The sequence below is a fragment of the Esox lucius genome, chromosome 21 (assembly GCF_011004845.1).
Source record: "Esox lucius isolate fEsoLuc1 chromosome 21, fEsoLuc1.pri, whole genome shotgun sequence".
Lineage (NCBI taxonomy): Eukaryota > Metazoa > Chordata > Actinopteri > Esociformes > Esocidae > Esox > Esox lucius.
This window is the reverse complement of record NC_047589.1, coordinates 9006799-9130868: the sequence shown is the minus strand read 5'-3', so window position 1 is coordinate 9130868 and position 124070 is coordinate 9006799. Positions and strand designations below refer to the sequence as shown.

Here is a 124070-nt window from a genome sequence, read left to right as displayed (position 1 = left end):
TTTTAGTATGGAACATAAAAAAGAAAGAGTATGAAAATGTATATGCTTTACTTCTAGTCGCTGTGGATAAGAGCGTCTGCTTAATCACTAACATGTTAATGCAATGATAACGCAACAAATAAAAAAAATATCTATGCTGAGAGATTTTAGTAGCACAACTGGGAAATACAACCAAAAGCAATTTATGCAATCCATTCACATGGTGATCATGCACCTACTTTCAAGTGGAAACATAAATTCATTCATTATGCTGTAGCAGTATACTACACTAACCCGAGCGTTATAGTATACCATTGATGGAATAGAATGACATGCCTACAACATTTACTGATAGACTCTGAGCAATTTCTTTCCCCACAGCAGAAATAATCTTCGGCATAATAAAACAACTGGAGGATTTTGTTTGGATTAAAATGATTTAGGCCTACAACTACAATGGAAATGGGAACATGTAACAAAATTACAAATGTATTATACAACATTTTACGAATTGTTTGACTCTGAAAGTGTATTAAACTGCAACTAAATCTTATTGGGCTGATTTAGCCGACACAGATAAGGCCTGGTGCGGGACTAATAGACTAGGCTTAACGTGTCCACGAAACCGGCATTTTAGGTTAACATTGTATCATTATTTCATCTTCGACAAAAAACCCTGCAATTGAACTTATTATCATGAGACGAATGTGTGAAAAATAAAAAAGTTAATTGGTCATATGACCAACACTGAGAGCGCAATTATGAAGCATTGCTATTATTATTAGAGCTAGGCTCATGTAGGCCTAAAGATACTGTGTCTGTAGCCTAGCTCTGCAGTGGTTGTCTTTTGGTCTAATAAGCCACTTAAAGTTAATGGAGGAAGAGGTCAAAATGAGAATTATTGACACCCTGTTGCCCTTAACCTGTCTCCCAATAAAGCTGATTAGTTTTTGTAAATTCATCAGCTAACCACTCTCTCGGGACCGGGGCAGACGTTTATTTGCTCTGGGGAAATCAACAAGTCACGGGGTAGTTCCAAGTAAAGGATCACCGTTTAATAGGAAACCTTGATGATATCATGACCGATTACGGAATAATAGCTGAGTCTGAGAATGATGTGTGGCATCATGTAATGGGAGTCCACGTGCACTACAAAATTAGAAGGCCTAAACTTAAAAGCTAATCAAATAATGGCATCGGGGTAATCTTGATATGGCTTTTCTCGCTTAGGCCTCAGATAATTTTCGCCTTTTGACATTTAGAACATTAATTAATTTGCCTTTTTTTTTACAAAAAGCTTCGAGATACCTTAAGAAAACGTTTCGGGAGTCACATTTCGTCATTTTATAAAATGTATTAACAACATCTGTGCATTCTGAATCACAATAACACCTAGCTTTTATTCTTTTTTTTAATATCTTAACAGCTCCACACCGTTTGATATGGGGTTTGTCCCCTCCGCCGTTTTAATTTCATTAAGGGACCATATGAATATTTCTATTAAAGTCCCAATGAAATATGAAGCCATTTAGTATTGGCCTGCACCAATCACGGAGATTTATTGCCCCTTTTCATCACATCAACAGGAGGGAAAATTTATATGGCTCCCTGAGATGGAAGCGGACCCTAAAACCCCAGTCTTTCCTGAAAGCTGTTAATTTGCGCCCTAATTACTTTAACAATTAACTAAAATACAAATCAAAATGACAAATCGAGTTTATATATTAATTATCCTCGGTAAATGTGTTCATTATGAAAAGGCAATTTAAGAGGACCTGTACTGTCTCTTTTATTGCAATAAAAACATTCAATAAAATTGCCACAAATGACCACGGGCTTGAAATGTATTAGACTGCTTTTAAACACATTTGTGGCTCATAATCATTTTGGCAATTTAATTTGTTAAGGAAGCCATCCTTGTAGAATATTTCTCTCGGAAAAGACCTTGGATTATAGACTCCATTATTAGATATCATTAGTTGTGATATCACATTCCTTCAAGACGTAATTGCATATGATTTTTAGACTGCTGAGTAGAGAACTCATTCCCCTGCAACGCGGGCAGTATGTCTAAATGTCCTTCATGAAATTGAATATTGCTGGCTAATTTGCTGAGGACGTGCTATCAATTTTGTTTGGCTGCAGAGCACAGCCTATTGGTAACTTTTCCCAATGTCCTTCAGCTTAGTAACATTAACCACTCAACACCGTAACTACGTTTAACGCAGGATAATTTCCCTTTGGAGTAAAATACCTCTGGTTTTAAAGGTTCTCATAAAAAAGAAACAGACTGCATTGATGGACTAATCATTTCTCATTTAATTATTGCTAATTATTCCAAATGTGAAAATAATTTGTATTTAAAATGCAGGCTATGTTATGGATTTTAAGAATGTATTGTTAAAATGCATTCTTATTACTACTATTATTGTAATTAGTGCTGTTATCCTTATTGTTGTTATTGATCTAATCGTCATTTCGTTTTAGGCACTGCTGAAATAGGTTACTTCTTTAAAAATGGAAAAGTTTGATTTTCCATTAACATTTTATGCATTAATTTAATTAACCCAACAAAAATGGATGAAATTCTGTTTTCCTTTTTGTTTTTACAACTTCATGTATATTAGATGACATGACCATTCCCCATGACACAAGACAGTGATTGACGACCTGTTGTCGAGGTAATAATCTCAGTCTGTTTTTCCAATTAATATCTTACAATTGATTAATTGTGCTCTTGTCAAAGTGTTATGCAACCTGTTAATTATTTAATACAATTGGGTTACTTGACAAAATGTGATGGAATCTGTCTGTTAGGCCTCCACTGTAAAATAAAAACACTCAAAACATCATGGTTGTGTAATGATACCAAGACCAAGACAAGTTATACACTCCACCCAACCTGAAATATTGGTGTTTGGAGGATGGTAGAAGTGAATGTGTTTGAAACCACCCAACTAGTTCTTAAATCTGAATATGTGTGTTATTAAGAGTGTGGTGAAAACATTGTTGGGGTTTCAGTGCAAATGGTTCAGCCTAATTATTAATAGATGATAAGTCCTTATGTTTATATTTTTAGTGAAATTACACCTTTTGAATGGAAATATTAGAAAGAGAAGGAATCAAAGTGGGGCTGCTGCAAAAATATATTCTAAAAACATATAACTTATGAAAATGTTTAATTTAGTCAACGTCTTTTTTAAATAACCAAATTGTATATTATGCTCAAAATGTGTTTGTTTTATGAGAATAACCCAAAATATAGCGATAATTGAGAGCTTGACCTATTTGGAAGTTTGGTTTTAATATCCTTGCATTTTCAATCATGTCACATTGCTCTATTTTAGACTGTCTGTAAAATGTCTAGTTACAGCTGATTCAGCATATTGAGCACTGTTTTCAACCATGCCTGCCAAAAGGGATAATGCTGCCAAATGGTTAGGAGCAAGAATCCATGTTAATTATGAAAATATTCAGAGAGAATAGAACTCCTTCTGCAGTGGACAGAGATTGAAACACAATAACAGTGTTTAAAAGCATTAGTGATGGCAAACAACCACAAAAGATTAAGCATACATTAAGTGTTGTTTTCAACATTTTCATAAATAGCTTAGGGAAACCTCCAGCAGAGCACAGAGTTCAATAATGTGTATAGTGTTCTGACATGTTGATATTAATGTTTTGATTAGAAGGGGAAAGTCTCTGAATAAAATAATATTAATAATTTAGCAGAACTTCATTCATACCTTGGTTTTTGAGTTAAATGTGAGCCAGGAAACTTTTTCTTTGGACAACAGTCCATTATATGGAGTGGCCTCAGGGATATTTATTGAAGAGAGTAAAATATGTCTGCTGTGAGTTTTGTGGTTTAAAATCCATGAATTATGATATATTTTTGTAACAAAAGGCTTAAAACTAATACTGGTACATATCTCTGTGGCCTACTCTCAGCAGGCTATCCCTTTAGACACCAAGGGGAACAGTTTAGCCGTATGTCCCCAATGCAGCAATAGCATCCCATTTATCTTTAATTCTGTTGATTGGTATCCATTAAATGGGTTTTGAATTCATTTGAAAGATGGGAAATATTGTGAAACAACACAGTTATTTCCATAATATACAAAAAGATAGATGATATCATCATCAATCAATATAAATATATACCAAACAATGATAAAACACCTTAAACCCAGATATTATTCACTTTTGTCATATTTAATCTCAAACATAAACTGTTCATTTGGACTATTTGATTGCTGCAAGTACGTGCATAATATAAGTAGGATCGTACTATAGATGAACCCCAACTCCTATGGGAATTCTTGGAACAATTTCTTTGGGGGAATATGTTAAGGTTGTTCTAGGAACCTTGGGGATTTTAGAATCATCACCTCTTTGAAATTCGTATGCTAGATTGTGTTTATTCAGTGGGCGCTGTAAATAAGAAATGTTGCAGACACATTAAAAAGATTTCCATAAAAGAACGCAGAGAAGTACAAAAAATGGATGTGACAGCACAGAGTTCAATTACGGTTGAACAAACATTAGAGGATATAGGACCACAAAGTCACACTGGACTGCTCCTGACTATAAAAATATAATTTCAGTAAGCTTGATCAAATTTGCATACACTCAATATTTCTCAGCTAGCATTACTTTCTCCTCCCTTTTGTATTTTTGCTGCTAAACACACAACAGAATCAAAATGGAATGCTATTGTTTGGGGGTTCAAGAGGTCAGTAATGGTGGCGGTCAAAGTTGAAAATATTTTAACTATGAGTGAGGAGGAGAAGAGCTCCCTGAGCATTGCGCACAGGGTTCACAAAATGTTCCAGAATTATTTGAATGGAATATAGAAATCCAAAGACCTCCTATTATTGATACACAATTAGATACATAGGGAATATGTTTCATAGGTCAATAGCACACAAACATTATGTATGTATTGAAACAGAACTTAGGCATGCGTATACACTAACCAAGCCATGTCACATTGAATAACAACTTTATTTATGTTGTATAATTGTGTAGTTACATTGTGCCCAGTGTTCAATTTTGTCCTGGTCACCCCTAAAGTTTGTTTAGATGCCAGCAAGATGTTATTTATGTGTGTTCAGAGAAATGTACGTGTCATGCTTTCAGCTCAAAAGCAAAATATACAAGAATTATTATGTACTAATTAAATTGAATCTCTTTAATTCAAGCATGAGTAATACTATCATTGTAGATATCACGTTAAGTGTCTTTAAGAAAAGAAATGTGTAATGCTTCCACTTACAGATCTACACCTTGTTTTATACATTAACAAACTGCAATGGCTTTCCATGAGGAACATCCATCACCCAAAAAAGTCCTCCTTATTTTCTGTCAAAAGCTCTCTATTTTGTGTTCAGTGGTAATGTTGTGACTTGGCATTCCTGATAGACAGTACATTATGCTGATTTATTTTTTTAAATGACCCTTTTGGTCAAGTGGGCTTAAATAGATTAGATTAGATGTAGTTGCTACAACTTGCCATGTAGTCCTTCAATTTTTCAATGTTGAATGTATCTTTGACATTTATTATTTATTATGTTATGAAATGTGTATAGTCCCCATCCAGTGAATGTCTTGACTTGGTGCTAAGAAAAAGCAAGGAAATATTTACATCTTATTTATTTACTCCTTCACTTTCTCCACATTTTTTTGTGTATAGACTTTATTTAAAATAGTTTAAATACATTTTTGACAAAATGTATACTAATAATGACATTTTATATAATGTTAAATAATGAAAAACGTAAACATCTCATTTACATGTATTCAGATCCTTTATTCATTACTATGTAGAAGTGCCTATGGCAGTGATCACAACTTTGAGTTTTTTGGTGTATGCCTGCTTTGCACACTTGGATTTATTAAGCAGTTTCTCCCATTTCCTCTTGTAAATCTATGAACTGATGTCTTCAGGTCTCACCACAGATGTTCAATCGGGTTCGAGTTTTGGTTTAGGTTGGGCCACTCAAGGGCTTTCACAGACTTGTCTTAAAGCCACTCCAGTGTTTTTTGGCTGTGTGCTTTGGGTCATTGTTGTGCTGAAAGATACATTTTTGCTCCAGGCTGAGGTTTGGTGTGCTCTGGATCAGGTTTTCTTCAAAGACTTGCCTGCATGTTGTTCCATTCATCCTTCCCTCAAACCTGACCAGTCTCCCAGTCCTTCCACCATGCTTCACCAGTATTAGCCAACTGATGAGCTGTACCTTGTTTTCCACAAATTTAGCGCTTAGTATTCAGGCCTTAAAGTTAGATTTTGGTCTCATCAAACCAGATTATATTTTTTGTCATACTTTCCAGGTGGAATGTCACATGCCTTTAACTGGGGAGTGTCATATGGCTATCATACAGGCCTAATTGAATGCATGCCACAGAGATGGTTCTCCCAACTCTACAGATAACCTCTGAAGCTCTGTTAGAGTGGCCATTGGGTTCTTGGTCACTTTCCTTAGTTTGGCTAGACAGCTAGCTTTAGGAACTTCTTCCATTTCACAATGATGGAGCCCACCTTGCTCCTGGGAACTTTCAGTGCTTTAGCAATATATTTTTCTAACCTTCCCCCAGATCAATGCCTCAACACAATTCTGTCAGAGGTCTAAGGAAAGTTCCTTGGACTTCATGGCTTGGTCACTCAGTTGAGTTTGACATGGATGGACTCCAATGATGTTATAGAGAAATCTCAAGGTGAATCAAAGGACACAGGTTGCACCCAAGTTTAATTTGAAGTGTTGTTGCAAAAGGTCTAAATACTTATGTACATTAAATAAATCTTTTTATTTTTTTAATTGGCACACATTTCTAAAAATATGTTTTTGCTTTGTCATGATTGTGTGTAGATTGATGGTGGGAAATGCAATTTATTATTATGTCTATAAGACAAAGAATTGAAGGGGTCTGAATACTTTCCGGAGGCACTATATTGTCTCTCTTTTCTTCAAGTTGAAGTTTAACTACCGGTAGGTCTGTGTCCTATTGTATACTAAAAGGTCCATGCACTATAAACCATTTTCATCATAATGTTCCAATTAGTAATATCTGTTTCCTGTTGCACCCCTACCAAGCTAGAAGAGGATGTCAGTCGGAGTTTCGCTGACATTGAATTCAGCGAATAGAATTTGACTATTGAAACGATTGCCCAATCCGATTTCAGAATTCTAAAGAGGCGGATGTAGCCAACAGTTTATGTTGTATTTCTGGAAAGAAGGGGAGAAGGACCAAACCAGACACTTTGTTAAATGTAATATCGCACAAACGTCGTATGTACTATTTCATTTCTGTTAGTCATATCATTCATCATAGGTGATTAACATACAATGAAATGATTTTAGTCCAAACTATTTATAGTGTTAGAACAAAGATGCCATGATTAGCTAGCTACGTTTTAACTAGTTAACGTTAGCTGAAACAAGGCGACCTGCCCCCCGTGTAGCCATCTAGTTGACATTTGCTAACTGGGTTGGTTGCTATTAGGTAGCTATATTGGCAACAGATTAATGTAAGTGTACCAAATAATAAAGTAACTGGAATTTACTGTATATCTGATGCGATTTTAATTCTGAAGTAGTAGCAGACAGACCACTAAGATTGAGCGATTCAGATTTATAGCAAGCTGCTGAGTCATTAGCTAGCTTACGCGTACCTAGCATGCTACATATCGTTATCTAGTTATGTTGCTAACCTGCAGTAGCAAGTCAGTTAGCCTGGCAAGCGTTCAGTGCTGTGCAGTGAAAACCAAAACAGTGACGTTTACTAGCTAACTTGGAAACAAATAAACTCGGTGAATGGTTGACAATGTAAATGCCTTGGTTATGCACTTAAGGCGCATCTGCAAGACTGCAGCAGGAGTAATTTCCCCAAAAGCTACAGAGTTTTGCTAGTGGTGTAGCTAACTAAAGAGGCTCTGTTGCTGTCGGCTATATACCAGCACTGCATTGGATTTGTATCATTGTGTAGCTTCTAAGCTACTGCCTGTTAGTTAGACAGATGTTTTCCAGTTTCTCTTTAAGAACCGTTCTCTGTATGGAAGGTGTCGCTAACTCTTTGATGTGTCTAGTTGCACGTTAATCTAACGTTATTTGGTTAGCTATCTCACCTCGAGTTGTCAGAAACAGATCGCTAGCCAGCAATTGAAATGTTTTTGTTTTACTTTCTTTTTCAGATTTCTATAGCATCCACTTTGTAAAGACCTGAATTGAACCAAGCCAAGGATCCTTCATCGATGGTTAGAAAATTCTAAACATGAGCTTCAGCTTTGAGGGAGATTTCAAAACAAGACCCAAGGTGTCTCTTGGGGGAGCGAGCAAAAAGGTATAAGCATTAACATAACATTATACTGCCTACCGTGTAGAGGGCTACTGTGCTCTTTTTATAGCTAGCTAGCTAGCTGGCTGCTTAAACTAGGCCATTTCAAGACAATTTAATATACTTTGTCTTTCAGGAGGAAAAAGCATCTCTCCTACACCGAACACAAGAGGAAAGGAGAAAAAGAGAGGTAATACTTTTTGTGAAATACACTCAAGATCTAAAATCATACAGCATTGTATGTAAACCTTACAAAGCTGGATTGTAAATCAATTATTATTTGTGTGTTTATTAACTGTTTTTTTACTTCAATAAGGATGAAAGACGAAGATTGAAGAATGCAATCATCATTCAGTCCTATATACGAGGATACCATGACCGAAAACAGCAAGTATGTCTACTAACATGTTACAGACATTAGACATCACCTATCCTACAACTAATTCAATGGCATTCTGTTCCTCTTCTATATATATATAAGCAATCACTCTTCCAAATCCTTTTATTGCTGCTTGCAATGTGTTAGATACATAAAGTGAAACTGTCATAATTTTAACTACTTACAAAAAGATTATATATTTTTAAAACAACTATTCTAATTCTATTCTACAAAACCAGCTTCGTAAGAGCTTTAAAAATATATATATAGGTATATATATTTTACACCAGTTTTTTTGGCGTAGAGCCGGTCCATTCAACTCCGGGCCAAAGCGCTTCAGATTTTTGTTTTAGCTGGTTGTTGTAGTGCCTTATCAGAGAGTATGAAAACCTGAAGTGTTTGAGCCCTCCAGGACCGGAGAGCCTTGATGTTGAATAAGGCTTTGTTGGCAGGTTGATTGTTGGCAGGTTGATGCTGTTCAGTACATGATTAAAGTAAAGCACCAATATATTGCTGGGGAGTCTAATAAATTAGGTTGTAAATCAAAGACTGGTGCATCATTTGCTGTCTCTTGACATTCGGGATTATGCAGGAGACACTTTCAATGACTGAACATTTTGAATGAAGCTTAGTCTGGGAATGTCACCACAGTATGTGCAATGACTCCAAGTCAGTCATAACTGACCCGTAGACTAGGTTATCTAGCTAGCCAAAAACACAGCGAATAGCTAGCTGGAGGAAGAAGGTCATCTCATTGGATGTGGGTGGATTACCTTTTTCCCCATATATTTGTTTGATAGAACTGGTACTATCCCAAGTGTGAGACTAAGAGGAGTTGCAGTAAAAATTGTGAATTTGATGTCTATAGTTAAGGCTTTCTTTTTCAATGATCAAAAAGTCCCACTTGTTGGAATTTGCTATAACATATTTTAAGGAGATGGGATTTGCTAAAACATTTTTCAAATGCACACACATATACTGTAATGAAATTGTTGTAATAATAATAGGATTGTTCATATGGCAATGACCTCTGTCCTGGTTTTGTTTTTCCCAGTATGCCATACAGAGGGGCAACTTTGACCACTGCGTCTGTCAGGCACAGTCGGGAGGTGGGCCGCCAATTTCCGACGCTGCCAGCCTCAGTCTCTTAACTAGGCAGCTCCTTTTTTTTTACAGACAGAGTGAGGATTCACAGAGATTGGTGAGCACAAGTGTTGGGCAAACGTGTTGTTTGAACCATTGAAAACCGTGTCAAAATCCCAATTGCGGGCGGAGATTTGTCATAAAATCTGTTTGTTTCGGCAGATCTGGATTTGTCAGAACCTGGTGAAACACAATGGGCAGTTTGTGAAGCTGCTGGCTGGGCCGGAGAGACAGACCTGTGTCTTTCAGATTAAGAGGGTTCTAGGCTTCTGCTGCAGGTAATGGGTCAACATCTATTCTTCAAGAATTTGGGATTATGTTTCATCATTGGGATTAAGTTTTACTCTGCGGTTTTCCAAGATCGGTAACTATTAGTTGGAACATTTCTAAGCTGACTCAACAACAAGCTCCACAGGCAACTGAGTTATGCACAAATCAGAGGTTACTAATCCGCTATTACACATGATCTCCATCTTTCCTTTAGGCTTCTGCAAGCCTGCAAGGATGACAGTTTAAATGTTGCCGTTCCAATGAGGATGCTGGAGATATTTTCTTCAGAGAGAACCTATTCTCCTGTCCTTCAAGATGTTCATCTTGTTGCATCGTTAATCGAGCAGATTTTGCACTATATGGTCCAGAAAGGTAGGTATTGAGATTTTGTCACTGCTGTGCATTCTACCATTATGGTCAGCTATTCAAACCCAGATTCCAATTGACTCATTAATACCCTCCCCACCTTAATTCCTCCGGTGCTGTGAAGGTCTGTTGGACTCAGGGTTTTTTGTTTATCTGTACTTTTTGTCCAAAATGTTGCTGTCTTTTCTCTTGATTCAAAACCCAAAACGTTGTCTTTCTACTCCGCTGTTAGGTGCTAGGAACGTTTAACTGAACCTGCTTTCCCGTCTGCTTGACTGTGTATGCAAAAATGTATAAGATTTCCGTTTCTTTGTCTTTGCCAGGATACTATCGGTCGCTGTATATTCTGGTGAATCACAAGCTACCGTCCAGTTTGGAGTACAGTAACGCCCCGTCTGGATCCCACGCCATCCCTTTGGCGAGCACATTGCTGGAGCACACGCTGAAGCCCCTGCACTTTACCTACTCCTCCTGCACAACAGGCGCAAGGTATAACACGCCGCAGGTTTCCCGAAATCTAGGACCTGCTTTTAACAGTCAATCCTACCTTCAACCCTCCAGATGACGGCAATGATATTATACTGGCCTAAAATTAGTGTCTGAGGGCACTGTTTACAAAAGCTGACCAGATTCACCAGGGCAGTGAAATGCACCCACACACAGAAGACCAGACACACACACAAGACCACACACACGTACACAAAAAAACACACGCAATCAATGCACAGACACACGCAGACCCAAACTGGTTTTACTGTCAAAGCGAGGACCGGCAATTTAGTACCTTTTAAAAAAAGAAATCCCTAATGTTAATCTATCCCGAATTCTGAGTTTAATTGTAATCCTAATTCAAACCCAATTCCAAGTCAGATAAAGCTTCTTGTCAAAGTGAGGACCACCCAAATGTCCTCACTTCATGTTAAGTAACCTTCAGTCTTCAAAAAGATAGTAAAACAGCAACACAGAGACAGAGAGAGAGAGAGAGAGAGCCCTTTGTTTGTGCTGATGTCAGACCGCGTCAAAGTAAGAAAGCTCACGAGCGGAATGCCTTTGTCTGTTGCATACACTGTTAAAATTGTCCAGTAAACTGGTAATGTAAACTTTGGCCAGTTGTTTGTCCTTGGAGTTGGTGGGGACAGCATAATTGCTTTACCAACTTGTTTACAACAAGCCATAAAGCCGACCTGGACTCTGGAGTACAGAATATCAACTATTTGCTTTCAATCTGAGACATTCTTAATGACAAACGAGGGGGGCATTCTTTTCTTTTTGAAGAAAAGCAAGGAGTGGCTGTGAGAAACTTATGTACACAGTCGCTCCAACAGCTAATCATCTGGTCGGGCCACCAGATGTGTGACTGACTCTGTCAAAACAGCTCTGTTTGGCAAGACAATATTGGGCCCAATAATAGAGCTGAAAGGTGGAAAGACATACTCTCTCAATCACCCCATTGTTGCTGTTTGGATAATGAGTTTGAAGGATCACTTTACTCTGGAACTGACTTTTGACCCAACTTAAAGGACTATATTTTCAAAACCTGAACACTGCCATTTTTTAGGATTGTATTTAGTGTGTTAATTGATTAAAACTGGAAACATTTATACTGAACATTATCACTTTAAAGGGAAATTTCACTGCTGGTCTATTTACCTATATAGGTCAATTAACATGTAGTAGGTGCCATTAAAATTATGAATTTCCTTACACGAGGCAAACACGAGTTTTGGAATTTGCATTTCCTGGAATTTTCCATCTGCATTTCCAGCAAACAACAATTTCCTAGCGTCTTTCAAAAAATCAGAAACAAACATTGTTTTGCAATCTTAAAAATACTTGCTTGCATTAAATATATATAATATAAAAACTGACCCAATTTCAAATTTCAAAAAACTATTATCGGCTTCACTATATAAGGAATTTGCACAGCTCCACTCAAGCCATTTTTCTTTGTGATCCCGCAGGCAGTTTGTGTTTGCGGCCTTCACTGAGGAGTTCATCTCGGCGCCGTTCACAGAGCAGATCTTTCATTTCTTTATTCCGGCGCTGGCCGACCCTTGTCTCCACTTCCCCTTTGAGGCCTTCCTGGGCTCCCTGCAGGCCACCGTAGTTTCCTCAGCGGCGGCGCAGAAGCAGGCGCCGTGGCTCTTCTACTTTGTCCTCTCAGCCGGGGAGACCTGTCTGGGTAAGAGCTGTCCTGGAAACACCTTTTCTGTGCCCAAGATGTCGCCCTATTCCAATAGGGCTCTGGTGACACCGTGTCCATGCAGCTCATAGAATGCCTTTTGGGACATAAACTGCGTGTTGAGTGTGTGGTAAACTGTCCTGTACAGCTGCAGACAGATGTCAGGAGTTGGTAGAAATCACCAGAAATAATCTATGTGAATAGAGTATGTGTATGACATAATGGTCTGCGTGTGTGTGTTTAGGATCACTATCAGAGGCGGGCCTCCATCTTTACCTGCGAGCTCTGCAGACCCTGCTACCTCTCCTACCTGTGTCAGAGAGCACCAGCAGGCCAGAGGTCCTCAGCGACTCTGAGGATGAGGAGGACAACAACATTCAGGCTCCAGCCACACAGGTAGCTAACACAAGACACCTTGTTAGTTTACCTTACTGTTATTAACTGTCATTTCTGTTTCAGTACTTCACTATTATAATCACTACTACTTTAGGTTATCTCACTATTATAAAAACCTGCTTTTCAGGTTACCTTACTGTTACAAACAGGCTGATATGTCAGTTTATCTTACTGTGATAAACAGGCTTATATGTCAGTTTATCTCACTGTCATCAACAGAATGCTATGTCAGTTTATCTTACTGTTATAAACTGGCTGCTATGTCAGTTTATCACACTGTTATCAACATGCTGCCCCGTATTCACAACACATTGCAGTGGTATTGGGATCTGGTCTGCCCTCAGCCATGTAACCTTTTCATAATCAAATGGCAAACGGATCCTGAGTCCCACTGACACTTCATGAATAGGGGAACCTGTGTCCTTCAAGAAAAAACTCCCTCAGAGCTATTGCGTGTAAACCCAATGGTTGCAGGACGACAGTTACCGGATATCAGTGCAACTGATCACGGAGGAGTGTGTCCACAAACTGGACACCAAGCAGCAAACCAATGCCCTGCTCAACCTGGTGTGGAGGGACTCGGCCAGCGAAGAGGTCTTCACCATGATGGCCTCCATCTGCCACACTCTTATGGTGCAACACCGCATGATGGTTCCAAAAGTCAGGTTAGTGGACTGCTCTGGATCCACTTACGTTGTGTGAATCCCAAATGGCACCCTATTCCCTAAATAGGGCTGTAGTTCTGAGCGGATTCCTACAAGTTCTGGTTTAAAGTAGTGCACTTTGAAAATAATAGGTTGCCATTTGGGACACATTTCTAGTTATGTGAAATATTAAGTACATTCACTGGAAAGTTGCATTTTTTTCCATATGCTTGGACATATGGATATTTAGACTTCAGCCCTAACAACATATAAAGCCTAACCGAATTGAACAAACAACGCTGAAGTATTAGCATTTTCAATCCTTTATTTATCTTTATTTATTTTAATTTCATAATGCAGAATATGTCAGTACACCCTAAGTTACAGGAGCTGGTGATGCCCTCTTAGGTTGAAGTAACTTCATTTAGCCATTTCTTGTGACTGTCAATCAGTTTCTTTGAGTTGGTAATTCCATAACCCCCACATTTATTATTTTTGAGCCATTTTGTTGTAGCTTTGCTTGTGTGTTTTGGGTCACTGTCCTGTTACAAGATTCATGTGTGGTTAAGCTTCAGCTTTTGACAGATGGCCTTACATTGTCTTCAAGAACTCTGGTATAATATGGAATTCATGGTTGACTATGATGGCAAGTTGGCCAGACCCTGAGGCAGCAAAGCAGCCCCAAACCATAATGCCACCTCTTCCATGTTTTCTCCATGTTCTTCTGTTCAAAGGAATTATTTAGTTTTTGCCAAACATGGCATCTGGCATTGATGACAAACAACTCCACCTTTGAATCATCTGACGAGAGCACATTGTTTCAGTAGTTTTGATATTCTGTTTTGAGAGCAGTGGCTTCTTCGTTCCTGACCTCCCATGTTGGCAGGGTTTGTGTAGTCTCTGACAGTTGACTCATGCACTGACAATGTCTTGCTGTTACCATGGGGTTCTTAGAGACTTCTGTGAGTATCTTTAGGTCAGCTCTTGTTCTCAATTTGGTTGATTGCCAGTGGTCTAGACTTTAATCCATTTGTAGATGATTTGTCAGACAGTAAAATTATGTCCTTCAAATTGCTTGAAAATGGCTCTTAAACCCTCCCTGACACATTGGCATGAATAATCTGTGTTCTGGGCCTCAGATAGGTCTTTTATCTTGGCATGATATGTTACTGCACACCAAACCAGACCAGGTTTCTAATCTTTATGGATGGCTGTTTACTTTTTCTGTGTTAGGAAATTGCATTTCTGTCCTTTTGTGATTCATTGAATTGGTTTACTTCTATCAATGAATTTAAGATTTTAGTGTGTTCAAATATGTATATATATATAAAAAAAGAATAAATAAAAGGTTCTATGTCCACAGGGTTTCCTTTTTCACATGACTTATTTTATGTGCCAGAATAACTGACTTTAAGGAAACACATTTGAATATTTTTTTCAAATGCATCCCTGATTTGCATATAGGACAGCGTAAGTATAGGTCCTTGAGCCCTTACCCATATGAACAGTCATTGGTCTATTACAATCAGATCAACTTTGTGGCATCAGCTAATAGGTCAGAAATTCCATCCCATCTAAACAGACTTACATTCCAGGATTTGTTTTAAACAGCTATTAGGCGTTTAGGCATTCTCATCTTTGTCGTAGTTTCAGAGTATTATTTTGATTTCCATAATATGGAAACCTAAAGAAAATATGAATTACTTTTTAAAAAATACTGGCCATTTTGACAACCTGTCTTGCTGCAATTTTTGTCTTATGTTTCAAGTATTTTGTTTTGTTAGTCATTTTACGGGCACTTGATTTGGAGTCTTCCCCCACCCCCCCCACCCCCTTTTATTTCTGTGTCATCATGACCCTGGGAGTTCACCGTCAGCATTTAGGTGCTGTAACATCTAATGTGAATAACGACAAGGAAACGCAGCCATTATCTGTCCTCTTCGCCCGACTGATGTTTACAACCGGCGGAGGAAGTACTGGGGATATCAGGGAAGCTCTGAAGCTGTCAATCCTCGATTTGGGTAGTCAGCTCTGAGCTAGCTGATTGGGTTGATTGTATTAAGGCAGGATGTGGATGTGAGAGGGGGTATTTGCTAGTGTGGCTGAAAGGGAAGGCCCTTCCTGGGCTTTAAACCACAACCTGAGGGTCAATCAATCCTGCTGGTTAATGGTTGGTGGATGCCAATGAAAGGACCTTACTTGTCCGTGTTATGAGAATGTATGAGAGAGTAAGGGTTATCAACAGTGAAGCGTTGCTGTCTCATTTATTGTAGTGGGTGGGCAACTATAAATGTGGCATTTCACTTGGGGCAAGAGGGTGTTACCCGAGGGTGTTCTTTTGGGGCAAGTGGGTGTTACCGGAGGGTGTTCTTTTGGGGCAAGTGGGTGTTACCGGAGGGTGTTCTTTTGGGGCAAATGGGTGTTACCTGAGGGTGTTCTTTTGGGGCAACTGGGTGTTACATGAGGGTGTTCTTTTGGGGCAACTGGGTGTTACCGGAGTGTGTTCTTTTGGGGCAACTGGGTGTTACCTGAGGGTGTTCTTTTGGGGCAACTGGGTGTTACATGAGGATGTTCTTTTGGGGCATCTGGGTGTTACCTGAGGGTGTTCTTTTGGGGCAACTGGGTGTTACCTGGGTTGTATTACCGTCAAACAAACAAACATGCTGGTACATGGAGGGACCCACCTCAATATGTATTCCTTAGAGCAACAATTTGCGCTAAGGAATACGATCCAATCTCAAGCCAGGCTTGATTTGGACAACTTTCAAGCCAACCTTCACTTTTTTTTTGCTTACCAAATAATTTGCTGGAATAAGCCTGGAATCCTCCTCTCTAAGTATTTTTTCTTTTTACAGCTTTGTTTCATCCAAACGCTTTTACCATAAATCCTGTCTCTCATCCTCCATCATTATTGGATATCTGTACAAAATAATTAGCTCACAGAGGAAGATTAATTAGTGGCGAAGTGGACGGGATAGCTTTACAAGAGGCTAAGGGGAGCAAATTGCATCCCGTGCCTGATTTACTGCAGTAAAAAAAAAGAGCCTGTCTGCCCTTACGCCTCCCACGCGCAGCCAGCCCGGCGCATTGCCGCCAATAAATATGTATATCGTGAAAATGCTCCCTAACGCCTTGTTACCTCCCTCTTGGATTTCAGGCCCTGTATATTCTGAAGGATTGTAGATTTAAAGTACAATCTTTAACCTCTACTAAAACGAGTTTAGATTTATTTCAGATTAGTGGTTAATGGTTGCTATGGTCGTTGTGGTTGGTAGGGTAAATGCGTCTCATTCCACTTTAATTGTTGAGTGTTTGGTATTCGGTTTAATTTCCCTTTGCTTGTTGTTTAGCCTAGGCCTGAGGTGGCACGTGTAGCTAACTGATATATTAAGTGCTAGCAAGCCCCTGTCTTTCATTTGTTTTGCAGTGCTTGCTGTGATTGTGGAGTTTACGTGAGACAATGACACCCTGGCCACGAGGACACCGCCTCTTTCGGCCACTGCCACTGACTTGCAGGCCCTTTATGGATTAGGCAGCTTTTATAGAAATTAACCAGAATTTCGAATGCAAATTAGTCTTTTTCACAGTTTTCCTCTTTTTCTGCAGACATAAGTTATATCTTACATGATGTTAAAATACAAATAACCACTGTTTTCTCCATCAAGGTCATTTTTATGGACCCAGACCCACGTGACCCCTTTTGGAGCCCATGGCGGTGTTTATTAGTGCCTTTCCGTGATTGAAGTGGAGCTTTGGTTTCTAGCAGGCCGTTTATCAGTCTGTCAGTCAGCATTTTAGTGCTTTGTTTCCCTTTTCAATCAAACACTCAGCCGCACACTGTTAAGGCCCAGAGCACTATGCTGTACCCTGGCTTGTGCCGGCAGATGGGGGCGGGGGGGTGCTTGGCAGGGTGCTTGGCAGAAACGATTTCTCAGAGATATAAAGAGGTGTCACTCGACCCAGAAGGCTCATTTTCATTTTCCACCTTTTCATCTCATGCTCAGCGGTGACCGAGGATACGTCCCAAACCATTTGCTAATGCTCTGTTTAGGGCACATCTTTCGGCCAAGGAAAAGGGTTTGCCGTTTGGGACGCACTGTTTGAGATTGTAGTCCGTCACCAACATTAGGGCGTATCTCTTTGATTCCATCCACTTCCTGTTCGCTTCGTGTTCTGTCGACCTTTCACCTGTCCTTTCAGTGGTAGATGTCCTGCTGAGAGCAGTCATCCTTATAGGTGTCAGTACTGTATCCCTTTACACAGAGGCCCATTATATGCGCTGGGCTATCATCTAGATTTTTTACCTTAATTACCGAATTACTGTTAACTGGCATTTATCCTCGTGTGAAAGAAACACACTCTATAAACCAGGTGCGATTTAAAGGAGCACAAACACACACGCTTGAACAAAGAGTGGCTTCACACCCAGGTGCTGGAGGCTGATAGGGAGTCCGGCATGGGTGTCGGGGATAAGGGTTCGGGAAGTGCCTCCCAAACGCTCACTATTCAGTCAGTAGGGCACTTCTTTTGGCCAGGGCCTAAAGGGAATGTAGGGTTTGCCCCCCCCCCCCTCCCCGTGTTATCATGTAATTTGGGGAGAGTGTGGAAGCATGCTTGCACGGTGGGGTCATTGTAAGGGTCATTACCTCCCCCTCATTCTGCTCCATTGTCTTCCCCCGTGGCCATTAAGTGAAATGGAGCTCCCTCAGGAAGCCAGAGGGTCTGTTTATGACCCGTTGCCCATCGCCGCCTCTCCACCAACTAGTTTACTAATGGAAGGTGGCTCGCCTAAATAAACCTTAATGGGACGTTTCATCTTTTTTCTTTTTGTGGGAAAATGGACAGACAAAAGGGGTCAAGAAAGACGGTTCCTGGGAGATACACTATGCTGCCGGTCAACAGCTTATATGTAGATTTTATGTCTGTCTTTTGGTCCTTTAAGGCTGTTAATGTTCTTGAGCATAGAGGGAGACACCGATGTACAGTGCTTTCCGTAATTATTGGCACCCCAGGTAAATATGAACAAAATCCTGTAAAAAATTTCATTTGTTGTTTATCACCTTGATGTTATACTCAACAAATCATATGAAATCTAACCTTTGAGTGAAAACTGTCCAAATATTATTATCCCCCCCCCCTCCTCCCAAAAAAAAAACATGCTGACTACAATTATTGACACCTCTACATTTAGGACCTTGTTTACCCTCCCTTTGCCAAGATAATAGGTCTCCTATAATGTTTGATGTGGGAGAACACACATGAAGGGATTTGTGTGTGATCATTCTTCCACACACAAACTCTCCAGGTCCTTCAGAGTTCTTTGTTGTTGTTTGTGGACTCTCCTCATCAGCTCATCCTACCAATTTTCAATGGGATTTAGGTCAGGGGACTAAAGATTAGGCCATTACTTGGTCCTATTGTCAATGAATAGTTTTTGTTTGGATTTTGAGGTATTTTTTGGATCGGTGTCCTGTTGGAAGATCCAGCGATGACACAGTTTTAGCCTCCTGGCAGGGGCCGAGAGGTTTTGGCTTAGTCTCTTGCTACTTGGAGTCCCTGTTGACATATACCCTAACAAGGTTTCCAGGGCCTTTGTGAGTAAAACAACCCCACAACATCTCAGGTCCCCCACCGTAGGTCACAGTTTGGTGGCAGCAGAGACCTTTTCTGGCAACCCTTCAAAATAAGTTGTTTGCATGGAGGTGGTGTCTTATCATAGTTTTGGAGACATGGTGACACCAAGATGTAACCAACTTCGGCAATTATCCGACTGTGATCCTTGGTAACGTTTTGCCACTTGAACCATTCTTCTCTCTGTGCATGGGGGCGAAATACACATTTTCTTGCGGGCAGGTTCATCAAAGCTCCAGTTGTTTTACATGTCTTAATTATTTCCCAAAAAATTTAGTTAAGTATTTTCAGGTGTGTAACTGTCTTTTTCCATAGCCATTCGTATCAGTTCATTTGTGTGTTCTCCACCTTCTCCATGTTGAATAATTGATTTTAGCTAGTGTGTCACCTCATTTTTATACCCCTGTGGAACAGGATGACCACTATAGACTTCCCAAAGACTCCCAAATGAAATCTAAAAATCTTTATCAGATTATGCATTAGTTAGATTTTGTTCATAAGATTACCTAGGGGTTCCAAGGATTCTGACACCTGTTTTTGAAGATAATTATTTCCTCTGAATTAAAGATTGGGTTCATATAATTTTTTTGAGTATAAGATCAAGCTCATTAAACAATAATGAAATTTTCTCCAGGCTTTGTTATACATATTTACATAAGGAGCTAATCATTGTAGAGGGCACTATCATTTCCACACAGGTGTATACATTTTTGTTAAAAAAAAAACGTTCTAATCACACAATCATCCATCTGAGAATGTCCCTCCTTGCAAACCAGTTGTCGGTTTAGAAGACAAAATGAGTGACAACCGATCCTATCCTATTAAAACAGAGAGATTTGAGGAGTGACCGGCTCTATTCCCCGCCCTCATCTTGTTTGTGATTGGTGGTGATATGCCTTAGACAGGGTAAGATCACTTGGTCTAATCGCCATGCTTTTTGTCCAGTAGCTTAGACATTTTAATGGGGTTTTCATGTGGCCTGAGTGCACCTCATTTGCAACTAAATGTTTGCCTTATTTTTTTCCTGTGTTTTAAAAAACAAAACAATTGTCTCCTCCAGGCTTCTGTACAGTTTGGCATTTAATGCGCGTTTCCTGCGCCACCTCTGGCACCTGATACAGTCCATGACCACCAAGATGATTACTGGGTGAGTGGATTGAATGTTGCTCATATGGATCAAGAGTCTCAGTAATAGGAGCACTGATCCGTTATCTGCTCTCCTTGCTCCATTTCCACGTTTTCACATTCCCATGTAAAAATGGAAACAGGTCCCGAATCAGAGCTCCTACACTGACAACACTCCTTAGAAGCGACAGGCTCCCTCAATGGACTCTTAACCCTACGGAACTCTGTTCAATTTGCTTTGTTGTCTGAAATCCGTCTGTCCCTTCTCCATCCAGGTCGATGGTTCCTCTGCTCCAGGTCATCTCCCGGGGTTCGCCCATGTCTCTGGAGGACTCTAACCGGATCATTCCCCTCTTCTACCTGTTCAGCTCCCTCTTCAGTCACTCACTCATCTCTGTGCACGACAGCGAGTTCTTTGGCTACCCTATGGAAGGCCACGGTAGGCCTCTACTCTCTCTAGTCTAGTGTTCCGTTTTGACTTTTTGGGGGGGGGGATTTACCACTACCTGGGTTAATATACAGGCTTCCATAAAAATTTTCCCCTGCTCCATATTCAAAATTAAGTTAGCATTCAAGTATTGAGTGTTCATTTTGAAAAGAAATACAACATTGAAATAAATAGATTTGGTGACTAACAGTCTAGAATTAATCCAGATATTTGACAAACTAAGATAGTATTCCAAATTATTACTGCATAACATCATGCCTTGTGTACTGTGGACCAGAAACAGTGAGCAGCCTTTCATTCTACCTGTCCATCCCCTTCTCAGGCCACAGCAATGCCTCCATGATGCCGTTCACCTTGGCCGAGCTGGTGACCTTGTCCCGGTTACTTCGGGATGCTTGTCTGGGCATCATTAAGCTTGCCTACCCTGAGACCAAGACAGAGCACCGCGAGGAGTACATGGCCGCCTTCCGCAGTGTCGGGGTCAAGACCAACTCCGAGGTGCAGCAGCGCATTCAGGCTGAGCAGAAGCGCTGGGTCCAGCTTTTCAAGGTGAATGTCTGCCTGTCTCCCCAGCATGGTCAGAGACACGTTCATCACTGCAAATGTTTTGCTAATGAAACAATGGCTTTCTTTTTTTGAACTATTACTTGTCGCTCTCGCGGGCCCTCTGTCGCTCTCGCGGGCTCTATTTCTGTCTCCTCTACATTCGTTTATCCTACTCCTCACCTCTCCTGCTGGAGTAAGGCAGTGACTTTGTTTTAGTCTGCCAGTTGTTGGGAAAGGCACTTGGAAAGTGAGCAGCGGTTCCTTTCAGCAGAGGTGGTGCGCATGTAGAAATGCGGCAGGAGATTCGTAGCGAATCAAGCCACGCAAACACCTCCCCGTCAGCTAAAACGACCCATTAAAGGAGTAGAAGAGCAGGGGACATGCATTTTCTAAATTGAACGGGTCTGGATTTACAGTTGCTTTAACGCCGCTGACCCCATAACACGCTAATGTTTGGTTGGAGTCATCAGCCGTCTCTCTGCCATCTTTCATCACCCCCATTGTCCAGCTATCTATTTAATTGAAGGAAGTTAATTGAATGAAAATGATCAACTAAGCTTGTATTAATATTGCTAATGGAACTTCTCTTCTTGGCCATGTTTGGAGAGGGATGTCACCGCAGAGTTTGGGAGAGGCCCATTAAGGCGTGCACTTAACCCGATGGGCTAATTAAGGAATGCTTATTCATTCTTCTAAGTCGGGGCTAAGTCTCTATCCGAACCCATCGTCCGCGTGGCGAACAGCGTTTTGCACTCCCCATTATTACCCAGGACGCCGACTCGAGCCGTCGCGGACGACGGCCCGAGATTGACCGCGCCCTGTAGGAAAACGACGTGCGTTTAAAATGAACATTTCCATTCAAACAATGTTACCCGGTTATCGTATTGATAATTGTTTCACTGTAATTATGTCCGAATACTACTCTCTGCTTGTGGTGTTAATGAGGTCCGGGCGACATCATGGAAACGGTCAATATAGATGTGACGTGTTCAACCTCTCCACTTGGGTCAGTCAGCTGAAGTTTTGAGACGTCTACTCCACACATGGACATAACCGCTGCACCAGATACTGCTGAGTTAACCATAGAAGAGGAAGGGAAGAGAATCTTTAGCCGGATACAACCCTTGTTTTGTTTCCGACAGGACAGGGTTGAACGTAACCACATTAAGACACTTGGCTTATGACAAGTTTCGCCCTGTCAAACTCACAGAACAGTCGTGAATTACGCTGGTAATATCCACAGAGAGTTTATTTTTAGTTTTCAAGCCCCGTGGCTGATGTCAGCAGGCTGGTCCATAATAAACCCTGGTGCTGGACACGAAGACACTGCAGCCATTTCTCTTTTTATACTGCCGTTAAATGGCCTGCTAATGGCTCCACTCGCAAATTGCTTTTTTAAGGGGGAGACTCTTATTGTCCAGCCTCCACATAAATAGGAATGTTTGTTTACTAATTATATATATATATTTTTTGTGTAGTTTAATTGCCGTGTATTTTGCAGGTCATCACTAACTTGGTAAAGATGGTGAAGGCTCGAGACATCAGACGGCCCTTCTGTCCGACAGGTCATTGGCTCTCTGAAGAGGTCAACATCCGAGCAGATAAGGTAACCATTGGTATCTGTGCTTTCTGCTGTTAGATCAGACTCTTTATCCTTAATGGGTTTATCGCTAATCAGTCTGATTGCCTATTTATCACTGTTTACAGTGGTAATAAAAATGACTTTGATAGTTTGCAACTACTTTGTGACATCTCTAGTGGCCAGTGCATTCAATATGTCTGTCCACATTGTGTTAAAATGCATATGATGTGATTGATGTGGGAATTACTTTTTTATGATGTCAGTACCGTATAACGTGCAGTAAATTTACGTTCACTATGGATTTACATTTAGTGGATTTACTTCTTTAGACAATAACATTTGAGCGTTCATCTTTAGATAGCGAGGTGAGACCTCTCAATAATACCACCACAAAAATGAATCCTACCACCACAAAAATGAATCCTACCACCACAAAAATGAATCCTACCACCACAAAAATGAATCCTACCACCACCGGAACGTGTCACAGTCATCTAGTCTCTTTGGAAAAGCTTCAGATCACGTCTTGGAGCTATGTTACGTCCTACTGTATGTTAGACCTAAGGTGTTCGTGTAACCATGATGACTGGAAAACCGCTCCTTCCTTTCCAGGTGACCCAGCTGTACGTCCCCTCGGCCAGGCACGTATGGAGAACACGAAGGATGGGTCGCATCGGTCCTCTGCAGTCCACATTAGATGGTAGGATTAAGCAGTGAGAGCAAAATCACCAATATATCACTGCTAAGTACTATTCTTATGCACGACACAACATGGGAGTACATACAGTCTTTAGCCATGGTTTGGGAGTGCATACAGTCTTTAGCCATGGTTTGGGAGTGCATACAGTCTTTAGCCATGGTTTGGGAGTACATACAGTCTTTAGCCATGGTTTGGGAGTACATACAGTCTTTAGCCATGGTTTGGGAGTACATACAGTCTTTAGCCATGGTTTGGGAGTACATACAGTCTTTAGCCATGGTTTGGGAGTACATACAGTCTTTAGCCATGGTTTGGGAGTACATACAGTCTTTAGCCATGGTTTGGGAGTACATACAGTCTTTAGCCATGGTTTGGGAGTACATACAGTCTTTAGCCATGGTTTGGGAGTACATACAGTCTTTAGCCATGGTTTGGGAGTACATACAGTCTTTAGCCATGGTTTGGGAGTACATACAGTCTTTAGCCATGGTTTGGGAGTACATACAGTCTTTAGCCATGGTTTGGGAGTACATACAGTCTTTAGCCATGGTTTGGGAGTACATACAGTCTTTAGCCATGGTTTGGGAGTACATACAGTCTTTAGCCATGGTTTGGGAGTACATACAGTCTTTAGCCATGGTTTGGGAGTACATACAGTCTTTAGCCATGGTTTGGGAGTACATACAGTCTTTAGCCATGGTTTGGGAGTACATACAGTCTTTAGCCATGGTTTGGGAGTACATACAGTCTGGGCTTTGCCACGGCCACTCAAGGACATTCAGACTTGTCCTGAAGCCAATCCCGCGGTGTCTTGGCTCTGTGCTTCGGGTTGTTGTCGTGCTTAAAGAAGATTTCTTAGTCAGAGGTCCTGTGTGCTCTGGATCAGGTTTTCTTAAAGGACCTTTCTGTATTTTGTTCTGTTCATCTTTTCCTCAATCCTGACCAGTCTCCCTGTCCCTGCCAGGGTCTAGAGGAATAATTTTTGTCCTTTATCAACTAGTTTTATAACCTTCCCCAAATCAATGTTTTGACACAACTGTCTTGGAAGTTTTCTTGGACTTCATGGCTTGATTTTTGCTCTGACATCTACTGTGAAATGTGGGAACTTAAATAGACAGGTATGGGTCTTTATAAATCATGTCCAATCAGTTAAATTTGCCACAGGTGGACTGCATGTTTAATTTTAGCACACATTCCTAATAATGCATTCCTCTTTCTGTGTAAACTGATACCAACAATGTACATTAAATTGATTATAATTATATCACACAAAAAGTTGTGGAGGAAGTGAGAGTCTGAATACTTTCTGAAGCCTCTGTATGTGCCATAGAAATATTTTATTGTGGCATTGTCACAATACCAATGTCACACACGGTAGGAAAAAGAAACTTAAAGTGCAGTGAAACACCCAAATCACCACAGCATCGTTGTCCTACCGGGACTAATGTGTGATCTCTGCTATTTTAAAATCTCAAGTCGGCTCCGCGTTAATTACCTGTTTGATTAGCTCTGTCCGAGTGACTCCACAACACTCTTGTGAAGAGCCAGAGACGGCAGCAGGCCGAGAGGGAGAGGCGATCATGCTTTTCTGCCGTTTAATTTAGCGCTCGGGCCGCCAGCAGCAGGTCAGCAAGCCGGGTGGTGTGAAAACAAGCGGATAACAATGTGTGTATGATCTGCTTAATGCTACTCTAACCAGCCCGGGGACAGGAGGAATTAAATTAGCCTGAGAGTCCCAATGAGCTCACATCTGGCCGCATGTTTGTCCTCCCTGTTTTCATTTCCTGAAATGGACAGGCCATGGGCTGATGAATGGCCCATGTATTGACCACTCCGCTGCCGTCTGTCTCCTCAAAGATGGAAACCTGATGGGCCAGATGCAGATAGGATTGACTAACTGAGCGGAATAATTGAGCTGTAAGGGGTGGGATGCCGGCCGGCTCTGCTGCGGCGGCGTTCTGGGCTTCTAAACGGTTCCCAACGCAGAGTTTAATACAAAACAAACTGCTTAATGGAAACGGCCGGACAGGTGGACGGGCAGGTCACCGCGGAGTTCACCGTGCTGGTGAAAGGGGCGGGCAGGATTGAGCACTCTTTAATGGGCTGCCTGTAAATAGTCTTCCTGGTGGGGAGACGGGCCCCGCAGGCTCTGTGGGTGGGGTGGGGGGGTGTTGCGGACTGGCTGGTGGGGGGCTAACTGTGGAGAAATAGAGTAACATCCGGGGGTGCTGGGTGTTAGATGGGGCCTGGGTTTCCTGTTCAGGGTTTGTCATTGCGGGGACTGGACTGCAGGTCTGGGTTGTGGAGGTTTGGGTTCTGGTAGCGGTGAAGGGGGAACGTTCAGCCTGGTTGTACGTTCACCAAAGTGCCGTCTCAGTATAACCGTGATGAGAGAGATCTTGCATTGGGCCGTATGAGGGACAGACTGAAGGATTGGACGGATGCGTGCTGTGATTGGGTGGTTTGGGTGGATGTTGAGATTCCTCACAGTGGGAAAACATTTGTCTGAGCTGTTCTTTCCCGTTCCAGTGGGGATGGAACCTCCTCAGCTGTCCGTTTCTGAGGAGAGACACCTGGCCATCCTGACCGAGCTGCCCTTTGTCGTGCCCTTCGAGGAGCGGGTCAAGGTATTCCACAGCCGTCACTTCAATTATTAAATCCATTTTATTTAGTGTCACAGCCTTCCTCCGTATAGCTTGTCTCAACGCCAAAGCCTTGGCAATAATCTGGGTGGGACTGTAGTTTCACCTCCATCATCAATGTCACTATAGTAGCCCTTGTAAAAGTCACAGACGACACTTATCAGAAACCACATTAAAAAAAAATCACTGTTAAGATTCAGCCAATACAGTGTCAAAGAATGCATAGCGTTGGTTGGGATGGGTTTATTTTCTTGTTTACTGCTTCGGTTCAAAGTAGGCCGTGTAGTCAGTATAGATGTCCTGTAAAACGGGGCCAGGCTGTTGGTAGTTTGTCCTTCAAAGGGGTTGCTGTAATAGCTCTGTCGCTGCCGTGAAGATCTTTCAGAGGCTGATCTACGCGGACAAACGGGACGTCCAAGGCGACGGGCCGTTCCTGGACGGGATCAACGTCACCATCCGACGGAACTACATCTACGAAGACGCCTACGACAAGCTCTCACCGGAAAACGGTACGCGCTTTAGGCTGTGGAGGGATACGTCTCCGCCCGGGTCCCAGTGAACTCTCCTCAATCCCAAAGTGTGCACTAACGTGACTGGTCTAATCAGCAGGGTGGAGTGTCCCACCAGCCCATCGCTCCACCTGTCCAAGGATTGTAGCTTTGGGTGAAGCATGGACCGTGAGGCTATTTCAAGCGAAAGGGGATATTGTGACGCAGCCTCAGACAGTATCTGTCTTCTATTGGCGGTCCATAAAATCCAGATATTGTAGCCGAGGTTACCGATCTCATTAGAAATGAAGGTTAGCTTTCCCATCGCTCTCTGAACTATTGGATTTCACTAAAGCATAATTGTGATCGTGATTATTCTAATGGATAGCATAAAAGCTGGAAATCAATTATTTTAAGTCACCTCTTTTTGTGTTTGAATTTAAAAGAGCACTTTTGTTGGGCCTTATGATTAAAAAGAGTAGTGCGAGGACCTGCTTTTGAGGGGCTGAAGACGTGAGCTATATCATTTATGTGTCTTGATAAGTTATAGCTGCCCTGATTTACTGCCTTGCATTAATTATGCTGAAACGTGACCTCTTTTATACACTTTGATTTTAATACTCCTTAGGTCAGAGCAATCCTGCTACGAGATGTGGAAATGGGGAGAAATAATAATGCTAAAATTTACATTTTACTCTCTGTCCTTCTACATACTGTATATTTTTTGATTAGAAGTTAGATTTTAATCATAACATTCTTTAATGCTTAACATAGGATAGATGCTTAATTTACTGTATTTTTATAAGTACTCTGGTAAAAAGGGGTGTCCTAATAAGGGAACTAAAGTACTGGCGTGTCAGATTTCCCATGTATTTTCCACATTTGTAGTCAGTTTTATTTATATATATTTTATATCTACACAATGTATTTCCACATATTATATTAACGTGATTTCCTTTTCTGTTCCCCGCATCCAGAGCCGGACCTGAAGAAGCGTATTCGTGTGCACCTGCTCAACGCGCATGGCCTGGACGAGGCAGGCATCGACGGCGGGGGCATTTTTCGCGAGTTTCTCAACGAGCTGCTCAAATCAGGCTTCAACCCAAACCAGGGCTTTTTCAAGACCACCAATGAGGGCCTGCTCTACCCCAGCCCCACTGCCCAGATGCTGGTTGGCGACTCTTTTGCCAGACACTACTACTTCCTGGGACGGATACTTGGGAAGGTAATGTTAAAAATGTGAAAATACTGGTGTGGCAGTGGAATGTTTCAAAGAAGGTAGCAGGCCGGAGTTCGAAGCCAACGCTGGGACGGAGCAAAACGTTGCTCTAGGCGGCGGCATTCACCACTCTCTCTGTTTGTTACCACACCACTTATTGTGTCAGTCTTTCATAGTTTTATTTTGTTGTAAACGTAGGCCATCATCTATTCACGTAGGCCAGTTAAAGCAACACCTGAAACGGCAAGCAACTTTGTTGATATTAGAGGTTATCCTACGCAATGTGAGATGAATGACTAATCAGGTAATGAGTTGAAAAGTCTGGCACCTTTGGGAGAGAGTTGTGCCCTGCTCCCTTGTGATCCCTGGAAGGGTCATACTGTACCCCCAGACTCCATCGAGTCATCATAGCAGGTTGTCATGGCAAGCCAGTTTAACATTCGCATCCTGGAACTTGCTGCCTTGATCTAAAAGCAGCCTAGTACGTATTCATTAATTACTAGGAACTATTTAAGTTTTGTGTGTAGAAGTTGGTTAAGAGCTAGTACTTATTGAGTAGATACTAGTACATTTTGTTTTCAATAGTCCTGTGTTAATTAATTGATTTTTATTTTTTATTGAACCTATTTTTCGGTGTCAGTTGACAAGATGACTTACCAGATAAATGTTTGGCATTAGGTGAATGAATACAGACACTGTTTTGAATTATGTTCTGCTGTTTGTCCTTTGTAGCAATTAGATGCTGCACAACAGCAATGCCTATCCCGTATATTTTAACAATAGATAATTATATATAAAGAAAGGGGTCCCCAACAGGTTGGTATTGAACTCCTGGAAGCATGCAGCCCATGAACAAACAGCTTGCAAAACAGTTCTAAAATCCCATTAGTAGCAGGCTCCAAGCTGCTTGAAAATACTCCAGTTTAGTCAGTTCTTGCTGAAAATGCAAAATACAAAAACATTACATTTTCAGCATGTTGCCCTTGTATTTGCGGTGCATATGTTTGCTCATCAGCTGATGTGGTTTGCAAACAGAGTGCGCTTTGAGCCATACTACTCTTGTAAGCTAGCCAATCTAGGGATCTATTAACTCAGGTGGCAATATTGGTGAGTGGATGGACTTAACGTGGGATGCTATATGTGCTTTGAATGCTAAACATGACTTCAGTATGACTTTTTCATGAGGTGTATGCTAATGTAAATACCTGGTGCTTCTACGAAGGCTACTGTTACAGCATCTCCTGCTTGTACTATTTTTGGTTGCTAGTTTGAAGCTGAGGGAACGTTTTAAATGTCTAAAAAGCATATAAAATCTGTTGTTTACCCACATGGATCTGAGAATATGGACCTTATAATTTTCCCCATAATGTTAATTCAACAGACTTAGGGGAAGAAATGTTAAAACATTTATAAGCTCTCCCTTTAGAGTCGTTTATTAGCCCTTATTTGACCAGGTATATTGACAGAAAATGTAGTGCAGTACTTTCTCTTGTTGACTAGGGACTCAGGGCAAATATACTAAGGCAAGAAGATAAATGTGTCCAATTAAAAGCCGAAAAAAAAGAATAGCCTTTCTTTTAAAAGTAGCTGTCGTGCCTGGAAATGTTGGAGACCCATGTGAGGGAGTCTTGCATGTTGTTGACTAAAATGGCTCACTGTTTTTGATGTTGTGACTGGCTAGACGAAATCACTATTCAAATTACAGAAATGTGTCTAGAGCTTCAGGTATAAACTTTTTTGTCAAAATGGATAAGGCTAGACTAGTTGAGAAAAGGTTGCCAGAATGAATAATGCACCAGTCACTATTCCATTGTCACTGTAAACAAACGTAACTTCAGCAGCTGCAGCAGATGATAATCATTTGCTGTTAAAGTCTGTCAATGTTGTTATTGAGCAAATTAATTGACCAGCATGTTGAGGTGCACTAAGTACTGTGGCTAACACAGTAACCATGATGCAGAGCTTTTGGATAGATTTATTCTCCATTTCAGAGACCCTTATCTTCCAAGTTAAGGAATAGGCCAAACGTTACACCTTCCTGAATAAATATACATAAATGGAGAGCGATGAGGGCAGTCATTGATGATGAGAAGCATATTACAGGTACAAAGCTGATTCATTCAAATCAGATGATTCATATCAAACAAAGGTGTTTGTCGTCCTTGATAAAACTAATCAATGTGACGTCCAACAAAGTGACCTGTTACAATAACAAATCTCAAACCCAATTCTGGCATAGCCTGGTTCATTGGCCCTCCATATAATCTGATGAGGGCAATATTTTCCCTGCCCCCCCCAACACAATATTTATTACAGCGTAATCTTTAATGTACGTGCCAGTCGATTGTTTATCAAGATGCTGGGTGTGGCGTGTGTGTATGTGTCAGGGAGGGTTCATCCCTTTCTCAACGAGAGAAAAATTACCTCATGACAACTGGCTGCCTCTCAATTAGGCCTTCCATTAGCCGATGATTCCTGCCTCCTTGTTTGTGTAGCAATTGCATTCGGCCGGGTGCTAAATCAGTGCTAGCCTCCGCCGACAGGGACATAAATAAGCGGTCAAAGCATGTGGTAATAGCATTTTGATCTGTTTTACAGTCCAGCACATCTAAAAGTCTCTCTCTCTCTGATATGGCCCAGTCCTATCATCAGAGTGCCATAACTCCTCCTGGCTCGCGTCCCAAGCACAGCCTTATTTCCTGTATAGTGCACTATTTGTGACCAGGGCTAGTCAAAAATGGCGCACTACATAGGTATTAGGGCGGCGAACCAGGTCTCTCTCCGTGTTCATCCCACTGTGAGGAATGGCTAGTCAGCGACTAGCAGGGCGCCCCCCCCACCCCTTTTCACCACAGCTAATGGTTCAGGCAATTAAGGCCGGGGAAATTAATTTGAATTTGACTTTCAATTAACCCTACCTTAAGTCCCCTTCGCCCCTCCATAAATATGGGCGTGTGAGTGCTCGTTTGACTGGGGGTATTGATATTTGTTTAGTGCCGTTACTACCTGCGACCCGGGTGGAGGGAGGGAACTGTTATAGATTGCATCACTGCCTGCGCGGAGATGCACAGCACATCAGCGAAGGCCTGCGGGACACAGGAGATTAATATAGTTAATGAATGGCCCCTATTGTTGTTAAGGTAATGCATTATGGTCGGGAGTGGGCCTGTCTGAGGTACTCACCCAAATGGGATTGGACGTCACAATACGGCCTGACGGGTCATTCCTCTTTTCCGACTTGTCCTCCCAACTGTCACTTGTGAGGATTGACTCCACAAACCAAGAACACACAACGCGTGTATGTGTTTTTGTGTGTGTCCTCATGAGTATATAATTTCCTACTGAGCATAAGCGTATTGAATTCTAAGTCGGTGTTCTTCTGTGCTCTCTGGCATCTGGACTCCAAGGCAACATTGCTGTTCTCCAAACGTTCTTTCCGGGCTTTTAAAGCCATTGAAAGGGATGGGAGCCACTGCGCAATTCCTTCCCGCAAAAAAGGCCACTTCAGCTTAAAGAAACGCTCCTGAATTTTTGGCCACTGGTTGTGAAAGTCAAAGTCAAAACAGATCCTGAGAATGTTTGTTCTGTGTCCCGTATATATGCCCCCTTACATCCAAATCACCTTCAGACTTGGAACGGTATTGCTGAGTGAGGTATCCCCATAGTAGTTTCACCTGTAGATTATACACACAAACAACATATAACACATCCATCGAAAAAGGGAGGTTTTAAAATAATTGGTAGTTTTTTGATAAAGCCTAGATTGCATCTTTTAGTTACCTCATTGATCTCCTTCATTTTCTTTTTTTACCGCTTGGGGAAAAACTTGGAGTTAACCAACCAAATGTTTGACCGTACACTTCAAGGGTGAGAAACCACCAATTTCTTGGTAGCTACTTGTACCTCCCTTCTAAGGGCTGGGTGCTCTTCTCCCAGACTGACGAGGTCTCGCTGTCCCGTGCAGCCAGGCTTTCGGTAACCTCCAGGAGTATGCGTGGCGCTTAACCGTCCCTCGACCATTTTTCACTGCACCACTTCTTCTGGAACCACTTCGTTTGGCCCCTATATGACGGAACAAGCCCAAGCCCTGTATTGTAATTCCTGACCTGCCCTCCGTGCTCTTATGGCTACACAAGTTTTCCATGTTAATTGTACCTACCTCCTGCTGTTTTCCCCAAAGCCATTCCTCACAGATCTCCGCTGTCGGGACCAAAACGGTCCCCTTCAAAGTTGCGCTCGGTCGCATCCCTGATTGATGGTGATGCGTTTGAAAGGCATTATATTTTTATTGATTCTTAATGTTGTAAATTAAGCCATTTATTTGGCAGCTAACAGAAGGCAGCCTGCAGTGTTGTTGGGCGTTTTATTCTCCCTGATGGCGCCGCGATCTGCTTTAATTACGTTTCCACTGCACTCACTTATATTAAAAGTGGCCAGTCCATAATTAATCTGTTTTTCTCAAGTCATTTTGGCACAATTTCTGGCAATAAACACTAATAAATAAAGCCACTAATGGGATTAGGGGGGAAAAAATTAGCCACCGTTTCCTTTTTTTTCCCTCCATATACTTACTGCCACCTCTTCCCGGCAATGTTATTGATAGGTTTCAAGGGGGCACATGGCGCATCTGGTCGGGTAATTCAGAGCCGCCCTGAGAAATGCTAAGTGGATTATTTTGCATAGAAAATAGACAGTGTTTGAAGTCGCACAATTAACCTGTGTTTAGAAAATACCCTGTGATTTACGGCCCGCCTGTGTGTTTAAGATGCATGCATTATGGAAATGGCCTAGATTTATAATCCATTTAGCTGATGTGGTCAGGGTTTTTAGTGCTATCATTTATAAGGACCTGTATATTTTAAATGCCTGGAACGGTCTCTTTTTAGGACTGTTTCAGTACATTAGCTCCCGGTTTTATGACTCACCTGTTTGGTTCTTAACGACAGCCCAGGTCAAGGTGAGAATTGACATTTATAAAGTTTGAGGCGGGTGAATTTGAAGGCTCGTGTGTTTTTAGATGGATTGTGTTCTTGTGTTCTGCTCTTGCTTTGATGTGAACTGCAACGGTCATTAATATGGGTGACCGTTGCAGAACCCTTGCGTAAGGCTTCTTACCATTCAGCAGCAATTAAGATAGCAAATAAGCAGTCTTATCGATATCCATTGTTGTTTTTGAATGATTCATCTATTAATTGTACTCTTTTGCTGGTTATGTTAGTCTAACGTCTATGACTTTGCCATTACCTTATTTGTTTGATAGTGTGTCATATATCCCATTTGACTGCAATCTCTTATCTAGCAATCATGCACACATTCTACATATGGGTGGCCCAACAGGCATTAAACCCTTGTGCCACGCTCTCTTTAAACGAGACACGCTCCATTGTGATAATGTGACCTGAGTTGGCCCTTTGCTCCCCGTCACCCCGTAGGCCTTGTACGAGAACATGCTGGTGGAGCTGCCGTTCGCCAGCTTCTTCCTGTCCAAGTTGCTGGGCACCAGCGCCGATGTGGACATCCACCACCTGGCATCACTGGACCCTGAGATGTACCGCAACCTGCTCTTCCTCAAGAGCTACGAGGATGACGTGGAGGACCTGGGACTCAACTTCACCATTGTCAATAATGATCTAGGAGAGGCACAGGTGTGTACGTGTGTGTGTGTACGTGTGTGTGTGTGTGTGTGTGTGTTGGCGGCGGGGTTGTTTGGGATTAGTGGGGGATGTCAGGGTGTTTTCTATGGTGTTGGTGAGGGGTTGTAGAGATTGCCACCTCTATGTGCAAACAACCAGTGTTTATCGGCATTATTCTATCACTTCTTTCTTTGATTGCCTCCAGCTTCCGTCCTCGTTTTGCACCTGTCTCAAAGGCCTTGTCATTCTCTCCCACTGTTTTTCTCTCCTTCTGTTCCTATCTTCCCCGCCAATTCCTCCCCACTCTCTCACTCCCTCTGTACTCTTGCTCTCTTTGAGCTGTTTAATTATTAATCTCCTTCAGTTTGTCTGTATTCGTCACTGAAAGAGATAAAGCACGGTGCCCGCTCTTGTCCGGAGTGCTGCCGCTCCGAAGGGAATAGAAGGCTCTCTGTTGACCATTCCACGAAACCGACCTACAGGCAATCATCTCAGAACACGCCTGAGAGACGCGACTTTCGCCTCTTTAGCACGTCCTTCATGTCCCGAGCCTGGCTGTTTAGACAGCGAAGGTGTTCTATCTGCTGCCCTGTGGTCCTTCTCACTGCACACCCCAGGCTGGGCTAAGCACTCTACCCTCGCCCTCTGTTTGCTCAGCGCCTTAGCTTCTCCTATTAACTCCTCTTTAAACTGGTTTGAACAGTGGCGCTATGATGTAGCCAGTGGTGGCAAATAAGGCTTCGCAAATATGACATGGAAAACAATTTGCGGGAGATTAGGCACATACTCAGTGGCATACTGGCCTGTATGTGTCCTCGGGAGATAGCTAAAGCAAGCAAGATAAAGACAATCATTCTCAGACATTAGCACATAATCAAAAACACAACATGACAGTCAGATATTGTGCCTACTCTATGCAATAAGGTGTAGCGTCAATATTACCTGGAATCACAGGCCGCCATGGACTCAGAATGACCTGTTTGTTCAAAGCATAGCCCATTCAAAAGTGTTCTGTGGAACCCTTTGACTGAAATGGTGTTGGTTAAAGGGCAAATTCGGAGTTGCTATATACATTTCTTGACCTATGAATGAATGCTACCCAATGATTCTTGAAAAATATTACTTAATATAACAAATGCCTCATGAGCTTACAGTCGCCAGTTTGTTAAGTAAATCACCTTTGCAAAAATGGAACACTCCTAAAGATAATAAGTCACTTGACTTGCCAATTCAGTGTTAGGATTAGCAAAACAGTGGGGTTGGACCTGAATATTCGGATATTTGTTTGTTGGGTAGGTATTCGGTTTTCATTTTCAAACAAAATGTAGGGTACCATTAAAGGCAAACTGCCAAATATATTTAGTGAGCATGCATGACATCCCTCTCACTCACAGCAGTAAACGTCATGCTTCAGTTCACATTGGCTGTCTATTATTGGCATGTAAGCAGTTGTTGCCACGCATACATGGCTTTGTTCATTGTACCCAAGAATCAGACACACAAAGGCAGTTTGTCACATATGTGATTTGAACCTGGCCTACCACAGTGGGAAAACATGTTGAAGGAGACTTTAAAATATTAGTAAACAAGAAAAGGAACCAGACAAGCTTAGAAGAGATGAATGTTGATGCCCTCGCCGGATTTGGACCGGGGTCTCCTATGTGACAGGAAGTGTCTTTAACTACAATGCCAGTAAGCTATTCGTGTGCCAAGTGTCGGCATCTCAACAGTAGATCATTTTGTCACACATTAACATCACGCCAAGTTTTAATATTTCTCTAGACACAACTAACCATTGTTAAACTGACCAATGTTTCTTATTAAGTTTACTTCCACCACAAATAGCATTTATGAAATGTATGGTTTTTGCCACTGGCCATTTTAACGGCTTATTAGCCAATAATAGGCTTACTAGTAACTTACTACTTGGAATAGTCATAAGAATTGAGCAATTGCTAGCTAGACAGAAGATGAAATTTACACTGCCCAAGCCGTTTCATTTCATGGCACAACAACGTTCGTTTTTCTTTCATTTGTGAATGACATTGATACAGTAACTACAAATATAGGTGACAATAATTGACTTTTTCATCAGTTGAAACGAGAGAATCGTGGAAACTCCTCCTCTTTTACTGGGCAAGGGATTGTGATTTATATTACTCCAGAAAGCTTGCACGGATGCGTACTTTAGGGTTACTATAACATAGCTACTGAAGGTTGTAGCCCTTAAGTTTTTGTCTATCCTGAACAAATCCTAATGCATCATTTGTTTTGACTGTGGCGAGGCTTGAACACCGGTCCCCTGCATGGCAGTCCGCGTCTCTAACCACTACACTATTTAAGAGGTAGTCACTCACTCACTAATTTGCTTGTGAAAATTCTAAGCAGGGGGTCTTAGATAATGTCATGTTGAATGTACTGGTGTGATTTGAGATTAATATCGGAAAATTTGAATAAGCTATTTTAAAGGGAAACTTGAAAATATTAGCTAAAAATCAATGCTTGATATTTTGTGAAGAATCTAAGTTGAGGCTCTTAGATAATGTCATGCAGAAAACACTGATGCGATTTGTAATGAATATCTAAAAATGTGAAAAAGCTATTGGAAAAGGAATCTTTGAATTATTGTTAAAAAATATATGGTTGATAATTTGTGATAAATCAACTTTGAGGCTCCATTCATGTAGAATATCCTGATGCGATTTGGGATGAATATTTTGAAACATCTATTTCAAGTGAAAAGCTATTTGTATCATAAAAAGCAAATTTTTTGAGGACTGCACTTTTACCCCGGTCCTTAAGTGGTCCTTTCTCCCACATGTTGATATATCCTTGTCCGGCACTCAGACTCTGAGGTCGGATAGTTTTATCCGTACTTGGGAGTAGTTGAATGTGTGAATATGAAATCTTTACCGCAGTGGATGGGTATTGGTTTAAATGCTGAGAACAAATTTCATTTCAATGTATGCCATACTGACAATTTGCACAGCATTATAAATCTTAGAAATACATTTTACATTTGTTGGGGTTAATTGGACTGCCGTAATTCCCAGTTTATAACCCACACATTTAATTTTAGAGCTTTGTGTGTATACAAACCCAAGTATTAACCGCACCCAAATATAAACCTCATTTGCCCAGAGAATTGACCTTTTGCAGAACACACTCCCCAAACGGTCCATGTTCAATCCTACCTTAGAAACGTATCTTACTACTTGAAGAAGGTCCGTCAAGCTTTTGTCATTAAGGCTCAAAATGGTGAAACGGTGTACCTTCGGGACGGCACCTGCTGCGAATGTGACAGCAGGTAACCAAAAAGTTTTAGAGGGGTACCTACCCTTCGGTTGTGAAATGCTTTAGTCAGCATTTACGCAATTATTAATTAATGTAACCTAAAACTGACGTTCTAGTTATTTGTGCTAAGGTGACAATTAATACAACAAACCTGCTACTACTACGTTTGCTAGATAGCTAGCTACCTCTAATATTAGCTTATGTCGGGGCACTCGTGGGCTTAACTTTAACATGTGACTTTCTGCTGATGTTGATTGGATGGTGTTGACTGATAAGAGTTCAATAATAGCTATGTAAACAGAACTTACCCGGCAGTGCAAGAGCATGACTGGTCCACAAGGCTGTGCTGGTTGCATTTGAGTTCATATGGTTTCTCATTCTTTGATTGAGTTCTGTATGCTTGTTTAAGTGATTGTGTCCCCTTCCCTGTTTATCTGAATATTGTGAACATATCCTTCCACTGCATATTGCACTCCCTCGATTGCATATTGCAAAGCTTCGATCTGGCGTATATTGCGGAAGTATTACTCCAAAAAGAATCACACTGACCGGTAATATACTACTTTTCTCCTCCGGGCTCGGCTGTTTACAGTAGTTGCCGCCTACAAAGAAGCGCAGCTTGACGGGCGTAGCAACAGTAACTAAGATAAGCGGGGCTTTTGCGAAATACATAAATTGTACATTAATATTAAACATATGTCATAGGGCACTACCAAAATTAATTTTTTTGAAGAATAAAACATGTTTTTAAAAAACCCTTTAACGCCCTTTAATGCCAAAAAGTTTGCCTGTGGAAACGGTTTTAAAAATGTAAACTCATATATTTGCTGCACCCATATATTAACCGATGTGGTTGAAAATGTTTTCAAAATCCGTGTATAAGCCATGGTTTATAAATTGGAAATTATGATATGGTGTTTGAGCTTCTGTTTCACAGTGCTTTGTTAGGCGTTGTCTCGGAATCACAGGCTGTCATTATGAGCTTTTCTGTCAGTCTATATTCATCCATGATATGTAAAAGTGTAAAACAAAATGCTTTTAAAAATCCTTTAATACTTAAATTAAACTAATAGACAATTGTTGCAGTGCTATGCCATCCTTTTCAGCCGACACCAGAGGAATGTTGCAGCCTAACATCCCCTACCACACCCCAACCGAAGCTCTGAATATTGGCTGTTGATCACTTACGAAGCTTTGGAGCCCAAAAAATGGGATTTGGGACAGCCCTACAAAACAGGCAAATGGCTATTGCACCAGACAGCTACACTTAGGAATCGAAAACATTGCCTTGACAAACAAATCACTATTCCTGTTGTCATGCTGATGGCAGAGTCAGGATTTGGTGTAGGCAGAATTAGTCATTGGACCCCTGCCTTGTCAATGGTATAGCCTGGTGGCATGGGGTTATGGTGTGCAGAATTGATTCCTGGCACACAATAGGACCCCATACACCAATTGAGCGAGTTTAAACATCACAGCTTGTATGAATATTGTTGCTAAACAGGTGCATCTCCTCATGGCTACAGTTTACCCTCAGAGCCTGAAATGTCTAATTGTTTAGTCAGCATTTCTTCCAGATAAGTTTGTTTCTTTTTTGTTTTTCACAAGGATTGCCTTGTTTTTGGTGTCTTAAGAACTCACATAATTATTTGAATGGCGTCCACCTGTGTAGAGTCAAAGGGTTTCACATGATTTCATGTTAAATACAAATGTCTCTGGGAGGTCCTACAGTTCGTTAGTACAGTTCTTAAAAAAACTGCATAATGAAAATTAAGGATAATTCAAAGAAAATCCAGAATAAGTTTCCTCAAAAGCACCAATCAGTGGTAGGATATGAGAACAATTCCAGAGAATAGAATATCACTGGAGCACAGTAAAGTCCATTATTAAGAAATGGAGAGAATAGGGCACAACTTTGAATCTGGCTAGAACTGTCCATCCTCAAAAACTCAGTATCCAGGCAAGAAGGCCACTTGTCAGGGAGGCCACCAAGAGCACTATTACTCTAAAGCAGTTAGTCTTCCACAGCTTACTTCAACAATAGCTCAGGTGCCTCACAAATGTGGCCTTTATGGGAGAGTGGCAAAAAGAAAGCCTTGCAAATCTTGTCTGGAGATTGCCAGAAGGCATGTGAGACCAAGGGGAAGAAGATTCCATGGACTAGCTTTTTGGCCTCAACACTTAACGCAATGTTTGGTGAAAGCCTGACAATGCACAGCCTGACAACACGATCCCCACTGTGAAGCATAGTGGTGGAAGCATCATGCTATGGGGATGCTTCTGTGTGTCAGGGTCTGGAAAGCTTGTGAAAATAGAGGCCAAAATGGATGAATCCTGGAAGCAAACCTACTGAAGTCTACAAGGGACCTTGTCTATGACCTCAGTCATAGACAAAGCTCTACTGGAGTGGCTTAAAAATAAAAAGGTCAACAATGTGGAGAGACCAAGTCAAATCCCACTCCTGAATCCAATGTATGCAGAAAGTGTTGAAAACTGCTGTTGACATAAGGTCTTCATCCAACTTGACGTAGCTTGAGCAATTTTAAAAAGAATAGTCAAACATTGCTGTGTCCAGCTGTGCAAAGTGAATAGAGACTTATCCAAAGACTTCTTCCAGGTCTGCCACACAAAATAGATGGCTGCCCAACCAAACCCACAAATTAAACTTTGCAGTGTTAGTTTGCACAATAGAATAAAAAAAAGTATTGATCAAATCAGCGTAGTATCAGAAACCTTCATTGCCACAAACCATAATAACAAACCATATTTGCAAGATAGGTTTGGGATTTTGGCCACAGAAAGACCACATCAGTATGAATGTGTCTTAAATCCTACGAAGACCTATGCACCTTAGCCAGTCAGAGCTAGAGTGGGTCTATATGAAAATGTGTCATTTGCCACAGACTATATCGGCCACTGAACTGCAGATAATTAGCTAAAAAGCATTTGTTATAGCCCCAAATACCCCCTGAATGTTTGGCACACATTTCATTTTCAGAATGTCTGCTGATTCCCAGAGAAATGTGGACTCTAACTCTAAATGTAAGGATTGTGGTGAATACTTTTTTTTTGAGTGAAATAAACCCTTCTTTAGAACATATCTTACATAGTACTCAAGCACCAGCTGCCAGCCATATAGCTGACTACTAACGAATGGTTGCCGCACACCCCTCTGACTGACTACTTCAGAATTTCAGGAAACCAAATGGTGTTAGAGTTTCATAAAAGCTCCTAAGTGATCTGGACTATTTCATTGTGATTATTTGGTATGGTTCAAACTCCTTAGAGACTATTCAATCAACATCCGAACCACTCCAGGAAAGAGATTGATCTGGTTTTGTGACCCAAAGCTCAACACTATAGCTGATGACCAACAGGCTGCCGCAATGATCTTGTGCCAGACTTTAATGGACCAGCAGCTGTTCATGGACTATACCAAAAGCCAGGGACACAGAATGGGTCCTCATCCGCACTTTTGCATCTTAGGCCTGCCAAATCCAAATGTGGGTCCCTCTGACTGATAAAAGACTTCCCTTTGCTCCACGCCTGATGCTCTCTGAAAATGCTATCTTAGTCTAACAGAGAGTTTACAGCTGGGACACTTTTCTGGTGCACACCCTTCTTGATCCTATGGTCTCAATATGGAGAGAGTAATGCTCAATGCAGTGTGACATATGGTGGCTCTCGTCTGGATGAACATTGTGTGAGTGGGTGTGTGTATGCACACAATTCAAATGGCTACATTTTAGACGTAAGAAAGTTGTAACGGAGTCCCTTAAGTATGGCTGACCTCCATGAGGATCGGAGGTAAATGTCTGACGAGGCCCTGAGGTGAATGTCTGATATGCCTTTCTTCCAGGTGGTTGAGCTGAAGCCGGGAGGGAAAGACATCCCTGTGTCCACGGCCAACAGGATAGCGTACATCCATTTAGTAGCCGATTACCGTCTCAACAAACAGATCAGGCCCCACTGCCTGGCCTTCAGACAGGGCCTGGCCAATGTAGTGAATCTGGAGTGGCTGCGCATGTTCGATCAGCAGGAGATCCAGGTATGTCGCGGATAGTTGCTAGGTTTATAAGATTCTAGAAACGTAAAAGACGTTATCAGAATGTTGCACCTCAACTAACATTACATAAACATGCACTTACAAAGAGAGATTTGAAATTCTTCACTGATCCTTGTTTTCTTACTACAGGTGTTGATATCTGGAGCGCATGTGCCCATTTGCCTTGATGACCTGAAGATGTTTACGAACTACTCAGGTATGATCATATAAGAGATGGTTTGGTTCTGTTTTAAGGCATGAAACGGTTTTGTCTTTCATAACTGCCAAAATAATTTTGGAATATTCAAATTTTGAACATTAACAAGGCTATACTCCACATTATCTCTCTTCCCATCAAGACCAGTATGTGGGAAATGCCGTTCAGGTGTTATTTAACCCTTGCTGTTCGAATCTTACTGGGAGTGCTTATTGTTGATAATAGGGATGCATTGATATATCAGCCAGCCATCGGTATTGGCTGATTATAAGGGGGGAAATTCTAATCATATCGGCCAGTTGCTTAAAATCTTCCCCAATATTTCAGATCCATGGGGCTTTCGGGCGTTTCCGCCTGGTTCATTTTACTTTGGTGCTTGCAAAACTATATTTACCACATCAACAATAAATAGAAATTCCTGACATTAACCTTTTGTTAGACATATGAATTTCCTTTTCTTGGTATGTTGAAAAACTGTTGAGTCACAGCACTGTTCTAAGGTTATTAAGCTCCTGGTGCAATTATTATTGCTATGTATGTGCAACTGGAGAAACACAGTACCCTGTCCTCGTAGTGTAACTCAGCAACTCAACGCAGGCCAGCCGCACGAGCAGCTTCAGTGTGTTCATTGTCTTCAGTTAGGGAGAGTGCGAAAGTGCGCGCCGCAGCAACATGTGGAATACCGTAGTGGACCGTTATAAGATTCGTTTCCAGCACAAGATACTTTTCACACAAAGGATTTCTGAAACCAGCATTTCTGTTTTTTATTTTGTTCACACACGTGGTGGTTTCGGTGATCGTTTGAACTCCGGCTGCTAGCAACAATGTCACATTTCTACAGGACAGTCAGATTTTAGTCAGCTGGCGAGTGGTGGCAGACATACGGACACAAGTGCTGTCAACTCCGTTACCGTGGTAACCTCCTTTGAGGCGTAACATTTCCATTCAGAGGTTTTTGGGCTTAGAGTAGACTTGATATACAATGTTTCTTGTCACTAGATATATTTGTATTCTTTTTTGAATAATTTCTCAGCGTACTTGTTTGTTTTGTGTTTTATGGTGTAATTTGATGGGGTTGGCTTCCAAAATGAGTGGCTTGTTGATTTTGAATCTATCTGGCTTATTTTCTTCTGAACCTAAAAATTCACTTGAAGCCCTGCCTAGAAGAATTAACTGCTTTTAAAGCTGCAAACTATGTCAGAGCACAGTTGTCTGCGGTTCACAGGTGTTGTCTTGAGTATTTAAAAACCCTGGTGTTTCTTTTGTTCTCTCGCATGTCCTCCTCTCTTCCTATCCCACTCTCTCCTTCCCTCTGTCTGCCTCTCTTCTCTCGCTCCCCCGTGACTCTCCTTCCCTCTTTTTTCTCTCTCTGCCTCCTTCCCGGCCACTCTCTCCTCTCTCCAGGTGGATACACTGCCACCCACCCAGTGATCACCATATTCTGGGAGGTAGTGGAGAGCTTCACAGATGAAGAGAAACGCAAGCTGCTCAAGTTTGTCACCAGTTGCTCGCGGCCTCCCCTCCTGGGATTCAAGGTGAGGGTTCACCAGAAATTCCAGTTATGATGTTAACCATGGTATGGAAACATTTTCACCAGGGAGCCCTTTTTTTTTTTCACAGTTATTTGTGAACCTGTCCCACAAACTAACAGCATAACAATAAAGGTGCTTTTGATTTTGACCACAACCAATAAACTTAAATTCTTTAATACATGCATTTAAAATTATTTTACTTCCTCAAAAACATTTGTGTAATGTTTCATACAAAAACATACTCTGAATGTCCTCATCCAACAATGTGTATTATATAAATATTATATTTATAACAGCTTGCTACCTCAACTTTAAATACAACTGGACACTGTTGTAGACTGTTGATTGTACACCGCTCTATCAGGGATTTAACCAAATAGGGACCATCCCAAATGGCACCCTGTTGTCTATATAGTGCACTCGATTTGGCCCAAAGCGCTGCACGGCATAGGGAAATGGATGCTATTAAGAACGCAACCTGACACAAAGGTGAGTAATAGGGAGTGTTTGCCGTTCTGTTAGGCATGTAATGAAAATACGTGTTTACCCGTCCATGATCTTTTTCAAATTAGGCTTGGAGATTAGAGTTCTAAAGCTGCCTGGCTCACGCTTATCTCCTCCTTTTCACAACCTTCCTTGGAATTATTAGCCAGTTTAAAGCCCTTTGCCCGACCGATTGTTTGTGGGCTCGCTTGGCAGGCATCACACCGGACAAATATTGTTATTGGTTTCGGAACTTAATCGGCAGCACCATGAACTTTTGCACTTCTGGCTCCTGTTTGACCTTGTGAGTAGCAAAATACTGCTTAACAGAATTACTTCAGCCAAGAGCTGAAACTTTTGGTGGAATTGTGCATACCGTACATACCGTGCATACCGTTGTCATCTCATCAGCTGACCATTCCACCAATCCAGAACCGTTTCACTTCCCTAATGACTCGATTTAGAGGGATACTAAAAACCGTTGGTTTTAGTGGATTAAGCGCTGCAGAAATCCATTAAGAGTTTTTATATGCCTTTTTATAAGTCTCACTTAGGATACCCAGAAGCTGTAATTGTCATATGATTGGTTTTACTACTGTTTATTGCCATCATTAGTTAGGAATACATAAGTGCTCCCTCAGCGCGGAGAGGGATGAGGGTAAGTATGGGAACACTCTTAAAAATGTCCCTCGTGGCTCAGACAGGAGGGCTGCAACTCCCCCCTCCCTCAGTTTAATGAATTTGACTTTGGGGAGTGTGTGGGTGTGGCGTTCCTGCTCCTCCAAGTCTCCTCCCTCTGTCTCCTCCTCCCCGTGGCGGCAGGGGGATGGGGGGCTCTGATGGTGATTGCTGGGGCGGGGATCGGCCCGCTGACCCTAACCCCGAGCCTGTGCCAGCCCAGCCTTAATTAGGTGCCGTTAACTTCCAAGGATTCATTTGTGGAGAAATGGCTCTGTCAGGAGAAGCCCTTTAAAAAAGATGATAAAGAGCCGTTTTCCCCCCAGAATGATCACTCCTGTAATGGCACTTCCTCAATAAGCAACGATAGTTTAATACGGTAATTGTCGGGAAAATTTGATCGTTACTGCCGAGCCCCCAAGAACCATTTAACCACGCTGAACGTGGAATCCAGCGCAACGCTCCTAATCTTTAAACGGCAAGATGAATTAATCGCCATAGAGCAACTGGACGTTAGAAACAAAGATGATTCCTTTGAATTCTGACAGGAGCCATCAGCGCACATGCTCCAAATGGCACCCTATTCCCCTCTATAGTGCACTACTTTTAGCCACGGAGCATAGGTGATATGGTGGAAAGTGGTGCACTATAAAGTGGACAGTGTGCCATTTGAGCCGCAGCCAAGTGCCCTGGCCTCATCACTGGATTACGTCCATTGCAAAGTGCCAGATGGACAACATGAAATGACCATTCATTGCTCCTCCTCAGCGGCCAATCCCAAAGGTCGCCTGGTCCCAAACGGGCCTCCTTCAAAGTCGCAGCCTATTTCCAGTTTCTATCTACGGAGTATTAGCCAAACCCTTAATGTCACAGCGTATCACCATTCATATCCTGGTGACGCTCGATATTTATGGCTTAATTAGAATTGCCCAGGATAGGATGATTATCGGTGACATCAGATGATCCATGCCTTTCGTTCTCTCGGTCTTCAGTTATCCTCATGTGACTATGTATTTCACTCTCTGCGTGTCCAAATGTGTCTGTTGCCGTCCCCTGTTCACTGACGGGCTGCACATTTGACCCAGTGTTTATAACACATCGAATTACCGAAAGCAGGTCTGTCTCCCAAAGCTTTTGGAATTCTTTACAGAAAAACAACTCTAATCACAAAGGTTGTGGGAAATGTTTTACATTGACTGTAGCACTTTAATGTAAGGGGTATCTGTGCCCCCAACTAAGTATCTTGTTTGACACGGTTCTCCCTTCCATTTCCACCGCCCCCCCCTTCTTTCCAGGAGCTGTACCCAGCCTTCTGCATCCACAACGGGGGGAGCGACCTGGAGCGCCTGCCCACTGCTTCCACATGTATGAACCTACTTAAGTTGCCCGAGTTCTGCGACCAGCACCTGATGAGGAACAAGCTGCTGTACGCCATCGAGTCCTCCGCAGGCTTCGAGCTCAGCTGAGGCGGAACGTCTGCCTGGGACCCCCCTGATCCGCTGGACTCAATGGACAAAGACGGAGATGAGAGAGAAAGGGGGGGTGAAGGAGACAAGGTGCACTGCTATCTCTGACTGGGCGTGGAACAGAAACGGAGATGAAGGGGTTGTCATCCGAGGCCGAGAAGGATGAGTCGGACGAGTGGAGGACGGTGAGGGGGAAGGAAAGCGCTGACTTTTAGAATTTATTTGTCCTTATTTTAAAATAAGTGTTCAGAATTCACAAAATGCAAAACAAGCCGCAACAGTAGAATCTCAATTATTATTATGGGGGGGAAAAGTAAGACTTTGTCCAAACGAGAAGACTGCGTTTCAACAGTAGACCATTCAGCAGAATGTAACGAACCAAGACGAATAACAAACAAGTGTTCACCAAAGATTGAGCAGTGCTGCACTGCTTGAGGATTGGAGCAGGCAATACGAGGACAGAGGCCCAGAGGCCCAGACGGGACAACACACAAGACTGCAGCCTTCCTAACCCCTCCGTGTCTGTAGGGCTTTGACAGGACCGGCTTGTTCCAAATGGCCCACCCTATACACTAGTTACTTTCAAATTAGTGCACTTGAATGAGAATAAGGTGGCAAATGTTTTCAACTAGAGCTCGTCAAAACTCTGTTTTACATTATTATGAATAATAATTGTCTCATTTTCATACCATAAAAATGCTTTGGGTAGGCTACAGTGTTGGGTTTTCGTGGCAAAGAGACAGGTTTTGTGGATAAGAGATTGGACTATACTATTGATTATGAATATTTGTGAATATGTATATGTTTACACCTTACTACTTGTACGATTCATTTATTTAGTATTTGTACAGTTTGCTTTCGTTTTCTTCCTGTGTTTTGGGATGAAGTCCTTGTGTTCTCACACACATTAAAGTGAACAATCTATTCCAGTTTGTGCCCTGGCTGCAGTGAGTACCCACCCTAAGGAGTCTGTGTGTCCCTACTCGTGCCCTATTCCCTACGTAGTGCACTATTGAGCATAACCCAGTAGTCCCTGATCAAGGATTATGCACTACATAGGGAATCCAGTGTAATTTGGGACTGAAATTTGTCAATTTTATTAGCTTATTGAAACCTGACTATCCATGTATCAATAGAGTGGGGAAAAGAATTGTCTGGATATAATTAAATACTCTTTTTTTTTTTTTGCATTGAAGTGTTATTTTTTTGCCCGGTAATTTACAGTAAAGGACCTGAACATAAAACAAGGTGCTTTGTGGGAAATCTGTGGAGTTTTATTGCCCTCTGACATATAATGAAAGAAACATCCAGTTAAGAAACACGGAGCAGAAACTATTCTGGCCTTCAGATGCATTATGGGCATGGCTACAAATTAAGATTGTGAGCCTTTGTCATAAATCTGCCTGAGCCCTGATGCAGTTGGGCTGAGGTAACCCCCCCCCCCCCCCCGCCCCTGTCTTTTGGACCATTTCCATCCATCTCTCATTTCTGGCAGTGTCCCAAATGGCACCCTATTCTCTAAATAGTTCTTTTGTTTTGACCCATAGTGTTCTGGTAGTTGTGCCATTAAAGACGCAGTCCTGGGGTAGCCAAGCATTGTGCCCCTCTTCTATCCTTAACCAAGTCCTATGACTCCTACCGGACAGTGGGGAACTCAAAGTAGTAATTGGGTCTTAAAAAGCTGCCTTTTCAGGCTGAAATTAAGGATTTGTCTCAAATTCAGAGAGATTTATTTAGGTCTCCTACTGTGCGATGAATTATAACTGACAGACGTAATGGTAGTGCCAATTAATCATTTTATAATGCAAGATGTAGATACTATTACTCAAATCCCCTAAAAAAGTACATTTCATGCCAAAAGTATTAGTTTAGGATGTTATTCACCCCTCCCAAAAAAAAAAATATTGGAATATTTAGCCAAATGGTTGTCCATGACAGGTTAAAGATTCACAATTAAAAAGAACGGTCATATCTGATCAGATTACTTCATTCTTGATGTTGAAATATCCTATTGAATTATGTAATATGGACATTTCATGGACTTTATGGATGCTCAAAATTTTTTACCAATCATAGAGACATTTCACTCATTAATTAAGGTTTGACAGATGTTTCCAGAACTCGGAAATTGTCTGATTTCTAGATCAAAATCGCATATGTCGACCTTGGCTGTGCAGGTCGTTGAACACCAGTTAAGCACGTGTTTAATTATACTTGTGCTAATAAATGTATTCAGGTCTTTTTAATTACTAAATTATTATAAATCCTATACTCACAAGAATAGTAACCCATGGGAAATATGTTGGAGTGAGAACATTTGGCTGGTCCTTACATCCAAAGAAGGCTATTTAAGATTGAGATTAGGGTTAGAATTTAAGGTTAGGTTTAGAGGTAGCATGTTGAGGTAAGGGTTAGGTTCATTTTACAGTTAGTGGTTAGAAAAAATAGGATTTAGTCTCCTTAAAGTATTCACAAGTATAGTAAAAGTATCTATGAATGTGTGCTTGTGTCTCTGTGTGTTTCTTTATGTTGTGTTTCTGTATGTGTTTGTGTCGGAATGGCAGTGGGTGGTGGTATGTGCATCCAAATTAAGTTAATGGAACATCAATAGATTTTGTGGAAAACATTGTTTACAATGTCAACATAAAATGTAATAAACCATTTGGCAGGTTTATTCAATTTAGCTTAGCTACACTCACTTTACCACAGATTCTAATCTGACCCATATCTACACTAATCCAAAATGCTTTACAAAACACTCCCCAGGTAGATTTGTGGTTTATTGAACGCTATATGCCATCTGGTGGTCAATTGAAGTACATGAAGTAGAAAGGTAAGTTCTCCCAATAACTAGCCACGTGGCCCTATACTAAGAGGATTGTGGGTAATATTTGTAGATTTTAGCATGTACACAAATGGTTTTGATGGGGAAAAAGTTAATCTATACATACGTACACGTAGATAGATATTACACGACTTGTGCAATGAGGAATAATGGATGGATATAAAAAAAAATACAAAAAATAATATACATTCAATGATGATCACTGATTTCTACTATTTATCATACACTGACAAGTGTGTTGTTTGCAATTAGGCTCTAGTTAAGGTTTGGAGGGCGGAATAGTTGGCAATGATGTGGACTAGTATCACATGGCTTGGACCTGGACCCTAGTCACATTTTGCAACTTGAGACTTGACTTGGTAAAAAGAGAAGACACTTGCTACTCGACTTCAACTTGATGTCTATGACTTGTGACCGTCATGCGCTGTAACCTATGACTCTGGAAACTAGTTTAGATCCAAGCACCTTCCTCTCATCCCCGGTCTCACTCAAGCAGTGTGCTCCTGCATTATCCCAACAACTAAACAGTGACCCCCTTTGAAGGGTTGGCAGGATAGAGTAAGATAGAGATGGGATCCCATAGTATGGTTAAAACAGTTGATTTTTGTAGCGTTACTCATTTGATAGTTTGTATTGTTTCTCCTTTATGCTTGGTTGCAGTGTAGACCATACAATATTTAGTGTAGAGTGCATAGTGTGTCATTTGTATGCCTTCTATGGGAGGGTAGCCACGTTTGGAAATCTCTGTGCCCACACACCAGGGAATATAAAATGATGTCAGCTGTGGAAGGTGGAACATGGGCCTTATGAACTGTTGTACTGTTCTAGTCTAGGACCCTTTGGTAACACAATGTATTTTTCTATCACTTGTCATGGTATTGCAATTGTGTGACAGGAATAAAGTCTCTGTGTGGTGAAGTCAAGGTTCATAAGGGAGTTATTTTGGTTAGATTAAATTAGATTCAACTTTATTGTCATTGAACAAGTACAACGAAATGCAGTTAGTATCTAACCAGAAGTGCAAATAGAAGAGGGCAGAAATTTACAAGTATTAAGTATAATGTGTTACAGATGTGACATACAGATGTAAAATGTATAGATGCGTAATAAAGGCAAATGCAGTACAAAAGTACAAATGGCAATTCTAAATGTTCAATGAAGACAAGTAGAGGAGGGCAGAAAATGTATTATGTTGACACCTATGGCTGATGTTGTGTAGGCTACATCAAAAATAGCCAATGGAACTGCATGGCTAGATTTTTGAGCTTGGCAATATAACACAAAATTTCAAACAAATAAGGGTAAAAATCAACACTGAATACCTGTTGCTATATCTCAAACCTCTGCTGATACGATCTGGTCATACAATACATGCTAGATGTGTAAACAGAAAATGATACTCAGAATGTAAATGCACTTTCAGTGACAGAATTACAAATTATAATGGTCTCCAAGGTAATATCCTGGATTATGTTTATTGATTATATATCAATTCTATGGATTTTTCCTTGCATCTTGCTAGCTACACTCACCAACCCAGGATACACTTCTATCCTTCATGCTAGCCCTGACCAAACCAGTAAGTTGACCCTCACTTCTAGTGGTCTTCTCCCCTTTTACTGCTCATCCATAAAAAAATGACATTTGGTCTGAATTTTAAACTAACGTTGACAAACTGTACAAACTAAGCTAACTAGTAGTAATATTAAAAACAATGTATTCGTTACTGCACTGCTAACACTTTCACTAATGGCAATGACAAGCATAGAAAGAGGATGGAAAATACAGTATGTAACACTTCAATTTAACACAGCAGCACAAGGATTTCGGAATGATTGCACTGGTCAAGAGAAGTTTACTTCAGGGAATTGTAGTCTTAAATTAGGTGTGCTATGTTGCTAAATAGCATGTATAGTTTTTTAGAGGTGATTGGAAGAAATATGTTGACATTCGTCACCTTGTTCTGACGAGATTTAAATGGTTATCAAAATGACAAGGTGGGAAAATGTATGGGGTAAATGCAAAACGAACCGGAAACTAGCCAGTTTAGTATGTTTCCCCTAGGAAACATAAACTGGCGCGTCATAATCCCCTTTATGGGGATTATGACCCGTCGACTATTTCGGTCAAGTTCATTTTCATTGGGCCCAAATCTCTGGCGGTGCCCCTGAGAACCAGGCAGAAGGAGTGAAGTAGTTCCTATTATGTATTCCGTAGTTGGGGAATGAAGTAGTTCCTATTATGTATTCCGTTCTTTAGATTTAACGTCTGGGTTGCCATATTCGCGGTTTTCAGGCTGAATTGGGCTACTTTTCAAACAATGTCGCTGGTGAAAATTAATTGGTGGCGGGTTTTGTACTTCTGAACTTCACCGCGGTAGTTCCCTTGTAAAATAATCAAAATTGGGAAACAACAAAAGTTGGGCTGGTTGTCGGGCATTTTGGGCGAGTTTTGAGCACTCGTTGTGCGGATTTTTTTTTTGCTTAACCAGGCAACACTGAACGCGCTAGACATCGTGCCGCCCGCCATCTGTCAAGCGATAACCAAGCAGGAAATCCTTTTCCAGTGGATTCATGCGGGATACGACTTTACAATAACGATACATCGGAATGGATTCTGAGAAGCCACCACAATTAACAGGTAGGTCTGATAAGAATACAGTTATTTTAAGAAAAATAAAAATAGGGCTGTTGTTTGATATTGATCGTCGACGAAACGGAACGCTACTAGTAGTACTGTAACAACAATATCGATAATGTCCGCTAACATTAGCTAACTAGCACTAGCTACCAGTTTAAGGGTATGGCGCAAATGTGACACGTTTCACTTCACTTGTTAGTTACTTCTCCAGACCTGACTACAATGCAGTGTCAAATGTTAAAATAACTTTCTTGGTACAGAAACTCCAGTATCATAATACCCAGATTGAAGATGACTTGAAGAAGATAGCTAACTACTGTAGTTAGATGAGTATCGTTTGTTACTCAGAACTAGCTCAATGCCATCGCAGGCTGAACCTGTTTGAGCTTGATAGAATGAATGTACAGTATAATAATTATAGACTTTAGCTAACCGACGTGACTTGTAAGTCTGCGACGTTGGATCTAATTGGCATGTAAGTTTAACTTGCCTAGCCATCTGGTATGTTACTTAATTAGCAATACATGTAGTTGCCAGTATTGTTTCTGAGGGCTATGAATTTGTTTACTGATAGACGCAGTATTTTTTTTAGGGTTGTTAAAAAAATCATGAGTTTTTATGTTTTTACCAGCAGAAGACGATGTCCCTGACCCAGAGGAGGAACAAAAGAGGCTGGCGGCAGCAGCCAGAGAGGCTAACCGTCTGTCTGAGCTGAGACTGGTGCTGTTGGGCTGGAGGTGGCCTGGGAAGAGCTTGACAGGCAACACCATCCTGGGTCGTGAGGAGTTCCGTCTGGAGCGGGCCGCTGAGTTCTGCGTCAAGCGTCAGACAGAGGTGGAGGGACGCCAGGTGACCATCATAGACACACCCGGCTGGTTCTCAGCACAGGACACACCGCCCGCCTACCAGCAGGAAATGGTACGGGGCGCCACCCTGTGTGGCCCCCCTGGCCCGCACGCCTTCCTACTGGTCATTCCCGTAGGGATGTTCACTGAGGTGGACCGGGCCCGCATCGAGGAGCACCTGGCCCTGTTTGGCGACCATGTGTGGAGGCATACCCTCGTGGTATTCACCTGGGCGGATGTGCTGAGGAACATGTCCATCGAGAGGCACATTAAGCGGGAGGGGAAGGATCTGCAGTGGGTGCTGGAAAAGTGCAAGAGGAGGTACTTTGTCATCAATAACTGCATATTTGGGGAGCACCCCCAACTGAGGCAGCTCATGGAGAAGGTAGAGAAACTGGTGGCGGAAGAGGGCATCTATAACCCGGAGGAGGTGGACGTGAAGAAGAAACCTCTGGAAAAGGATGAGAACCAAACCCCGAACCGGGAGCTTGGGGCAAGACCCAAAGTGAACTCTGCCCTAGGATTGGCCAAAGTAGGCGTGGACCCACCCCACAGTGAGTCACAAGTCACACTCTGGTTCCAGGAAACAAGTGTCTCGTAGAAACTAAAACTTAGGATACTTCTTTACCGCAAAACCGGTTTACTTGAATTGCTGTTTATGTTAGCCTGCTAAGGAATGCTATTTGAATGGCTAATCTACTAGTTATATTTGAATGTAGTAAAATAATGAATAGTTCCATTGTTTTACAGGGTTTAATTAGTCCACACCACTTGACTCATTCTATTTCCACTAACCTTCTAAACATTTCTTCCTCCTTTTCCCGCTATGCTTTCCCTCTCTCCTATTCTGTCCTGTTTACATTTGTGGGATTAGAGAAGAATCCTTGATGGGTTTTCCATGACTGGGCAATATTCCTCTCCAGGAATATCAACGCCACCATGAACTAGCCTAGTACAAGATACTTCCATAGGCATGACACTGATGGTGCTTATTGTAATGATGATTAATATATGTACTAATCCATATCTGTTATGTATCCATTTTCAGATTCAGTGACTGGACTGACAAACTGACGGAGAGTTGGTGAGCTACTACAGTACTGATTTGAGAGCGTTTGGATCAATGCCCGTACCTTTGTCCAACCTCGGTGGCCGTGTTCATAAACTCTCTTGAGTGTAGGAGTGCTGATCTAGAATCCATCTTTTAGATGGTAATAATTGAGCCCGGTAAGGAGGCCTAGGTCGTTCAGTACCCCTTCTTTGAGATGCTTTATAAATACTGGCCCCTGGTTGTTTTAGACTTTCAAGGCTTTATAATTACAAGATGAGAATATAAACCTAAAATAACTTCAATAGTTAAATGTGTATCAGTATAGTCTCCATCTACCTGGTGTTCCATGAAGGCAGGGCGATGTGAGAGCTACTTTGAGACTAATCTGAGGCTGGGACAGACACCGGAAAGACCTTAATTACTACAAATCCCTACAGTGTATTTTAGACCACTATACTGTACAGTTGCACTACTTGACAAACAAATATGTAATTGACTGTTAAAATGAACTGTGCATATCCTTTTCTACCAATTGTGACCAAAACTACAATGCATTTTAGATGTAATTTGGGATAAGTATACTGTTTCATCAGGCACTCAAAGTGCCGGTACTGTTTTAGTCAACTTTTATAAAGAGAACAATATTTATGTCTGGTTTTTGTTTATGTGTGTAAAATGATACATTTGCATCTTTTATTTGTTATCAGGCTCATGTATCCAACCCAAACCCCTATGTATACCAATGGCTGCTGAAATTCTGTAAAAAAAAAAAAAATACATACTGGGATGAAGAAGTAAGGCATTTGAAATAACTGCTGAAATCTTATTTAAGGTGCAAATTGAATGATTAATCAACAATGCATTGCATTAGCATATTTTTTTTAAATCTTGGAAGCTGTGTGACCCAGATGCTCCCAACCTTTCTCCCAAGGCCTCCTTTTGCACTTCAATGTGGATTTTATTATAGATATTTTATAAAAAGTGATTACTGTTACTAATTCATATGAAACCTCTTGAATTATAGATTTTCGTATGTCAGAAAGTGGTTAGGTCAATTCATAGCAACAGTTACACAATTACCTTCCAACCAGAGTCACATGTCTTTGAGGTTTCGAAATTATGTATTTTCTGCCGAAACATCTGTCTGACTCATGCCTGTATAAATGGACTGATTAATTGCAGAGGCCACATGTCTGTCACAGATGGATCACCATAGACCAGTGGTTCATAAAGATGTTTTGTGTTGGCGCCTTGTCAACATTGTTACTGAATTAAAAAAACTATTACTATATAATACATTTGATTTTAATGATGTTGTCAATTCAAATACGTATTATATAGTCATAGTTTTATTAGGCTACCCTTCAGAAATGTCCTGATTAATGACCAGGAAGCACTTGTATTTCCCCCGGTTTGGCTGGACAGATTTGATCAGCATCTATATTTTTACATAAAAATGGCTAATATCTTTGCCAGTATGATGGCAGTTTATACAGTTATTTTTGGTATGTCTATTGAAGACCACACTGCCTTAAATGTATTTAAATGTAAACCCTTTTGATATTCCTGAGGAAGAACAGTGGCCTAACAGGAAAGCCATCCTGAAATCTGTATACAGGTAGACTGAATGATTCTGCTAATTTAGACTCCGGGGAAGTGAGATGAAATCCAGAGATTTTTACTTGCTTAACATGCAGGTCTAAAAACCGTTTGCATTGTGGATAATGCATTGCCGTTTATTCCAGCCTAATCACAGGCTACATTTGAGTAAAAAAGCTATTTTGTGTGTGATAGTTAAATTCTGTGTAGGGTCTGGTCTTATCTTGGTCTTTGGCTCCTTATATATTACAAATATAAAAAAACAATAATAATGAAAAGGCTCATGTTGGGTCATTTGCAATATTTCTTAACTCAGGGCTCTTTCAAAGCATCAGACACGCTCAAAACATATACTGTTTTTTAAATAAAAATGTCTTATATTGAAAACCTAGATTTATTTTGCGTGGGACATAAAGTAGGATCTCTTAATTAATCAGATTAGTTAGGATTGAATTACCAATCTGAAGTGGCCCATAATGATAGTATTGCAATAGGATTATTTGCTGTTGATATTATATATCCCCATGGTCAATGTTTAAATTTTTTACACATAGTTACTCTTGTTACAAATGTTTGATACTAGCTAGTAGTAGCTACAAACACTAACATCTGCAGTGGGTTTTACAGTGATATGAAAATTGTTATAGAAACAATTTCACAAGCATTGGCTGATGAGAGTTTTGAGGGCTCCGTGATAAGAAAAGTATCAGCACAGTAATTGCTGTTTGTGTTACTTCTGGTTGATTTATTTATTTTGGGCAGATGAGGAAGCTGTGTTTGTAAATCAATAAAAGTTGTTTTTTGTTTCCATTTCTGATTGATGCTGTTTTGTGTGAACAAACTGTGATTTCTATATTTGGTCTTTTGCTGCAGTAGACAGTTCTATTTTTCTAATGTATTCAAATAAATCATATTTGAAATTTCTGAAACTTTACTTCCAATTATTTTGTATTTATTTTGTTGACTTTAGTATTTCAAGCCAAAAGATAGCAGCAAGCATGAATGAAAACTCATTATTGTAGGACTTAAAGTATGACTATTTTTTGATATACACAGGCTGACAGCTGGTTGTTGTACCAAGACAGCCATCTCCAGGTCATTGTGTGGGCTACAAGTCTTGGGGCCTGGGTTTACTCCAACTTTTCAACAGGATACTTTTCCTAGTGTTGGTTAAGTGGTCCTTGGAGCCAATATGATGTGTTTGAGAGGGATGTTATTGACTTAATGACTGATTGAGATACTGCTATAATCAATTAGAGTTATTATGGCAACCATATGGAATTCAAAGTATTTTTATTCTTTTGAACACAAGTGTGAACAGATCAATTGTGACAAAGCTGAGGAGATCTCCCCAAACATAATCCCCCAGCCATCACGGTAGCACTGATAAAAATCAACATTTGTTTATCTAGTACCAGTGAATTTCCCAGTTTGCACGTAAGGCTGGCAGAGAGTCAGTGCCTCAAATTCCCCAACATCTGTTTGATTAAACCACTTTTCAGGTTTCAAGATTTGTGACCATGAGATAAGAAACCACACAAGGACACACACTGAATTGCAACCTGATGGAACATCCAGCCAGACACATTGCTGTGTGTAGTGTAGCTTTTTTAGAAGGGCCAGACTCCTATTTTATTGAGATGAGACTACACTGGTGATTAGATTTTTTTAAATTCATTTGCAGGCTTTTATGTATTGACTGTTGACCTGTCTGCTGTCTCCATATATTGTTAATGCTAAGCAACCAAGTTAATGTAAGAAAATATATTAATGTGAAATATCCAAGGCTTCATACTGCGATTGAAATGCACACATTTCAAAACACAGCACCAACAAACCGTATCTCAAGACACAGAAAACTTGAAATATATGTTTGATTAGTCCATAATATTTCCTCTTGACACAGATTGAACATTTTGGGGACTCAAATGGTATTGCAGCAAAGTTGATGCCTGGCTGTTCATCGGAGTCATTATGCCAGGGGGTCCTGCAGATGATGGTGCAAATTAGCTCAGTGCTCTCTGGGGTTGAGGGGAGGATTGACAGACAGCTTTGCCTCGTCTCATTGCGCTCCAGCAATCACTTGTGGGTCAAGTGCCTGCACAATGAAAGAATAGAAGTCTGTAATTTGTATCATAGGTACACTTAAAAAAAAAAGTGCTTTTTTGAAGTGTACCTCTACATGCTTTGTAAGTAGGAAAACCTGCAAAATCGGCAGTGTATCTAATACTTGTTCTCCCCACTGTACTTTCCAGTTGTGTGACAAGGGCACACAGTTAGCGATATATGCATTGGTTAACACATTTCAGTCTTTGACTCAGTTACTGCAGTGAAACCAGGCTTTATTAGTCAGCTGGTCATCACAATATTGGAGGAGAGTAATCATTTTTGTGACTTTGGCTAAGTTGCTTTGTGGAACACATTCATGCAGAGGTCAGCCACAGTAGATAACCCAGATAGTGTAATGCCACCTACTGTATGCCTCGATGATACATACAGCTGCACCTTTTTCTTTCCATCCATCCATCCATCCATCTTCTTCCGCTTATCCGGGGCTGGGTCGCGGGGGCAGCAGTCTAAGCAGGGATGCCCAGACTTCCCTCTCCCCAGACACTTCCTCTAGCTCTTCCGGGGGGACACCGAGGTGTTCCCAGGCCAGCCGGGAGACATAGTCCCTCCAGCGTGTCCTAGGTCTTCCCCGGGGTCTCCTCCCGGTGGGACGGGACCGGAACACCCTCCCAGGAAGGCGTTCCGGAGGCATCCGAAACAGATGCCCAAGCCACCTCAGCTGACCCCTCTCGATGTGGAGGAGCAGCGGCTCAACTCTGAGCTCCTCCCGGGTGACCGAGCTTCTCACCCTATCTCTGAGGGATCGCCCAGCCACCCTGCGGAGTAAGCTCATTTCGGCCGCCTGTATCCGGGATCTTGTCCTTTCGGTCATGACCCAAAGCTCATGACCATAGGTGAGAGTAGGAACGTAGATTGACTGGTAAATCGAGAGCTTCGCCTTGCGGCTCAGCTCTTTCTTCACCACGACAGACCGATACATCGACTGCATTACTGCAGAAGCTGCACCGATCCGTCTGTCAATCTCCCGTTCCATCCTTCCCTCACTCGTGAACAAGACCCCTAGATACTTAAACTCCTCCACTTGAGGTAGGCACTCTCCACCAACCTGAAGTGGGCAAGCCACCCTTTTCCGACTGAGGACCATGGCCTCGGATTTGGAGGTGCTGATTCTCATCCCCACCGCTTCACACTCGGCTGCAAACCGTCCCAGTGCATGCTGAAGGTCCTGGTTAGAAGGGGCCAACACAACAACATAATCTGCAAAGAGCAGAGATGAAATTGTGTGGTCCCCAAACCTGACACCCTCCGGCCCCTGGCTGCGCCTAGAAATTCTGTCCATAAAATTACGAACAGAACCAGCGACAAAGGACAGCCCTGCCGGAGTCCAACATGCACTGGGAACAAGTCTGACTTAGCTCCTGCTTCGGTTGTACAGGGACCTGACAGCCCTTAGCAAAGGACCCAGGACCCCATATTCCCGAAGCACCCTCCACAAGATGCCGCGAGGGACACAGTCGAATGCCTTCTCCAAATCCACAAAACCCAATGTTGATTGGTTGGGCAAACTCCCATGAACCCTCCAACACCCCGTAGAGGGTATAGAGCTGGTCCAGTGTTCCACGGCCCGGACGAAAACCACACTGTTCCTCCTGAATCCGAGGTTCTACTATCGGCTGTATTCTCCTCTCCAGAACCCTGGCATAGACTTTCCCGGGGAGGCTGAGAAGTGTGATCCCCCTGTAGTTGGAACACACCCTCCTGTCCCCCTTCTTAAAAAGAGGGACCACCACCCCGGTCTGCCATCCCAGAGGCACTGTCCCCGACCGACACGCGATGTTGCACAGGCGTGTCAACCAAGACAGCCCCACAACATCCAGAGACTTGAGGTACTCAGGAGTGGATCTCATCCACCCCCGGTGCCTTGCCACCGAGGAGTTTCTTGACCACCTCTGTGACTTCAGCCCGGGTGATGGACGAGTCCACCTCTGAGCCCTCATCCTCTGCTTCCTCAATGGAAGACGTGACAGCGGGATTGAGGAGATCCTCGAAGTACTCCTTCCACCGCCCGACGACATCCCCAGTTGAGGTCAACAGCTTTTTCTTTCCCTTCCAAAAAAGTTGAAAAGGAAAGTTTTGAGTGAGGAACAGAAGCGTTCAATTGAAGAATCTCTTATTTTTAAACCTTCTGTTCCTCACTCAAAACCTTCCTTTTCGACTTTTTGGGGAAGGAAACCAAAAGGTGCAGTGGTCTCTAAGTTTTTCCGGAGCTGTGTGTGTGTATATATATATATATATATATATATATATATATATTTTTTTTTTTTACATCAATCCTGGAAGACATAACTCTGTTTTCCACAAAGATGCACTGAGGTACGTTGTGCTCCACTGACTGCTGTTTGTTTACTGGATTTGTTGTAGATATGGAACCCAGCCACCAAGAGAAAAAACACTTCCTGTAGATTTCTCCTCAGAGAGGAAGCTATCACATTATAGGATGGACCAACAGCCCTAAGAGGACCGGGAAGGACTAGCGACGTGGACGTCCAGCACGGTCACATGGACGTCCTCGCTAGGGGGAGCCCTCGAGTGGATGTTTAGCAGGACGGACGGGGATGAGTGATGTTGTGTAATGCAAGTCGGTGGAGTATTACAACATCCATATTAGGAACATTATCATTCCTCCCCTGAAACTCTGTTCTTCAATCACCCCTCCCCCGGTCAAACCTTATAGAAACGGGACATATGGATTAGCCATCCTGGAGGAGCTGGACTGCGAGTGCAACCTGAGTGGGCTGCAGGTACCGCCTCATGCTACAGTGACAATGACACCAGTAAAACGCAAAAATAGTGAAGAATCCCTAAGGAAGGATAAGGCGAGAGCAATTGTCTGGCCACCATCAGCAAAACCACTATAGTTTTGTGGGTTGTCTAGCGGTTGTCTCTCCAGTGCACCACTTTCATTTGCACCAAAACATGTGACACTGATTTACAATCGCGTATTCCTAACTAGACAGATGGATATCCCTGAAGTTCAATTGACTTGGTATTATACTGTGATGACTGTGTTCCATAATTATTTTAAATGCTGACATTGTTTTGGTGGAGTTTAGTATTTAAATTATATATTATAAAATAAGGCCACGTGCAATTGTATTTACATTTATTTGTTAACAATTATTCTCTATTTGTAGGACTTACACTGCCGTTATTGTTTTGTTTGGAGGGCAAAAGGTTTGGAGGGCGAGTAATGGCCTTACCAAGGTCGCTACATTATTATACATTATTTTGACATGACAGAAGTGTGAAAGAATGAAATAATAGGAGACTTGACAGACGGATTATCTTTCAATTGATGTGTTTTTTTCGGTATAGTTAGAAAGTTAAAGGTTTAGGTTTCACAGTTCATTAATCAAATGCACCGAAAAACATAGCGTCATCCTCCACAATTAAATTCTTGTCACATAGCACCCGACATCTATGTAGTAAGAATTAAGCAAAAAATAAAGCGATAATATACATAACACTGTAAACTATAGCCTAACCAAGACATATTGTTGCAAAGTGAAATAAATAGACTATTTGTGCTATACAACACATAGTAAAACATCTTAAGACTTCAGTGTCGTTTTTGCCTAAAACAAAACATAAAACACTTAAATGTACATCCATTTAGAGCTGGATGCTGACTTCCAGGCCACTTTCCTGTCCGTCCGGACTATGCCCTCCATCCTCATCGCCCGTCCGTCCTGCTCAATATCACGCTCAACATCCCTCACCGCTCGTCTGTCCGGCTCAACATTCAGCAAAAACATCCCTCGTCGCTCGTCCGTCCTGCTAAACATCCACTCGAGGGCTCCCCCTAGCGAGGACGTCCATGTGACCGTGGTGGACGTCAACGTCGCTCTGAGGGATGTAGCCCCTACTGCAAATTGAAGGAAGGGTTTAGGAATTACAGCGCTTTAATATGTAGCCCGCTCTTTTTCAAGGGACCAAAAGTAATTGGACAATTGACTCAAAAGCTTTTTCATGGACAGGTGTGGACTATTCCTTCGTTATTTCTTCATCAAATAAGCAGGTGAAAGGTCTGCAGTTTATTCCAGGAGTGGCATTCGCATTTGGAAGCTGTTGCTGTGAACCCACAACATGCAGGTCAAAGGAGCTCTCAATGCAAGTGAAACAGCCCATCCTTAGACTGCAAAAAAAAAAGACATCCATCAGAGAGATAGTAGGAACATTAGGTGTGTCCAAATCAACAGTTTGGTACATTCTGAGAAAAAACATAATGCACTGCTGAGCTCTGCAACACAAAAAGGCCTGGATGTCCACAGAAGACAACAGTGGTGGATGATTGTAGGATCATTTCCAAGGAAAAGAAAAACCCCCTTCACAACAACCAGCTAAATGAAGAATACTCTCCAGGAGGTAGGCATGTCATTATCCAAGTCAATCATAAAGAGGAGACGTCACTAGAGCAAATACAGAGGGTTCACTACAAGGTGCAAACATTCAAAACCTCACGAATGGAAAGGCCACATTAGACTTTTCCAAAAAACATCTAAAAAAGCCAGCCCAGTTCTGGAACAGCATTCATTGGACAGATGAAACCAAGATCAATCTGTACCAGAATGATGGGAAGAAAAAATTATGGAGAAGGCTTGGAACGCCTCATGATCCAAAGCATACCACATCATCTGTAAAACACGGTGGAGGCAGTGTGATGACATGGGCATGCATGGCTTCCAATGGCACTGGGTCACTAGTGTTTATTGGTGATGTGACAGAAGACAGAAGGAGCTGGATGAATTCTTAAGTGTAGAGGGTTATATTGTCTGCTCAGATTTAGCGAAGTTGATTGGACTGCGCTTCACTTCACCGATGGACAATGACCCAAAACATACTGCAAAAGCAAACCAGGAGTTTTTCAAGGCAAATAAGTCAAATATTGTCCAATGGCCAAGTCAATCACCTAATCTCAACCAGATCAAGCATGCATTTCACTTGCTGAAGACAAAACTTAAGGAAAGACCCAAGAACAAACAACAACTGAAGTAAAGGCCTGGCAAAGCATCACAAAGGAGGAAACCCAGCGTTTGGTTGTCTATGCATTCCAGACTTCAAGCCGTCATTGCCTGCAAAGGATTCTCATCGAAGTATTAAAAATGAACGTTTTATTTGTGATTCTGTTAATTTGTCCCATTAAATTTGAGCCCCTGGAATAAGGGGACTATGTATACTTTTTTTTTGCAATTCCTAAACATTTTAGACAATATTTTTGTTCAACCCCTTGAAATAAAGCAGAAAGTCTGCACTTAAAATGGCATCTCGGTTGTTTCATATCAAATCCATTATGGTAGCATACAGAGCCAAAACAATGATAATTGTGTCAGTGTCCAAATATTTCCGGACCTAACTGTAGATTGCCAGTGGTCTGGAATTTTCTTGTGAGGGTGATTGGAAAGGTCATTTGTGGTTGGCACATGTTACCACTCACTGGTTAAGACTAGATAAACTAGATAAACTACCAGAAATGTTGGACCCTCCCAGGTCTGATGGCTTTCCATCGAACCTGTTTTAGAGCACCTAATTGTAACTTTTGGCTGTTTTATGTGCTGGTAAAGTTAAAGTGTAATGTTCCCCGCCGGAAATAGCATGTGTACTAAATTGCATAAAGTTTGGTGTAAGTTGGTGTAATTTAAATCACATTACCTTTATCAATGAATGTGGTTGGAATTTAGCTCCAATACTCATGTCCATATAACAATACATTCACAGTCATGAACTTCTCACATGACGGTACATGAAGTTGCCAGTGGAAAAGAGCAGGGAGGCACATTTAGCAAAAACATTAGGGATTACAGATTTTGGTAACATAACTTTTTTTTTTCCAGACTCAAAGTTAATTACTAAAATATAGAGGCTTCAGGACCAGACCAGACCAGGCTTCAGGACCAGACCAAAGGAAAATAAAGAGTTGTGCTTCTTTTGCTGGTCTAAATGTACATTTTAGTAAAACATTTTCTTTTCAAGTGCAAGGTGAGGGACATTCAAATATATATATATATCCCCCTCAAACTATAATTAAAATATAACTGGTTCCTTACAAACCCATTATAAATTCACAACAGACATTTGCAATGTTGAAGAATTTATTTTTGTGGGGAAACTAGAACCAATAAAACGATGTTTAAAGAATCCTGACAATGTAAGAAGAGCAAACATCTGCAAACTTAAAAAAGGGGGTAACCTAATCATGACTTCTCAATTTTGATTACAAAAAAAACCTGCAAATAATACAAAAAAAAAAAAAATCAGGAAGTCTTCACAGTAGGTGACAGAACAAAATCCATGAGGCGCAAATATTCGTTTCTTAACCAATCCCTCAAGCGAGACCATTAATAATATTAATATTAACATCAATAAAAAAAATAATTACAAGTTAAAAAGAGGCCCAAATCTCTAGCAGCAGTGACAGTGGCTGAAGTGAGTTTGAGCAAGGGGTATGGGATGGGTTTGGGCGACCATTTCAGACAGTTTATGCGGAGAGGTCGCTACTGTTGAAGCGCTCTTGGTCATAGACCTCCGCGATGACCTTGCGACCCCCAAACCAGCGGTCGTTGAGTGCCTGGATGGCCTTGTTCATCTCCGAGGCCATGGAGAACTCCACAAAGATCTTGACGATGATCTCGGCGTCCTCCTCCTCACCCTGCTTCTCCTGGTAAATGATGACGCGGTTGACGGCGCCAAATTTGCCGCACTCCTCGGTCACCTCGCCCTCCAGGTCATCGTCGATGTCCTCTGGTCCCACCATGTTCCGTAACACCATCACCGTAGACTGGGAGAAGCACGACCACATATCAATGTGTATTCCATCCCCTACCCAAATCCCATTACTTAAATAACACTTCACAATGAAAATAACTCACTTTAGAAAAAAAATTGTCATTAACATAGCATCATTTTGCAGTCCCTTTTACTGAAAATAAGAACTTAATGTTTCTCAACACATTTATGTTGAAGCTACAACTATAGATTAACGTATTTAACCCCACAGACAATTCCAAAATGACAGACAATTCCCCTAAACAGCTCATTCATGACTATCCCTTTACATTTTACTATTATGTACAAGACATGTTACTCCAGAATAACAGTACATAACACAGTCCAGGGCAATCATGACCAAAAAATAACCCCCCTTAATAATGTAACAGGGCCACTGAGACTAACAAGACCATGCTCACCACATTAAGCCACCTCCAAACTGTTAATTAAAATAGCTCAACTTTACTGCTCATCTTCCAAATCTTTACATTCATGCTGGAATTGTACATTTGTGCCCATTAAGTGCCCATTAACTTGTGGAACATATGAAAAGGAAATTCTGAACATGTTGATAGTGAATTCAGGCTTGATGTACAGACATTCTATCCATCTACTCTGGACACCACGGGACCCCGACACTACAAACAGCAATTGGAGGAAATGATACAGCTGTACTGCTTTGCAGCTGTTCCGGGAGCCGATCCTCCATATTTTTAAGTACTGCAGCAGCAGCATCATGTTGTGGGTGTGCTTTGTCACCACCACGTCAACACCAAAACAACATATAAATAAAAGATGCCAGATAATAAGGGAACATCTGCATATGGCCAATCACATCTGGTCTTACCTCAGACTTCCTCAGCAGCTTCTGCATGACCATGTGCCTGGCACTGCTGCCTGAGATGCTCATGTGTTCCTGGTCACTCAACATCTCCTGGCCTGTCCCGTCCTGAAGCATCTCCTTTTCCTTCTCCTCCTCCTTCTTCTTTATCAGCTCCTGTAGAGTGGGGTTGGGCTGGGGCGGGTTGGCGATGACGGGCGGCGAGGCCAACACAGGGTTGACCAGGCCCACCTGGGGCAACACGGGCAGGTTAGGACGCGCGGGCGTCACACCTACCAACACACACAAGGACATGTGTTAGTCATGATTATGTACATACACTTTGTCTAATGGCCCTTCACAGGAGTCAAATTCTGAGCTGTCATTTCCTCGTTTTATTGCCATCCAGCTTGTTATATTAAGCATTTTGGCGGCTTTTTGATGAAAGAAACTTGCTCTATAAATAAACCTTGAGAAGTCAATTTTTTTACACAATGGCCAGGTTTAGCTGGGGAGAGAAAAGCAGATGCCCAGTTGACTGGCTTATCCCATTAGGGACCCTCTTCCCCTGTAAAACTTTCCAACAAATCTATATGGACATACATTTCATTCCAAAGATACACACCTGTGATCATTCCAGGGGCCTGGGCAGCCATGACTGCCTGTGGGATGCCCATCTGACCCATCTGTCCCATCTGACCCATCTGACCCATCTGGTTTGCCCCGGCCATCGCCCCCAAGATGGACGCCCCAGTCACGGCCTCCTTAAGAGAGGGGCGGGACGCATTAGCAGGAAAACACAGTGAGGTCGCACAGTCAACACATCACAGAGCTTGCAGTGATCTACTCTGCACCTCACCAGCCCTCAAGGCTGATTACACCTGATGCAATGGCAAACAAAAATACAATAAAACAAAATGTGTTCAAAGGAACAGCCACTTAACTTATAAGGCCACTTCATATTAAAAATGGCCACTACTTCTAGAAGCAGCAGAGAGTAGGTGCCTGCTGGCTTGAGCTTTGAGACTCTGGGGTGTAATTAGCTTATTCAGTTTACAGGAGAAGCTTTGCTACTCTGTATTATGACAAAACTTCAACTGATTAGGACAGAGAGGGTCAGCTTGTGGGGTGTACTTTGGAAACTGTAGGTGGAGGTCACATCACAACACAAGCAGATACAGCACAGCACATTTTTGTTAGCAAACACAAAGCGGTGAACGCAGACTCAATATTGCCCTGCAGGGGTTGTCAATTAATCATTTTAAATTCTACAGCTGCAGGACACATTAAAATACAATTTAATCACCATAAAAGCTTTAAAAAAGCCTAGACCTTATATTACTTTTATCTTTTCTATATAATACACATAACTGAGCAGATTTTTGGAATAATGGTCACACCTAGCTAGCTATGTCAGGAGTATATTTACCTGGAAGGCCAATAGATCCCTTTGGAAGGGAATCATACTTGCCTGGGCCGTTATCTTAGCGGTGGCTGCGGCGGCAGCCACGGCTGCGGCGGGCGGCAGGCCACCAGGCTGGGTGGGGGTGAGCATGGGCATGGGAGGGGTCACAGCCTTGCCCACCCGTAGGTACTGGCCCCCCAGGTCAAACAGGTTCATTGAGGACACCGCGTCCAGGGACGACTGAGGCTTGTCGTACTCTGCCGGGTAGAGAGGGGTTGGTTAGGATGGGCGATAAAGGTGCAGAACGCGGTAGCACATCCCGAGGGCCGGTGGCCAGCCCGCCAGGAGGGCCCATCTGCTCACCGATGAAGCCAAAGCTCTTGTGTCTTCCCGTGGTTGGGTCCCTGGCTAACGTGCAGGACTTGATCCTCCCGAAGGCCTCAAAGACACTCTTGATGTCCTCGTCTGAGAGATCGGGGTGGACGGAGGCCACGTAGATCCGGTTAAAGGCACGAGCCTCCTCTGCCAGCTGGTCGATGATGGGCTGCGCCTGACCGATGTTACTTGGCCGCCCCACCTACAGCACAGATACCAGCACAGGGCCACTGAGTGGGGGGGTCACAGCCACTGACTGAGCAACGCAACAACCTCGAGCTCCAAAACCACTGACTGCCTACCAACTCCCAGCAATGCACTCAGGTCTTGAAGGAGCCAATCCACCTCTGTAACCTAATGTAGTCTTGGCCGGGTTTTAACTAGCTTCGCTCAACTGCCTCAAACCACCAGGGCTTTTAGCGTGTGAAACAGGTGTAACATGAAAAACCTGCACTTTAATCTGGAAGAAATTACTTAATTTGACAATTTTCTTTCTCAAACTCATTTCGACTATGGAAATTGATTTTCCAAGTAATTTGGAAAAAAACTCCAACCAGTCACATAAAACTATATAAATCAAGAAATTCAACGACCAAGTTTACATAGAATTCGACTGCGAAAGCTGCTAGCGATACTTAAGCATATCTGACCGACACGATGTTTGTCAGTTGGATCTGCAACTAAGTATTAACAAGTGGAACGCGACTACGTCGACAAGATTAAACTACCCGCGGCTCTACACTTTCAGGGACGGGCATGACTCGGGAGAGGCGTATCCTAGAACTCTAACTAGCGTTTGGTTCGGAAGCTTCTCGAAGCGGCTACGTGGTATGTGATCTGTGCTGCAGGCGGGGCGGCCAAACAACACCAACCAGGCGCAGCCCATCATCATCAGTACATCTCAGATACAGAGCAAGGCGTCATCACGCTGCCCCGGCATCCTAGAGGAACTGGTCACTAAAACAATGCGGTGATGACATCATGGAAGCAGAACACAGCACAGACGTACACATACACACAGAAAAAACACACACACACGGAAACCCACAGACACACGCGAGCACACACAAACACACACGACCCAAACAAACACACACACATACCTGTAAATGAATTGACATACAAGCAAAGAAAGACAAAAGAAAACGAGTTGCTTTAGATACTGGTAGGATCTGTTATGAAGTGTAAGTAATACACAAAAAACATTTCAGTAAACACTCAAAAAGCAAAATCAGAATTTATGGATCGGCTCCATGCATCACCAACAGCAAACTGAAAAATACATAGCGGCAGCTGCCCCTTTGCTCCAGGTTTTTTTTCTCTACAGGGGGATCCGAGGATATTTTCCACTGGGCTGTTCAGGCTGCACTGCCTTGGCCACTCACCTTGATGTTCCTGCCCCCGAGCATGACAGAGTTCATCTGCTCCAGAGCCAGTTGTGCAGCCTCCGGGATCTCATACTCCACAAAGGCAAAGCCCTGTTATGGACGGAGATGCACACACACAAACAGTCATAGGACAACTTCCCACAGCATTGGACACTAGCACGCTAGCTGACATTCAGAAGTATTCCCTCCACATGATTCACGAGGCATCCGAGGCTAATCCTATTGTGACGCTAGGTGACGGTGTAAGCTGGGGGGTGTTCGGTCCACTGACCTTGTGCTTCATTGTCACAGAGTCCCATGACATGTCGATGCTCTTGATGGGGCCGAACGGAGCAAAGGCTTGTCTGATGGTGTCCTCGCCGAGCTCGTAGTATATGGAGCCCACGTACACGCGGCACATGATGGCTAGCGCGCGCTGCCTCTGAGCTGCCACCTGGAAACCATGGAGAAAAACAGAGCACAATGTTTAAAGGGTCAAAGAAAGCACATAGACACACAAAAATTTAGGAAAATAAAATACAAAAATCTATCTAAAAGGGTAATTGTAAATGGTGATGATTTTTTTGTTTCAATGAAATCTCAAGATGAATAATAAAAATTGACTGGTGTTTTTTTTTTTTTTTTTTTTTGCTTTCTCAAAAATAGACATACAGGCCAATGTCAGTGATGGACGCAATCTGGGCATAAGCAACAAAAAAAAATCCTGAGATGCTATTTCGTGACTATTAGTAATCTATATTTATATACACAAAGTTATCAAAAATTTCATAAAGGCAGGCACTTACACAGCTATGTTAAAAAGTAAACATCATTACTGCATTAAAATGGATGGAAGCGCTGGAAGTGGTGCACATGCATGCCCCTCACTAATATTTGGCTCCTGAAACTGACCTGTAGTCCAGGGGTGCATTAACTGTATATGGTGACATTTCAACAGGGCGAACAAAGGAAATCAACACCTATATCAGTTGAAAAAGCATCCATGAAAAGCCTGAGGAAAGCAGTTTACACTTACGTTTCTAAGGGGAGGGAGTGATGGTTAACCACTGAAAGCAGTTTACTGGGTCCTTTTACTCAATCATAGCTGATTTTACACTTAACCTAACAGCTTAATCTATTACTTAAGAGAAAGGTGATTTAACCAGTAAAAACTAAATTTGAGATTGCCAAAAAGGGATTCCTGTTTGAGCAGTACTCTTATTTGGGGTAACTGAAAGAAACTGCTAACCTTCTTTGGGCCCACACCAAAACAGGCTCTCAGCATCAATCAATGCAAAGAAACAGCATATTTATAAAGAAGACATGAACTTCCCTACATTGATATTCTTGACGACCCTTACATTAAGATTTCAGGAAATAGTGCAAAAGCCATCAGGTACGCACTGCTGAACATGCTTAATGAAGTTACGTATAATGATAAATATCAGAAATCCCATTCCGGATCTCTTTCAGTGTAAAAAATCTGTTCCAACTAGGAAAGCAGAAGCACTTTGGGGCACTTAATCCGAAATGGTGCATTGGGAAAACAAACACTGATTCATTAACCAGATTGAAACAAGCAGACACAGCATAATGCACTGAATTATTTTTAAATAACTAATAATACGCATGTCTTCTTTTGAAATAGGCCTTCTTTCGTCAGCGGCTGTGGCTAGGACTGAGGCCAGAGTGGCCAATCAAAGAAGGATAACAGTCCTTTTAACAGGAATGCGCACAGAGAAAAGAAGTTTAATAATCTATTGACCGATTGTAAAGGTGAGAGAGGATCTCCAAAGCCCATTGTCACTGCTGCCATCTGAAAGACAGTAAAGATGAAAAAGGTGCTGAAAAGTAGGTTAGATATATACTGAAGCTCTGCTTTTCTTGCTCTTTTTTGTTAAATAAATGTCATTGCTTGGCTACACATTTTAGATTTTAGACACACACACACATTAGAAGCTTCCTGGACTGATTTAACTTTCCCTATGCAGTCCTACCCACTCCAATCTGCCTCAAACCATTTCACAATATCATCCCACATTCTAAAGCCCTGCGAGAGAACAAATGCAAAGCATTCAACGCGTTCAACAAAAGTCTTCACGTTGATCCTCTTCGGCTGAAAAAAAAGAGAGGCAGAAGCAAGAGAACAAACATCCCCATCCAACATTGCAAGCAGACAAATACACTTTGTTGGCCTGCGGTTTTGTGCTACTGAACAATAATGTTGAGTAACTACAAAGTGACCAGGGCCGACTGTGATTTGTGACGACTATGTGACAATGTAACGGTTTATGTTACTTTTATATGAGCCTCTAGCCGAGTGCCTGGGATTAGTGTTAAGAGATAAGAAACAGACGACCACCATGTTCAGTGGCAGCTTTATGAGTACAGAAATCTGTCTCACCTGCAGGTTGGTGAGCTGTTGTTGCTGATGGGCAATGGTCTGCTTCACTAAGACACTCTTAATGCTCTGCTCCATGGCATACTTCTTTGCCTGGTGGAAGATTGCTCGGCGTGAGAAGAACTCAGAACAGTCGAGACTAATTGTTTGTGTTCACCTGTATTTAAGAATGTGTAGTAGGCTCACCCTTTGAAGTGCTTCCTGCTGCTCCGGGGTGAGAGGCGGCAGGCCAAGCTTCGCGCCTGTGCCTTGTCCATTCTCCATCATCAGAGCTGTCCCTCCCTGATGAACCACAGTGGAGAAAAGACACGACTATGCATTTGAGCACTCTCAAGGGGGAAAAACATGCATAAACTGAAGACGACTATAACATCTGCTCTGCCATGCGCTGTACATTAGGCAGGTTACAGCTCGCTTTTTTAGTATAATTCTCAATATATTTGAGGTATAGAGGGTGAATCTTCATTTAGGTGGCTATGTAGGCCTACTACACAAAACCAGAGCAATCACCAGTCATTGGAACGCACAAGTGTGCGTAGAGACGAGCTCCTTACCTACAACCTGCTAAACGCTGGGACCACCAGAGGCAGGATAACCCCGAAGAGTGAAGCCTTAACAATTCAAAAAAGTCTGAGAGAGAGAAAATGCCTTCAGACTATGTAACAGCTGTAAGGCGGTAACGTAAATTTAATATCCTCTCATCTGCACCATCTGTTTACCTAATTTCATACGAACTCGCGATGTAGCTCGTTAGTTACTAGATAATACACAAGGACGTTAGCATTGGTGCAAGTAAAAAGCTAACGAGCTGTTTGGAAATTTGACAAATATCCGCGTAATGGACCATAATGTAACTAACGTGCGTTACGCTAGTAGAGCGGTAACGTTAGTTAGCCAATGTTCGGAAGCTAGCCAACTTGGTCGTCTAATTTTAAGTAACATGCAGTAACTACATGTAGCTACTGTACCAGTACATCACAATTTTCATGCACTGTAAATCAAACAATTCAGTCTGCAACATAATCAGCTTTACCGGTAATTAGTTGGTTTCAAATACGATACACCGTTAGCTAACTATATTGTTGTAGCTAACTAGTTAGCAGCATTATAGCATGAGCCAATGTATCCACTACTAGCTAGCCAAGTTAGTTAGCTAGCTTTAGCTATGGAGTTAGCAAGCTGATAAAAAGGCCGCAAGCCTCAAATAAATGCAGGTTTTCTGAATTAAACGTGGTTCATGATATTGAGCCAATAACTCATACAATAGATGCAGACGTACAACTATTTAAGAAACAGAGCGAGGGGAAATAACACGCGAGTTCATATTTAACTTATTTTGCAAGCTATTTACCGCAATCTCCGTCACCGCCATAAGCACACCTTCTTGAATAGGCCCTCCGCCACCGTTTTGAGTGACGCGAGACTTGCATCATAAACACAAAAAAGCAGTGAAATAACGTCGCGAGAGCTTTTGCTTAGGTCAGGGTTCAATGTGTTGTTCAGGCAAAGCGGAGACCAAGCGAGCCATTGAACTCCATCGGTTTTTCGGTGGTTGTGTGATAAGCGAAATAACTTTAAAGCAGACCAGACGAGAGAGATTTTATATAATTAATAGAGCCTAATGTCTCAGGCCTAAATGTTTAAGCAGTCGATTGTCTTAGGCCTGCATGCATTCCATAGAAATATCTTGCCATGCCTCATCCTCTCTGACCAGACTGCTACCACCATATAAATTAAATTATTGTCATATAAGTCATAGGACAAATTTGGTACAACCTTTTTCATAAGTGTGACCCTGGTCATTGCTGTGAGCCCCCCTAGAAGTTAAATAACCTGCTTGACTACAATCATGTATCCTGTGTGTGCAATTTTAAATGTAAAATGACATCCAAGGACCACAAAGACTAGACTAAAAAACTAAACTGCCATAACATGACATCACACTGTTTTATTGTCATTCATTGCAGTACAATATTTTACAGCAGGATATTAAACAGAATCCAGACATAGGAGAAAGTGATTGCTACAGAAAAAGACTGATGGATGGATGAAGGGCTTTGCACACTCTAAAAATTACACTCTTTGATCAGGACCATCCTGGAGTCAAGTCAATGAATGGAACTCTGTCAATGACTAAGGCAATCTTGGAAAAGCACATTTAACTTTTTGGAGATTTTATTAAGACATGCAATGCAGACTAGACAATGGTAGCACCACTCTGAGCATTCACACTTCTGTTCAAGGTAAACACCTTTGAACAAAAAACAGACATATTTATCTACACCACATTGATTTTCTGATAAAGGCTTTACATTTCAAGAGCAATTAGCATATTATGCAACATCTATACAAGTGCAATTGTAATGGGACCACAGCTTTACATATAGCATAAGAAACAAATGTAATATTGTTAACAAATGCAAATATTTAAGAATAGATATTGGAACAACTTTAATTTCTTCTTCTTGTCCCCCCAAATGTGGCAACCTTTTAAAACCATCCAAAATACTAAATCACATTATTGAGTCTTGCTTTCTTCAAAGGATTTAAACATCAGTGGACATAGGGGTAAATAACATTTATTAACACATAATTCAGCTTCAAGAAGCACCTATGAATATGCCTTTTGGTGTTGAAAAACAAAGATGTTATTACTCAAAAGACCAATAATTGATTACTCCTCCCAAAACATTATTCAGAAATGTATTTGTTCTGAACTCTATAATAACCTATTTATAATTTTTTTAAATGGTGCAATTGGAGTGGACTTCACTATATTTATATTCTACATCTTTAGCTACAATTCCATTTGTAGGATTCAAGCTGTGGTCCCTCTTCACATTCACAAGCTGGTTTACAAAATAAAGGATGATAAAAGTATAGCATTCTGTTATCAACAACCCAATAGCCTGAATATTTGAAGGCCTGGTAGGTAGTTTTTATTTTCTTCTGAATTTGTTATGTTGCGGTGGATGTATGTATTGTGGGTTTTGTACATGGTGGGTTGCCATCACAGGCACTTTGCAAGTACTTGGCTTTCAAAACACTCACAGTGAAAACCCTAAAAGGGATAGTTTAACCTAAAATCACGTTTAGGTGAAATTCCCCTTACCTGTGGTGGTGTATGAAGGACCATGGCGTCATATTTCACAATTAGACATTCTAAAAGTCTCTCCCAACATGGAGATAGAATCATTAGCTGTGTCCCAATTTTTGAATTTAAACCTGAAAAACTGCACTGCATGTGAAAACTAACCTAAAAATTATGCAAACTAACTTTAGTAATCTGTAAAACTAGCAGTAATTTCTTTGATTGCATATTGCCAAACTCATTGCTTGAATTTCTTTACTTCAACCTGACACAATATTCCCTTGCCCCAGCATCCCCTGCTCAGTGATAGTTGTAGCTAGGTTAGCTACAACTATCTCTTTATTGGAATTTAGATTTGTAGAGATTTAGTTAAGAGGATTTTGGAATCGCCAGAGAAACAGGAAATTTCACAGAAACAAGTGACTTTGAATAAACATTATGAATCTCCCCACTGCGCTTAGCAAAACTGGCCAAAATTTACACTACCATTTGTACTTAAGCATATGTCATGCTATGACCCGGTAAAATCGGATGGTTATATAGATGTCAATCCCATTATATGCTCATGTTATTGTCACCAATCCATCTGAGAATATAGTAAATGCTAAATGTGCTTGACATTTGCCTGAGGAAGTATCAGGGCAGCTAAAAATAATAAGTGTATAGTAAAAAAGAAAACATTACTGACAGGTTCTTTGAGGTAAACAATGCCACCAGTCCTAGTTTGAAGTGCTTTCAAGTATGTTTCTGTATGCCAAGCACCATTTCCTAGTTAAGATATCCTGGTTTTAATTCATAAATTTGGACAAAGCTAATGATGCTAACTCCAGGCTGGAAGAGAAGTAAAGAATATATATGACACCTTGGGCCTTCAACAAAAGGGTAGTTTTACCCCAAAAAAGATTTTAGGTCTAAAAATTCCTTTAAGAGCACTACAGGCTAATGGGGCATACTCTCACTACTAGTTATTACTAATCCAATGTGTCATTCTGGCTAGCAAAGCCTTAATAGAAAACACTGTGAGTGTGTTTTGAAGACAATTACACTCTAGAAATAGAGGTCTGCACAATGATAAATGCTGTTCATAGAACTAAACAAACACACTAAATAAGTTAACCTACTTGTTACCATATTTAGCATTACCAGTATGTTGAAGGGCTTTCATTGTTCCCATCAAAATTGCTCTCACCAGACATTTCTACAGTAGGTATTGGTGGGGGTTACAAAACTAGTGCTTTTATCAAATTTATCAAATTTAATCTTGTTTTATCAAAATTAAACTCTTTAAAGATTATTGTCCAAAAACAACTAAATTTGACTGTAAAATTGGGATTAATAAACAATGAATTAAAGGCTGGGAAAGTAACATGGAAACCTTTATTTAAGCGGTTCATTTTGAATGCACTACAGGCATCTACTTTTGGGAACTTCTTTGCTGGCAGTGCAGAAAACCTAGTGCCACCAGTCATGACAAAAACTTAAGGCATTCCAGCCCGTTTAGGCAGGGGAACTTATCAACCCTCCACTGCATTGTGGGATAGCTGAACACAGCCATGATGCCTCTGGGTCCTCCAAGTGAAGATACTTTTTGTCACTCGGTCCTGGTCTTTCCTAGTCCTTTATGAGATAATCCACCAATCACCAATCATCAGACTCAGTCACCATTATTCAGGCCCAGTCCAAATCACCAGTCATCAGGCCAATCCCTTCAAACCCTCACTGGTTCTGACCCCTCTGATCTTGGCTGAGTGATCCTGCCCTCCGGCCCATGTCTCCCTCTCTCTTGGGGTGATCAATGCCCGAGGCCCCTCTCTGTAGGCCAGCTTTCAGAACACATCTCACTGTGTTGTCCCGGAGGACAGCGCTTTGCCCTTGTGTCTGGTGAGCGCGTCCTCGAGGAACCCTGCCAGTTTCTCACAGTCCTCCTGCATGGGATTTGCACAGGGTTGGAGGTTAGGTCAACATTAAACTCAAATGACTATGACATTTGCAGCAACATTAAGCGACCAGATTACCTACTTCACTTATGAAAGCGTAGTGAACAAGTTCATTGGCAAGGTCTTTGGAGCTGTCAGCTGAAAGAATCATACAACATTTTCAAGCCTTATGCAAAGGTACAATAAGCACATAAATGGATATGAAAATGTCTGTTAAGACTTACTTGGAAAGATGTCACAGCTCAATTGTCGATGGAGCTTGTCGTCCATTTTAAGAAATAGAATGAGCTACAGAGAGGACAAGAAAGGAATACATTTTAACAACCGACAATACATCTGTCAGAAAGGATGAAATACTAAGTAGTCGGGGTCAAAAGACGATGATAGTTATTACTCACATGAGTTTTGGTCCCTTCTTCATTTGACTCCAAGTTACAGTGCATTTGAATCACCTGCAACACAACATCTATTAAACAACATATTACAGTGAAACACTTCAATAACATAGAGCTACAGTGATACACACACTTAAACAACATAGAAATCCAGTAAAACAGTTACTTTAATGACATAGAACTACAGTGATACATTTACTTTAACATCATAGAAGTACTGTGACACACATTAATAACATACGTATGCAGTGAAACACTTTAACAACATTCTCACAGACACAAACAAAAGGAGAAACAGACACACACAGACACACACAGACACACAGACACACACAGACACACACAGACACACACAGACACACACAGACACACACAGACCTAACCCTCACCTTCCTACTCTCTGTCTCTTGGGGCTCAGGGGTGGGGCTCTTTGCCGTCTCCACCTGCTCATGGGACAAGGAGAGGGCGCGGGGGACAGGGTGGGGCCGTGACGAGGCAAAGTTCATGAGGGGGTATATCCCATTCCTGAAGATGGGGAGTCAGATGTATTACAGGCCACAAGCACACGTTGCCAAGTCCACATGAAATGATACCAGGCACCAGGGAGGGGTAACTGACGGCCAACAGGCTGTTTTTCCTCCGGGCACCAGATCAATTAGTCTAGCTTTTGCAACAATCTATTGCAAGTCCTCTCATTGATCTCTATTATTCTCTCAGTTATCATACAAAAAATTCATCAAATAATTTTTGTGGTCCACCCCAAAAATATTTTCTGTCCCCAACCCCCATCAATGTGACCCATCCCTGGACCACACTGACCACAGAGCCTAAAAACTAGTCAGACCACCAAGGCTACCTCCTAAATTCAACATCCCATCCCACTTAGTACTTTGGACTGGAGCCGTATGAATGGATGGAATTAGCCCTTACTTAACGTCCTCCAGGAACTTGTCTAGCTCCAAAGGGGACACATGGGAGTACTTGAGCTGGACACCGGGCCGGTCACCATGTCTGATCTCTGCCATGAGGCCGTTGGGGTCAAAGGACTTGGTCTTTTCCTCGACACAGTTTTCCGGCAGCAGGTCTGCAAACACAGAAGGGTATGTGTCACGTCAACGCTACACCAGTTTGTACACGTGTAGATTACAAAGAATATCCACAGATATCCCCCAAAACATGCCCCTAAAATCCTCAAACGACCAGTGCCTAAAAAGAATGGCACGTGAAATCTTAATTCCTCTCCTGTAGAAATGTCAAGCCCGGGTACCAAATAGTTTTTGCCATCCTGCCATTCAGTGCACACCTTGCCGAACAGACAACTAGTACTCATGCTATGAATTGGCAACTCTCTGACTGCATGCAGGGTTCCTTCAATACTTCAGAGCTGAGGACCGAGGTGGCACTCACATTGGTTGCTGATGAGGCAGTGGGCAGCCAGCAGCTTCAGGGAATGGACCTCGAACAGCACACGGTGAAACAGCAGGTCATGGGCCGTGGGCCTCTGCTTGGGCTCGTGACGCACACACGACTGGGTGAACTCCTGCAGGGGGCAGTAGAATCTGTTAATATCTATTTGACATTTATCTTGAATAGAAGACCTGACCAGGTGACATAACCAGGAAAAACCCTCGGTAGAGACTGGTAAATTGCTCGGCTACTGTGACGTATGCCCGTGCCACGGACGAAAACATGCTGACTCACTCTCATGAGGGGGTCTTCCAGTGATTGGCCGGCGTTTGTAATGGCCTCCTTGGACACAACAGCATCCCCATTAGCCTGGATTTCCAGGACAGCCATCTATTAATAAATAAAGACATTGGTTTATTTATATGGTCTCCATGGTTCGAGGGCCTTTGAGTGTGCCCTCATACCTTCTGTCCCTTATTCCTCCTTCTAGCAGCGGTTTTGCCTGATAGTAAAGTATCAGGATAGTAAAGTTTACTTACTGGGTTGTGTGTTATTTTTCTATGCAGCTATCTTTACATGAACTTAATTTATGTTGCTCCGGGAAAAAGTGTCTTCTAAATATCTATAATGGATATGTGCTGAACATACAGTCTGTACGAGCAGTTAGGCAGCTATAAGACATTTGAGCGCTTTGCACATCTACAGTACAGATATTTGGACATCTACGACCTGGACAATGCAACACGTAGGTTTTTTAAGACGTTAAGAAACGATGGCGGCCGGGTTCTTACTTCCAGGGCGCAGATCCCAAAAGAGAAGATGTCGATTGCATAGTCATCCTCAGCGGCTAGAGATTATGAGAGAGATCAACATTGTAACCAATCAATACAGCATGTATGGTATTAACTACCTAGTCATGGACATTCCACTGTAAACCCATAAAAACATGACACCCAGACCTACTCAAAATATAGGTGCACTTATACAGAGTATTCTACACAGTAAATAGAGGTACTTATATTTATTAATACTTGTTAAGATTAAGACCACCATGGACATCTTTGTTATTTTGTCATAAATATACATACATACATACAGTACTATGCAAAAGTTCTAGGCCACTTTAAAAACAACAATAAATTAAACATACATATATTTTTTTAAATATACAATCTATAACATTGCAGTAAACACAAAGAAACATTAATACAGTAAAAACTAACAAGAACATCAGTATTATGTGTGACCTCCCATAGAATGCAGAACTGAAGCACTTTGTTTTCAAGCAGTCCTGTGTTAAATTATTTTTAACATATTTTGCCTTTTGCATACTTCAACTTGCCCAACGTCCTCAAATATCTTTACGACATTTCTAACCATCTCAATTACCTCATATCAAGTACCTCACTAGACATTACTGTTCATTTCTATTATGTATTTTTCAGTTTATTCCATATTCTTAAGGTTATATAGTGTTTTGCAAGCAAATAAACCCTTCGTTCCCAGATATATAGCCTTCATTTCTTAGGTGGCCCAACACTTTTGCACAATACTGTATGTATTTATTTTACACTTGAAGACAGGATAGTGTCTCAAATTTACATTTTGTCCTGCAAAATGTCAAACTGATGAATAAAATCAATTTATAACAGGAGAAATGCTCAGAAAAAACCCCGCTCACAGCCATATTCAGGAGAGAAAAAGTGCAGGTTCCTTTGCTCTTCACGACTGGGACGGACTTTACCATGAACGCTGGCCTCCGGAAACACTGGGAGGGCGAGACGAACAGCTAGAAAATCAAACCTTGTCCAACAGACCACACGACACATTGTTACTTTCACTGAGAATATGACTGATCCTTAGCACGTTATATGGTTCTTACCATTCACAAACAGCCTGTGCCATACTGTGGAGGGAAAGAACAGAGTATCCAGAATTAACTTCAGTTGCATAGAAAAGGCAACCCTGTCCTACATCCTACCTATGCACACTGGACAGTGCTAAGCCAATGTTCTCCACCCTCTGCAAGACCCCAGGGAACAATCAGTATGCTGCAAACAGGATTTGAACCTCTAGCTACAATGAAAGAGCAGTACTAAAAGTTAGTGACATAGACCACCCTGCCACTCCGGAGTCCCCATTTTTGGTCAATTTTAGTTCATGTATAGGAGTTTGCTAGCATGCGATGATAGCTGTTACAATTTTCCAGACGAGGGTCCCAAGTCACAGTTGAGCTGCTCCTAAAGGTCATGCTACAACAGGGTTCGGTTTAGGTTAGAGTTAGGTGGACATTTTGTGCCGTGTCAGACCTGAGCCAATCTTGATAAGACCATTGTGTTGGATGAAGATGGTGTCACAGGTCAGGTTGCCATGGATGATGGGCGGTTCGCAAGAGTGCAGGTAACTGGTGGCAGATAACACGGCAAATTCAGAAACCGAAACACGACGGGTCTCCAGCTCTGGCCCGGAGTGCTACGGGAGCCACGAGTGGTATGATCAGTATTGGGCTGGAACAAAACTATGTGTATCCCGTTGTAGTCCTCCATGACCAGAGTTGGAGATATCATGTCCTAGAGAAATAGTTTAAACTGCCGTTAAATATAGTGGAATTCTAGAGCTTACCTGAGGGCAGAGAGAATTTGAGTACACCATCGTTTCCACGCCTAGAACACATGAGCGAACGACAGTTAAATGGTTGGATGTGTTCTGTTTTTTTATACTGCTCTGTCAATTCTTGAAAGTATTTGGGTGTTTTGTTCTTTGTTGTTTCTTGAAAATGTGAGAAACACGGGCTTGCATTTCTGCTTGTAAATTGTCCTATGCTAGTGTGTGTGTTACATATAAATGTCTGAAGTGAAAACGTGGGATATGTTGGATGTTTGAGAGCTTAAGAAAGTGGCACAAACTTTAATGTACAATGTCTCACCAAGGTCGTGCTTATGATAGCAAACGTTGCACAACGACAAAGCAAACCTGCAATCTTATTTTGCAGCTAGTACCTTCCTGTTTAAATAGGGTTTAAGAGTTTTCTGTCCCAATTTGTGTCCCAGTGATCGATGGGTGTGCCCCAATGAGACTGAGGCACTGACCTTGACATTCATGGTTTTGTGGTTTTTCTTGGTTTTCTTGAGAAACTGTTTGAGGCTGCCTGAAGACATGTACTCAGTGATAAAAATGACCTGTTAAACAAATATAGGATATCCTATTAGTGCACAGACCAAAGCAAAATAGGCTCGGATTTTGAGACAAACGGAATGACATTTCCAAAACAGTGAGTGAAAAGATTGAGAGAAATACATCTAGAAGACTTACCCGAGCCCGACTCTCTTTCATGTCCAGCCAGTACTTATGGAACTTGACAATATTTGGGTGCTCAACCTGCATCAGGTTCTCAAACATCACCTTAATCTTCTCCTGAAATACAGAATGTTGGGTACAAAATATTGCTGAAAAATACACTTTATTAACCACTGACTCTTTACTGGACTCTGTAGAATGGCAATACATCCCATTTAACATATAGGAAGTAACAACAGAAACACTTTAACAAATAGCACCTTATTTACTGTACATTAAACACAACTCAAACATATGAGCACTCGTCAAATTTTGCGCACAAGGAAATAAGGTGCTATTTGAGACACACCCCCGTCTACCTTTGCCGTACCTCCTGTGCCTTGAACACCTTCCTGTCACAGAAGAGAACCTCGTTCCACACCACCTCCACTCCCTCCTCAGTGTCCATGGCCAGCGATGCACTCTCAACGCCTGGGACATTACCTTGACTGATCTGCAGGGGGAGACAAAGGCACACAAGATAACTTGTTAGTCCTGCAGATACCATGACTGAGAAAGAAACAAGCATTCATATGGAATTTAGCACTTCGCTATTGTGAATCATTTACATGTTTTCAAGCCAGCCATGCTCTCTATATCCGCTAAATGTCCCTGGATTTAGCATGATCTTGTCCAGGGTGGATTCCCATCTGTGTTGCGAAGACATGCATACCTACAGTGGATATAAAAAGTCTAAACACCCATGTTAAAATGCATGGTTCTTGTGATGTAAAAGAATAGGACAAAGATAAATCATGTCGGAACTTTTTCCACCTATAATGTGACCTTTAACGTGTACAATTCAATTGGAAAACAAACTGAAAACTTTGAGGGAAAAAAAAGAAAAGAACAAAACTCACAATAACCTGGTTGTGTAAGTGCCCACACCCTTAAAATTATACTTTGTTGAAACACCTTTTGATTTTATTACAGCACTCAGTCTTTTTGGGAATGAGTCTATTAGCATGGCATATCTTGACGTGGAAATATTTGCCCACACTTCTTTGCAAAAGCACTCCAAATCTGTGAGATTGCGAGGACATCTCCTGTGCACATCCCTCTTCAGATCATCTCACAGATGTTCAATTGGATTCAGGTCTTGGCTCTGCCTGGGCCATTCCAAAACGTTAATCTTCTTCTGGTGAAGCCATGCTTTTGTGGATTTGAATGTCTCTGTTGTGCCATATTTTCTCCACTTGATGATGACAGTCTTCACTGTGTTGCATGGTATATCTAATGCTTTGGAAATTCTTTCGTGCCCTTCTCCTGACTTATAACTTTCAACAATGTGATCCTTCTGATGCTTTGAAAGCTCTCTGCGGACCATGGCTTTTGCTCTGAGATGCAACTAAGAAAATGTCAGGAAAATCCTACTAGAACAGCTGAACTTTATTTGTGATTAATCAGAGTCCCTTTAAATGATGGCAGGTGTGTAATGACTTCTATTTAACATGAGTTTGAATGTGGTTAATTCTGAACACAGCCACATCCCCAGTTATAAGAGGGTGTGCACACTTATGCAACCAGGTTATTGTAAGGTTTTTATTTTTCATTTTTCCCCCTCTAAGATTTCAGTTTGTTTTTCAATTTAATTGTTCACATTATAGTTCATATTAACAGTGGAAAAACGTTTGACAAGATTTATCTTGGTTTCATTCTTTTACATCACAAAAACCTGGCATTTTACCAGGGGTGTGTAGATTTTTATATCCACTGTATTTCAAATTCTAGTGGATACTGGTTGCCATTCATTAAATGGAAGGATATGGATCTCATGTAAAACAAATATTCATAGCACTGCCACATCTGACTGCTAAAAACCTGCTGCCCCAACCATCTGTCTCGTGACGATGTAAAAAGAGGATCACAGATTCTGTCGATGTGAAGACAAAGCGCGACAGCAGGATGAGGGGAGGGGGATGGGACAGAGAGCAGAAGACAGGGTTTGAGAATAGGGGATTGGGAGACGGGATGAGGGAAAGAGAGCGAGGGATCGGGAGCGTGTACGTGGGATGGGAGGTGAACAAGAGTTTGAGATGGGAAGATAGAAAGAGAGGCTGCTGGGAGCATGTGCTGTTATCAGACGTGTGAGGACACTGAGTCAGGGAAAAGGGCAGACTGACTCAGAGCGGAGCAGCCAGCTCTATGTCTGTGTTCCCGAGTTTGGCAGAGCAAACAGGGACAGACGAGCCTTGGGCTCCCATCCCTTCCGCCTCAGAGGAACGGGGAGGACGCATTATCTCAGGACTGAGACTACCGCTCGGCCCGGGAGACAATCAGAGCACGGCCAGTAGCCTGCTTGTAGCTCAGATGCTGAACCGGGCACAAAAGAGCTACCGTGTCTTAACCCCCCCCCGAAGTAGAGATAACCCAAAAGAGCGGTCAGATTCGTTTTCATAGGCACATTTGGGAAATTCAAGAGCTCACACATACACATGGATTCTAAATGGCCTTTCAACACTGTTAATACATTTAAAAAAACACACCCAATGCCCCATACTGGGTCCACTGTCATGTACACAGCCCTGATGACAACAGCCTGCCACACTGGCATCCGGCCAGGCTGCTTTGGCCCACACTCGGCCAAGTGAGACAGTGATACCACAATGAGACGCCTTTAATACCACAGATATGTCCCTGGCGACGGCAAACCAATATCTGGGCAGTGCGCGTAGTTAAAATGACATTTAAAACACAGTCGTCTTGCGCAACCTGCAGTGTGATTCCGATACTCTCCCATTTTCTCTCACTGGAAGCGCAGAGTAATGGGGCTGCAGAAGGGAGATGATATTATAATCTGTCTCTATGTTCTACTCCCACTCAGCAAGGGATGATAATCTGATTATGGGGCTTTAGCGGCCAGGAAGTAGGAATAAAATGCTCTGACATACTGGCTGCCTGGGGATTCTACAGTCTCTGAGCAAAAACATATCGTTACACAGGGACTCATGTCTGGGTGCCAAAGTGTTACGAAACAGCTATTCCCCTGTGCTGGAGTTCTTCCTGTGAGTTTGGGGGAGTTTTTTGCTAGGGTGAAATGAGTAAACAGGCTGTGATTGGCTGTTTAAGGGAGGTGGGTTGAGGGTGGGAAAGAAGACATGGTTGACCAAAAAATAAAAAATATCAACCCTGTGGTTTGGATGATCATTCAGACTATAGATAACAGGAAATTTGTCTTAATCTGTTCCGTAGACTTGCTGTTTTTTTGAAGGTCAATTTTAGAAATGCAGTTCAAAACGCTTGTTTATAGACATTAACGTGAAGCTCCTTTCTAATGAAAACGGCAACTGGTTGAAAATAGTTTAGATAGCTTTCAGTTATGTTAATAAATATGGATAAAAATGAACACAAATAATGCCAAGCCAAGCAGCAAAGAAAGCTTGCAGGAAACGTAAACTTGTCAAGTGTAGTTAAAAAGGTTTAAACATTTCACATTTTAAATTTCTAGTGGGATTTGTCCTCATGAAAAAATGTATGTACCTCTACAAATTTTTTTATCTGTGAATACTCATTCACGTTTGTTTTTGCTGCGGGATTATTGCTATAATTACTGATAGACGGTCAGCCACATGTAAGCCTTGGCCTGTGACTGTCTGAGCCCTAGTGATCAAGTCAGATTACCCACAATCCTCTGGCCTGGGGCATAACCTATAGGCCACACCTTTGACACACACTGTCAAAGTGGGGAGGGGAGTCCGAATGGGGGGCCAATGCGCAAACTAAGCTACATTCACAGTAGATGTAAATAGGCTAGCGAAAAGCACAGCCTCATCCATAATGCCACAGTCATCTCTGTAGCCTTTAGTGCATTACTTTTGCTCAGAGCCGAGGCCAAAACAAGTGCCCTGTAAGGGGAATAGGAACCCATTCAGAAGCAGATGACCGAGGATCAGATCTCAAGACCTCCCTGGACATAACCTGATTAGAAACGTACTGACGGGAATCCCAATGCCGGAGCAGTCGGCATTGCACAGGAGGCTGACGATATGTGAAAGCTCATCCACACGTGGCACAGAGCCATCTTATTGTCCGTGGGTGTGAGGGACGGGGTGTCAGAATTAGTGTGCCGAGCCTGACAGGAAACAAAGGACAGAGGCAGGATTAGGGCGAGGGGGAAAGGGCTTCTAGAGTGTGGCGGCTCGTCGCTATCTATAGCCTCGCGGCAGGTACCTCCGTCTCTACACTGTTAATCTACGCTGTAGCCGAGAACAAATGAAAGATTGCCTTTGTCTCAGAGGGGCACAATACATGTGCGCGCGGATCATGACAGTAACAAAGAACTCGGTCTGCCCTCCTCCCTCTCCATCTACTCCTACGCCAGTGGAGAAACCAGTCGCCGTCTCGGGTGTAGGCCTGTTGCACCGCTGAATCTGGTTACATCAGCTTAAAATTAGCCGTAGACTTAATACAGGCCGGTGCCGCACCTACACCATCGTCACTGCGGTGCGGCCGTACTGTGGCGCGCTGTGTGTACACGAGGGCGGGCATTTCCCTGGCTCTCTGCCTTCTCTCCCACGATGAGAAGCAGAGCACGGATCAAAGCCCTGCAGACGCCTCGGCTGCGGAGACTGACTGGGGATGTGAAGCACAAAAGAACTGCGTCTCCCGATACCCCTGGCTATGCAGATATGGAAAACTGGGTGGGGATGTGCAGAGCCCTTTGTGTTTCGGTGGTTCGGTGATTTCACTAAAGACAATGTGTGGATGACAGGAACCGCACATCTAGTGTTTAGTCTTTAACGGCAAATAGAGCTAAAAAAATATATAACACTAGGAACCAAGCAACTTTAATATTTGCTAATTAAACAGAAAAACTATTCTGTGACATTTCAGTAGTCATCACTGAGCACAGCCCATTGTAAAGCTTGTGTTTCACCAGGAGAAAAGGCACATTGCCAGGACCTCCTATCAATTACTAAGACCCCCTGCCTAACCCCAACCCTCTGGGGACCTTCACAATCTGGTCTGATTACCGTGAATTCAACCGCCCTTCAAAACTCTGTATGAGACACCCGCTGCAAATCTATGGCACATTGTGTGTGGCCAGTGTCTGTGAATCACACGAATAGGACCACCCCTCCTGTGCCAACTTGCAAACAAGCCCATTGGAGTCATGCCGGTTGAAAATTATAACCAACATTTGACTTCTGCAAAGTCTGTAACCTGAAACTCCTCCAATTAATAGCTCTGAAGAGATTTCTTTACTCTCATTTAGAAGCATTTAACAAAATGTATTAGCCAGGTTATCTTTGCAACTTCACCAAAGAATGTCCTGGCATTTTGTCAATGGCTGTCAAGGTCATTTCACATAGAAGACGGTGTCCCTTCATGATACTTTATTAGAGAGAGAAGCTCACATCGAGTTTCACTTTTTAATTTTCTTAGAGGCCATGTCAAGGATGGACGGCAGAAAAGCTGGAGGGGCCTGGATATATTACATCCGGAGTCACTAGAACCAAATCTGCAGTCAAAACACTGATGGAAGAAGCCTTTTGATTGAGCATTACTAGATGTGAAGACCGCAAGATTCCGCCATCATTCCCCAAACAGCAAGACAGTCTAATTTTGGAGACATTGACGCCACTCCATTCAACCACTTGAAAAACTAAAAACGGCCCTTTTACTGGCACAACATAGGCTTTGGAGTCGTACCAAAAGCAAAGAAATACATATTTCGAAGATTTCTTTTCTCCAAGTGTCCACTTCTCGGTGCATTGTTCTGTTTCTAGTACCAGGGTTACAGGACTACACTAGTCACATTGTCTTTTCTGATGTCAGCCTTGTGTCTTTCCCTGTGACAAAGCGATCTATTCACAGCATCAGAAGTGGGAGAGAAATGGCTAAAACACGGTCACTTTGTAGAGGTTAGAAGTCTGGTCTAGGATGTGAGAAGCATTTGAACAAGTCTTAAACTGCCTCCACATAAGCCATTATGCTCAGTATGGCAAGTGGAAAGAATCTGTTGTCACCTCAGAGTCCTCAGAGAAGAGTGCGGCGGTCGGTATCCTGGCTTGTGAATACATTATCCCTGTGTGTGTGTGTGTTCCTTGCTAACAGTGTCATCTTAGTAGTCTAAGACTCACTAGTCACACCCAGAACAGATTACAGCCGTCCTTGCAGCTTAGACTGAGGAAAATATAAAGCGGTCGGGAGGAAAGGAGTAATTTGACCCCTAACCTGCAAGTTTCTTTCTTTCTTCACGGTCAATGTCTTGAGTTTGGACCTCAGGAGATAAGGCGCTCTGGAAGAAGAAAGCACAAGGCCAAAGAAGAACACGCACTGCCACAGGAACATTCTGGCACTCACTAGCAGTGTAGCCTGACAGGACTGTCAGTATGACACACAAAGCCATTATTTGATTACTTTATTCGAATATTTTGATCTAGAGTCTACATGTTGCTCTAGGACCCTTCAACACGATGCTTCAGCCCTACAGTGCAGATAATTAAAAATATGTGGCCCCATTGAAGCACCTTCATCACCAGCACCAGGTCACCTGATGAAAATACAACTGTCATCAATATTAAGTAGAATACAGGCTTAGTCTGAAAAGGCACAGTAACCTGTCTGACGCGACCCACGTGACTCACAGCGTAGGGAGAGCTGTGACCTCTGGACATGGGGCCTATTGTGACCACAATGGTCGCTCAGAAAATGTTTCAGTGATTTAATTGGTTCTTATTTATTATCTTTTTGCATGTGCCTCCTCATCAATTCGCTACTGCAGAGATTCTGGAGGTAAATCCGACAGTTTGGTTACGTGGGGCGGCACTTTGGTAAGACACCGTTTCAGTAGTTCAGTTTCCAACTGGGATATCCAACTCTCAGTGCACATCTCCTTCATTCAATGCCTCTGACCAATATCAAAACACCCTGCCCAGACTCTTTGAGTCAGATGTGAGTAGCTCATCAATACAATACAGTTAGAGTTGAGAAAGGGTGATCATTCATACTGTAACCCTGCTGAACTCTGTGACCCAGAGAACTCTGTGAACTCTGTGACCCATCACTAACCACACCCCCGCGCCTCTCAGGGACCTTGTTGCAATACTCTCTTTTACTACTCAGACACTCTGACACTGCCTTGCAAAGCCTAATAATGGACGTTTTCAGTTGTTAAAGGTACGTTTCTACCTCAGGAACCTCACTGCTGCCATCCATGCCTTTCAGTTGCACATAACACCTTGTACATTCAATTTGCCTTTTTGCACATTTAGAATTGCCATTGTGCCTGCATTTTTACAGTTGTTACATACGCATGTCTACCTCTGGACATCATCGGTGCTATCTCTGCATCTCAGGTGCACAGGCTACCTTAATACTTAATCACTCTTTCATTTGCACATCTTGAATAAGCCATTTTGTAATTGACCCTGTGAATAAAGTGTGTTATCGGCCAGTCTCCAAAAGGTGTCGACTGACACTCCTGCTGTGCCAACTAAACGCTAATGAGACTGAACTGTTTTTAATGAAGCAAACATTCCCTAAATCAAAGGAGGGGTTTTCATCGTTCCAGTCCTCACAGGATTCCCATACACCAAACATAATAGGAGATCTAAATATAGATGGTCTGGAGTGGATTATTGCAGACAGTCAATGGGGGCAACGATTATCATCACATATCCAGGGACATTCACAGGCATTCAATTAAAATTTGGATCACAGCGTTTCACTGAAATTCCATGGAAGAATGTAACACCTGTAGAGTTGCCAAAGTCCTCTTGGTGGCCTCTCTGCCTAGTGCCCTTTTTTCCAATACTCAGTATTTGAGGACGTCACATTTAGACAGATTCACAGTTGTGCCATATTCTCTCCATTTCTTAATAATGGACTTCACTGAGGTCATGTGAAACACCTTGCATAATTGCACAAATGTTGACTCAACTAATTGGATTTAGTTGAATTGGATTCAACTAATTACGTGACTTCTAAAGACAACTGGTTGCACCATAGTTCATTCTTGTGTCACAACAAACGGGTGGAACACTTACACAAATGATTATGTTTTATATTTAGAACAATTTGCTGATTTTATTTTTCACCTTGACATTAAGGACTTCTCCTTATTAATCTCCTAATTAAATGCATTCTGATTTCATGTTGGAACACAAAATGTGGAAAGTCCAAGGGGGTGAACACCTTTGAGAGCCACTGTAACTACACAGATTGGTCAGAACATCTTCCATTCAATTTCTCTGCAGAAAAATTTACCTACCTGGGGTAGATACAGGTCTATGAATATACCTAAGAATTTGACTCCCTATTCAAAGCAATCTTCCCTTCTAATAGACCAACTGAAAGCAAACCACTTTTTTGGAAGCCCTCCAACGAACTGGCTTGGAAGAGCTCATGCCATTAACTAATATGAATAGAATTAGTCAACTCGGGGGCTTGCCATATGTGGCCAGAACACCACGGCTTAAGGCCTGTGTCCAGGCACTCCACACCCCTTCAGACTTCAATATATTGTGATTTTGACCTTGGTTTAAAACAGGGATAATCAACTCAGGGCTCTACACGTTTCCTGAAAAACAATGCAACTCTATGGAAGGTAATTGTTGTCCCTTATATAATGTGTGGGAAGTGTATAAAGATCAGTGTCACTGTTGTCCTATTAAATGATATGGATATCTGTTGACTGCATACCACTTTTAGCTGCCTTCACCAATCACCATACAAAGTGAACTACGCCATCCACCAAGGCAGGAAACAAAGCAAAATCAAGTCAAGTAAAGTTATATATGAAGCACATTTAAAAATAAAAAATATTTTTTATTATCAAACAGATACTTATACTCTCCAAAACCGTGAACAGTATTTCATGACAGAAGGCCAAGAAGGACTTCCATTTTGATTATTATCTTCGGGTGGAAATCTGGCATTGGTCTGCTAAGAACATACAGCCCTTTTGGGCTAAACATATTAATTTGCACATTAACAATACTGGCAAAGTCATCCCCAAGAAAAAATGGCAGGTTTACCAAACAAAGATGGCGAGCGTTGAAAGACATTTTTGATTTTCGGGGAACAAAAACAGTCTGATTCCAGGAAAAAGGATTAGAACTGGGTGAGACTCCACAACACAGCCAGTCAGTAGGTTGATCGGGCAGCAAGACTAATGGGATGTGTGTTTGCTTTAACTTTAATCTGGCACCTGTCCCACCCCTTAAAAACATCTGGGATTTACTTTGTTCCTGGAGAGACTTATTAGAGCCTGGCTAAGTCTACCCATGTATTAAGGTTCTCCATAAAGAGGGCTAATGGCTGCCCACTTCATTACCAATTCGTCGTACTTCATTACCAAAGGCTCCTAAAGAAGCAGTGAGCAGGAAGAACAAAAGCATCTCTGAGCGTAAACGCCACAGGTAAACCTCAAAGATCCAATATGTACACCTTGCCAGGCCTGGATGGCAACAACTTGGCTTGACCTGCTTAGTGAAGACATTGTTCACACTATTTAACAGAGACGGACAGTTACTGTAAGAAAAACCTGCTTAGACCGTGTTTGTTGGCATGCTAGAAATGAACGTTGGAACCATCCAACGCATTACCTCCAACAGCTTTATCACGTTTCAAAAATAAAGGATTTGAAAATGTAATTGTACAAAAAAGGGACAGAGCATTTCATACATATAGTGGTGAAAGTTTACAGCCTCTGCACAATATCGTTGTGCTTCTATAAATACAGATACATTGATGAAAAAATGTCAGAGGTATTTATAACCTTTTAATTAGTTATCTTGCTGAGCTTGTTAAGTTGACCCCATGCTGAGACAGGAAGTGGGAGAGTATATGGGAAAGAAACAATAACAGTTGCAGGGTCAATGACAGTGCAGGGTTTGTACAAATTATGAAAGTTGGGCATCTTTTGGGATTTGGGTCAATTACATTTAAAATCCAGTCAATAGTAAAGTTAAACCAAATTCCATATTGATTTTTTCAATTTGAAAAGCAATGAAGTAAAAAAGGAATTTGTGTAGTTCCTGAATCGACTCGAATTATGGAATTGACCCCAATCCTGGTATCCGTTGGGTTAATGAACTGGCTATTTCAGGGAGGTGGTATAAAGAATGGGCAACACACTGAACAGAGAGTGAAACTGACAGCTGTGAAAATCAATTTGCTTTAGCAAATTGCTAACATCTGTATGTTGGCTAAAAGCTAATATAAATAGATTGTGTAAAAAAAAAAAAAATCTAGATTTTGCTGCTACATTTGAGGTATGGAATTGGAAGTTACAAGGTAACTTGGAAAAATGCCTAATAAACTTGGTCCAACAGCAATAACCCATTAAATCCCAAAATATACGTTTGTTTTCCTAAAATATAAACGTAAACAAACAGTGTGTAGCCTCATAACATGGTTTACTGTACATTTTTCCATTTTCTAGACAGATCCCTCCACTTTTCACCAAAACAGACAGCTTTGTTAGTGTTTCCGTTACGGGTTTAGTTATAAGGTGTACTGCATAAGCTATGGCCAACATACAGTGACTTTAGAAATTAGACCATTCACTTTTTCCACATTGTTGTGTTAGACTTAATTTATAATGATTCTGCCTTCCATCTACACACACAACACTCCATAATAACAAAGCGAAGGCACATTTCTTTATTTTTTTTACATGTACCAAATAATTACAAATAAAAAACTAAAATATGTCAAGTACATAAGTATCCAAAACCTTTATTCAGTACTTCTGTCTTGTCTGTCTTGCCACTCAAACAAAATGGCTTGACTGATGGACTGCTGCAGAAACAGTTGTCCTTCCGGTTGGTTCTCCAATCTGCAGAGAATCTCTGAAGATCTGTTAGGGTGGCTATTGGGTCATTGGTCACCTCCCTGACCAACGCCCTTCTTACCCAGTTACTTGCCCGGTGGTTCCTTCTTCCATATCACAATGATGGAACCCACAGTGCTCCTGGGAATGTTTACAGCTTAAGCAATTTTTTTCAGAAGGGAAATCCAAACTCTTCCAACCAGTAATTCTGGAAAACCGGCAAAGTTTTGGAAAGTTAACAGAATTTTTTAACACTACCTGGAACACGTATGGCAGGGTCATGTTTGCCATGCAAATGTGCCCAGCAGACCTTCTAAGAAAATAATAAACACATTCGATTTTGGGGTTAAAGGTGCATGGCATACACAGGTTTTGGTGTATAGTCTTTTTTTCTGGGGGATTTTTTTTTTTGAAGTTTTGAATGTGAATGCTTTATTGGCTTTGTGTGGTCTTCTGTTTTATTTCTTTTTCGCTAGTAGGTTCAGGTTATGACCATTCCCCTTCCTGTAGGCCGTTTAATCCTTTAAGGCTGCTGTTCGGGGGAAGGGGTAGCCTTTGGATTCAATAAGGAGATTGCAAGGCTGTATTTCTTCAAGCTGTTTTAACATCCTCCCAGATATAACCCTGTTGATATGTAATTGATGCCTTTCCACTATAAAAAAAACCTGCAAAAACTATACATCCACTTCAATGTCCTGTTAAAAACAGTGTCTTGTCTGTTTCAGCCCATCACAGTATAATGTGAATAAGCTTTCAAGGCAGCGAAGCAGAACACATTGGGAGCTTGTCCCCATTCCCTAGGTTTGACAGAAGGACTCATACAGCTGCAAGTCAACGACATGCTGTTGCTCAAAACCAGACTTCCCAACAGCTATACAGGACTAACAGTAAACGCCTTGTGTCCTGTCCTTCTTTCTAACTGTGACTGAATGGATATCGCCAACACTTACATGAGTCATGACATTTCTTCTCTTTGTTGCGCCACTCAGCAAATTACCAGAAGCAACTTTTATATAGAAAGTCTCCATCCGATTTTCAACACGCAAGATGGAAATCAATATTTATTAGACTTAACCATCGCAGAGGAAAGGAAACTAAGCTTTCTTTCTCCATACTGTCAACAACAACAGGAGAATTAGGATCAGTAGATGCATTAAGGCTTTAAATTATGCAAATCCTAATGGCTCCTGTTAGTAGTAATGTGCATTTTGCCATATTTGTTTCTACTCGAAGATTATGTTGAAATGAAAGAAGTAGAATGAAGGTTAATCAATCAACCATATAAAATAAGGCAAACATTTCTCCTCTTAAACAACTGTAGGCCAATGGGTGATGTTTGAGTTCAGACATTGAGAACCACACCGGTGGCCCTCTTCAAGTGCCTGGTGACACTTAAGTAGATCCAAGTTGGCAGGGAAGTCATGGCATTTCAACAACAGGGAACCCTACGGACAAGTGATGCAGGAGGCTCAGTGATTTCCTTGAAGATTCTTTCTCATGCCAGCTCACCTGTTAGGCAGAGTGTAGGAGGTTAAAGACACGTGCTGCTCCATTTCCCATGACAGGAGTGGAAAATGCTGACGGATAATATGCTGCGCATGTAGACCCCAAAAGGCCCTCATCACTGAGTACTCTTCACATAAAAAAAATTTAAAAACTGGTCACAAGTTCAAAACGGACCACGCTGTCAAAGGCTCAGTAAACACCTCTGTGACCATGATCAATGACCCACCAAGGGAATATTGGAGTAACACATCGAATGTCATTCACATACACATAAAATGTCTCAGTTAATCGAGCATTGCAAGTCTTTCAGTTTAAAAAGCCCCAAATAAGAGTATTCCCGGCCATGTTAATGGCAGACTAATAGATTGCATTAGACACCATCTGGCCTGTTGTTTGCTTTGACAGTGCTCCCGCCTCATTCAGACCCCAACCCCTATGACACTGGGGATATGGATTCACACTGTGTCCTGGCAACAAGATCTATCCACACTCGTGCACCTGGCAGGCACTATTCTTAGTCCAGGAACTTCTTTCGCCCTATCTGTCTCACTCTCTCTCCTGTGATAGTCCTTTTGGAACTCCAGGGACGTGTTCAATATGCACCGAACTGAGTGAGAAAATGCTAATTTCTATTTTTTTATAGATAATTTTATTGAATTCTTGTATTAACCGTATTTGTACCGGGTAAGGTGACTTGGAACACATTCTCATTTCTAGTATCAACCTGGGAGCAATAAGGGGTTAACTGAATAGTTCAGGAACAGAATTAATATCTATTCTACAAAGTCCAAACAAATGTAACCACAACACTGAGTTACAGGAATTAAATTCAAGAACATTTGAAAGCTTTTAATATCAACTATTTGGTTTAATAATATCTCAAAATGAATCAATTCACATTAAGGCATAATCATAAGTTAAGGTAATACTGACATTTGCAAGGCAATCCCTATTTATGTCCAAAAAAAATAATCTACATTTGAACAGAATTTTAAGTCAATTTTTTTCAGTATCAGCTATGACAACATGTAGAGACCACCTCTACGTATTTACATAAGTTACCTAGGAACTACACTGAACTACATAACAGGGCTAGAGACTCCCACCAGTGAGCTGTACTGCCCCTCGTTTATTGTGATTCCATCCTCAGCTGGAAATACTAATTTAGGATCCACCTATGAAGAATGACAATGTTTTAGCAGCAATGTGGATGGGATAAATAAAAACAGTGTGTAGTTCAATTGGTAGAGGATGGCACTGTGGGTTTGAGTCCCACAATGTTCAATATGGGGGGTTGGGGGGAGTATGAATGTTTATGCCCTCACTACTGTAATTTGCTGTAGATAACATGTGTGACACTTGCATTTGATAGTTTTAGTGAGACGGATCCCAGATGTTACTAATATTTGGACATGCTCATGGACATTAGCCTCATAAATAGCCTATTCATCTTTCTCTCTGGTATAATTTGAGTAACCAACTAGCTATATTAATGCATTATCTAAATTGCAACAGTAAATCCTCTATCTGGGGAAATCTGAGGTGATGGGATTATGGTGAAACTCTATCAAAGAATGCCCCAGTGTCTTGCCTGCACAGACTAGGCACCCTATCATGCTCTTAGTGTTGTAAAAAATAAATAAACAGCCTACCTTGATTTATGACTCATTGTTAATTTAGCAGGTAGATGGAGAGGACATGTCATGGTTGTCAACATGGTGATTTGAATTTCTTTAAATCTATCAAAAGAACTTAGAGATATTTTGTCTAAATATCATATTTACCTAAAAATTCACTTACCAAAAGTTAGTCCAGAATGGACATAGAGTAATTTTTTCAAATCATCCACTATTTAGCTCTGTCCCCGGCTGTAATTAGCGTTCTTAGCATCGTCCAAATTCATAAATAGAAACTAATCGTCCCACTATAGCAAAGCCGCATTGCAAGTGGAAAACTTCTCCAAAACACTCCAAACTAAGACTATTGGTGTTTAACTCAAAGAACATGACGATGTTGTATTCCTCGGAAAAAGTTATAAGTTTCGCAATATATTTTTCATATAAACGGGTTCTTCCTGTGTTTAGCGGTCAGTTTTGTTCACAATGGCATCAATCTGCACATTCTTTCGGGAAGAGGTGTGTACATCACAGTAAACAAAAGTTAGTATTCACTAGCTAGCTAGGAAGCAAGTTACTAATTTTATTTGTTGATATTCACCAAAGGAAAATCAACGTTTACTTGCTTGAGAGACAAAAGAAAATACATAAATACGACCAGGAAGAAGACTTTAATGCCTGATTTAAAAAACAATCAGGCATACTAAAAACTACCTTTAGCATACAACGTATATGTCCAATGTAGCAAGACAAAACGCCTATTTGGTAGCTAACCCCTTTCAAATGAATTTGCTGAGTACGTTTTAGAATGTCTCTAGTTGACTGTAGGTTTTTTTCTGTATTGTCGAGTCCATACCCAATGTCTTTTGATCAGATGATCTGTTTATAGGGAAAGGTGCTATCTTTCTGTTTTGACTCAAGCAGTAATCTAGGTTGCTATACTTTGCAGATGTTATACATCTGGCTAAATATTATGCTTTTCTATGATGAGCAACATGCAAAAAGTGTCTAACTTCAATTTATTCAATCATGTGTATCTGAACTGAGCTCATCTGCTAAACCCCTTGAATGTAAACCTACTGTATGGTCCATAAGTGTTACATGTCTGGATTAAGATATGGCAACGAGTGAAACACTGAGTCTCCTCTCCCAGGTCCCTTGTATTCTTTCTTTGCAAACAAAACACGATCGCTGCATTTTCCACAACGATAGAAATAAAACTGATGTCCACCGACGATATTCCTCGATAATGTAGATTATAGAGAAACTCACCTCACATAGCTTCCATTCGGGACAAACTTTTGGTTAGTGAATTTTTTAATAAATGAGTTTTAGACTAAATCATAAGTGATCTAGTTGCACTTGTTCCTTATGGTAGCTTACTGTGATCATTGCTTATTGTTTTAGACAAATCTGACGGAGTTGACAGAGTCTTTCTGGATTACATCAATAGAAGTTAACCCAATTTCAATAAAATAACATTAACATAAAACGTCAAGAAAATGTTTGATTCACATAAGCAACTCTCTCTTGTTGCGCCGTAAAGTGAAACAAATACACATACAGCCTTTGGAATGAGCTATGACACATAAGTCTTGTCCAGCTCCATATACAAACAGTAAAATTGTCATTGGAAGTCAACAAAAAAGTATCATACTGGCACCTCAAACATTATGCATGTCAGCGCATCTGGATGTTTGCTGTAAGCACACCTGTGATACCACAAATGTTTGTGAAAGACAAGTGGCTCTTGCACTGTACACAATATCAGAGATAACATAATTCATGCCGCAATAAAGGTTTCCTACATGTTAAAGGAGAATTTCACATTTTCTAAATGAACCATCAACCTGAAAGTAGTGGGCTAAAAGGGACCAATCCATCATTAATGGATTAATCCTTGATTCAGCATGGAATCAATTAAAGTAATCCAGCGCACCCAAACGATTGAAAGAATATCTGAAAATCACCTGAAATTAAATCAAAATGTAGTTGATTTAAGGTGACATGGCCATTAGAAAATAAACTTGCTCACACACTCTGATTACCTCCACTGATTTATTTATAGCTGTGACTGATGTTAATGTTTGTTTAAAGAAAACTAAGCCATGGACTAAAGTTTTCTTTCACAATTTTCAGGGTGAGGAATGAACAACCTAACATTACTTTTTACATTCTTCTTTCAGAGAACACGTTAAACCCACTTACAGGTCGATACTCTATCTATAGTGATTATTAACTGAAGAATGGTATAAGGCTGGCGAAATGTATGCAATTATTGCTAGTGCAGCTACCTTTGCTGCTGCAGTAACAAACAACTCTTGTGCACGGTAGAGCTATAAAAGCAGGGCAATAAAACGTCTTCACACACCACAGGGCAGAGCCATGAACATGTCTTCATACACCACAAGGGTCAATTACATTAGTGGGTAATGATAAAGGTCAAACTCAATGGTTAACACATTGAATAGCTCTGCAACTTCCATATGCAACTTCCATATTCCATAAAAGTAAACTGTAAACGGCAATTAATTACCTATTTAATAATTTATACATTTTCCCAATTTGTAAAGTGGGCTAAACGTTTTTGGACTGTGGTGTATCAAGTGTGAGGCCCACTGTACTGTGTTCAAACGATATTCCCCTGACACCTAAACTCATATTTTCAGTGCTACTGGACATTGCCTGTCTGCAGCTGTGTAATAAAGCCATTCATTCATAAATCTCCTGGATCTGCACAAAGGGGGAGGCCAAAATTACTTCCCACATGCAACACTGTCATACTGGATGACAAAAACGGTTGACACAGACACGAAGAAGCATTTGGCCAAAACCCAAGACAAACTTAACAGGTAATTTTGTGGCCAAGTCTTGTAGTAACAGTATTAGGACATGCTAAACTTGGAACCTGGAATGTAGGTTGGTTCAAAATGTAATTATACTGGAAGAGAAGTAACTACAGTCTTATTCTATACGTGTATATATATATATATATATATATATATATATATATATATATATATTTATGTAAAGGAATCAGAATAACCTATTATTAAGTGAATGTACATACATTTTGACTTGGTGTAATGGTGTGGCTAGTAGTAGACAGAATACACATAGTAAACCAAAAGTTGACATACAATTATAAAGCTACAACTGCAGGTGTGCAAAAGATAGAGATTTAAGTGATGAGAATGAAATATACAGTGCCTTCGGAACAGTAATCAGATCCCCTCAATTTCTTTACATTTTGTTTTGTTTTAGACTTAATTAAGAATTTATTCAAATAGAAATAATGGCATCAATTTACACAAAATGACCCATAATGACAGGCAAAATCATGTTATTCAGACATGTGTCAATTCATTAAAAATATAAATATTTCATGTGCCTAAGTACACCAATCATTTGCCATGACAATTCAAATTAAGCTCAGATGCATCCTGTCTTCTGACCCTCCTTAAAAGCAGACACCTGTTTCTTTAAGGTCCCACTCTTCACAGTACATGTCAGAGCAGAAACCAAGCCATGAAGTCAAAGGGACTCTCCATAGACCTCTGACAACTGAGTTACATCTGGGGAAGGTTATATATTGTTAATGCACTGAAGGTTTCCAGGAGCACAGCGGGCTTCATCATTGTGAAATGGAAGAAGTTTGGAATCACTAAGACTCTTCCATGAGACGACCATTTGGCTAAAGAAGTCTGGCAAAAAGGACATTGGTCAGGGAGGTGACGAAGAATCCAATCACCACTCTAACAGAGCTTCAGAGTCTTTGGACAACCATTTCTGCAGCACATCATCTATCCAGTCTTCAAGGTAGAGTGGCTAGACAGAAGCCACTCCTAAGTACCAGCCATATGACATGCTGCCTGAAGGACTCTGAGAGCATGAGGAAAAATATTCTCTGGTCTGATGAGACCAAACTATTAGAAATTGAAAACATTGAAAACAATGTTCTGCCTGCCACCTGGCTAATACCTTCCCTTCGGTGAAGCATGGTGGTAGGAGCATCATGCTATGGGGATGATTCTCAGTGGCAGGAACTGAGAGACTGGTCAGGATAGGGGGAAGGATGAACAGAACAAAACATACAGAGGCTCTTGAATAATGCCAAGACAACATTGGATTCTCTTAGGGACCAGTCAGTGAATGTAAAAAAAGGGGTCTAGCCAAAGCCTGGACTTAAACCATGTTGAAAATCATTGGGGAGACCTGGAGAATGCGGTTCAATGACACACCCCATCCAATCTGACAGACCTTGAGACGATCTGCAAGGAAGAATGGGGAAAAACTGCCCAAATCCAGGATTGCAAAGCTGATATACACAAACCCAAAAAGACAGGAACCTGTAATTGCTGCCAAAGGTGGTTCTACAAAATACTAAGTAAAGGGTCTGAATACTTACTATGTACATGAGATATTTCAGCTTTTTTTTTTTTTTATCTATGAAGTGTCACAAATGTCTCAACGTGTTTTCACTTCCTCGTTATAGGGTATTGTGTAAATTGATGGCCAAAAATATATGTCATCAATTATAAATTAAGTCTACCACACAACAAAATGTGGATAAAGTAAAGGGTCTAAATACTTTCCAAAGGCACTGTGCAGGGTTTACAGATGATGTATGCATTTACTGTATCAGTATTCTATATGTAAATGCAGGTTGATGAGCAGTTTTCAGCGCTTCCTTAAAGGTAAGACAGACCATCACAAAAATCTGCCATTGGTAATTGATGGCAATCTTATCGTCTCTGACAACAGAACATCGGTTTAGAACTTTTCCAATAATTTTACACTTAATTGTTACTGGATGCTGATCTACTGCACACGTTCACAGCAGTTGTTCGCACTGGTTTGTCTTCTACTTTGAATACAATCCAATAGGCTTAACCAGTTAGATACAAGTCGTTCTTGAGGATTACACCAGCAATTCAACTTGATGCTTGCTTTTAATTTTGTCATTTCATTCCTCTGGCTTCCGATGTTGTATAATCCTACAGACTCTCCCGACAACTGAATATGTAAACATTTGTGAGCATGTAATTCAATTTGATTGAATAACATCAGACGGCCTTTGTTCCAGTTTAACACCCAGAACAATAATGCTGACTCCGAAGATGAGATGAGGTAGGAGCCAGTTAAGTGCTTTTGCATAATAGACCATTTCTATTTAAGCCATGACAGGGTTAACAATAGAGACATCAGAACTAGCTACGTTTGATTACATGCAGCCAGGGCAACAGGTGGATCCGGGGGTTGCGTCCTCAGTCTCCCTCTGCGGGACATCTGAGTTGGTGTCATTCCACACAGCTCCACGCAGCTGTTGACCGGGGCCCAGCGAGAAAGACCCAGGGCCCACACTGGATCATTAGGAGGTGGAGGTCATTAGGTAATTGTTAGTTTCAGGACATGCGCTGGTTACAGTAACAAACTGATTTACATCCACGTGGTGGGGTATTTGCACTGTAACTGAAGCTCAACAAAAGTCGTTGATAACAATGTTCTAGTTTTCTTTATAGACATCAGCCATCAACATGACAGGCATGTCAATAATGCCCCTATATAACATGTGGCCATAGAGAAACTGTCACCTGTGAAGCTGCTGGGGCAATTTTGGGGCTTGAACTCCTTCTCCTGGCTGACAACACAGAACTAAAATTGGCAACAACTGTACAAAACGATGCCAATGTACCCGTCAATCCCAGGACTTCCACTGTGCCACAACAGTCATGGGTTTTACTTTGAAAGAATCCAAGGGACCTTCTCTTCTCAACTCCCAGATTTCAATACTGCAAGTACTGATGTTATAGTTGAAAGAAAGAGGCGAGGGATGATGGAAAATGTGTGTCTCTGAGCCGAATTAGAATGAAGATCATCTTTCCCTCCACTTTTCTCCACAGCCCTCCACAGTGGTTAACACATTGGGCTGCTGGGGGTGGCGAAGTGCTCACTCATTGCTGGGCCCCTTTCGTTGCCCACTACTCCCTGGACCGGAGGGATAATGTCCCCAGCTGCGACACAGATATAGGTTCCAGCACTTATAGGTCAAGGTAGAATGTACATGCCTTCCAAACATGATGATAAGAATGTGTTTGGACTTAAATAGATGTGAAAAATACATTGCCATGATATGAGAGGTCCAAGTGGCTGTCCTTAAGTAATTGCAAAAACACCCAAAACAAACAATGACCGCCCCATGTTGGCTGTGTTCAAAATAGTGTAAAAATGTCTTTCATGTAAATGTAGAATGCAGTTTTTGTCAACCAACGACGTATGAATTGACAGAAACACAATTGACTCTGGCTAGCTAGAATGCTGCCAATTGACCAATTTTTTTATTCTCAAATAGGTAAATAGATGGGGTAGGTTTAACCTAATAAAAGGATTGATTCAGTTTGACAGACATCAAGTTGTTTCTTCATCTTTGAGACCTGTTACAAAATAATGTTTTGCTTTTCACATCATTTTCTATGAAACATAAAAAATGGGTACAGGTTGGGGGCCTTATTGTTGGCAAATGTCAAATGTCTAGTATCTAAACACTGTCTAATACAGTCTGAGGAATAGGCCTAATATCGGCAAATGGCGAAGGGTTTTATTTTACCAGGTTTGCTCAGGCCATTGCAGGGGCCCAACCCCCAAAATTACTACTATCAACACTATTAGCAAGAATTCCTATGCCTCAGGAATGTGTGTAGCTCTCTCCATCCCCCAATGTCAAACCTCAGGGAAGTAGAAGTGCTGTTGTTCTTACGCTCAAAAAGTAAAAGATTCTTGGAGGGTTCTTTAGGGGTTTTTCACATTGAAACTCTGGGGGAACCCTGATAAGCTCTTACATTTTTAAATGATTCCTCAAATAACCCCATTTGAAGAACCTTTTGGCATAGATTTTTAAAGGGGCATATTGTTCATATTGTTCTCCAAGGATACTCCAATAACCTTTTCTTTTTAAACCATACCTCCTTTGTGGGTCAGATATCTGATCAGAGGTTAACTTTATGTGATGGGTTACAGCTAGTATATGCTAAGTATGTATTGTATAATGTAATCATGCCCTGTACAAAGGGAATTCAACATTTATTTAGATAGTTCAGTTTATGACCAATTCTTGCCAGTCAACTTATGATTTTAATACTGCTTGCTTGAATATTTCCTATTCATCATTTGTCTTTGTTCATTAATTTGGATTGTCATATAAGGGACATATTTCAGGTATGGGGATTGTGTGAACAATGTCTCAATGTCTAAGATGAAGTCTAGGCATAGCATTAGCATTGCCTCTGTGTTTGGTTTCACAATGAAAGACTCTAGTTTTAAAAAATGTGTTCATAAATTTGCATTGTCTTATAGGTGCCATAATTCAGGTAATGTATTTATAAAATACAGATTAAATATTACACCACAAAAACTGTAGATTAGCAATTAAACATTAAGTGATCCTTACTGTAAGCTTTTGGTTGATCATAAGGAAAATTAGAATAACACAAACACAATCCTTTATTTTGGCGATTCCAGTCTCTACTGCTTACAGGTGTCCAGACAACCTTATCCCTCTTTACTGAAATAAGTGCAATCAGTGTGTTGATAGCCTGTATATGCCTTGGCCTGCAAAATGGCGCAACAGGAAGACAATACTGACAAACAAAGTGACTCAAACCAGATATATGGCATTCTAAGAAATGAGATTTTTACTCTATTGAACAGCTGCTTGTCCTACACTGCCTTTGGAAAGTATTCAGACCCCACATACATTTCTGCATAATACACCCTGGAAGTTCCATTATAGTAAAATGGAAGAAATTTGGAACCACCCAGACTCAGGCAAGAGGGGCCTTGGTCAGGGAGGGGAACAGGAACCTAAATGCCACTCTAACCGAGATTCAGATTCTCAGCAGAGAGAAAAAAAAAAACATTCTGCAGCAATCCGTCAAATAGGACTTTATGGTAGAGTGGCTAAAGTAAGCCATTCCTAAGTAATGTGTTATTTAACATAAAGCCTGAGAGACTCTGAGGGGATGGGGAAAAATATTATCTGGTCTGATGAGACCCAAACTATTAGGCCTAAATGCCAAGCACTACATCTGTTGAAAAAAAGGTGCCACTTATCACCTGGCTAGTCACAGCCTTATGGTGAAGAATGGTGGTGGCAGCATCATGCTATGGGGGTTCTTCTCAGCAGCAGGAACTGAAAGAATGGTTGTTCAGCATGCCAGCGGACCAAAGTCTGAAAATGTAATTGTGTGACCCGGCAAAAGCCTGGACTTGAACCCCTTTGAACATCTCTCGTGAGACCTGAAGATCCAAGTTCACTGTCAAGCCCCATAAAATCTGGCAGCGATTGAGAGACCATGCAAGGAAGAATGGTAGAAACTAACCAAATCCAGCAAGCAAAGCTGGTAGAAGCATACCAAAGTAGACTTGAAGTTCTTATTGCTGCAAAGGCACTTCAACAAAGTACTGAATAAACGGCCCGAATACTTCTGTTTTTTATTTTCAATAAATTCCCAAAAATGTCGAAAAACGTGATTTTGTTTTGTCATTATGGGGTAGGTAGATTGATAGCAAAAGATTTTTTATCAACTACAAATTTTGTCTATAACACAACAAAATGTGGAGACAGTTTAGGGGTCTGAAAATGTTTATAATTTTGCATAACAGTAAACTTTGAAAGTAGTGGGCAAAATTCCACATATGAAATGAATTTTTCATTCATGAATTATTGTCTGCCATCGATATACACGCCCTTTACTCTTCTACTGGCTTTAGTGTCCTGTTGAAATAAGCACATCATAAGATTGTCACTGTGGGTTTATTGGTGATGTGTGACAATGTGACCCGGAAAGCAGCAGACATTAGGATGTGTAATCAATGAGTGGAAAAACACTGGTGTCAACATTGGGAGGTAGGGTGCGTACGTGTGTTAGTGACGGACTGATTGCAAGCGGGCTTGTGCGTGTTGTTGGAAAAAAGTGTGTGTTCATTTAAGTCCCCTGTTTTGAGAGGTAGGGAGGGAAGTAAGACATTTTTGAGAAGCATAGAGAAAGCTACGGGTGTCCCACAGAGATAACCTTCAGCTTCAATGCTGAAGCCTTATCTTTTCCAGAACTGTAGAGGCGGCACTCACTAATCAGGGCCATTCTGTTCTGAAGGAGTTGTTGATGAAAGTTTTTTTTTATAAAGGGTTTTAAGAACATTTTATCCACCATGTTGGTTTGAACAATGTCTCAATGTCTAAGATGAAGTCTATGGTTAGCATTAGCATAGTCTCTGTACATTTGGTTTCTTAATGAAAGAGCCCAGGATTTAAAAAATATATTATATATAAAAATCATATCCAGTAATAAAGCTTTTATTACTGAACAAAAACAACATGCAACATTTCTTAATAGTTTAAAACGCAAAGATCCACATAGAAAATTGCCAAACATTGCCAGTAGGCTTATATTGATAAGACGCTTGGTTCAACAAGCCATCCATCATTCAACAAACATCGTGTGGTCAATGCAATTCATTACATATGGGGCCCACGCCTTTTTCTGGAGTATCTGAATAGCACTGAGGAGCGGGAAAAACATTGGTTGCACTGCTGCTGCGACAATAGCCTACAGAAAGGCACTACAATCCAACACCGAAGAGAGGTTATTAGATTTGTAACGATCTAAAGGCCTGGCAGACAATCGTGTCTAGACAATCTACTAACCACCCCCCACCCCCCATTCAATGTGTGGAAACAGAAAAGCAGGCAGCCGCCAGTCGATTCCCTGCCACAGGCGCAACCAAATAGATAGACCAACCTGCTCTTTTCGCTTTTGCCAGCGACCACACGGGCTTTCCTCCACGATTTCACTCTCATCTTCACTCTCTTCTTCCTTGCCCTCGGACCCTGAATTCCTTTCCGGAACCGACATAGTCATTTTACTCCGTGTTTAATATTATTTCCCCAGTGTTTTCACTCGAATATAGCCCAGACGTCGAGCGCGGTCTGTGCAGTCTCAGATGACACCGTGCTCAAGCACTTAACACATCCTCGTGCGGTCAGCAGGGGTAAACCGTAATCATATTTTTCATTTAACACCTTCCAACAAAAAGTTCAGATAAATGATCTAAGTCATGTTAATCGGTCAAAGGGAAAAAATAATCCAGTTCAGTGCGATCACTGCATACAAAACAAATTGCGAAATATTGGTCTTTCTATTCGTTGGCTATTTCAAGATGAAGAGCAGCCATGGGCAATAAAAAAGCATGTTTTGGGTGGAAAAATATGGTGTTTCTCCGGTTCCTCCCTTCGTTTCGTTATTTACCTTTCCTATTTACGGTATTCTGTATTCTGTCTACCTCTCCCTCCACCATGCGTATTTACTGATGTTGTGGCTAATTTCCTTGAACCGTGCATGGGATTCTGCTTTAGCTAAGCTCACAGGGATAGACTATCTACCGTAAAGTAAGGAAGACGTGCGCAAGACAGTTACTGCCTAGGCGTGTTGATTTTCTATTGATTGTTTAGTCATAACGACAGATTCTACTGCCACAAAGTCAGATTCTACAGCCAGTCAACATTTTATAAAATATGGGCATTTTGACCCTACTGTAAGGTAAAATGTTAGGTATAAGGTCTGGTTGAGGATCATGGTTCGGGAAAGGTGTGATTAATAAGAAGACTGGAGAAGCAGGCAGGTTTGTGCGTGGTTATGCGGTTTTTATATTATGAAGATGATGAGGATAAGAATGTTATTCAAGGTAGTATATTGACCAGACTTGTTAAAGAAATAAGCATGCAATGTCAACCGAGTGTTTATGTGCAAATAAAATGTATTCAAATAATGTAATGTTTTTTTTAGAGAATATTGTTCAAGCATGCTGTCACTTATAAAAAAAAATAGGAACTGGCTGTAACCTTGGTTGTGACACAGATTAGGCTATACAAGGGAGATCTTACAGCCAAGTAGGCCAGGGGGCAGCTCACAAAAAGCCTGAACTTGCACATGATTTTCTGTGTGTGTGTGTGCGCGTGTGTGTGTCTTTAAAGTGTAGTACACTCATTCATAGTGTTTTCATACTTTCTAAGAAGCTCAGAGAAAGAGACAGAAAAGAACAGTCATGGAAAATTGATTGTTGTAAATCTGCTAGCTTTGGCAGTTATTTCCGGAACTGGACAGGGTCTTTGAGACAGTCTTGGCATGTCTTACAATGTTCATTGTGGGCCTATGGACCTTTTTGGCAGTCGTGGGATTTTTCCATCATATTATTCAACAACAAAGCGTATTGTTGAAAGGTCTGATGAAGAAAAGTAAAAACAATGTCCTAGGGCTAACATCAGTTATCATTTAACTTAAAATAGTTAAATTACAAACAGCACCAGTTATCATAAGACTAAAATCAATTAATGTAGGATGAATATTAGTTAAGATTGGACTAAGACTAATTAATATATGACTATAATTAATTAACAAAGGGCTAACATCAGTTAAAACACATTCATATTAGTTAACAGGACTAACATGAATTAAAATTAAAGTAATATCATTGTAACCATAAAATCAATTTGTTAACACAGGTCTAATATCAGTTAGCATTGGAATAATGTAATTTAACATAGACATGCAGTATGTTATTCATTAGCATGTATCGACAAGTGACCACTCAATGAGTGCATTGCGATTGTTCCAGCTCCAAAAATTCTGCATCTCAACAGAAGCCAGAATTCCTGCTGCAGTTCTGAATCATCTGAAACATTGTCAGAAAAAAAGGTTTGCCTGCCATCTAATGGACATTTGTCAGAACTTAAAAAAAACGGACAGGATATGATTAAATGTATTTTATTAATCCACAAGAGGCAACAACAGTAATGGATTAATTAGCTTATTTGACATTAAAAGCACAAAGTTAAATAGAATTCTGGTGATTTTTGTTGATGAAGGAACAATCCAGTCTTTCATATCCAAAATAACAGATAGCTTACCCTATTTAGATATAAAACCATTCACATTGCAGCTCTGTAATTACAGTTATGTTTAGTGCACAATCAGATGGGGATGGATAGAAGCCCGTACTCCCTCAATCCCTCTCTTTGTTAATGACGTTTACTCTTGGCTGAAGAAATGGCTGGGACAATGCCGGTGTCTAGACGAACCATGAGTCTGATTCCCTAAGAATGGTGCTTCAGAGAGGCCTGAACTAACGAAGAGGAGTGGCTGCCAAAAGAATACGCCAATAGAGATATTGAACTTTTTAGTGCTACATGCTAGAGAACTGCAGATTCTAAAGAGTTGCTCAAAAGACACCAAATATTTTATTGTTATGGTGATGGTAACAGAATACTTGTAACGACTCATCATGGTGTAGTGTTGGAGGGAACCAGGCGCAGGCAGATATCACGTTCGTTGGTTTTATTACACAACAAACAAACCAAACACGAACGGAAAACAATACTAATGACTGAATGAAATCAAAGTGCGCAACATGCGTCTTAACAATAAACATTCAAACAGTACATTAAACAACACTCACCGATTAACCTACAAACAACAACAATGACAGCGACAGCAACAATGATCCACAATGTGGGGAGCAGAGGGGAAACATATATACACATACAAACAAGCTAGATTGGGACCTGGTGTGGAAGATGGGAAACATGTGACAGTCCGGGATGTGTTCGTGAGAATATGGGAACTTGTGGAAATATGGCACGGTGGCGCTGCTGCTCACCGCACCATGACAGTACCCCCCCCCAAAGGCCCGGCCACCGGACGGGCCAAGACGAACCCCAGCCCAAGGGAGGGGGGGCGGGGCAGCACAGTACCCCCATCGGCAAAACCCGCCGAGGGGGCGGAACAGCCGAGACTAACCAGGGTGGCGGAGCCGTCGGGACAGGCCGTGGAGGCAGAACCGGCCGAAGATCAGGAGCCGGCGGAGGGTCAGGAGCCGGGAGAGCCGACGGAGGGTCGGTGGCCGGCGGAGGGTCAGAGGCCGGGAGAGCCGACGGAGGGTCGGTGGCCGGCGGAGGGTCGGAGGCCGGGAGAGCCGACGGAGGGTCGGTGGCCGGCGGAGGGTCGGAGGCCGGGAGAGCCGACGGAGGGTCGGTGGCCGGCGGAGGGTCGGAGGCCGGGAGAGCCGACGGAGGGTCGGTGGCCGGCGGAGGGTCGGAGGCCGGGAGAGCCGACGGAGGGTCGGTGGCCGGCGGAGGGTCAGAGGCCGGGAGAGCCGACGGAGGGTCGGTGGCCGGCGGAGGGTCGGTAGCCGGGAGAGCCGACGGAGGGTCGGTGGCCGGCGGAGGGTCGGTAGCCGGGAGAGCCGACGGAGGGTCGGTAGCCGGGAGAGCCGAAGGAGGGTCGGTAGCCGGGAGAGCCGAAGGAGGGTCGGTAGCCGGGAGAGCCGAAGGAGGCGCCGGGGCGGCCGGGACAGGAGAGGGCGGTGGCAGCCAAACCCCGGCAAGCTCAGGCGGTGCAGGCCACTCCTCCTCGGCCTCAGGCGGTGCAGGCCACTCCTCCTCGGCCTCAGGCGGTGCAGGCCACTCCTCCTCGGCCTCAGGCGGTGCAGGCCACTCCTCCTCGGCCTCAGGCGGTGCAGGCCACTCCTCCTCGGCCTCAGGCGGTGCAGGCCACTCCTCCTCGGCCTCAGGCGGTGCAGGCCACTCCTCCTCGGCCTCAGGCGGTGCAGGCCACTCCTCCTCGGCCTCAGGCGGTGCAGGCCACTCCTCCTCGGCCTCAGGCGGTGCAGGCCACTCCTCCTCGGCCTCAGGCGGTGCAGGCCACTCCTCCTCGGCCAGCCTGCACGGGGTCGAGGAGGCACCGGACATAGAGGGGGCGCCGTCGGGACTTCCCCCGGGCACCCACTCAGCCCCCCCCTAAAATTTTCCTGGGGGGACCTCGGACCAAGCGTTGGGCACCTCGCCCTCTTCTTCCTCCGGCCTCGCCTGCGTCCTGTCCTTCCTGCCTCCTGCATGTCCTGCAGGAGACCCTTCACCAGCTCCCCTTGCTCTTTGGTGAGGGGCTTGACCACTCCATACTGGTCCATGCCCCACAGCGGCACCCCGAACCCGTCTTGGGGCAACCCCCAGCACTGCTCCCCAAGGGGATCCTCCTCCACTCTCTCATAGACCGCTTCGTCGTCATCTGAGGAGAGGGAGTCAGACCCCCAATCGCCCCTCCAGGTATATACCCTCTCTGGAGGGACTGCCTGCTGGTTCCAGGTTTGGTGGATCATTCTGCAACGACTCGTCATGGTGTAGTGTTGGAGGGAACCAGGCGCAGGCAGATATCACGTTCGTTGGTTTTATTACACAACAAACAAACCAAACACGAACGGAAAACAATACTAATGACTGAATGAAATCAAAGTGCGCAACATGCGTCTTAACAATAAACATTCAAACAGTACTTTAAACAACACTCACCGATTAACCTACAAACAACAACAATGACAGCGACAGCAACAATGATCCACAATGTGGGGAGCAGAGGGGAAACATATATACACATACAAACGAGCTAGATTGGGACCTGGTGTGGAAGATGGGAAACATGTGACAGTCCGGGATGTGTTCGTGAGAATATGGGAACTTGTGGAAATATGGCACGGTGGCGCTGCTGCTCACCGCACCATGACAATACTAAATATTATTATTCTTTCTGGTTGTTCCCATTAATGTTACCCCTACATTTACATTACTCAGCAGTAAATCATATTCAGAGCAATATACAGTATCTCATAAAAGTGAGTACACCCCTCACATTTTTGCAAATATTTGATTATATCTTTTCATGTGACAACACTGAAGAAATGACACTTTGCTACAATGTAAAGTAATGAGTTCACAGCTTGTATAACAGTGTACATTTGCTGTCCCCTCAAAATAACACAACACACATCTATTAATGTCTAAACCGCTGGCAACAAAATTGAATACACCCCTAAGTGAAAATGTCCAAATTGGGCGCAAAGAGTCAATATTTTGTGTGGCCACCATTATTTTCCAGCACTGCCTTAACTCTCTTGGGCATAGAGTTCACCAGAGCTTCACAGGTTGACACTGGAGTCCTGTTCCACTCATCCATGACAACATCATGGAGCTGGTGAATGTTAGAGACCTTGGGCTCCTCCACCTTCCGTTTGAGGATGCCCCACAGATGCTCAATAGGGTTTAGGTCTGGAGACATGCTTGGCCAGTCCATCACCTTTACCCTCGGCTTCTTTAGCAAGGCAGTGGTCATCTTGGAGGTGTGTTTGATGTCGTTATCATATTGGAATACTGCCCTGCAGCCCAGTCTCAGAAGGGAGGAGATCATGCTCTGCTTCAGTATGTCACAGTACATGTTGGCATTCATGGTTCCCTCAATGAACTGTAGTGCCAGCAGCACTCATGCAGCCCCAGACCATGACTTCCACCACCATGCTTGACTGTAGACAAGACACACTTGTCTTTGTACTCCTCACCTGGTTGCCGCCACACACGCTTGACACCATCTGAACCAAATAAGTTTATCTTGGTCTCATCAGACCACAGGACATGGTTCCAGTAATCCATGTCCTTAGTCTGCTTGTCTTCAGCAAACTGTTTGCAGGCTTTCTTGTGCATCATCTTTAAAAGAGGCTTCCTTCTGGGACGACAGCCATGCAAACCAATTTGATGCAGTGTGCGGCGTATGGTCTGAGCACTGACAGGCTGACCCCCCACCCCTTCAACCTCTGCAGCAATGCTGGCAGCACTCATATGTCTATTTCCCAAAGACAACCTCTGGATATGACTCTGAGCATGTGTACTCAACTTCTTTTTGGTCGACCATGGTGAGGCCTGTTCTGAGTGGAACCTGTTAAACCGTTGTATGGTCGTGGCCACTTTTCTGCAGCTCAGTTTCAGGGTCTTGGCAATCTTCTTATAACTTAGGCCAGCTTTATGTAGAGAAACAATTATTTTTTTCAGATCTTCAGAGAGGATTTTCTTTTCCACAAAGTGCCATGTTGAACTTCCAGTGACCAGTATGAGGGAGTGTGAGACGATAACACCAAATTTAACACACCTGCTCCACATTCACACCTGAGATCTTGTAACACTAACGAGTCACATGACACCGGGGCGGGAAAATTGCTAATTGGGCCCAATTTGGACATTTTCACTTTGGGGTGTACTCACTTTTGTTGCCAGCAGTTTAGACATGAATGTCTGTGTGTTGAGTTATTTTGAGGGGACAGCAAATTTAGACTGTTATACAAGCTGTATACTCAATACTTCACATTGTAGAAAAGGGGCATTTCTTCAGTGTTGTCACATGAAAAGATATTATCAAATATTTGCAAAAAATGTGAGGGGTGTTATCCTTTTGTGGGATACTGTACATTACATTTTTCTGTACTGGCCCCCCATGGGAATCAAACGCACATCTCCAGCATTGCAAGCAATGTGCATCCCCAGAATAAGCTACACAGGCCCTTGGCTCAGTTGGCAGATTAAGATGATGCAAGGAGTTCAAGACACAGCTTATTTTCAATGCTCTTTTATTGAACAGAGATGGTCATGCAGCACAGATGGAAAGGATAAGTATGTTGGGCATGAACTGTTCCTGTGTGGAGCTGCAGGCTCTTCCTTCACTGCTTGAATCCCTTAGACTGAGCAGAAGACCACACCTCCTCTCCATCCCTCTCAATCACCAGGGTGCCGTCGTTCCTCAGCCACATGCGGCACATTTTGAACCCGCCAGACGCCGGGCACTTGGTCTGCCACAGCATCTTGTTATCCCTCTTGTACATGACAAAGTTGCAGTCATCCTGCATGCACAGACGGTAGGCGTCTCGCTGGCCCACGGTGTCCGAGTTCCACATGGGCTTCCAGCCGTAGATCACAAAGTTACCGTCCTCCTGTCGAGACAAATTGAATTGACACGCACATTTAAATATATTGTTCCAAATTAGCGGGGAAATATTTTCAATGGACTTGCCTAACGGAACACATTTTTACATGTAACTCATTTTGCAGCTTATCCAGAGATTTACAAACATTTTGAGTGCATACATTTTCATTATTTTTAATATTCACCCCCCTGCTGGAATTTAACCCACAATCTTAGTATTGAAAGAGCCATACTACCAAATGAGCCAATTTGTACAGGGTTGCATTGTCTTTCTGAGATTCTAAGGACATACCTGAAAACAGGCCTTCCACTCATGGTTGTTGGACATTAGGTAGTCCCCCTTACGCATCTCATCATACTTGGACAGGTAATTTTTGCTCATGATTCTGAAAGTTCAGCAGAGTTTGCATTCAAGCACTAGTTTCAATTTCCTTACAGAACAGGATATTATTGAACACTGGGATGGAGACGATAGAGACGATACATAGATATAGATATGACATACACAATAGATATGACGAATAGATATGACATACACGATAGATATGACGGATAGATATGACATACACGATAGATATGACGGATAGATATGACATACACGATAGATATGACGGATAGATATGACATACACGATAGATATGACAGCGAGATATAATTATTAAACGATAGCCAGTGAGCCAGGAAGTAAAGATAATGAGCTAGATAGTGAGAAATATGAAATAGAGACAGAGGAGAAAGGGGTATCTACGGAGAAATATCTATTATGTACAATGAAAATCGAAAAGGATAAAAGTCTTAGAGAAAGCCCCAGATCAGTGTCTTGATACTCACGGGTCAGTTGTGGAGTTAACGCTCAATAGATGATTCTGACGAGTTTGCAGCTCTTTGAATGGTGTCGTCTCTTCAGAAACTCTCTGCTTTTATAGCTAAACTCCAGAACAAGAGACTAGTGAGAAGGAAAACACGGTCTCTGTCAAATCTTGATCCAGTATGTTATGCAACAGACATTTTAATTCAAGTTTTAAGTCATGCTAAGTGTAATTTGATTTAAATACTTCAGATGAAAAACAGCACAGACTGTACTCTTTTCACGATTTCCTGTTCAAAGTGTTTTAACTGTAGATGCTTAGGGTATTTGTTTGCTCCTGGTATGTCTAAATAGAGCATGAACTGTCATCAACAGATTATGATTAAGCCAAGAACTAATTATGCTGAAAAGCAAATGACTGATAACTATGGTCATGGTGTTTCCATGTGAGTAAGGCCATCTTCGCCTATATTTGGGCTAAATATTCATCCCATTACCATTTATACACTTTCCAGGTTTAAGATACTCAAATTTATACTTGAACTTGGAGGCTGTTTTTGTCTGAATTGACTCAACATTGCACTGAACCATTGAAATAATGTAAACAAATAGTTAACACATGAAAATTAAATGAAATTCTACTCTATAGTCATATTTACAGGACATAAAATACTTCAGAAAATGGGTGGTTCAAGCCCTTGATTCTGATTTCCATTCACTACCAAAAGATCAAACGTGTTTTAGTCACATAGTTATTGGGTTCATAATAGCAACAACCCTCATAGTTCGTGCCTTAAAACCTATATTTCACGGCTAAGGGCTGCATCCAGGCCCTATAGGTTAGGGCATGCCTAACAACAGCCCTCAGCCATGGCACATTGTTCATATTCAGCATCCGCTTAGGAGGTCGTTTTTCTGCTAGTACAGGCCCCCAAAACTCACTGGATGGTGCTTTGTCATCCGGCAAGATAATGACCACAAACACAAGGGGGTTTCTGAGCCAAAATGTGGAAACTTCTTGTAAGAGACCACATGATACAATCCAGTGTAGGGTTGGGTCTTTCTATGATCCCCTTAACATTTCTATGGTACTTATCACGAAAGTTGGGATGTTTAATTTCCATTCTGACCACAATATTATAACAATGGCATTACTCCGAGCTTCTTACTGGATGATTGCCTCATCACGGAAAAACAACTCAATATACATTGAAGTGACTAAAAGCTAATTGAAACATTCAATTGAACTTTTACAGCAACTAACCTAGAGGCTGGTCTCTCTACTGGCATGGGGTCCAGGCAAAAAAACAAAGGTACGCTAATTGATATATGCTGTACAGATATTCTTCCCAGAGTAACAACAATGGGACTTTCTGGGCTATCCCGTTTTTGACACAAACTAATGTTTTTGCGCCTTGCAGTCTAGCCGCTACTTCAGATGGTGAATTCAGGTGGTGAGAAAGTATAGACGTTTCCAGCCCTACTTTTTAGGTAGACTGTTGAGTAATTGCTTTGCAGCTGTGTTTATCAGTCCGCCTTGGGGATAGAAGCCGAACAGTGTCCAGTCGGTTCTAAACACGATGAGGCCTCACTCACGGTTTCAGGGCCTTCCTTTGGCACTGCTCGATGTAAGAGGGTATTCATTGACTCACTGACTTTTGTTAAGTTGGCTTCTTCAGCCTTACAGCTTCACAGTGCCATTGGTTTGGATTAAGTTATGGAGACATCTCAATGTGTTTCGTGGGGTATAGTTTCCCTCTTAAAAAGATGAAGTTGCAGCCACATTGATCATGCTGTTACATTTGCTCAAATCTGTACCAGGCTCAGGTGCCGTGAGGGGTGCTGAATGACTTTAGAATAATTTAATACCATCTTGTCAATACACCAGTGTTTCGTATGTTTTTAGTCACGTAATGTAATTTAACTGTAAATCCTTGTGAACATTTAGTGATCCAAGGGTGTTTGTCAAGGAGACATTCCAGTCTCATTCATGATTAGATGTGGAATTTTTCTTCTTCATTTATGAAGATTTAATAAACTCATCAAGATACACATACGCATTTAAACAAGTGAATGTCACTGATCAAAGTTATCAGTGTTAAGATGTTAGTTGCTTAGATGACGGAGAAGAGTCTTGCATGCAACCATATAGTTTCACATCACACTAAAAACACTGTCTGGATGCTATTTGATTAAATAAACTATGCACGATTTATGGAGGGAGACGTGTGACACATTTCTAATGTAATTTCAAAGAAGGCCTCCTTGTATTCTCTGTGTTCTCTTCCCTATGCTCCTATGTAACATTGCATAGAGGAGGCAGGACACATGCACAGGGAGAAAAGAGGACATTTATATAAAAACAACTAAGACATAACAAAACGTGAGAAAAAAAAACACAACAAAGTCACATTGTTCGGAAAGCAAACCGAAGAGTGACATGACACACTAAGAAAGTACCTGACAAAGGGACAGTAATCAGGAACACAAGGGATGGAAATAAGTACAAACAGGTATCCTTGCTCCGAATGAGGGAGAGAGGGCGTTGAATCTCGTGACACTCTGACTATAAATTCACAACATTTCCTCAACTCGGTGTTGCATTTCATTCATTCACCCACTTCAACTTACGTCTTCATTCTTGTCTCCTTCAAAGGCCACAACGGAACTGTGAGTACCCCATTAATGGATTATGTTGTTTTATTCCGGTGTTGCTGCTACCTCAGCTGTAACAGCAGTCACTGATTCCATTGTAAATTCTCTGTCAGTAGATGTCTTTGACGTTTACAATTAAAATGTTAGAGCGCCTCACAGGAGCAATGATAATTAATGGTCTTACTTCAGGACAGAATGGAAAATAATTCACTTTTCTGGCTTGGCGATGCAATTCAGCAACATTTCAATTACTGACTGCGGTGTCCAGAAGGGAATCCCCAAATGCAAAATGTGTAAACCCTGAGGAGGATAGAGGCAAAAAGGGGACCTATCTGATACAAGATAGCTTTACCTAATATTGTGACCTGTGAGTGTATCTTTGACTACTGTATTTCAGAATCATGTCCAGGAACTACATGTCCAAGTTTGATGAGATGCGCATGGGAGACTACCTGTGGTCCAACAACAAAGAGTGGAAGGCATGCTTCCAGGTATGCCTAGAAAGGCAGATTCTAAAAAAAGATTGCCACAGGCATCATTCATTTTTAACATTGGAGGCTAATCCCTGATCAGTATCTGTTCATATATCTTACCATGTTTCCATTACAGGAGGATGGTAACTTTGTGATCTACGGCTGGAAGCCCATGTGGAGTTCGGACACCATGGGCCAGCGAGACGCCTACCGCCTGTGCATGCAGGATGACTGCAACTTTGTCATGTACAAGAGGGATGACAAAGCCGTTTGGCACACAAACACTCAGGCCAGTGGCTTCAAGACGTGCCGCATGTGGCTGAGGAACGACGGCAACCTGGTGATGGAGAGGGATGGAGAGGAGGTGTGGAATTCTGCCCAGAACAGTGAATCGAAGTGAAGCAGTTGGTGATCTAATATCCCTCCCGTCAAAGAAAATAAACATGAAATGTAACTGACGTTATGATGTTTTGTTCTTGTGTCCATGGTTGAATTTCCTTTGTGGTTGGATTTCTTGGTTTTCATATCAGTAGCCTATACATAAAAATGGAATGAAAAAATGGAAAATGGATGTTTGTACAAAGATTGCTGTGAAAGGTCAGGAAAATAGACTATTAGTCACACCAGAGATAAGGTTTAAAAATATCTACACGCGACATCATTTCCATCTGTGTTTGAACAAAACCTTGTTTCCACACACCTATAAAGCATGAGTTATACCATCTGTATTTACCCACCATTCATTGCATCTGTTAAATTATATTTGGTCACAATAAAACAGTGTGTAGATTGAAATTGGTCTTTAATTAAAACAGTACCAAGGAATCCATGATCTAACAGAAGACAACCAGAACATTCAACCAATAAATTTACTGTGTGCTATTTAACACAAAGATTACACTGAACTGAATATCAATTGTATGATGCTTCAGCTCACTTGATGCAAACAGCCAATCGACTTTTCTAAAACTTTACATATACATTAACTCATATCAACCTTGTTTCTACCCTAGACCCACAGTGTGGCTCATGTCTAATTTAACTAAGTGAACATTGGAAGCCACATTAAGAAGCTGTGAAACATATTGTACTGTGAGCAAAAAGATCAGCCAACCAATGCATATACAATACCATTACATTCACCAAGGCTTCAGGTCAAAATGCAGTCTTATTAAAGAGCCTGTAGAGTTCTGGAAAAATATATTGTGGAGGGATTAGACAAACATTAGCATGTACCAGGGATGGTAAGAAGCAAGCATGGAGAAAACAGTCGACTGACCCACCACCCAATCTGGATGGGATGTTAGGTTTTGGGCATGTATGGCTCCAAGTGGAACAGGCTCACTTGTCTTCATTGATAATGTAGCTGTTGATGGCAGCAGCAAGATGAATTCTGAACTACAGATACAACCAAATGCCTCTAATCACATTGGAAAGCATTTAATCATGCAGCAGGACGATGACCCCAGTTTTCATAACACACATTCTACAAAACAAATTCTACAAATGATGGTCCATTTAGACAGGTATTTTTAGAGCATATCTTTTTTTGTTGGTGATTTAACCAAAGCCTGCCAAATTTTAAGAAAAGCTAAGCACAAATATTTCTATGCTAATTTGTGGTAAGTCCTCTAAGGGTTCAAGGTTTTTTTCCATCTGGCAGTATTTTGACATTTTGGCTTTTACATTTTTTTGTTTTGTTTGTGCTAGGGCAAAAACAAAAACATGCACCCCTTTGGGTCCCCAGGACCAGGATTGGGAAACACTGCAGTCAGTGGCATTCTGAATTTGCAATTGAGACAGATTGAAGGAGTAGGGTAGCATGTGCAACTGAAATGCAAGGATTGCAGCAATGAGGTTCCCAAGGTAGACGTGTGTGTACAATTGAAAAATGCAAATACTATGGCAGTTCTAAATGTGCAGTGAGGGCAAGGTAAAGGTGCAAGTCATGTGCAGATGAAATACAGGAATAGGAGCAAAGACACATTAATCCTATCAGACTTGTCCAGTAGTGCAGAGGGTGTGTATAGTTAGTGATGGGGAGTCACAGAGTTCAGCAGGGTTACAGCAAATGGAAAGGAACTGTTCCTGAACCTGCTGGTGCGAGAACAGAGAGACTTGTACCGCCTGCCTAATGGGAGGAGGGCAAATAGTTTGTGGCGTGGGTGTGAAGGGTCCCTGGTGATGCCACACACCCTATGCAGACACTGATTGTGCTGGAGATCTACAATGGCTGGGAGCTGGGTACCCATGATGTGCTGGGCACCAGTGGGCACCAGTGATGCACTGTGGTGCAGTTAGTCAGAATGCTCTCGATTGTACAGCAGTAGAAGTTCACATGGATCTTGGGAGACATGCAGGCCTTCTTCAGCCTCAGTACAAGCGTTGCTCTGCCTTTTTGACCAGGGTAGTGGTGTTGAGGGTCCAAGAGAGGTCCTCTGAGATGTTGGACACCTTAGAAATTGAAGCTGGGCACACGCTCCCCCTCAATGCCATCGATGAGAACTCCTTGGTTTTCTTAGCGTTGAGGGCCAGGTTGTTGTCAGCGCACAGGCGCCAGGCACTTGACCTCCTCTCTGTAAGCTGACTCGTAATTGTCACTGATCTGGCCTACCAGGAAAACTAAACTTCAAATTCACTATAATATCTATAAAGAAAGCCTTGGTAGCTTCAACAATGAGTTACGCAGGGCCAGACAGCAACATTTATCGGGAATGATCACCAAGAATATCAACAATACCAGCACTCATTTGCCATGGTCGACAAGCTTACAAACCCAATAAAGCAGATAGCATCAGGACTCATGTCCACTGTGAAATGTAATGGATTTGTGTGTTTCTTTAATGAAACCTTTTTATGTATTAGACGGAACATCAGAACTACACAGTCCAACAACGACTCTGTACCATCACCACGACCACCAAGACTTGGTTATTATGTCGCAATTTATTACAATTGATCAAAAATCCATAAAAGAAACAGTTCAAAATCTTAAAGCTTCCAAGTGTTGTTTCACACTGCCATCAGACTTTGTGAGTGCAACAGGTCGGAGGTCATTCAGGATTGGTGCAGACAACTGCTTCAGCACTGGCACAATGGTTGTAGTCTTGAAGCACGTGGGGACAATCGCCTTGGCCTGCGAAATGTTGAAAATGTCAGTAAAGACCTCGACCAGCTGCATAGCACATGCTCTGAGCACTCGACCAGCAGCCATGCAAACGTTCAACCTTTTCAATGGAGACAACACATACGCGATGTGACATAATGCTTACTGCATTTCGTTGTACTGTACTTGTACTGTTCAATAATCATAAAGTTGAATCTAATCTAAATCTAATGGCAAAAGAGGTTCATTTTTTGTTTTATATTCATAAAAAAATGAAAACTATAGAATTCTGGAGTGTAGACATGACATTGGAATTCGCACAGGTCTTGAGATCCAGTGTAACTGTATTAGGGGGCCATAGATATTAGTAAATAAAAAACATGCATAAGATTTGTGACTATTAACCAATCCAAATAATTCAAACAGAAAACACCATGTACTATTTTAACAATTTATTGGAGAACTTTTGCAGAGCAGTGTACATACAATGTCTTGACATTAGGTTCTGTGTTCTGGGGTAACTTATTGCCATCACATGATCAAAGTGATAGTAACCGTGTGTTGTCTTATAATTATTATGCCTTGGGTCATGCTATATAATAGTCAAGCTCAAAGTAAATTTCCATTTAGCCTTTTCCAACAAGCCTTGAGGCCCAGGCATTTATCAGAGAGGGTTGATACTACAGTGCCTTAACTTGTTCTTCAAGTAGTGTAATCATCTATGAACATAGTGTGGTCAAATGTTCTAATTACATCAGAATGATACTTCCAGGAATCTCATTTCATCTGGAATTTCCAGATTTTCTTTGGCGTCTCAGCGGCCAAATGTTCCTGTTCTGAGTGGCTAGTTTGGTAGGGCATGGCTCTAGCTAGCCAGGGTTGTGGGTTTGATTCACAAGGGGTGCCAGTATGAAAAAACGAATGCAAATGTATGCACTCAATACTGTAAGTCATTCTATATGAAAGTGTTTGGAAAATGTTGTAAATGTAAGGGAGACATATCCACAAGGAGCTTTCGTCTCTGCTTATACTGTAGGTGCTTGGAGGGTCAACGTGAAGGCCTCAGGTAGCCATGCCTCCAGCCAGAAGGGTTCTGTGGTCAGTGTGTCTCCTTTATGAGGGAGGGGTTATATTCAAACCTTAAGAAGTGTGGCTAAGAATCACACAGGGAACATCACGGAAATACCAAGTCACAGTGACCAGGTCAAACGGCAATGTCAAAAACGAAAATGTTTTACATATAAAATATATCTATATTTATTATGGCCTGTCAAACTCTGCTAACTGATTCATTTTAAATCCCTTATTTAGAGGATTCTTCAGTCATTTTTGTACTTCTTGTTGTACTCACAGGTGTCAGCAGTTATGTCTGACTGCATTAACATGTCAGCTTTATGTATGGCCTCAACCATTGTGTTTTTATGCTTTGATGAAGGTTGTTTGACCGAAATCTCATTAAATGAAAAACAATATTGATCCTGAGTGTGCAGATATTAACTATTTTGGATTAAAATTATTACTTGTAGAACCCTTCACTGAAAGGTGATTGTACACTGTAAAATGATTGGTAGAGGGTTCTACGTAGAACCTTTCAAAATTGCATAGGTCTATTTAGAAACAAACACCAGGGTTCTTTGAAAAAAACCTTCATTCTGGGTTCTAGGCAGAACCATTTATAGAGGTTTTAAGGTCCCTATGCAAATAGTTCTGCTTAGCACCAAAAATTATTATTCTATGGGGACAAACCGAAGAACCCTCTATTTCTCAGTTTCAACATTTTATATGTTATCTTTGTATTATTTTTTATTAAATATAGAGATAAATGATTTGCACATCATTGCATTCTTTTTTTATTTGCATTTTTCAAGTCTCGAATTTTGGAAACAGGGTTGTAAAATAAAGATATTCCTATGAAACAAAGCCAATGTAGTGGTTGTATCAAACATCATACATTGATTTCAGTGTCCCAGATTTCCATATACTATACATATGAAACTATAGTTGATTTTAAGAGCATACTTGGAAAACATTGGAGTGGAATACACCTGCACTTTGATTTTTGTTAAGAACATGCAAAAATAAATCCTGTATCTTAATGTTTGAAATCAAACATTAAGAAACATTAAGATTTTTTTGAGTAAGGAAAAAACACTAAACCAGTACCAGTAATGTAGCAGTATAAAAAGTGCTTTACAATGACCATTATGGAAGTGGTTAACTAACCTGAAAGACATCCTTCTACTCCATTGTTGGATATTAAAAAGTCTGTCTTCTGGATCTCATTATTTTTGAGAAGTTTCTGCTAAGGGTGACTCTGTAATGAGATGTTTGTATTATCAATGCAGCCTAAAGTAATCAAGGTTTTAACATTGTGTGGTGTTTGACAAACAGAGTGACACTGCTATCAAATAATGTTGGATTATAAATTGTAGTAAAGGTTACAGTGATGTATTCACCCTACAGGATAAAACATATTTTAAAGAGCTTTGAAACACAAGAGGGCAGCATTGCAGAAAACACATCAGTGAAGAACAGAAAAAAAACTATGAATATAGGTATTTGGCAACATAAACCAACAGGTAAATAGCATATATATATATTTTGCAATAAAGTTTGTAGTAGTTAAGAACAGAAATTTCACCAGCGAAATACCTGTATAACCTGTGTGAAAAAAAGGGTTTTGAGTATTTCAATGACTGACATGTGAACATGTTTACTATGGATGAGTGATTCAACCGAATCTTGAAATGTCACTACATAAATATTTAGTCACTTTAAAGGAATGTGCAATTGTGCGATTACCATGTGATTACCATGCGATTGTATTGCACACCTTCCCAACATAGCCATATACAAGTTGATAAATCTTCATAAATTTGCATGAATCAAATATAGGAAGATATACATAATGTACACATTTTGGAACGAAAACATTTGGCCATATCTGTCCAAATTAAAGATAACACGCTAAATGCTAGTTGTAAGGATTCTTTAAAGTATAAAAAAATAAAACATATCATAACAAAAGGTCACACCTGAATCGATAGACAGTAGAGATATCTAGTGGTATCATCATTGTTAGTTTGCTTATATGGGGTCTGTAACAGCAACAGCATCTCTTCGGGCAAGGGAAAAGTTACAGCCAAACCCGAAGAAGTGTAGCCAAGAATGCTGGAACTTCCAGCATCACTAGAAGTCACAGACCAGCTCAAACTCAAAAGTCTGTTGTAATGAATGTCATTAATTTAATGTATCCTGCTATGGGAGGTACTAGGAATGTAACTTATAATGTAAGCTTGAGTCTTGAGTCTCTGGTGTGCTTTCATGACAACTGTAAGCAAGAATTTCATAAATAGCCTATGTCTCTTACAAAGCATGTGAAAAATATCCACTTATTGCATATGTCACACTGAATGGTGTCAGATTTTTTGATAACTGCTTGCACCACCTTTAGCAGCAACAACTACAACCATGTGCTTCCGATAATTGGTTCAGTATTTCATATCGCTGTGGAGGAATCTTGCAGGGTTTTTGAGCATGAACTACTTGTTTAAGATCCTGTTCAAGTCACAATTAGGCCACTCTAAAATCTCATTTTTATTTTGAGCCCTTTTGGGGGTGGACTTGTGTTTAGTCTCATTGACCTGCTGCATAAACTAGTTACACTTCAGGAAACAAAGCATCCCTATACCATCACACTAACACCACCATTTTTGACAGTTTTTTGACTGATTTATTGTTAGGTATAATTATCTTTAAAGGTTAAAGTGCCCTTGAGGGAATCAGCATTCTAAAACCTGTCTTTAACTTCGGAACAAGACTGATCTTGAAGCTGTGCTAAGAGTCTAAGCTCCGGCATAGATCTATAGGGGCCATTTTTAAGATGATTACTGTGGTACTGTAGCATATATACAAGCAAAAATAACCAGAAGTTCTGCTGTTAATGTTCCAAGTATTTTAATACAAAATTTAGATATTCCCCATTTAAACCTTCTTGCCGGTCAAACTATCACATTGCCTTGACTTGTAGTCTACTCATACTCACTTTAGACACTCACAGTACTTCCCCCAACATAAATCACCTTGTACTATCTAAAACTATTCCAGTCTCATTCTGTAAGAGAAGGGGAGGAAGAGATAAGTGATGTCATTGTTTAAAAATCAGTCTTATATGCATGTTATACAGTGCAACTTTATATTGTGCCGTACTGGGCAATAATAAAATAGGAAATGTGTTTGAAGGAGTTATAATGAGTATGTAGCAAGAATGTTCTCTGACTGTGTTTATTTACAGTGATTTGCAAGATTATTTATTTTATTAAAGCTTAATTTAAACAGGGTAATGAAGGTGACACCAAGGTCTCTTTTAGCTGAGTTACAGAAAAAAAACAAAAAACAATGGAACACAGGAAGGGAAGGAAAGTTCACAGTAGGGGCTTGGTAGTCAAGGCAGTTTTAACTCTGAGTAAGCCCTTAGTATCTCTAGTACTAGTTTCTCTCCTTAACCTCTAGTACTAGAGATACCTGCTGTTTTCCATTGAATTTTGGGGTGAAATAGTTAAGAGGTTTCTGCAAGATAACACTATATACAAACATCAACCAATGTCTTGCCCTTCTAGAAGTCAGGGAGTCCCAGCCAACAAAATATATAATAGACAATGAACCGTACAATATTCTGCTACAGCAACAAAGTGCAGAGCATGATAGACTGAATCCAGAGGTTTCAATATTAAAGTGGAAGCATTCCTATATAGAACATCTCTATATTCTAACACTGACATAAAAGTGGCTTGCACAACTACATTTGGTGAGATGACAGGCATGAATTGTTTCTATTAAATAAAACCAATTTTATCATTTAGCTACCTCAGATGGTTTCTGAAATGTGTCTTTTAAATGATACCTAGTTATCTAACCAGATTCCCAATAATTTGTAAAGGGGAACACGTTCTATAACAGAACCCTTCAACACCATCAGTTATAATAGCCTGAGTTTTCATTATTATATTTCTTAAACCATTTGTCCATGTTGAGGCTTAAATAAGTTATGTGTTATACATCTGGAGATGATGGGAGAAGCACTGGACAAAAGATCTGGATCTAGTTTATCTGCCTCTGTGGATTTCCTGATGTTGATTCCCAGCAAAGCTTCTTCAACTTATTTTTCTGTGAATAGAAAATAATGTATTTTCAGATATACAGTATCAGGCATGAACCAGACGTTGGATTTGGTTTTGATTCTAATTCTCTTACACAGTTTGGTCCTGAAATATTTGGACACTGACACAATTTTCATAATTTTGTCTCTGTATGCCACCACAAAGGATTTGAAATGAAACAGATTGCTTCTGTTTTCTGTCACATCATCAATAAACACCCAATAAACATCAATAGTGACCCAGTGCCATTGGAAGCCATGCATGTCCATGCCATCACATTGTCTCCACCATGTTTTACAGATGATGTGGTATGTAAAGGATCATGAGTCGTTCCAAGCATTCTCCATACTTTTTTCTTCCCATCATTCTGGCACAGGTTGATCTTAGTTTCATCTGTCCAAAGAATGCTGTTCCAGAACTGATTTTTTAAATGTTTCATTGGCAACGTCTAAACTGGCCTTTTTAATACTTGAGGTTTATGAATGGTTTGCACCTTTGTGGTGAACCCTCTGTATTTGCTCTCATGATGTCATCTCTTTATGGTAGACTTGCATTATGATATGCCTACCTCCTGGAATGTTTTCTTCACTTGGCTGGATGTTGTGAAGGGGTTTTTCTTTACCATGGAAAGGATCCTACGATCATACACCACTGTTGTCTTCCGTCAACATCGTGGCATTTTTGTGTTGCAGAGCTCATCAGTGTGTTCTCTTTTTAACAGAATGTACCAAACTCTTCATTTTGCCACTCCTAATGTTCCTGTTATCTCTCAGACTGTAAGTTGGCATGGTGATTAGCTGGGTCAGGTTTTACTCAACACAAAACTCCTTTATATTTTCAGAATCATGTTGCCCAGTCCAGGTTACAACCTCCCAGCATGATAACTTCTGATATAAATCAGGGTAATAGATTAGTTAGCTGATTTAGCACACCTTTCCTGGCAGAGGATAGAGGATATACACCAATAATGGAAACATGACTGTTCTGAACAACATAAAATCACTGTAAAGTGAATGTGCCTTCGCCTCGGCGACGCTGTACAAATAACACCAGGTTTTTTTTATCCTCTCTTGAATGGCCACATAGTGAGTTGTGTCTGCAAAAGACGAAGAACTGAAAAAGGAGTAAACAATTTAAATGAAAAAATACTTGTAGTTTGTTTTGCAATAAGTCTAATTAAATTTAAAGTGGCCTTCTGGGGATTTCCCTTCTATGAGCTGACTGATAGAAACAGGTTGTCTCATGTTTTGAGAAAAATCTAAATTAAAACTTTTTTTAACTTGCTA

General features: G+C 41.5%; 6 protein-coding genes across 15 annotated transcripts; 3 read left to right on the top strand and 3 right to left on the bottom strand.

Annotated features, from left to right (window-relative positions):
- Positions 1 to 7161: 7161 nt before the first annotated feature.
- On the top strand, positions 7162 to 46352 carry ube3c (ubiquitin protein ligase E3C). 3 transcript variants are annotated; one of them, XM_010885495.3, is made up of 24 exons: positions 7162 to 7268; positions 8171 to 8319; positions 8450 to 8503; positions 8630 to 8704; positions 9747 to 9893; positions 9998 to 10113; positions 10320 to 10477; positions 10795 to 10960; positions 12433 to 12653; positions 12898 to 13049; positions 13524 to 13714; positions 20385 to 20471; positions 20725 to 20888; positions 21220 to 21446; positions 22945 to 23049; positions 23638 to 23725; positions 26255 to 26352; positions 26744 to 26876; positions 27833 to 28080; positions 33507 to 33719; positions 40861 to 41049; positions 41197 to 41263; positions 42668 to 42798; positions 45252 to 46352. In XM_010885495.3, exons 2-24 carry the CDS (start codon positions 8251 to 8253, stop codon positions 45420 to 45422), a joined length of 3270 nt encoding a protein of 1089 aa, XP_010883797.1. In that variant the 5' UTR covers positions 7162 to 7268; positions 8171 to 8250; the 3' UTR covers positions 45423 to 46352. The 3 variants fall into 3 exon arrangements, with proteins under 3 accessions (XP_010883797.1, XP_010883798.1, XP_010883799.1); XM_010885496.3 differs by having other exon boundaries at positions 7164 to 7249; XM_010885497.3 differs by lacking the exon at positions 7162 to 7268 and adding an exon at positions 7302 to 7507.
- Positions 46353 to 50421: 4069 nt separating this feature from the next.
- Positions 50422 to 55214, top strand: gimap4 (GTPase IMAP family member 4). 2 transcript variants are annotated; one of them, XM_010885499.5, is made up of 3 exons: positions 50422 to 50907; positions 51542 to 52306; positions 52801 to 55214. In XM_010885499.5, the coding sequence occupies exons 1-3, from the start codon at positions 50877 to 50879 to the stop codon at positions 52824 to 52826; spliced, it is 822 nt and encodes a 273-aa protein (XP_010883801.2). In that variant the 5' UTR covers positions 50422 to 50876; the 3' UTR covers positions 52827 to 55214. The 2 variants fall into 2 exon arrangements, with proteins under 2 accessions (XP_010883801.2, XP_010883800.2); XM_010885498.5 differs by having other exon boundaries at positions 51539 to 52306.
- A 7395-nt stretch (positions 55215 to 62609) lies between these two features.
- puf60b (poly-U binding splicing factor b) lies at positions 62610 to 71092 on the bottom strand. Of its 5 annotated transcripts, XM_010885501.4 has the most exons (12): positions 71017 to 71092; positions 70220 to 70295; positions 69852 to 69947; positions 69669 to 69758; positions 69030 to 69080; positions 67557 to 67718; positions 67283 to 67375; positions 65886 to 66099; positions 65547 to 65779; positions 64743 to 64881; positions 64145 to 64410; positions 62610 to 63307 (listed from the first exon to the last, which is right to left on the bottom strand). In XM_010885501.4, the coding sequence occupies exons 3-12, from the start codon at positions 69930 to 69932 to the stop codon at positions 63008 to 63010; spliced, it is 1629 nt and encodes a 542-aa protein (XP_010883803.2). In that variant the 5' UTR covers positions 69933 to 69947; positions 70220 to 70295; positions 71017 to 71092; the 3' UTR covers positions 62610 to 63007. The 5 variants fall into 5 exon arrangements, with proteins under 5 accessions (XP_010883803.2, XP_010883802.2, XP_010883806.2 ...); XM_010885500.4 differs by lacking the exon at positions 70220 to 70295 and having other exon boundaries at positions 71017 to 71089; XM_010885504.4 differs by lacking the exon at positions 70220 to 70295 and having other exon boundaries at positions 65589 to 65779; positions 71017 to 71089.
- A 501-nt stretch (positions 71093 to 71593) lies between these two features.
- Positions 71594 to 104153, bottom strand: nrbp2b (nuclear receptor binding protein 2b). 3 transcript variants are annotated; one of them, XM_010885505.4, is made up of 17 exons: positions 103531 to 104153; positions 80163 to 80285; positions 79808 to 79909; positions 79585 to 79674; positions 79118 to 79158; positions 78805 to 78899; positions 78378 to 78401; positions 78177 to 78284; positions 77287 to 77342; positions 76790 to 76885; positions 76496 to 76628; positions 76019 to 76172; positions 75478 to 75613; positions 75092 to 75145; positions 74918 to 74981; positions 74776 to 74831; positions 71594 to 74681 (listed from the first exon to the last, which is right to left on the bottom strand). In XM_010885505.4, exons 1-17 carry the CDS (start codon positions 103648 to 103650, stop codon positions 74595 to 74597), a joined length of 1539 nt encoding a protein of 512 aa, XP_010883807.1. In that variant the 5' UTR covers positions 103651 to 104153; the 3' UTR covers positions 71594 to 74594. The 3 variants fall into 3 exon arrangements, with proteins under 3 accessions (XP_010883807.1, XP_010883808.1, XP_019897530.2); XM_010885506.4 differs by having other exon boundaries at positions 78177 to 78263; positions 103531 to 104152; XM_020041971.2 differs by lacking the exon at positions 103531 to 104153 and adding an exon at positions 86009 to 86429.
- A 6076-nt stretch (positions 104154 to 110229) lies between these two features.
- LOC114828730 (mannose-specific lectin) lies at positions 110230 to 111488 on the bottom strand. Its single transcript, XM_029116391.2, has 3 exons — positions 111415 to 111488; positions 110876 to 110969; positions 110230 to 110590 (listed from the first exon to the last, which is right to left on the bottom strand). Exons 2-3 carry the CDS (start codon positions 110963 to 110965, stop codon positions 110321 to 110323), a joined length of 360 nt encoding a protein of 119 aa, XP_028972224.1. The 5' UTR covers positions 110966 to 110969; positions 111415 to 111488; the 3' UTR covers positions 110230 to 110320.
- Positions 111489 to 114007: 2519 nt separating this feature from the next.
- On the top strand, positions 114008 to 115327 carry LOC105019371 (mannose-specific lectin). The gene is made up of 3 exons (XM_010885509.5): positions 114008 to 114061; positions 114444 to 114537; positions 114656 to 115327. Exons 2-3 carry the CDS (start codon positions 114448 to 114450, stop codon positions 114917 to 114919), a joined length of 354 nt encoding a protein of 117 aa, XP_010883811.1. The 5' UTR covers positions 114008 to 114061; positions 114444 to 114447; the 3' UTR covers positions 114920 to 115327.
- The last annotated feature ends 8743 nt before the right edge of the window (positions 115328 to 124070 follow it).

Coding starts and splice junctions, on each gene's coding strand:
- ube3c (XM_010885495.3), top strand. CDS start 8,251: ATGAGCTTCAGCTTTGAGGGAGATTTCAAAACAAGACCCAAGGTGTCT. Junction 26,877..27,832: donor CAAGCTCTCACCGGAAAACG/GTACGCGCTTTA, acceptor CCCCGCATCCAG/AGCCGGACCTGAAGAAGCGT. Junction 28,081..33,506: donor TGGGACGGATACTTGGGAAG/GTAATGTTAAAA, acceptor GTCACCCCGTAG/GCCTTGTACGAGAACATGCT.
- gimap4 (XM_010885498.5), top strand. CDS start 50,877: ATGGATTCTGAGAAGCCACCACAATTAACAG. Junction 50,908..51,538: donor GAAGCCACCACAATTAACAG/GTAGGTCTGATA, acceptor TGTTTTTACCAG/CAGAAGACGATGTCCCTGAC. Junction 52,307..52,800: donor AGGCGTGGACCCACCCCACA/GTGAGTCACAAG, acceptor ATCCATTTTCAG/ATTCAGTGACTGGACTGACA.
- puf60b (XM_010885500.4), bottom strand. CDS start 71,037: ATGGCGGTGACGGAGATTGCG. Junction 67,376..67,556: donor CTGTGACAATGAAGCACAAG/GTCAGTGGACCG, acceptor CGTCCATAACAG/GGCTTTGCCTTTGTGGAGTA. Junction 64,411..64,742: donor GGCCCCTGGAATGATCACAG/GTGTGTATCTTT, acceptor GTGTGTTGGTAG/GTGTGACGCCCGCGCGTCCT.
- nrbp2b (XM_010885505.4), bottom strand. CDS start 103,650: ATGACTATGTCGGTTCCGGAAAGGAATTCAGGGTCCGAGGGCAAGGAA. Junction 80,286..103,530: donor GGCAAAAGCGAAAAGAGCAG/GTTGGTCTATCT, acceptor CTCCCCCTGCAG/ATCAGTCAAGGTAATGTCCC. Junction 74,982..75,091: donor AAGAAGGGACCAAAACTCAT/GTGAGTAATAAC, acceptor TCCTCTCTGTAG/CTCATTCTATTTCTTAAAAT.
- LOC114828730 (XM_029116391.2), bottom strand. CDS start 110,965: ATGAGCAAAAATTACCTGTCCAAGTATGATGAGATGCGTAAGGGGGAC. Junction 110,591..110,875: donor AGTGGAAGGCCTGTTTTCAG/GTATGTCCTTAG, acceptor TTGTCTCGACAG/GAGGACGGTAACTTTGTGAT.
- LOC105019371 (XM_010885509.5), top strand. CDS start 114,448: ATGTCCAGGAACTACATGTCCAAGTTTGATGAGATGCGCATGGGAGAC. Junction 114,538..114,655: donor AGTGGAAGGCATGCTTCCAG/GTATGCCTAGAA, acceptor TTTCCATTACAG/GAGGATGGTAACTTTGTGAT.